Genomic DNA, 139,744 nt, shown 5'->3' on the forward strand with positions numbered 1-139,744 from the left:
TTCACGCCAAAGCAGGCGTGCAGGAAGGACGGCCTTGGTCTCACGGTTGAAGGGGTGGGAAGGAAGGGCAGCATCCAGAAAGCAAGGCCCTCTCCTAGCTGAGTGGGCCTCTGCTGCCCTCTCCTGGGGACGGCCGAACTCGAGACAGCACTCGGAGAATGCCTGTTCTAGGCCTGCGTGGGAAGAGCAGGAGGAAGAGAAACAGGGCCAGGAGTGGGAAAATATTCACAGATTGACAGATTCTTGTAATAGTAAGTTTCTCCCCAAGTTACCAAATCCGGGACCTTATCTCTGGCAGTGCTGCTTTCTGAGCACCTTAGATGTCTCCTTCTTCAAGTGTTGGAAGAAAAGAAACCTTGCCAGATTGGTAATTCATTTGTTTATTCATTTATTCAACAGATATCAGGACATATTATGGACTCAGGATGCAGTTTGGGGAATAAAACACACACTTTCCTCAAGGAGTGAAGACAAATCTCTATATATAAAAGGCTAATATGCCAAGTGTCTGACCGTCAGGGTAATGATGTCATGTAGCAATGCCCAGCTTCCTTTCCCTAGCGACTAGCCTCCTTGCAGTTTCTTCAGCCCAGGAATACGACTTGCTTTATAGCCACGTGGAAACATTTCACACTGTAACTAAATGTCTGTGAAGCGTTTTCACTGACAGTCTTCCATGCACTTAGAATAAAACCCAGGTCATCTCATTTGATCCTCACAGAAGTCCTGCAGTAGGTAGTTAGGAGACTCATTTTCTTTTCATTAGCAAGAAAATGGAGACTTAGAAAGCTTAGAAACTTGACCCAACTGAAAAGAAGAAATGGTGGACCTTGACAATGACTTCAGGTTTTCTCACTGTGCAGAATATAGTCAAACACTGCTGCAGTTAAATATTTTACCCTTTGTTCTCCCTGCGTGATCTACAATAATAATCTGCTTCATGTTGATATTTACTGCTGTGTTGCTGACAATTACCTGAAAGAGAAGTTGGGGTGCTTTCCTGGGCTGGAAAAAGTTTAGCTAAATCAGAAAGCAGGTCTAATTAAGCAGTTTTATTCTTAGCTATAAAAGTCTAAGTTGACTCACACATGCGCAATACATATAAAGCCCTTACTGGTGCCGATCGCATGCATGTGTTTCCATCTGACATTGTCGATTGTGAATTTGGTTGACACTTCTGGGTGAATAGCGATATTAAAGTATTTATTTTAATTAATTTCCTTTCAATGTGCATGGATTCATGCACCCGGCCACTAGTAGATAATTATAATAGTTTCAGTGAAATGATACAAGGAACATTCAAGCTATTTTGGACACATAAAGGAGGGCCACTTGACTAGCACTGTGGTGGTGGGTGGGGGCACAAGGAGGTGGCCATAAAATGTGTCCCCACATGGGAACTGAATGTTAACAGTTGAATTGGAATTGTAGGCACCCAGTTACTATCTAATCCCATAGCTCTGCATTATTAAACCTGAAGGGCAACTCTTGTTTCCTCCAAGGAAATTCTGCCTGAAGTCTTCCCTCACTTTGACTTCGTTGCCTCTTAGTGCCGTGGTTTTCCTAACTGCAAAAAGAGGGGCTGCTACTAGATGTTACCTTCACACACCCTTGACATGACCGAACTCACATCCAACTTGTAAAAGCATCTCCCCAGGAGCAGGTTGGCATGTGCAACAAATGTGTAAACCCTGAAGTTTTTCAGCCTCCATGGGAAATTCAGCTTGAATCCAAAAGAACCAGGTGCTCTGCATACATTAGCCTCTCACTAAGGGCTTGTTGAAAAGAACGAACTCAGCATTCTTAAACCATTCCTGTTGTTCTCTTGGGTTGCTGAGTTTATCGATAGGGTGATAGCACGTCCCTTGTGGATTTGCTGTGAGAGTTGTCATTACACATCTAGCCCATAGTAGGCCTTCATAGATAGCGGCTATTATTTCAGGGAAGTAGCAGGGCCAATTTGACCTGCACAGGGAAGTCACTGAGGAGAGAGTCCCAAGTGTGGCCATGCTGGTGAGAAAAGGGTGTAAACCAAAAGTTTTCATGTTGCAGGTTAGGACTATTTTAGTGTGAAACGGAAAACAGTGCCCATTTCCCCTTGATCACATGGCCCCGCCCCCTGTTCACGTGCCCACTCTAGCGTGATCACGTGGTCCCACTCCCTTGAGACCTTGGATCAGCCGTGGGCAAACTACGGCCCGCGGGCCGGATCCGGCCGTTCGGCTGTTCTATCCGGCCCGCGGAGCCGAAAGAGCGGAGGGTTCTCTTGCTCTCCCCTCCGCTCCTTTACTTTGAATTTATATAAGTTCACACAAACACTCCATCCATGCTTTTGTTCCGGCCCTCCGGTCCAGTTTAAGAACCCATTGCGGCCCTCGAGTCAAAAAATTTGCCCACCCCTGCCTTGGATGGTCTGTTTGAGGGGTGCCATCTCCCTGGTTGGCTGTCTACCCCTGCTCTCACACCTGTCAACAGTCCCTTTGCCAAAATCCTCCCAGAAAATCTTTTACACGTGCCATCTCTTTCCTGCTGGGACTGTGACAGCTGGGATTGAAAGGAGACAGAGCAGTCTGTCCAGTTCATGCAAGAGGTCCAGAGGGGCCTGTGCTGTCCCTTGAAGGCCCTTCCGAAAGGTAACCAGGGGTGGCTCAGTGATTCTTTCCTCTTTTATATTCTGTTGTTGAGTCCATCCACTTAACTTTCCATTTTGGTTATTTTATAGTGTTTTTATTTTATTGATTTTAAAGGAAGGAAGAGAATGAGAGCAAGAGAAACATGGATTTGTTGTTCCACTTACATACTCATTGGTTGATTCTTGTATGTACCCCAACTAGGGACTGAACCCACAATCTTGGCATTATCGGATGACACTATAACCAGCTGGGCTACCTGGCCAGGGCCTTGTAGATCTAATATTTGTTTGGTTCTCCTTTATAACTTCTATTTCTTTGTTGAGATTTTTCCATTTCTTTGCTGAAACTATTTTTTTCCATTTGTTTCAAACGTGTTCATAATTGCTTGCTGAAGCTTTTTTATCATGGGTACTTTAAAATCTTTGTCAGATAATTCTAATATCGCTGTCATCTCAATCTTTGCATCTATTGATTGTCTTAAAATTCATTTTGAGATCTTCCTAGTTCTTGGTATGATTATATATTTTAAAATTGCAACTCATTAGGGGGAATGAACATTTTTGTATTTATTTTCTCTGAGACTGCTTTGGCACGGGAGGAGGGAGGGGACTTCATGCTTCCAGGTGGAAGTGGAATTTTAGATTCCCTACTTCACCTCCACTGATACCCAAGGTAAATTGAGCTCCCTTTACTGCTGGTGGATTGCAGCTCTCCTCATGGTCTCCAATATGACGGATGCTACTTCATTACTGCTGGGTAATGGCGAAAGTCCTAACTCTCCAGTAGGTCTCCTCTGATACTACCCTGTGGGAAGGCAGGGGGAAGTAGATATCCAGGTTCCCTACTGACACCATGGAGGGGGAGGAGAGCTCCTTACTGGCTGGTGGGATGAAAATCATGGTTCCCTACTTTGCCTTTTGATACCACCCTGGCAGGGGTGTGGGGGTGGCTGCTTTCATCTGAGTACCCCCTCTGGGAACTGCCTTTGTCTGAAGTTGGTAACCTCACCCTAGGTCTCTGCCCCTTTCCTAAGTCTATGTGGGGGGATATTGGCCTGGCCATTTGTTTCAATGGGATACACATCTCTGCAGAGCCATCCTAGCTTGAGCTTGTGGGATTGACTGAGATCTTTGTTGATACAACAACAGCTCAACTTTTGTCTCTACACAATCCTGCTTCCTTCATTCCCGCACAGATGTTGATCCAGAAAACTCCTCCCAATAAAATTCCTGCATGCAAATCTCCAACTCAATCTGTTTCACCAGTACTTCACCCTATGGCAAGTATTTAAACACTTTGAGATCGGTTGTGTGGAATGTTGTGCCTATTGCTGTTTCAGAGCGCTTCAGGATGTGGGAAGATGCTGTGTTAAATGAGCTTTCCATTTCAATGACAATAGAGATGGGGATCAGAGAAATGGCAAATTCCAAACAATACCTGTGCTCGACTCCGGTTATGGAGTTCTGGCAAGTGTGAGGTTGGGTAGTTACCAGTGCAACTACCGACAGACCTCTCTTTAGTTGGGATGGCCTCATGTGGATGAAAGTGAACATAAGTGCTTAATGGTCTGGGAGTGGTAGCTTAATTGGCTCAAAAAGGATGACAGAAACCAAGCTCTGGGTTTCTGGTAAGGATAGCAGTGTCAATGGTCCCATCTCTAGCCACCTGAATTGCATGATCTCATTGTATTTGAGTGTCTCTCACATAATCCATTTAACAGTTGGGTGTTTTTCCTACTAATGGACCTTGAACTTATGTAGAACTACTTCCTTCATCTCTTATCAAGATACCTATTCTATAATTACCTAACAACCAGCCCCTATCTTAACTTTGGTCTGGAAACCAAGGTATTTTCTTTTTCAAAATCTTAGAAATTGGTTCAAAAAACAATACAGAAGTTTTTTTAAACTTCATCTCATTTTCATCAACGTTTACCCTTAGCCTTTAATTCAGGTTGCCTTAGAAAAGTAGAATCCATTATGCTTACTCATATTGATGACTTTCTCAAAATACCTAATGGGAGTAAGTTTTTGTGTGTGTTTTCTTAATCCTCACCCGAGGATATTTTTTTCCTTTGATCTTTAGAAAAAGTGGGAGGGAGTGAGGAAGGCAAGGAGGGAGAGAGAGGGCGGGAGAAGAAGGGGAGGAGAGAAGGGGAAACACTGATGTAAGAGACACATCGATAGGTTGCCTCCCGCACACACAGCCCAGATGATCAAACCTGCAACCCTGTGGTGCATAGACCGATGCTCTAGCCATTGAGCAACTGTTGAGCCAGGGTGAAAGTTTTTTTTTTTTAAATATATTTTTTTATTGATTTCAGAGAGGAAGGGAGAGGGAGAGATAGAAACATCAATGATGAGAGAGAACCATTGATTGGCTGCCTCCTGCATGCCCCCCTTGGGGATCGAGCCTGAAACCCAAGCATGTGCCCTTGACCAGAATTGAACCTGGAACCCTTCAGTCCACAGACTGATGTCCCATCCATTGAGCCAAACCGGCTAGGGCGAGAGTAAATTTTAAGACTAAAGACATAATAGTTTGTTGAGTAATTTGCCCACAGCAACTGTGAGGTGTGGTCTGCAAATGTATTTTCTTCCTTTTTAGCAGCAAACCCCAGTGGCTCAAGAGGACATATCATGTGGATGTCCTGTCCTCAGACTACTCAAGCTCAGTAAACACCTAAAAAGAACACAAACTCTTTCTTTTTGGGACATAAATGTTCAATTTGGATGATGAGGATAGGCAAGCACTAAAGACAATGGCTAGCTCTTCCATTTATTCCAAAATGAATTCCAATGGAGGAAGAGGAAATATAGACTGTTTCTGATCTATGAATATTTACCTTATCATATCTACAACTTGGTACTTCTTGAGCAGGACTGCCCCAATAAGGCGAGATGTGATAATAGTCGAAGGAAGATGGAGATGACAAATATGCAGAATTCAACATATATATGCAGTTTAGTCCGGTGTCCCCATATGGTCTCAAATTCCATATTTGGTCAGAGCTGGCTCATCTTTGCTCTACCGTGCCTCAGATTCTGCTTCACCACTTTTGAGGGAGTAGGTTCAGATCGTCTGGGAGCTGGTGGGGGCCGTTTCCTTGGCAGCTTGCTGGGCCAACCAGTACTTGTATCTTTTTGTCTTGGGTTTCTCAAAGTTCACCACAGACATAGGTACCCTGATAGTGTCAAGCCCATTTACCTGCGTACAAAACAACAGGAATCCCCAGAGATCAGTTGGGCAGGTAATAGCTACCACCACCCAACCCCAGCTTTTCACCAAGTCAGAAAAAGGAGACGGTATGTAAAATACTCACTGTCACCTCACACCAATACTCGCCCCATCGTGTGATGGGCTCTTCCGGTAACTTTAATGCATGTGGGGCTACCACAACACCAAGCTGGAAAAAAAATCATAGAAAAGGAGCTCTGTTTACATGTCTGCCATTATAGGCAACCTCATAAACAGGGTTCCAGAATTTCCTGTATAGTTTATCCTGGCTGATCCCACAGGAGGGCAGAGAAGATAGTGGCAGAGAAACTCAGGCCTCATTTCTCAGAAAGAGGTGGATTCACAAACAGAAACAGGGCTACAGACTAAAATTATAATAAAAATTTTCCAGTGAAGTCATATTTTCTGTTTTTCCTTAGCTAGAGAGGAAATAAATGATACCATATTTTATCTGTTTTCAGATTCTATGTGACCAACCTTAGTCCTTAGCCATTTCCCTCCCACACCCCTGCAAACTAGCCAAGAACACTTTTCCCTAACTCTAGCTCAGTGGTCGGCAAACGCATTAGTCAACGGAGCCAAATATCAACAGTACAACGATTGAAATTTCTTTTGAGAGCCAAATTTTTTAAACTTCTAACGCCACTTCTTCAAAATAGACTTGCCTGGGCCGTGGTATTTTGTGGAAGAGCCACACTCAAGGGGCCAAAGAGCCGCATGTGGTTCGCGAGCCGCAGTTTGCCGACCACTGCTCTAGCTGGACTCACACCTGTTTCTAACAAAAAGATCAATCCCAGGCTTTCTTCCCATAGGTATCTCCTACCCTCAGTGGTATGGTACTATTTGGGAACACTCACATTTTTTAGAAAATGGCGGGCAACTATTTCAGGGTTTAGCTCCCATTTGACATTGTTCTTCATCCCCACTTCCAGGTGGCAGCTTTTCAGAAATTTCACTGTCTGAGAAGAATTATAAACAGAGGCTACATTAGAGTTAGAAACATTAGCAAGAGGCACAAGGTCTGAGAGCTCAGGAAAAGGGCACAATTTCTGCCTCACAGTCAGCCAAGACAGGTGAGAAGATAAATGGAAAGAGAACATTCTTGTCCCAAGGCTGATATTGTGGAAAGATGTTTTTGTGACACTTTGGAGGAGAATGTACTCTATATCTGGTTATCCCTAATCAAATGGCCATGTTTTGTCTTCAATTGGGGCCACTGACCCTGCCCAAGTGGCTCAGTTGGTTGGACCACGTCCCATAAACCAAAAGGTCGTGGGTTCAGTTTCTGGTCAGGGCACACATAACTAGGCTGAGAGTTGGATTCCTGGCCAGTCAGGGAATGTATAGGAGGCAACCGATTAATGTTTCTCTCTCACATCAATGTTTCTCTCTCTCCCTTCCTAAAGCAAATGACATATACTCAGGTGAGGATTAAAAAAAAAAAAGGGAGCCACTTGTATATCTCAGGATGAAATGACTTTCATAGGCTGTTTTAATTCAATGCTTCTGGCCCTTCAATCCCACCCCTACCCTATTAATGATTCCTTCTTGCTTACAGAATGAAATAAAATTCACTAGCGGAAGATTCAAGATGTTTTGTAAATCCTGTCTCAACCCCCTTTCCAGCCATGTTTCCTAATATTATACAAGTCCTCTGCTTTAGCTAAACTAGCCTACTTTCTATGCTAAAGCATGCTTTAACTATCTTACACTTTTTCTCCCTTTAGAATACACCCCACTGAAGCGAAATAAACCAGTCAGAAATAAACATCACATGAACTCACTTATATGTGGATTCTAATGAACAAAATAAACTGATGAACAAAATAGATCCAGACACATAGAAGCATGGAAGACTGACGAATTTCAGAGGGAAGGTGGTGTTGGGAGAGATTAACTGGGGAACTTATATGCATATATGCAGAGCCCACAGACGCAGGCAACAGTATGGTAAAGGCCTGGGAGGAGTGCGGGGTGAAGGAGGTCAATGGGGGGAAAGAAAGGAATATCTCTAATACTTTCCACAATAAAGATAAAAAAAAAAAAAAAAAAGATGGTGGCATATTTAACGCCTGTACTCACAGCCTCCCACAACCACATCAAAATTATAACTAAAATACAGAATAACCATCATGTAGAACCACTGTAAAGCTTGCTGAATGGAAATCCTACAACTAGAGAAATAAAGCAGCACATTGAGACTGGTAGCAGGGGTGGAGGTGCAGGATGGGCTGGTCCGACACCCATCTGTACCGTTTTATTTTTTCAAGGGGGGGGGGGGTAGATTGTCTCTAGGGAGACAGCCTGTGAGGAGCCACACCAGACTCCCAACCTGGGGTTCCAGAGTTGGGAAGAGGAAATCCCTGCAAACTATGAGCTGGTTGTAAAAACCAGCAGAGATTGTGGCTGAGTGACAAGGAGGCTGCTGGAGACCCAGGTGCTCCCCTTAAAGGACCTGCACACAAACTTACACGGTCCCACTTCTGAGCTTCAGTGCTGGGGGACCCAGACACATAGGTGGAGGAATTGAATTGCCTGGCATCAGGGCAGGAACTCGGGAGTGGAGGCTTTCTGCCAGGCAAGGGTACTCACAGGGATCACTGTTCCTGTGCTGGGACCCTCCCTGTCAGAGAGCTGACAGGCAGTCATAGCTGAGTCTCCGTGAGCCTGGAGCACTCTGTTTGCTCCACCCTGGGGATTCCCCGAGACCCTGCCCCATCCAATTTGCAGCCCCACTCAAGCTGTTTGCAGCAGCTTTTCCATATGAATAAGGCCTGTCCTGGCTCAGGCTTCAGACTTCGCTAAAATCCAACAAGCTGCAGCTGGTGACAGAGTGCCCCAAACCTATCAATAAAAGGTCCATGATCTGGCACTAGTACTAGCCTGCCTTGCTTCACAGCTGGGCCTCGCCTAGGCACCTCCAAGCCCAATAAAAACAGCAAATGGCAGCTGCCTGCAGATCCCTTTGTAGCTCCTGCCCTCCCTGGTTTGGGAGGCTGACTTTGCACCTCCCTGGAGGTCCTAGAGCTAGTGCACCAGGTGGACAGCTTTAGACCACAGCAGATTACAACTCTATACATCCACAAGGGCACACTCAAGAGGCAGACTCAGCACCAAAGCATCACTGAAGTAAGTCCTGCTCCGTAGGGGTGTTTCCTGCACAGCATCTCTCCCACTGTAGTCACAACTGGTCCTCATAGCCAATTGGCCTGGAGGTCAATTCCCCCTTTCCCTACCTGGTGTCTGCAATCAAGAGAGTTCAAGGAAATCAAGAAACCACTCAAGAAGAGGTTGGCGACTCCTGTAGAAGATCAACAAAGACTTTGTGTTTCTACTCACCGCCTCACCAACAACAATCAAGGCTCAACTACAAGACTGTGCACACAGCCCACACGGGTGCACCTAGAGTGCCCAGCTCAGGTGACTGGGGAGGCTGAGCCACTGGGCCTTCCAGGACACCTACTACACAAGGCCACTCTACCAATTCCAGGAGACATAACAGATCTACCTACACAGAAACAAACACAGGGAAGCAGCCAAAATGTGGAGACAAACATGTCACAAATGAAAGCAAGCAAACTACTGCATACAGAGTTCAAACCATGGTTATAAGGTTACTCAAAGATCTTCATGAGACTTTCAAGGATCTTAGTGAGAATGTCAAAGACATGAAAAAGAACCAGTCAGAAATTAAGCATACACTAACTGAAATAAAGAATAATTTACAAGGATTCAACAATAGAGGATTTTGAGAATCAAATCAATGATTTAGAATATGAGGAATCAAAAAACACCCAATCAAAAGAGCAAAAAGAAAAAATAATCCAAAAATATGAAGATAGTGTAAGGAGCCTCTGGGACAAGTTCAACCGTACCCACATTTGCATTATTGGGGGGGGGGGCAGAAGGAGAAGAGAGCAAAAACCTATTTGAAGAAATAATGATAGAAAACTTCCCCCACGTGGTGAAAGAAATAGACTTACAAGTCCAGGAAGCGCAGAGTCCCAAACAAGAGAACCCAAAGAGGCCCACACCAAGACACATCATAATTAACATGCCAAGGGTTAAAGACAAAGAATCTTAAAAGCAGCAAGAGAAAAGCAGTTATCTACAAGGGAGTGCCCATATGACTGTCAGCTGATTTCTCAACAGAAACTGTGCAGGCCAGACGGGAGTGGAAAGAAATATTCAAAGTGATGAATACCAAGAACCTGCAACCAAGATTACTCTACCAGCAAAGCTATCATTCAGAATGGAAGGTCAGATAAAGAGCTTCACAGATAAGAAAAAGCTAAAAGAATTCATCACCACCAAATCAGTATTATATGAAATGTTGAAGGATATTCTTTAAAAAGGAAGAAGAGATAAAAAATATTAAGAATAAAATGGCAACAAATACCTATCAACAACTGAATCTAAAAATCAAAATAAATGAACAAGAAATCTAATGAACAAAATAAACTGGTGAATAAAATAGAATCAGAGGCAGGGAAACATGGAACAGACTGACGAATCTCAGAGGGAAAGGGGGAAGGGGTGCGGGAAGAGATTAACCAAAGATCTTACCTATGGACACAGACAGTAGGGTGGTGAAGGCCTGGGGTGGGTGGGAACCAGGTGGAGGGGGGCATTGGGGAGGGGGAATGGGGACATCTGTAATACTCTCAACAATAAAGATTAAAAAAAAAAAAAAATACCCTCCCGGCCTATCCAAATCCTATTAACCCCACAAGACCAAATTCAATCCATCTGGACAAAAGCCCTCTCCAATCACCTGAGTCCATTTTGGTCCCTGTCACGCTTATAATTTACTGTCTTAAGTTTATTGATTACTTTTGTACGTGTTTATGTTCTCTCAAACTTGTCTGTAAGTATCACCGAGGCAGAGCTTCCATCGCACACTCTTCCACGCTGGGGCCTCACTCAGTAAGCTAGGGCACGTCACTCAAAAGGCCAGGGCTCCCCAGGTCTCAGTACCAGTTATGGCAGCCACAGCACTTCCCCTTTCCCTACTTGGTGTCTGCAATCAAGAGCGTTCAAGGAAATCAAGAAACCACTCAAGAAGAGGTTGGCGACTCCTGTAGATGACCAACAAATAAAGACTTTGTGTTTCTACTCACCGCCTCACCGGCCTTGGTCTGGATCTTTTCTAACTTTCCTTCTTTTCTTAGCTGGAAAAGAAAGATAAAGATGAAAAAAAAGTGAGTCCATAGTAAATAACAACAAACTCTTACTATGCGAGGCATAGGCTGGATTTCTGGTCCAGTCACCATTTCATTTTCAAATTAAATATAAAAGGGACAGAAGTTGCTAGAGGAAATCTTAAGGTTTTAGCCCCAGCTCTGCCTTTCTTTGAGCTCACCAATTTCTCCTCTTCAAACAACTTCTTGTTTTCAGGGGATGCATATACAGCCAGTCCTTGAGGAAGAAGCTGGTTACGGCCCACAGATTTCTTCACTGAAACCAAGTCACCCCGGACTCCAAGCTCTGCCAAAGCCAACAGACACTGGGTCAGAACTAGCTAGGAGTCCCTAAAGGGAAGATGACCAAGAAAAAAAGCGCCTCTTATTCTTAGTTCTTATTCTTCCTAGAAGAATGTTAACATTCACTAGGAACATTTAAAAGGCTTCTAATTAGGGTCTATTTAGAAACTTGATGTTCTCCATACAAAGTGAAGCGTTGTCCAATCACATGAATTCAGTATCTTTGGCACACAGGCCTCTCCGACTCCTGCCCGCTCGCCCTCCCCCCCGCGCCAAACACACACACACTAATGTTCCTGAATTCCTGTTCTAATTTTCCACACAGGAGGCCAACATCTACATCTCGATCACAGCACTTTTTATGCCGTTGCCTTTCTCTGCTCAGAGAGCTGCTCTTTCCCACAAAGCAGGAAAGGGCAGGAAAAAGTTGATGCCCAACAGGCCCAGCCCGAGTTAGCAGCACCTCTGCCCTGGCCTTACCCTCTACCGACTGCGTGAGGATGAGCTCCAGGTTGTCTTTGGGCCGGTGCTTCGTGTCCTCCACCAGCCTGTAGACGCGGTGCCGCCGGTGCAGGCGCGGCTTCCGACCCTTCCCGGCCAGCGGCACCTTCCACCAGCGCTCCACGATGACCGTGCCCTGGCGGCCGGAGAGCGGGTGAGCGAGTGTCCACGGAGTGGCCCTTCGTCCCCGCTCCGTCCGCCCCTCCAGGGGAGCCCGCCACAGCTCAACGCGCCCCCAGAAACGCGACGGGCGTAAATGGCCTCACCAAAGTCAAGGATCCCGTAACCCAGACCCGGTCCTCACCCGGTTGTGAGAGAGGCTGAAGCCGCGCTCCAGGCCTGGGGTGCCCCCTTCGAGTTGCGGCCGGAGCAGCGCCCCGACTCGTCCTCGCAGTAGCTGCTCAGCGGCCACGCGCAGCAGAGCCCGGCCGGGGAACGCCATGTTCCCGGGCGCGGAGGGGGCCAAGAGGCGGCCCGCGCCTGCGCAAGGAAGGCCCCCGCCGGGTGCCCGCGGCACGCCTGAGGCGGCGCGGATCGCTCCCGGCGGAGCCGAGGGGCAGGCGCAGCGCGGGGAGGATCTCGGCTTCCCGGCGTCGCTGCAGCCGCGAGACCAGAGAACTGAGCCGACGCTTCGCGACTCAGCGTCTACCACACTGTTTCCTCCCTGTTTCTTTTCGGAGGAGGGACGCCCACTGTACTGGCAGAGAGGAAAAGACACTCTCTCCCTCTTGGTTTCGGTGTGCCTCTCTGGAGTCGCCGCCAATCTGACAGTCTAGAAAAGGACACTGAGCGGAGGTTCCGCCGCTCTCACTGCCCCTTACTTGACAGCTACCTACAGGTGGTGAAAGGATGGATTTGTTGGGAAAACTGCCAGCCCAGGAATTGTCTAACTCTTAATCTTTACAACGGCAGTATTTAAGCTAATATTTAAATAATTCTCAATCATAAGGGAGGTAAGCCTGAGAAAACTAAACTATGACAAGGCCCAGACGGTTCTCTCTATGGAGGGTCCCAGTACTGGGTCAATGGAATGAATGGGGTCTGTTTGGCAGAGGAGATTATGGAAAGATACCCTGTGCTTCTTTCCTTCCTGCTTCACCAGTTTTCCTCAGTCTCCTTTGCTAATTTCTCCTTTCTCCCTTCTTAGAGTGCCCCTCATTCAGTCTCATGGCTTACAGTACTATTAATATGCCAGTGACTTCCAAATTCCTATCTCCATCCTAGACTTCTAAGCTCTAGCCTTCAATATCCAACTGCTTATTTATCATCTCCCCCTTACATGTCTAATGGGCTATTCAAAGTTAACATGCTCCAAACTAAACCAATCTCTAGCCTCCTGCCCCAAACTCTCTCACCTGGAGCCTTCCCATCTCAGTTGATGGAAACTCCATTCTTTCAGTTCTGGGACCCAGCTTCTTTCTCTCATACTCCAGGAAATCCTGTGGGTTCTAGTTACAAAATCTGACCACTTCCCACCACCTCCAATGCTTCACCCTGGAATTAGACACTATCCTCCTGAATAACTGCATTGGTCTCCTGACAAATCTCCCTTTAATGCTCTACAGTTTACATGAGTCACAATCTTTTGAGAACCTAAGACAGATCATGTCACTCTTCGAGCCAAAACTTTGAAATTACTTCCCCCTTTACTCAGAGTGAAAAAGTCCAGGCGATGGTCTGATAGCTCTCTGACCTCAGCTCCCTCTATTCTCCCTATAGCTTACAATGCGCTACTCACAGTAGCCTCCTTGCTATTTCTTGAAAATAGGGTTTTTTGCACTGTTGTTGTGTAGGCATGGAATGCTCTTATCTCCAGTGTTGGCTTGGCTAACTCCCTCACCACCTTCACATCTTTGATTAAATGTCACCTTTCCGATGAGGCCCACTTGGATCACCCTATTTATTACTGCAACCTGTCCCACCCCTTCACATTCCTGACCCTCCTTTATCCTGCTCTATTTTTTCTTCATTGCATATTCTCTTCTAACATATTAAAGGGCTTTCTTATGCTTATTACTTAGGTTTGTTCTCTCAGTGTTAGAAGATATGTTCCATGGGTCAGGGATCTTTATTTACTGATAAATCCCAGGCACCTAAAATAGTGCCTGGCTCATAGAAGGCGCTCAATAAATATTTGTTGAATAGATGAGTAAGGTCTCAAACTGATGGCTCCAGAATTTAATTTTACTCACAATGTTGCTTTAAAACAAGTTTTGAGTTGGTAGTATTTAAAAAAAAATTAAATTTACCACAAAAAGATGTCCAGTTTCTGTTGAAAAATCATACAGTCTGGTACCACAGAGTCTGCATTTCTGCATGGTAACTGGAGGGACAGAGCGGAGTTGTGTTGGCTTCTAAGAGACGCGGTGAGCTCTCCATTTTGCTACAGCCTCACCCAGAAGCTCCACTAATTCCCGTTAGCTGTCCAGAGCCCTGGAGACATTTAGTTTGCAATTCCTACAAGGCAATTAGAAAGTTCAAAAATGTGTCACACCCGCACAGAACCTGGGTTGTTAAAGGGAGGGATAATAATGAAAACATTGAATTGATAGGAACCAACCAATCAGGTCAGACCCTGGATAAGGATCCTGGGAGCCTCCTGCAGTGTCAGACACTAACCCTTTAGTTGCTGAATTTTAGGGGAAGTGGTATGTGTGTTGGGGCAGGGACAGGTTGGGGGCACAGCACATGCCGAGGCAGGGCTGTTTACCACTGGTCCAGTTGTGAAGTGCACACTGGGCTAAAGGGAAAGGGTGGGGTAGGGGAGCAGCAGGAAGAGTCCTGAAGTGACATAAGGGCTGACTCCTTGTGCATGTCATAGTGCCCATCAGGTCACAATGGTGCCAGATTGCCTAAACCTTTGTCACCCATCTCTGAACCTCACTTTGCCACAGGGAGGCACTGAACTGAGAAACTGCCTTGTAACAGGTGGCGCCCCTCTCTCTACTCCCTTTCTTATATCAAGAGGGGAAAAACACGGAACTACTACTACCCAATCTGGTCACCATACGCCTATTACTTCTACTGTTACAAATACCGGATCACCCTCCGGGAGAAGATGCTGCCTTGGTCTAGAAGGTACTTTTTTTCATCTCTACTTGTAATAGTTTATATAAATGGTAAGGAAAAATAAAAGAATTTGGAAGAACTTCTCAAGTGGCAAGAGATGATAATAGCAAAACAGGGTGGAAGACTGCCATGGAACTTTAGAATTTTTCCAGCTGGGGTGACCTGGGAAAATGGAAATAGGCTCATCTAGGGAAGATACAGAAGACAGTGCCAGAGCCTGGTCCTGTGTTCCTGGAAGTTAGGACCCTCTCCCCACCTCAGACTAAGAGGTAAACTAATTTGGGCCTCTTTTTCCCAACCAGCATCACTTATAAGGAACAGGAGGACTTGACACTCCGGCCCCGTTCCTGCCTTCAGTGCTCCTGATTCCCCAGTAGGCCTCCAGATGGGCAGAAGCACCAAGCAGAGTGACCATGACCAGCTTAAAGAACTGTACTCGGTAAGCGGAGCTGGTGCTGTGAGCTGGTGTCAGGCAGCCCCGTGCCTACTGTAACGATACCTTGAAGAGAAGGAACATTAGAAAGAGCTAGATGAGACCTCAAAGCTCATGTGTAAAAACTACTTGCTTTATAGATAATGATTCTACCTAAGAGATCTTAAGGTGGTAGTGAAAAGCAGGATGGGAAAAGAGTAGGTGGGAACCAAGAGCGGAATGTATTGAGACTTGCAGGACATAAGGCTGTTCAGATGCTTACTTGGACTAGAACCTAGAACTCCTGCACTTGCCCTTATATCATTTTGCAATAACATGCTTGTGTGTGACATTTGCATTTTAGATGAGAAATGGGAGAAATTACAGAAAACCTATATGATGGGAAAAAGTGGAAGAGTATTATCAGTAAGACAGTAAACAGATGAGACAGCTTTGTTGCTGCTGTATCTCAGTGGTTGAGCACTGACCAGCATGGTCACGGTTCTATTCCAGCCAGGGCACATTTGGGTTGTGGGCTCGATTGCCAGGAGGGAACGTGCAGGAGGCAGCCGATCAATGATTCTCTCTCATCATTGATGTTTCTATCTGTCCCTTCCTCTCTGAAATCAATTTAAAATATATATATATATATATATATATATATATATATATATATATATATATAAAGAGTAAGCTCTCTTGAATAAGACCTTTGCTCCAACTCTCCCAGGCTCTCCGTCAGCCCCTTCCTTGCTTCCTCAGATGTAAATGGCATCTCTGATGTAAATGGCAGTTTCTAAAGGGATAGTGCATCCTGAGGTGAGGGTAGCAGGCAGCAATCCTGCAATCAGATGTTTGCTATCAAGGAGAACTCCATGACAGGGATGGAGTTAAGTCCTAGGTCTAAGACAGTGGTCAGCAAACACATTAGTCAACAGAGCCAAATATCAACAGTACAATGATTGAAATTTCTTTTGAGAGCCAAATTTTTTAAACTTAAACTTTTTCTAACGCCACTTCTTCAAAATAGGCTCGCCCAGGCCATGGTATTTTGTGGAAGAGCCACACTCAAGGGGCCAAAGAGCCACATGTGGCTCGCGAGCCACAGTTTGCCAACCACGGGTCTAAGAGATCTATATTGTTGAATAAGACCTTTGCTCCAACTCTCCCAGGCTCTCCATCAGCCCCTTCCTTGCTTCCTCAGACACCCAAATCGGCCTGAGACCTGGTATGTGAGGACTCGAAGCACACAAAAGCAGGGGACTATTAATCTCATTTGTATTCCTTTTCCAGGCTGGGAATTTGACAGTGCTGGCTACTGATGCCCTGCTCCACCAGGACCCAGTGCAGTTAGATTTCCATTTCCGCCTCACCCCCCAGACCTCTGTCCATTGGCACGGCCTTCTCTGTGACCGTCAGCTTTTCCTGGATATCCCATATCGGGCCTTGGATCAAGGCAACCAGAAAAGGTGACTGAGCCTGGATGGTAGAGTGGGGAGACAAGGGGGCTGGGGTTTCATTTTATCATGTCATCATCAGGTACTGGGTATAATAGCCAGTGAGGGCTGATCCAGGAGCTGAATACTTTCAAACCAATGAACTGGCATGCAGACGGCCTGTGACCAGCCTGGATCTGGAGTTCAAGGGATAACAACCCATGGGAGGTTGTGGACTCAGAGTGAGAAACACAGAAGTGAGAATCCATAAACAGTTGAATAGGATGTGCTTTCCAGCTGTTGACTTTATAGTCGCTTCTCCCCAGACTCCATCCATGGCATGGATTCAGTCTCATAGTGTACAATCCCTTGGCCCAGGAGAAAAAGCTATCAAAACTCGTTCAGCAACTTTCATTTCTTGGCTTGGGTTAGCACAAACTGACCAATGAGATTTCTTTTGGGTTCTGAGTTCGCTAAACATTTCCATTAACCACGTTTCTCCCTGGCTCCTAGTTTGACTGCAACACTGGAGTATGTGGAGGAGAAGACCAATGTGGATTCCGTGTTTGTAAACTTCCAAAACGACCGGAATGACAGAGGTGGGAATCTGCTCTGTCCTTGGCCCTTGGTGCTGAAGCAGCTAACAGTGACTTTTCCTTTTTTAAGAGACCCTCTTTCCCCAACTCTTTAAAAAGGGGATGCTCCAGCATTTCAGCCCCTGCCCCCCCAGCCCCCTGCAAGGAAATGAAGGTATCTAGCATTCTGTTCAAGTTACAGGTCTATTAGGAAGTCCCTGCAGATAGATCTCAGAAGCCAGACTAAAGGACCACTGGCGAAATTAGACAGAATCCATTCAAGGGATGTGGCTGGTAGGACAGAAAGGATATTAAATGTATTAAGCACCAACAGTATGAAAGGGTTGGGCATAAGGCCAGGATAGGAATATAACTAGATGCTTGGAGCACATGTTACAGAAACGACAACCTCTTCCCTCAAGGACTTCATACTCTTGTAGTTAAGACAAAGGATGGTCAAGAGTTTACAATACCATCATTGTGTTAGGCACTTCATAAACATCTTGTTTAATCTTTCTTTTTCCCCTATGGGAATTTACTGTTTATTTTATTGAGTTTAGAGAGAGAGAAGGGAGAGGGAGAGAGGAGAAACATCAACTGGTTGCCCCCACACATACACCAACTGGGGATCAGGCCTGCAACCAGGATATTGCCCTGACTGGAAACTGAACCCGTGACCTTTCAGTACACAGGACAACACTCCAACCAACTGAGCCACACAGGCCAGGGCCATCTTATTTAATCTTAAATTCTGTGAAGGAAGTTCTATAGTTCTCATTTTACAAATGAGAAAAAAGTTCAGAAGGGTTAATTCGTAAAATGTCACAAAGTAAATGTTAAAGCCAGGGTTAGAGTCTTAAGTCTGTTTGAGTCCAAAGCACATCATCCTAATACCTGCATTACACACTCGCCCCACATCCATTCCTTAGTGAAAAAAACAGAAATCTGGGGGAACAGTGGTACTGAGTTTGAGTTTTCTAATTTGTTCTCTCCTTTCACAGGTGCCCTGCTTCGGGCCTTCAGCTACATGGGCTTTGAGCTGGTCAGACCAGGTCACCCTGCCCTCCCTCCCTGGGACAACACCATCTTTATGGTGTATCCCCTTGAAAGGGATCTGGGCCACCTGCCCAGTGAGCCTCCCTGAACATGCTTATTCATACTCTGTGAGGGGCTGGGGGCCTTGATAAGTGGGACCAGGATGTGATTCTGGACACCTCCTTGTATCCTAGGAATAAAGGGTAGTGCAATCCTCCAGTGTTCACTGTTTCATGGGGGAAAGTTGGGGTTGGCTGGAGTGGAGCATGGACCTTACAGAGCTGAATGAATTCACTGTAGGACAAACACTCAATGACTGAAAAGATCAGAAGGAGCTGAACAGAGAGGAAAGGGACACAAGGATTTTAGGTTCCTTTTGCCTTCCCCTCACCCCAAAGCCATTTCCCCATTTATTCTAACCATTTACTGAACAGCTGTCAGGAGCAAGAACCAAGCCTTATTGGGAGATTTTCATTCATATATTTCAGTTCAAATTGGAGACAAGTGCTAATTCCTTCTCTTTGGATGTGGAGATGAGGGGAGGCACATGGGTCCCCTGGCTTTGACTCAGGGGATTGCAACAGACAAAATAAGAAATAAGAAGCACAGGCATTCCGGGTAGCAGGAAAAGTACAGGCTTGTGTTGGAAGACTAAGGAACACATCAGAATGGGATGTAAACTGACAAGACTTAAAGGCCATGTAAAGGAACAAACTTTTATGCACAGCAGCAAACTGCAGCTAGGCAATCCTGCGTTGAATTTTCTGAAACTACTCATTAGAGCTGCTCCTTCACAGGCCAACGTTCTGTCCACTGAGCCAAACCGACCAGGGCAAGCACTGAGATTTTTGAGAAAAATTTTGAAAATTGTGGCTATGGGAAAATAGAATTGGCATGTAATGTATGGGTAGACCTAGCTCACTAATTCCTAGATTTTAAATTTTTTTTCATAGGGAAAGAGGAAGAGAGAGGGATAGAGAGATGGAAACATCGATTAGAGAGAGACTTTGGTCAGCTGCCTCCTACAGACCCTCTACTGGGGATTGAGCCCATAACCCCGGCATGTGCCCTGACCAGGAATCAAACTGTGGACCTCTTAGTTCATGGATCGACACTCAACCACTGAGCCACACCGGCTGGGCACTAATTTCTAGATTCAAAAAAACCTGCACAAGGCATGCTTATGTGCTATTTCAAGTTTTCAGTTTACTTTGCTGATCCTTAAAAAAATGTTAATTTGCAATTATCCTACCACCCACATTACATTGATAATATTTACTTCAAGTACCTTCCTAGTTCTCATTGGATCCTGACAATACTGAAAGAAGAGAGGTTGTAGGGAAACAGGCTCCCTCGAGTCCAGAGATGTATTTCTAGAACCCAGGCTTCTAGAATCCTAATCCAGGCTTTTTTTTTCAAATACTTTAGGCGGGGTATTTTTTACCCAGCCCAAACCTAAGTTGGTTCTGGTAACTTGAGGGAAAGAATATGATCTATACATGGAGGAACACTTGTTATAGATGGACCCCTCTATGTGAGGTGTTCACAATTTTCACCAGATTTAGGTTCAGAAGAGATACCCAAAGGTCTGCTTCCACCTTGTGATTCAACTAGCAATTAGTTTTAGATAATTTTTTGATAACTTTAATTCAACAAAGAACCCCCCTCCCCCCCAAAACGCTTTGAAAAACTATACATGTTCTCTTTCTCTCTCTGGGTGTGTGCATACATAAATATATAATAGATACTATACTAGCAAATTAGAGTATTTCCTGAGCTGCCTCTCTTCTTGCTTATATTTTAACCAAAATGTACAGGAAAATAGCTAGAGTATTGTTTTCAAAAAACCTGTCTCCAAAAAAATCAGCAGTTGAGGCTGGGAGGCAACATTCTTTTCCCAGTTCATGAGGATTTTTAATATAAATATGCTGATTTTTTCCCCTTTGCCTCCTGACTGAACTACAGTCTTTGAGTTAGTTCATCATTAAAAAACTTCCCTTAACCAGAGTCACCTGAGGAGGTGAGTCAGAAGTATGCAGAATCATCACCTCCAATGACCAAACCCTGGCTACTTCCCAGCCTCAAAAAGGACACAGCCTAGCAGGAGTGTGCATTCTGACTGGTGGAGGGAACAGTCAGATGTTGAGCAGCCTGGACATAATGCAGCAGTATTCAGACACTGGAAGGGTCTGGGTGGGGTGGAGAGTGGAGTAGGAACATATATTTGTCTCCTGCCCTACACTCTTTCTGGTCATCCCAAGGAAGGAGAAAACACATTTGGTCCACAGCAAGCCAGATTGTGTATTAATAAAGGAAGGATTGCATAGATATCTTTATCATAGGCTCCTCTCTCCAGGTACCAAATCCTGCCAAAAACACAAAGACACAAAAAGCTTGAAAGGACTCAATCTGAGAGCAAGTTAAGCTACAGGAAAGCAGCTGCAGAGAAGTAGTGTTTAGATAGGCTGTGGGGAAGAGAGACTAAAGCAAGGCCCCTGTTGGTCACCCTCATTACTTTTCCTGTTGCTACAGATAGATGATAGCTCCACTCACAAAGCAAAGCAGATGGCTGAGGCAGCTGAAGCAGACTTCAGATTAAGTAGTCCTCTTCAAGGTTATCATCACCAGACATAGAGGCAGCCTCTACATAGCAGGAATGAGGAGAAAGTTAGACACTGCCCTAATCTAACAGGCATCACCACTGAGGCTCAGGGATGCTCAGTGACCACCTTGGTTAAGGGCCAAGCCTTACAAGCTCCCTAGTTTGGAGACACTGACTGAGATGCTCTAGGGAGTAAATGCTGCTTGTACCTGATAAGCTGAGGCAGGACAGGGTGTTTGCTATCTCTCCAGGACTCTTCTTGCTCTCAGTGACCATGCTGCTGAGAGAGGAACCTGCTTCTGTGGCCTGAGAGGACGAAAACAAGAGAAAAAGGAAGACTGTGTTAGCTGGTGGGCAAGGAGCAGCCACTCTGTCACTCTGCTCATAGGGCCTGGTTCAGGCAGTTGAGCTTGGTTGCTGAGAGGGACACAATGCCTCCTTCGATAACCTAGGAAAGCACTCTAAAAAATGTCATGCATGACTAGAAGCCCTCATGTTTCTCAAGGCACGAGCTTTGCCCCAAAGCAGCACCCTCAATGACTGCGATAGCTCACTCACCACATCGTGCAACACGCCTGGGACATTTCCGTTTTCCTCCATGTCTTCAGGAAGCTTAACTGCATATCCTTTACGAACTAATTCTAATCCAATATCAAGTTCCTGAGAAGAAAAACGAAAAGGGAATCATGTTCTCTCTGTAAGGAAGGGCACATCTGAAGAAACGGGGCCGAAGAGCTACGATTGATACTTGCAGGATCTTACAAAGTAGGAGTAACATCAGATAGGTTTTCTGGGAAAGAAAAAGTAAACAAATCTATAAATATACTAAAGCTAGTGAGCAATGAGTGAACCCCAATCTTACCTTCCCATTGCTAGTATCATATAAGTAGATCTTGGGCCAAGTTGAGACCCCAGTCTGGACATAGCTAGAGATCTTGGCCACCAAGGGCTTCCAGTCAGCACAGTGAGTAAGTCTGTCAAACTCATCCAAAGCTTCCTCTTCCCACTGTTCACCTGATAAAAGATTGTAGGGAGAGCCCAAGAAGGGGTCAGTGCTGACATGGGTAGGACTATACCCTGGAGGGAAACTGGAACTATATCTTTCTGCTCTGGAAGGCACTTACGTCTGACTGCCAGGCAAGTTTCTGGCTGTTGCTTTCTAGTGCTGGTGAGGAAAAGACACTTGAGCCCCTTTAACTCAAAAAGCCTTGGAATGTGAGGATTCCTCCCATGTGCTGTATCAAAGTTATTCTATTTGGAGGCAAGTTCAGTAAGTGTTGTGACCAATTTACCTGAGGGGGCGATCTGCGCCAGACTACACTGAATTGCTTGAAATGGAAGGCTTAGGAAGTCACTCCTAAAGTGAAAGAAATTGAAATTAGACTTCTGGTGCCAGAGGGCCTGCTTATATTCCTTGCTTCTGGCCAACCCAGCAGGAGAAGATAATCTTCTGTTCTATGTAAATAGGTTCTCCCAAATCCCCCTGGTGATGAGTGCCAACAGCTAGCTCACCACCCTATGGCCAGGGCTGAGTCAACAGTTGGCACTCCAGCCGGATTCTACTCTGGCCTCCACACTGACCTGAGTGCCCTGATGTCCCTCACTGGGCAATCTCCATTATCTCCAAAGTCAACAAAGTAGAGGTCCAGGTTCCCATTCTCCAAGGTGCCAAGGACCCGGGCTCGATACCAGGAACCATTTGTAGATAAAGGAGCTGCCACAATGTCTCCTAAATGCACAGTTAAGTCTTCAGGCTATATGGGGATAAGGAGTCAGGAGGGGGTAGAGTTAGGAAGGGGTAGGCTTAAAAATAAACGATGTCAGAAGGAAAAAAGAACAAGTAGTTGCTCCACATGAAAAGGAAAAAAATATACCACAATGAAAAATATATGCCCTTTTTTCATCAGACCGAGCCCTGTCCCTATGGCAACTCACCAGACTATTCCCATAGTGCTGGGTCATCTCATTGACAAGCTTATCCAATTGCAGGCTTCGGGAGCCAATGATTTGGATCCAGAAATGGTTAGGATGTTCAGAAGCAGAGACATAGACGTCTAGGAACTCATCAGCAGGGAAACTGAAGTCAGGACTGGGGACTAAACATAGGGATAAGCAAGTTAAGCTGCAGAATCGTCACCATCTAATATGGTAACCATATCAGAATCATCTCTGGTTGGAATGACTAGACTGCATCGGGGGGTACAAATATCAAGTGGCTATTACCATTTTAGAAGTGGCTGGAGGGACAACTGGATGAATCATACAAGAACATCCTAAAGAGAGGTCTAAGCTATGTTTTGTACCTTCCTATATAAATGAGTAATAAGAGAGTTTACATTCTTAGTCATCAGCTATGTATTCAAATTAGTCACCAATTATAGTGACGGTAAATCCTCCATATGCTAGCTGCAGCATGGACCAGTGAAAAGATACATGGACAGACAGGGGCTTGTCCAGATTCCATTCTTTCACTGACTCACTGTGTGACCCTGGACAAATTTGTGAACCTCTCAGGGGCCCTGGTTCCCCTGCTCATCCTATACCTATGTATAAAAGACAAAGCTGACAGCCTTTTAATTTTTCTTGAATGGTAATTTTAAAAACAATGAGACAGGCAAGAATAATCATGCTGTTTCACTTAATAAGTATGTTTGGTGAAAGAATATCATGCAAATTCATTATCTGATATATTAACAGACTAGTTTCCTATGAACTAGAATATTTCTATAGTGTTCTCCACATTAGCTGATTTATATTCAGAAAATTATTATCTTTAGTACTAATCCAAGTAAAATATTACCAGAAAGACATATCTGTGATGAAAACTTCTAAGTGTAGTAAAAAATACTTCCTATTTTGGGTTATCTAAGCTAGTATTTCTATCTTCCATGTAACTATGGGTTCCCTCTCTGTTACATACTTTCAAACATGGACATCTCTGGACAGGTCTGGGCTCCAGACTTCTGAAAGCCGTCACCATTAGGTTTCTCCCAGGAACCTTCTTCTGGCCCCGCAACAGCCATGTCACCACCTCCTTTGCGGGGAGGATCTGCCAGCGGAGAAGCCTGCTCCATGCTAGTACTAGTGTTTCTCCATAAAGCTGGCTCTCCAGCTGCACCTGGCTCTGTCACTTCCTCTCTTCTTACACTGATTGGCTGCTTGCGTGGGACTCTGGTTTCTGCAGAATGAGTGATTCTCTTCCGAAGTTCTTCATCTTCTGAAACTTTCTCTAGTATCAAATGCTGTGGAAAATCAGAAAGGGATGATAGTTATGTGGCCAGATGTTTTGAATAAACATCTGGAATAAAGGGTTCTTCTCATTCTTAGATATGATCCAAGTCTATCAACTACTTGCCTTGGCTGCTGTCACTTCCTTCTGTGTTCCTGAGATCTTTATAAGCCTTGATAGTAGTAACGTCCCCTCTGATTCTTTGTCACAGGTAATTTTGGCTCCAGAGGCCTTACAGATAGAACGAATCGTCTCACCACCTCTCCCTACATTGAACAATACATAAAATCCTGTCCTTACATCCTGGTCAACATTAACTGCTAGAGAAATCACTATTTTGTATTTACTAGAAGAGAATCAGTGCCCATTTTCAAACTGAACAGAATGCAAAATACTGAATGGAAAGCAGGAGCTACTAAAATCCCTACTGTAAGAAGGATAGTTTTGGATATTTGCTCTATCCATTTTATTTAAACTCTAACACTGGCTAGGTTAACTTCTTCATGTCATTTCCACTTTCTGACCACTCAGCATACTTTACATCCCCACTTTGTTAGATCATACAAGGTGTATGAAACATCGGACCAAGGAAAGGACATTTCTCTGCCTCTAACAGCAGCATAAGTAATGCTCTAGAGGAAAGCATGACAGGTGCTCTATAGAGCACTATCTACAACGATTTGGGATAATATAAGCATCCTCAGCTTCCCTTTAAAAATCCATTATTATGCCCTAGCCGGTGTTCTCAGGGGTTTGAGCATCAGCCCACGCACCGAAGTGTTGTGAGTTCCATTCCTGGTCAAGGCCACATACCTGCAGTGCAGGTTCAATCCCCGGCCCCTGTCGGGGTGTGTTCATAAGCAACCAAACAATATATCTCTCTCATATTAAAGTTTCTCTCTCTCTCTCTCCTTCCCTCCCTTTCACTCTAAAAAAATCAATGTAAAAAATACCCTTCTTGCCCTACCCGGTTTGGCTCAGTGGATAGAATGTCAGCCTGTGGACTGAATGTCAGCCTCTGGGTTCGATTCCTGTCAAGGGTACATGCCTGGGTTGCATGCTCGGTCCCCAGTGGGGGGCATGCAGGAGGCAGCCACTAAATGATTCTCTCTCACCACTGATGTTTCTCTCTCTCTCCCTTCCTCTCTGAAATCAATAAAAAATATATATATTTTAAAAATATCCTCCTCAGTGAGGATTAGCAACAACAAAACTCTATTATGAGGTAAGTAACATTACCTGAACACTTTTGGGACATTTTTGTGAAGTTCAGATCATACAACTTCTTGAGATAATGGATTTTGCTTTGCCAACAGCTCTGTGAAAAAGAGAAGCTCTGATCTCAATGTCCCTTTTTTTTCCCTCAGCAAGGTGAAGGGGAAGTAGGCCAGGAAACTGCCTTGGGCAGACGTGAAAGAAAGGCAAAGGTAAAGAATAAAAGGTAACAGTAGAGGAAGCTGTCCAGTGGTACCTATGATTCTGCCCACAGATCTCTGGGGAACTGAGAGCTGCTCAGACACTGGGGCAGTCTCTGTCAGGATCTGATGGATTGCTGCTTTGGCCTTGCACACCTGAACAGGAAAACCACTGATAAGCAGCACCCGCTCATCGCCTACATCCTCTGTGTCCACATCAATCCGCGCACCTGTCTGTTTCCGCAGCTGCAGAGAAAAGGATACATGGCAATATGCTCTGGAAGAGCTCCCCTTTAGCGAAGGACACCCTAAACCTAACCCGGAGGTAAATGGAACTGGACACAATTATCAGCAAAATCAGGCTGTTATAAGCAGTCCTCACTTATAGGGACTTGGGGAAGGAGATTAGTGACAAGGGTAACCCCAAATAGCAGTTAATTTAAAAACACTGTCTCTTTGTGCTTTGAACCCTCTTTTCTCCTAATTTTATTTGGATTAGAGGATCAAGTATTTTGCTTGAACACCACCTGAACAATGGAAGTTGTACGAAGAATCAGGCAGGAATTCAATATTTAATGTCAATTAATGAGGATTTGAAAAGTAAAAAAGCATGGTTCAAGCTACACCAAGCTAAGATGCAGCCAATCCCCATTTCAAGCTAAATCGTCCATTCTCTAGGGAGAATATTCATTTCTAGACGGTAAACAGCATATTATCTAAAAAGTTCCTGTTTTTTTTTTTCTTTTTTGTGTTTTTTCTTTTCAAAATATACATAATGTGGGTGGATTTTGTGGGATAAGGGCAGAGAAGGGAAAGTAGAATCAATCTCTGGAAAAGCAGAGTGCTGGCTCACACACTTACCTGTTTAATATTGGCTCCTTGCCGGCCAATTATGAACTTCACAGCCTCCTGGGGCACTCGCATCTCTATCTCAATGTCGTCCTCCCCAACAAACGTCAGCCGCTCTTCTGCACAGACCATGGCTCATCAGATCAGACTTAGATTAACACCCAAAGCTACTACCAGCCCTCCCCTGAATCTAGCTATCAAAGAGACACTGATCCAAGAGATAAACTGAACATCTCAACCACAATGACAAAGAGAAGTAGCATCTGAGTGGCAATTAGAAGATCCACAAAGACCAGAAGATGAGTATTATCTCTGGGATACTGTTTCAGATGCTAAGTGTTTTGGTAAAGCATTTGGCTCTGCACTCAAGAGCTGCTGGAGTTTAGGCAAACTATTTCTCTTGGAGAAGAATGAAGGCTAGAAGTTGCCCAAGTAGTACATTAGGCTCAGAACTTCTCCCGTTTGTACAGAAATAAGTTCTCTAGGTTCTCTCTAGGTCCAGCCTTTAGGGAAAATTAAAGCCCACAGTTAGCCTTCTCCTAACAATTAAATACAAGGAACATATAAAAAAGATAAGAGTATGGATATTAAAAAGTAAAAAGAATCCACTGCAATGTTGATGTTGCCAAAGGGAACAGATCAATAGAATTATAAAATGAATTCATTTCACATTAAGAATATAGAAAAGAAGAAATCAAAGTTTCAAAGACTCCTCACGCAAAGCCAAATACATCCCAACAAATGATCCCCAGTCTAGCAAGGACAGTTTTCATTTCAATTTAACAAGGCTGTTAAATTGAACATGGTCTGAACATTTTCCTATGTACAGCTGTGTGGTTCACATACCTCTGCTTTCCCTGTATCTGCGGTATAGGATATAGGCAACCGTTGCACTGGCTGGGATCCCGAGCCCCAGTGCTATTTTCTGAGCAGTGGACAAACTTGTCCAAGAAGTCCGTTCGGTGGACATTTTCTGCTGTAGTCTGACTTATATCCTAAAATAAGCAAATGAGGGAAAAGAAGGAACTTTCATCCAATACTTTTATGACTGGCAGAGAGATATGGAAACACATTATATTATCATCATTATTATTACTAAAGAGAATACTACTGCCTACTTTTCCCCATGTTAAGAGCTTGAGCAGACTCAAAATCTGTATCATGTAAAAGGTCTCGGTATTTTTTAAGTTAGTTAAGGGACACATACATATACAACTACAGGCACACTTCATCCCCGCACTGCAATTAGAATTATACATTGATCACAGTTTTAAAAGACAAAGGAACAAAAAATCATTAAATATTTAAAATATTAGATTTTTATTTCAAACTATTTAAAATTTCGTGTATGTGCCCTTCTATGCTTCCAATCCTTTCTTGAAGTAAAACCTTCAAGTGGTTTCCAGTGCTTAGTAAACAGTAGCCCTTCAATAAATATTTTGTCAATAACCATTGGTTGAATGAATGAATAAAATTCCTCTACTTCAGCAACTCTGTTGCCTGCATGTGAACTCATTAATGGCATAAAAGGTTCTTTGTAATCTGATCTCTGCCTACCATTAGATTCTAATCCCAGCTCTACTATAGGCATATGATGTGCTCTCTTATGTATCCTTGCTCTGACATGTGTCACTTCTGTCTTCCTAGTCTTACTCTTTAGTCCGTCTGGTATTCCTGGCAAAATCCTATTCCTTCTTTAGGTCTCATCTCTACCACTACCATGTCTTCTGAGGTCTCTAGGGTTTCCCCTAGCTGACATCAGGTGCGTTTCTCCTTAGCTTACACTGCCTGTAAATGATGCCTCCATGACAGCACTTGTTCACACTGTAGGCAATGGTTTATCTGCTGTCTCTACACCACTGGTTTCACCAGTGTAGTTCAGCCACATATAGTAAGTAAATGTGCTAGATGCTACAGTGTATGTATGAAGATGAAACAATATACACTGAGTGGCCAGATTATTATGATCTCTGAATGCACAATAATCTGGCCACTCAGTGTATATCCTATATAATAAAAGGCTAAGATGCAAATTGTCCCCTCGACCAGGAGTTCAACCAGCAGGCAGGCCGGCCAACCGCCCATGTCCCCTCTAGACTGGCCGGACCCCACCCATGCACAAATTCATGCACCGGGCCTCTAATATTAATATATATATATACACACACACACTCACACACACACACACACACACACACTGAGTGGCCAGATTATTATGCGTTCAGAGATCATAATAATCTGGCCACTCAATGTATGTATTGAGTAAAATGCCACCAGACACTTTACATACATTATTTTATTCAATCTTCATACAATCCTGTGAAATAGGAAGTAACCCATTTTGCAGAAGAGTACACCTGATTAAAGAGGTCACCTAACCTCTTACCCAGAGTCTGGGTTATTATTTGCATATTTAAAAACTTTTAAAGTTACTTTGGAAGCACTCTCAGCGAAACAGTACCTGGTATCTTTATTTTGGTCAACACACTCAATTCAAAATGAATAAATACTGTTGGAAAACACTGTAGGTGTTTAATAAGGACAGTCTCTATTTCCAGATATTACAATCTGTAGAATAAGATACACTTCGGCTTTTAATAAGATTTGCTTTAAAATGAGTGAGGAAATGTAATTTATACTACAATTTGCTTCAGGTAAAAAAAACTCAACCCTTATGATATCAAAAAAAAAAAAAAAATGACTGTATCCTAGTAAGCCTAAAAAAGCACATTCATTAATAAAGGACCTACTTAGGAATAAAACTTCGGTTCCATATGTGCTTTTCCTGAAAGCCTTTCAGGAGTGACAAGGAACAGAAGACCTAGCACAGAAATCTCATTCTGAGGAGCATCTATATATATAAAAGCCTAAGCGACCTTTACAGCAGAATGACCGGTCGCTATGACGCGCACTGACCACCAGGGGGCAGATGCTCAACGCAGGAGCTGCCCCTAGACCACAGGCCCCAATCACCCGATCGGGGCCGGAGCCCCGGCTGGGACGGGGAAACAGGGGTGGGTGGTGGCGGATGTGGCCCCTTTCCCAGGGGGCCCGAGGACCAGCAGCCAACCTCCGGGGTCCCTCCCCCTGTCTGGCAGGCCCCAATAGGCCTGCTGCCTGCCTGCTGGCCAAGCTCCTGGGGCCCTCCCCCTAGCTGGCAGGTCCCAATCACCTGATCAGGGCCGGGCCCCGGGCTGGGATGGGGAACTGGGGGTGGGTGGCAGTGGACATGGGTGGCGAGGGAAGGAGGAGGGGGGAGGCGGGGAACCTGATCGGCCCTGATCACTGGCCAGCCCTAGGGACCACACCCATGCACGAATTTCATGCACCGGGCCCCTAGTATAAACAAGGAGACTGTAGGTGGATTTCTTACTACTGTCAGTCAGAGGACCCAGTTTTGCATCTGGCCTCAGAGAGCTTTACTGATCAGCAGAAATGAGTAAAGACTGTCAAGAGAGGTCCCAGAAGTTTGACAAATCTATTTTTTTCTAGCAATTTAATCCACTCTTGCCCAGACTCATGGCTTGAATAGAAAAAAACAAAACCTCCTTTTATCACCTCAGTGAGAGACTCTTTTCAAGTATCCTGTTATTCTAGGCAATTAATTACCCAGTAAGTAGACCCAGTATACTATATCACATTTATTTATTTATTTATTTATAATCCTCACCTGAGGGCATGTTTATTGATTTTTAGAGAGAGGGGTGGGGAGCAGAGAGAGAGAGAGAGGAAGGGAGGGAGGGAGGGAGGAAGAGAGATAAACATCGATCCGTTGCCTCTCAGTCACTCTGACCATGGATCGAACCCACAACCTAGGTATGTGTCCTGACTGGGAATCAAACCTGCAACCTTCTGCTGTATGGGACGATGCTCTGACCAAGTGAGCCTGCATCACTTGTAGAGATTGAGTATCAACCCAAAAGACTGTGGCTGCTCCGCACGCCCACCCACCTTACAGTGGATAGGAATAAAAGGGTTGAGTTTTAATGTGGGGTTATTAGAGATATGCGGTTCCTTCCCTAACTGGATAAATACCAGTTTCTCTCTCTCCCACCCCCTAAGTTGGCTGCAAATAAAACCTTTCAACATTTCTGTGAAAGTTTGGGTGGTATCATGTAAACATCTTTTTATATACCAAAGGAAAGGAAACAAGCTTGGTTTCATAAAGGAGATTTCTTTTTTGCTTAATTCTTGAGCCAAAAGAACTACCATTTTCCTATATGAAGATACGGTTTATTCTGGGTGTCTAGAAAAGATTTCACTTCTTTTATCTACTGGCTACTTTGTATATTTCCTCATATGGTCTCTAAAATGCAAAGCTTGTCTTCACTATTAATGTGCGCCAGTTAATTAATAGTTGTAGGCTGAGCATGCTCCGGACACAAGAAATAAGAACTGCTGCCCTGAAATGGTCTAGTAGAAAAGATCAATACCAAACCAACTAATTACATGGCAATGCAAAAACAATATAAATTTCTGGTTAATGCAACAGCTAGGAGGAGCTAGAACTTAAACGATTTATTTCTTAGATGGTGCACAGGTGAAAAACCACCCATTAAAATGAGAATCATTTATCTTCTGCATTCAAAGCAATAAATATATACTATCGAATGTGTGCTTGGCCCTGGGGATACAACAGCTCGGACAATCTTAGTAGCTACCTTCAAGAAGCTTCCTATCAGGCAGGGAAGGTCTTATTTTGATAGACAGCAGTTTGCAGCTGTCAAAGGTTTGGGGAAACTGAAACAAATCCAGTTTGTGAACAAGATCAGTAATAACTCAATCTGAACTCCAATGCTGTCTGCCTTTAACACCACCTTTCTGGCCATAATTCATGCTTATGGGACAAAGAAATCATGGCATTTTAGAACTGGAAGGGACCACAGAAATTATCTAATTCCACTAATAATGTTACAAGTGGGGAAACTGAGGCCCAGGGAGATACAGAAATTTCCCTAAGGATACACAGCTAATTAGTAATTTCCACACAACGTGGTTTGAAGACCAGTCAGGAATGGCACCTCTTTAAAGGAGACTCACAGCATTTTTTTTTTGTCCAGTTCAGAAACTATCAGGATCAAGGCAAAAGGATACCCGATATTCCTCTGGCTCTGCAACCAAATCCCCTCCACCCTGGCCCTTATACTCTATCGGGTTTCATCGCTATGGGCTCGGTAGTACTCCAAACATCCCTTCACAATACACACACCGCTGTAACTTCTGACTAATGGCTGTGTCTGTAGTGAGAATGAACTGAAGGCAGCAACAGTGGAGGCAGGGAGACTACTTCAGAAGCTAGTCCAGGTGTCAAAGATACAGAGGGAGGAAAGTAGCTGGATTAGTGACTTTTAATAAGTAGCATACGTAAGGCTTGGGAACTGATTATGGAAACGTTGGAGGGTGAGCCAAGGGCTGGCTACCACGTTTCCCATTTGAGCACCTGGTAGAGGTAGCATCTAAGATAGAGAATATTGATAATTTTGGTGGTGGGAGGGGTGTGTGGGGTAGGCAGATGAGTATCTGTGACAAGGATACATTCATTCGGTGACTTCCATGTGAACCAAAAGCTAAATTTTTACTAACGTCTCTTTGGCTATTACGAATGAAGTTTGTGCCAACTGAGTTATCAGCTGATGTCTCAAAGAATGCCTATCTACTTGATTGCTCTAGTGTTTATTTTACTACTGACCCGTTCTTTCACACTGTTGTAAGGTTCTCTTTAGGAGAAAGAAAAGTGGGAAATAATACGATGGAAATGGGGACAGCTATATAGTGCTGAATGCTAGCTCGTGTTTGATTTTATTCAAATTGAACGTGAAGAGGAGGCGATCAGAAATGAAGACCCTAAGTCCTGGGGGGCGGGAGGGGGGCTGGGTAAAGGAAAAAGGAGACATGGGTCATTTCGAGATGAGAAGTGCAGCTGCAAGATGATTTTCAGTCAAAGCTAACTTCACAGTTTCCGGACATTTGTATTAAACAGCTGCTAACAACTATCAGATAGGGTTACGCCTGTATTATCATTTCAAAAACATAGGAGTCAAGTTACACGGTGAGTTCCACAGGGAAAGGATCTAGCATCTCCTGACAACCAGAACCTGCAAAGCACCTAAAACGCGGTGATAGGTGCCCAATTCCATTTCCTCATCCTTGCTACATTTATTTTTAAATCAGTGCAAGAGAGAGAGAGGAAAGCCTCAATCCATTTCTCGTAAGCTGAGAAGGATCTAAAAAATTTAACGTTGGCACGGTACTCTTCAGCCAAAACCCACGATGGTAACTTGCAGGGAGGAGTAGGGAGGGGAACTGGAAAAACAACCCGCCCCCACCCCCCAATTTATTATTCTGACTGCAAACAGTCATTTTATTAGAGATAATGAAAGAAAAAGCAGGGGGAAATAAAAGGCAAACATAAACTGAGAGCGGTTTTCAAACACAAGCGGTCCGTGGAAGTGTCCGAATTGGCAAACCCTCTCGCACCAGGTCCGCGGTGGCTTCACCCTGGGCCCAGAGCATCTCCTTTGGCTACGGGGGTGGGGGTGGGGGGTGGGGGGTGAGGGGTGGGGATGGGAGGTAACACTGTCCCGACGGCGCCTCACCACCAGGGGCTCCGACCGCCCCCGGCCCCCACACCCTGGCCTCAGCCTCGCCCGGGGGCGCTCGGATGCCTTCCTTCCTCAGCCCCACGTTTTCATCTCTTCGCTGCCAGGGGTGCCCCCTGCCAGCCGCTCGCAGTCCCCGCCCTTACCACTCCTCGAATCAGCTGCCGCGCCCTCCTCGCACCTCAGCCCAGCGGCCGGCGCCTCCTCCCACTCGCAGTCGCTTCGCAGCTCCGCGGACCTCGCTTCAGACGCCGCTGCCCCGCCCCCGCAGCCCGCCCGCACCAATCAACGCCCGGCTCGCCGCCTGACCAATCGCATTCCCCGCCCCAACCAATCCCTCCGCGGGTTGCCTCCGAGCGACGGGCGACTGCGGATTGATACCCAATTACCCGGAAGGAATTCGAGGCCGGCCCACCCTATCGGCCAACAGGACGCAGCGAAAGCGGACTTTAATTGAAGAGTGCACCGGCTGAGAATTAAACAGCTAATTAGAGGCTTCCCGGAGTCCTCCCGGCCCCTCTAGGCCAATTACCGAGGAGGCTTCCACCTTTTAAACTTCCACCTAAATCTGCGCTCCCGAGGCTGGGACCCAGGTGCGAGCGAGGGGCTTGAATCACATGCGTGTCATCGTTCGCACAAATTAGTGCCTTTGTACAATCAATGCTAGTGCCACCCCACAACCCAGTGACCGTTGGGAAAAAAGTCTCATGATGGGCCATGCTCCGCTACCTGTTTTGCTCTGCGATCTTTTGCCTCGATCGGTTCAGGACACATGGAAAACATGGCGGGGGGGTGGGCATAAAAAATAGGCTTCGCAGAGATGGAAAGTGAAGGGGAAGGAGCTGACAGTCAAGAGCGAGGGCCCACTATTCCTCTGCTGAGGAACGAATAGCCGATGAGGATGGACACGCGGCAGGAAAGATGAAGAACCCGAGATCTGAGCGCCCTGGGGTAAGGGAGCTTGCGGGCCCGCCCTTCCCTGGGCCTGGAGGGAGACGGGTCTGGCGACCGGTGCAGGGCCCGTTTCTGTGCGGGAGGAGAAAGGGGTGGGTTTCTGAAAGCCGCGGTTTGTTTTGGAAAAATGCATTCCAGCCGCTGTCCGGGTCCTGGACCGTTAGGGACCGTTGGGCCTCGCTCTGGCCTCTGCGCGCAGGTACTTCTCCCGCAGCCTCGCGAGCGGCCCTGCGCCCCTCCCAGCCCAGCCCCTGCCCGGCACTAGGACTCACCCCAGGGACCAGGGGGTGGGCGCTCCTTGTAAGGCGGAGGTCTTCGCACTAGCTTCTATCACGGTGCCTGGCGCGCGATAGGCACTCAGTGAACGTTGAATGGACGCAAGATTATATCTTTGGTCAGCTAGAGAGATACCTTTGAGACTCAGTTTTTCGTTTGTATTCATTTAAAAAGCATACGTGTTTTGAATAAGTAACACATGCACAGTCTACAAAATGCAAAAGGAATAAAGGCTATTACAAGTGAACACATCTTCTTTCCCTCAGAAGCAACCAATATTACCAGATTTTTGTGAATTTTCACAAGATATTCTAAACATGCACATATACTATTTAACCAGTTGATAACGTATTATACATACTATTTTGCAATTTCCTTTTATAGAGTCTGGATGTCTTTTCATAGCAGTACACACGTGTCTGCCTCATAGGAAAGTTTCATAGTAAGCCTGAGGGATATATTGATATATTCAACCATACTTTACTATTATATTGATACCCAAGTCTATATTGATATATTCAACCATACTTTACTATTATATTGATACCCAAGTTTCTTTGGCTCTTGCATATCTGTATAATAAATACTTGGGACTGCAAATACTAGGTCAGAGAATTGTGTGTGTTGTTTTTGTCCCACTTGGATAGATGCCCTTTTGCAAATTCCTTTCCTCCCATGAAGATTTTTCTCATTTTCATTCCACCAGAAATGATTAACAGGATATTGCAAATTGCCTTCCATGGAAATTTTACTATGAATTTTCTCTCCCATCAACATGCTTATGCAATTTGTCACCAAACTTTTTGATGTTTGACCATCTTCCCAGCCTTTTCTCCTTGCCTCTAATGGTCCCTGAGGCACACAGGCCACCTAAGCCCTCCGTATTCCCCTACCACCTGGGGCTTGTCACAGCAGAGGTTCTTTACCTGTGTTCTGTGGGATCTGTGATGGCTTCAGGATGACTGTGGACAATATATAAACACGTTTCTTCATAGCTTGAGTCTCAGAGGGATCTGTGACTCAAAAAAGGTTGACAGGCTTCTCATCCTTTGATCAGGGACCCAGCACAGCGAAGGAAATAGAGAAATTAAAATATATCAGGGACCAACATGGGGAGCGCCGAAATGCTGCCAGCGTATCTTTGGGTCCCAGTGTCTCTCGGCGTAGGCGACACCCTGTCTGAAATGGAAGTGGGGAGGGGTTGAGGGAGGGTGGATGGAATGACCTCCGGCAGGTTCGGTCAAGCAGGGGTAGGCAGAAGGTGGGCAGAGTCAAATCCCCCTCAAGGCTGAAACAGCTCACAGATCGTTCCACCATACAAGAAATTCCTGAGCAGCCTCTCTGTAACCAAAGAGGTTGAGGTTAGAACCCAGGAAAGGACCTAGGAAGTCTGAAGCCCCTGTTTTAATCATGAGAGGCTCTGCCCCTGCCAACCAGGCATTTCAGTTTAGTCCATCTGATCCCTGGAATTCCTGCTGCTCTCTGCTGGTCCCTGGGAAAGAGGCAGCAAGGACGCTGGGAGAGGTGACTGAGAAGAAAGAGTAAAAACCAACCAACCCTCAGCTCCTGAATCAGTCACATTACAGTTACTGAAGGAAGTGAGGACTAACAGTTGACCCCAGCCCCCCGTAAAAAAGTTGTTGAGAGCTAGTGGGGTGGAAGATGACCCTGGATTTTGCCTTTCTCACAGGTCAGTCCTGCAGCGGAGAGGCCCCGGGGAAGAGTTACAGGAACATGCGGTGAGCAGCATCGCAGTTTGGTGGAGGGATTTGGGTTTTGAGTCAGCCCCGAGTTCAAATGCAGCTCCCTCACTAACTGGCCCTGTGTACTCGAGCACGTTACTTAATCAATTTGACCTTTAGTTCCATGATCAGCTAAGAGCCTCACATCAATTTTATAGGATTGATATGAGGATTAAATAAGAAAGCAAAGATAAAGTCACTGACAGAATAGGCCCTCAATAAATGTTATTTTTCTCCTCTCTCCACCCTGGGGAGAGCTTCATTGATTATCCCAAAGATGTGGACCATAAATAACATTGCTGCACATGCACACACATGCACACAGCCACCAGTGTCCCTAGCTGCTACACACACTTGTCAACACACACACACACACACACACACACACACACACACACACACACACACACACACACCAGTCTACACAGTCACACCTGAGCTAAGGGCAGCCTTCCCAGACAGGTGTGATGGGGACTGGTTTGCTGATTGTATAGGCCGTGGAAGTGCTCATCTGAGTAACCTTGCTGCATTAAGGGGACTTCACTTCTCCCAGGTCTCTGGAAAGCAGTTACGAAGAATAAGGTATGGCAGTGAGGAGTGGGGGGAGGGCCACTCCATTCCGCCCACCCCCAGCTCCAGTGTGTTTCTTGAGCGGTACTTGCCCATTTCTGCCAAGAAGGTCCTAGTCCAGGGGTGGGCAAACTTTTTGACTCGAGGGCCACAATGGGTTCTTAAACTGGACCAGAGGGCCGGAACAAAAGCATGGATGGAGTGTTTGTGTGAACTAATATAAATTTAAAGTAAAGGAGCGGAGGGGAGAGCAAGAGAACCGGATAAAACAGCCGGATCCGGCCCGCGGGCCGTAGTTTGCCCACGGCTGTTCTGTGCTCAGAGATGTAGTGATTGGAGCTGTGCTGTCCAACATAATGGCCACTTAAAAGATAGCTAGTGGGCCCTGGCTGGTTTCGCTCAGTGGATAGAGCGTTGGCCTGCGGACTGAAGGGTCCCAGGTTCAATTCCGATCAAGGGCACATGCCCGGGTTGTGGGCTCAATCCCCAATAAGGGGCGTGCAGGAGGCAGCCAATCAATGATTCTCTCTCATCATTGATGATTCTCTCTCCCTTTCCCTTCCTCTCTGAAATCAATTTAAAAAAATGTGTATATATATATATATATATATATACACACACACAGTTTATATACATATATATATATTTGTATGACTAGTGCAATTCAGGAGTGGAATTTTACATTTATTCAATTTTAATTCATGTAAATGTGAAAACCAATTCTTGATTTTGTTATTGTAAAACTTTTAATATGTTTGGGACAGGTTGAATGTGTGAATCAAATTTTTCAACAGTGAATTTTATGAAACCTAAATACAGATTAGATATTTCTGGTGAAAATTTACTGATTGAATTGGAATGTGCTGTAAGTGTGAAATATACACTGGATTTCAAAGATCTAATATGACAAGACAATGTAAAATATTCATCACTAATGTTTATATGGATAATATGTTGAAATAATAGTCTGGGTAAATTAAATAAAATGTGTAGTATTAAAGTAATTTGTGTGTGTTTCTTTTTGCTTTTAAATGTGACATTAGAAAATTTGAACTTACACCTGAGACTCACATTCTTTTTCTCTTGGGCTGCCCTGGAGCCTCTGGGACACAGGCAGCAGCACCTCCTGCTCCAGACACTCGCCATCTGTGCCGTGTCCCCACCGCCTCAGGGGGCTGCTCTGATAGCAGTGCGGCTTCCGCTCTCCTCTGCATTGCAGAGTAGGCAACTCAACTGGAGTGAGAAACGCTAGCACCTGACACCCTACCCCCGCCCCCCTGCTCCCAACCTAATCAGATGCTGGTGGGGAATTTGGAAAGGAGGGACAGGGCTGCAACCCGCCAAGGAAGCCTTTCTGGAGTCTTATGAGCTGGAGAGGGCGGTTGTTGGGATGCGAAGAGAATTGTGTGCATGGTGGGGGTAAGGGTTGGAGGCTCAAGGATACCCATTTCCGAGGATGGTTGATTCTCCAGCTTCAGTCTCCAAACTGTGGGTTCTCACATTCACCTCTGCCCCACTGAGGAGCTCTCCTGGCGATTGAGCCCCCCTGTGTCCTGGTGGTGCCGGCTCCTATCCCTCCTTGGGGGCTGTAATGAGTGGTCTCCGCAGGACAGGGACGGCAGGGCAGGAATCAGCTGGGCGGCTCACGGTGCTGTGTGGGTGGTGAGGGCTCCTGGGTGGATGCCCTGCAGATGCTGCTGCGGAGAGGCTAGCCAGGGCCGTGACTCTCCACTCTGGGCCCCTCCTCCCTGCTCCTTTTCTCTCCCTTCACTCTTCCCCTGTCTCGGCTGCTGTCCCTTGAGCTCTCAGCATCTCTACTTTTTCTGGCTCCGCTTTGCCCTCTATTTGAAGCACACTCAGAGGCCGTCAGCATCTCAGTTCCTGCCCCGCCTCTGCATCAGAGGTCTCTGTCTGACAGTGACCTCACTCCGGAGACAGCTTCCCGCTGGGGCTGCACTCAACCCGGACCGGACCGGGGAACTGCGGAGGACAGTGAAGTGAACCCGGAGGCTTTCCTGCAGCTGCCTCTACCGCTACTTTTCACTACAGCTCGCAGCCCCTCCTCCCTGTTCCTCTGAGCCCAGCCCTGCTGTGTTCTGGGTCTCTCTCCTTTGACCAGGGCAGGCTTTGCTTTTGTTAGTCATTTTCTGGGAGTTCCCCTCTTGCCTTCCCTGAAGGGCAGTAGGGATCTGTGACAAGGGAATGAGAGGGAGATCCCAACTAGAATGAGGAAGCTGGGTCGGAGCTGGGTGCCTTGGATTGGAATTTTGCAAAGGGACCCCTTGGGAGGTGGAGGGTGGCCCCGCCCACCTCAGAGATGGAGAGTATGTTAAAGGGTTAAAACGGAAATGGGCTAGGAGTGCTGCTCTCCCCAGACCTGGCTGGTCACCTTTTGCCTGAACCCCTGTTTATTAAATTTAGACAAGGCTATTGGGTTACACGCTCAGTGGGCAGGAAGGAGAGGACGGGGGAGATTTGACAGCAATTAGGGGCAGGAAAAGTCTGAAGTAAAGAAAACTCCAGAAATCACATTTAGTTTGGGCTGCTACTGTCAGGGCCTTTGGGCAGCAGGTTTAATGATATGACAGACAGCGGCCGGAGGCGGAGGCTCATGCGGACACAGTGCCAGGGTGTGGTCTGTCCTCCCCCATCCCGCACTCACGTCCTCTTCTCCTCAGCTGAGGTCCTTGGTCCTCTTTCCTTCTGCCTGGGGGAGGGGATGGAGGAGAAAGAGGGGGAGACCACCTGGTTGAGGAGCAGAGACTCCAAGAAGCAAATGGCACTTCCCTCTGAAGTAATCGCATAGCTGTGGTGGGCGATTGCTATTGCTTATGGAAGCCTGTGAGTATGTGTAAAGAAAGCCTGATGGGTAGACTAGCGGACTGGAGCCTTGGTTATATTTCCTGCTTTGTGTATTGTGGGGCGAGGGCCGGGCTGACTACAAGGTCTCCACGCCAGCTCCCTGGGGCCCTCAGGGACGAGATGACAATGCCATCCTCAAACTGCAGCAGCATGAGGCAGACCAACCGGAGGTACCATAGCCGTGGGCACAGTGCAGGCAGGAGGCCTGGGAGACCTGTGCTGCTTGGGACTGGGTTCTGGCCCAAGTGGCCGTGGTTCCTTCCCCTTTGGTATCTGAAGCTGGCTTGGCTGGGTCCCCAGAGTGAAAGGAAAGGTCAGAAGAGCTTGGCAGTGACCCGGTTTCCCCCAGAGTTCTTCTCCCCAGAGGGCCGAGGTGCCACAAAGTCAAAGGTCATGTGATGCTTGACCCGACCTTTGCCCTTGCTCCAGAGGGCAATGAGGCCAAAGCAGAGGGTCACGGAGGTGAGGAAGGGGAGGAAGCCCACTGCCAGCACCATAGCTACCCCTCTGCTGTCCAGGAAGAAGGGCCCCGGGACCCCTGGCGTGGTGATGTTGGGGTCAAAGAGAGTGCCATTTGGTGGCTCAACTTGGATTACTTCCAGCCAGGTCCTCAGGGAGTCATTCCCAGCGACGTTGCTGACCACACAGACATAGGCCCCTCTATCCCGCAGTTGCACCGAGCGGATCTCCAGCGTCCCGTCCTCTAGCACCCGAACTCTCCCAGCCCTCCCCAGCCAGGCCCCCGGAGGCCTCATCCAGGAGACGGTGGGGGCTGGGTCTCCATCCCCAGAGCAGGAGAAGACAGCGCGTCTCCCCTCCTCTGCGATGACCCAGCGAGGCCCAGACTTTTGGATCAGGGCTGGTTGGCAAGTGAAGTGCCCTGGAGGGAGGATGTCTGAGAACTCCCTCAGGCTCTTCCCCTGGACATGCCGAGGGCTGGCGCAGGCAGGCGGCGATGTGCCAAAGTCCAGGCGGCGGCGGAGCCGGAGCAGCCAGAGGAGGCGGCAGTCACAGGTCAGGGGGTTGCCAGACAGCTTCAGGGTGACCAGTTTATCTGGAGAAGGGAAGGCTGTTTCCTCGAGTGTCTGAAGGGCATTATCCGCCACGTCCAGGAGGTGGAAGGCGGTCAGGCCGTGGAAGGCATGGGCGGCGATGGAGGTGAGGCAGGCCCCTGACAGCCGAAGTTCCTGGAGTCGCACCAGCGGACTGAGCCTTCGGGCTGGGATGGCCGAGATGGGGTTCTGGGAGAGATCCAGGACCCTGAGGAAGCTCAGGTGGTGCAGCGCCTGGAAGGGCACGGAGCTCAGATTGCAGCGGGTGATGGCCAGGCTGCTCAGATTGAGCCCGGCCAGGCTCCCGGGCTCCAGGGCCTCCAGAGCGGGCCAGTGGTGGATCTCCAGCTCCTTGAGCTGCCCCAGCCCCTGGAGCGCCCCCTCCGGCAGCCTCCCGATATCCAGTTCTCGAAGCCGTAGGGACACTAGTTCAGGGAGCCGGGCCAGGGCCAGGCCAGGCACCGTGCTGAGGTTGCAGCGCTCCAGGGTGAGGGCGCTCAGCTTGGCCAGCCCTGCGAAGGCCCCCGGAGCCACAAACACCAGGTGGTTGTCCCCAACCTCCAGTTGCTGGAGGCTGCCCAGGTCCCCAAAAGCTCCGTCAAGGAAGAGGACAATCTGGTTGAGGCGGAGGTCCAGCACGGTGAGGGCGGGCAGGCCCGAGAAGACCCCAGGCCCCATGATTCGCAGCCGATTGCCCTGCAGTCTCAGGGTGAGCAGGCTCTGCAGGCCGTGGAAGGCCCCGGGCTCCAGGCTGGACAGCTGGTTATAGCTGAGGTCCAGTTCCCGGAGCAGGCCCAGGCGAGAAAGCATCCCCTGTTGCAGCCCCCACAGACGGTTCCCACTCAGGTCCAGGAGCTCAGTGTCCAGTGGGAGGCCCCCGGGCACGGCCTCCAGCCGCCGGTGGGCACAGAGCACTGCTCGGGGCTGGGAGGTGCAGTCACACACGGCAGGGCAGCCGCCACTGCTCCCTGTGGGCAGGAGGAGCAAGAACAGGAGAGGCGGCCACGGGGGCCAGGCTTGCTTTGGAGCTACTGCGGCTGCAGCCATCCCCTCTTCAATCCTGGAACAGATGATGACATGGCCCTTTTTGGAAAGTGGCGTCAGATGATGGTGACCCTGGGCTTCCCTGGACCTCCTTAGGGGAGAGAGAGAGAGAAGGAGGCGGGGAGAGAGAGAGAAAGGAAGAGAGAGAGAGAGAGAGCCACCACCTCAGAACTGCCAGGAAGTGGGGCACAGACCAGGAGAAATTCTGGTGTGTACCTCCTGGGGGCTCCTCTTTGGGGAAGCTCTACTTTCCCTTCCTCCCGGTCCTGGGTGCCTGCAGGCCAAGTGGAACCCTAGTCAAGACTGCATTCTGGCCCAGTTGGTGTGGCTCAGAGGCTGAGCACCGACCTATGAACCAGGAAGTCACCGTTCGATTCCCAGTCAGGGCACATGCCTGAGTTGCGTGCTGGATCCCCATTGGGGGCCTGCAGGAGGCAGCCAATCGATGATTCTCTCTCATCATTGATGTTTCTATCTCTCTCTCCCTCTCCTGTCCTCTCTGAAATCAATAAAAAATATATATTTAAAAAAAACTGCTTTCTGTGGGGAAGTTTTATAGGACTGGACTGGGATAGGAAGCAGCAGGAGGCAACTTTGAGTCTCCCTGTAACGGGCTTTTGTGTTTTTCTCTATACCTGTGAGATCGATCCAGAAACGCTTCAGGTCCCTTATCTGCTCTTCCCAAGCTCTGCTCTGTCCCTCTCTTTCCACCCTCTCCTCCCATATTATCTGCCTGTAGCTTTGTTGAAGGCTCAGGGAGATCACGTAGCTTTGATTCCTGATTGGAGAGAGGCCTTCATGGGTCCGTTGCCCAAAGCTGGGAACTGTGCAAGCCACAGCCCCCCAGGCTCCACTGACTTCCTCTCTGTCCTCCTTTAAGCTGGCACAGAGCCTGAGGCCCTGGACTAGCGAGATCCACTCTCCCCAGAATGCTGTGTGGACCACAGCCAAGCGGCACATTAGCTGTGGCACAGGACACAGGGCCCATTTGAACCCCTCATAAGAATCCCAAGGGCAACCCCGCCTCCCCGATAGATGAAGTTGGGGTATGTGAGGGACCCTAGAGATGCCCAAGTTTGGAGTTTTGTTGCTTGGTCTTCAGACTTAAGCTTCTCTTGGGCCCCTTCGTCATGGTGCTTTGATTCAAGTCCAGTGTGTGAATCTGAGGGAAGTCTCTTGTCCCTTTTGGCTTCAGCTGCCTGAGCAACACACAAGGGACAGATTGCGAGCCAGGGAGACAGAGAGAAGTACGTGGAGACAGCACCTGCTCAGACAGGTGGGTGGGGAGCAAGGCAGCCCTTGGCAGGCACAGCAAATTTCTGGGCACAGGCTGCGTGCACAGCCTGGTCACTTAAAGTGGGTTTCTGGGTGCCAGGGGTGTGGGCAAAGTCGGGAAGGCTGTGATTACAGTGGCCACTGGGCACCGACCGAGGTGACGGAGAAGGAGGTGACGAGAGCCCCTGACACCCTGTTCAATGCCCACAGGGACCCCCAGGGAGGGGAGGGCTTGGAATTGGCAAGGGATGGCCAGACGGAGGCAGGATGCCCACGTTTCTTTCCGGCTGCAGATCCTGGTCACCTCTGGGCTGCCAGGCTTCAGGCTTTCTGGCCCTCACAGGGTTAGCTTGCTACTACACGCCTCACTTTCTCCCACGCGGAGCTCAGGAGAGGCAGTTTACTGGTAAGAGGTGGTATGGTTCCTTCCCCTTTCCTTCCCACTCGACACTCTCCTCTAGAAGGGTGGTTGTGGTGGCTGTCCCATAGCTACTTCAGACGTGCAGGAGTTGGAAAACTGAAGAAAGAGGCCCAAGCAGTAGAGGGATGTAGGCCACTATTCTGAGGCTTGAGCTTGAGAAAGAATGGCATGGGGCGGGCACGGGGCGGGCAAGGGCTGCTGACCAGTCTCCTCTCGCCCCTGTGCCAACCCCACAGGTATGGATGGCCTGCTGAGAGACCTCCAGCCTCTCTCATTCTCCCTGTGCCTGTTCTGGGAAGTGCACCTGGCAGCTAGCACTCTGTCACCACCACCGCCGCAGTTCCTGCTCATCCCTCTTGCTCTGCACTCAGCAAAAGTGCAGTGAAGCGTGCAGCCCAGTTCCCTCCTTCCCTCCTTCCCTCTGCCGCCTGTTCCCTCTTCGTTCCCAAAGCCTCCTGGGCCCGGGGCTGCGGGATCTGGGGCCAATCCATTTTCTTTATTTATATGGTGGCTAATTTAATCATGGACTTCCCTTGCCCATTTCCATGGCTACAGGACTGGCTTCCGGCCACTTTGCAGGAAGAAATCGGTGTCAGAACCACTTTTCTCTCTCCTTAAATGGGCTGGGGTCTGGGGCGCCATCCCCTCAAGGAGTGGGGTGCTTTCTTGTCTCCCTGCGGCCGCCCAGAACACATTTGCACCTGGATAGCCTCTTTAACGCAGACCTCCCTGAGGCATGGGGACCTGCGTGGGGAGGGGGCTCCCAGAGGAAAGATTTCTGGAATATCCACTCTGCTCGCTGGATGGGAAGACCCTTCTCGGAGAGAGAGTGAGCCCTGGGGAGCTGAACGGAGGTCTCCTTGGAGTCCTTGCCCCCAGGGGCACTTGGGACATCTTAGTTTTCCCACAAAAGTCCTGTGGGGCCAGGATCAATGTTACCTGGGGGGTGGGATGGAGGTGGGGCTACAAACCCTCCAGCCTTGACCGGCAGGGGTCTGGCCTTTTCTCTGCGAACAAACGCTATGGAGAAGGGCAGTTGCAGCCCTGGGGCAGGAGGTGGGGGCACTTACCGGAGAAGCTGGAGGGCCGCATCAAGTTGGGCACCGCATCTGCCCAGGGCTGGGGGCTCGTCCCATTCGAGCCGCACCTGGGCCCGCACCTCCCCTGGTGCTCACTCCCACTGCCCCCCACCTGCCTGCCCACCCGCCTGCCAGTCCACCCACCCGCCCCGCCGCCGCTGCTGTTGCTGCTGCGGCCACTGCTGCCAAGACTGAGGTAGAAAAAAGAACCAGAAAGCATTTCTCCTTTTTTTTTTCCTCTCTCTCTCTCTTTTCAAATCAGGCGAGAATGAGTCTGCAGCAACCCCGTTGGTGCAAAATAAATAAATAAAGCAGCCAGGGAGGGCTGCAGCAAGCGCCACTGCTGGGGGCGGGTGAGGGGGCGGGGGGGGGGGCAGGGGCGGGTCTGGAGCCCCCAGGGGTTGGGGTCGAGCCATGGAAGCAGCTGGGCAGCTCCAAAGGGTCCCTCCCACATCCTGATGCCCTCCCGGGAGCTCCAGGGCCAAGCCCCTTCCTTAGGGCTATCTTCCCAGATGCAGGGCGATTCTCACTGCAAATGTCCCCTGTGGGAATCATTTGTGGGGAAAGTTCTCATCCCGGAACATCCCCTGTGGAGCTGAGTCTGAGGCTCCTTGCATGGGGGTTCCCAGGATCGGCTTGCAAGCTTCAGTGAGTGATGATCGGAGTAGGGGCTGAGTCCTTACAAGACTGATGGCTGGCTGGGTCCCCACCTAGGAACCAGACTGCAGAGCAGTGTGTAGATAATCTTATTGAAGACACACACACCTCTGGCCTTTGAAATCATTTTATAAAGAATGGCACAAATTGGGGTTTACATTTACCCAATGACTCCCTCCCCTGACAGGCAAAGCCCCTCCCTCTGCTTAATCCCTCAGCAGAGGGCTGGCAGCTCATTATAAAGCCCGGGGCTGGAGACGGGCCTCCTCCCCCTGCTGGAGTTGGCGGTTCCCAATCGCTGAGTGGCCGGACTGCAACTGTGCCTGCTTCCTTCCTCCCTAACGAGAGCAGGGCCCACACAGTCCTCCCCGGGGCCTGTCCTTGGCCTTCGGACTGTCCAGTGGCCAGCCAGCTCTGCTTCTCTTGGATTTCCTTGTGATAGGAGACAGCTGGGCTGGGATAGGGTTTGGAGCGCCCCAGATCTAAGACTGGTGGATGGGGCACCATGGGAATGCTCTGGGTCCCTCAGGATTGGTGCTCTTCCTGAGGTCACTAAGCTCCTCAGTGACCTCAAGGAAGACGGAGATCGTGTGAGATCAAATGTGTCTCCAGAGCCGAGGGCGTGTGTGTTTCACCTGTATGGGGACGTGTGTCGGATCAGATTTGTGCTAACCTCTAACGTCTATTTTTAAAGTGCACGTGAGGGAGGTTTGAGTTCTAACCCTCTCTGTCTGTGATGCTCTTGGCTCTCCTTGTACCCTAGCCTATACCCAAATCCCATAAAAAACTATCCCCAGCCCCCTCCCTCCATGTATGCAGGTTTGTTTTTTCAGACCCCAGGAGAAGGGCAGGGTGCCCAACCATTTCCTTGCTGAGCTGGGAGGAAGGGGGAAGGCAGAGAATCTAAAGGTCGATTCAAGTTCTGTACAGGTCCTTCTGGGCTCCAGCCGCCAGTCTCAGCTTGAGGCTTCCCCTGCGCTGAAGCCCACGGGAAAATGCAATGAGGTATTTCAATGGTCTGTTCTTAGCTTCTGAGCCCAGAGCTGAGTTCCATCTGTCCAGACTGTCCTGGATCCCCCGTTGTCCCAAGGACACCTTGGTCCTCCTAGAGGTCCTAATATTCCCTGCCCCCCTGTTCCAGAAGCTGGTGTGAGGGGCTCGGGAGAGAGGATCAAGCAAAGCTGAGGCTGGAGACCTGTTCCTCTCGCCCCGCCCTCTGGATCTTGGCCCACTGGCCAGGCGGGCCTGTGGGCAGAAAACCAGTCTCAGCATTTGCTCAGTCCCAAAGAACAGGTAGGGCCACCCCCCAGGGTCACGGGAAAGAAAAAGGCTGAGGGTGGCGGGGAGGTGGTCCAGCAGGTTAGGGACTGGAAAGGAGTCCTTCCTCCAGGTCACTCGGACAGCCCCTCGGGGGCCTCGAGTTCAGTGCTGAAGAGTTCCTTGTAGAGTGGGGGGAAAGCAGCTTGGACCACGATGGGGTGCAGATGCTGGAAGGTTTGCAGCTTTTCCACATGCTGGCTGCACAGGCTCCGAAGCTTCCCCTTGGGTGGCAGCTGGAGATGGGTTAATGGGGAAGGAGGGTCAGTACTTCAGGGCTCTCCCCAGAGCAACAGAGTCCTCTCCCCTTTCCTCGCCTAGGGTAGCCCTCCGCCTCTCTGTGCACTTGGCACTTGTTGGAACAGCTGGACCCCACGGGTAGGGGTAGGTATTGTCAGGAAAGCAGAGGCAAGGGAACACTGATGTGGGCCAGGTGTATGTTTTCTGGGTGAAACCCCCAATCATGTTCCTGCTACCCCTCAAAGGAACCCTGTTAAAGCCTTTAGTTCACACTTTATGCTCTTAGAATAGTGAAATTCTGTGAGTCTCTGGTTTATACACGGTCACATGACTCTTGGCTTTTGTTGATACTGTTCCCCTCACCTGGAATGCCTTTCCAGTTCTTTGCTTGGCTAATTCTTACTTTCAAGTGTCACCTCCTCTGGGAATATTTCTTTACCTCCTGCTCCCCCCCCCCCCCCCCAGATTAAAGGTCTTTTCTCTGTGTGGCACTTAAATCCCATTTTAGAAAAATGATCCAATTTGTCTGCCTTCCTACCCTAGGTTTAAGCTCCTTGGGTAGGGTCTCTCTCTCTCTCTCTCTCTCTCAACACTACCAGGACTCAGTTGGGGAGGGGGGAATGAAAAAGACCCAGAGAGACCTCATTGGAAAAGGCTAAAAAAGCCATTTATCTTCTGCAGTTTCCTCTATAAGCAAGTGAGGCTTAAAAACACCTCTCACAGCCACCCCCACCCCTTCTGCCCAGTTTAGTTTCCCGGGAAAGGGCAGCCAGGGAAGAGCAAGCAGCATGGGACCCCTGGCATCTCTTAAATTCCTCGTCTTTTCATTTGTTCTGCTTTACTTTGAGTTTCTTTGGGCTTTTTCGATAGTTTCATTCATTCATTCATTCATTCATTCATTCAACATTCATTCATTCACTTACTCAGATAGACACTGGGATGGGCTGTGGGGATACATCAGTGGATAAAATATCTACCTTTACTAAATGAATGTTCTAGTGAAGGATCCCAAAAATAAACAAATATATAAGATGCCCGAGAATTTCTTTAAAGAACAATAAAGCAGGGTGAGGGGCTTTTCGTACGAGGTGTTCTGGGAAAACCTTTCCAGAATGAAGGGATGGAGCAGGCCGTTTAGAAAACTCGAGGAAGAACATTCCAGCAGCTGGAACAGCAAGTACGAAAGCTCAGAGATACCACTGTGTGTGGAGTGTTCAAGGACTAGCAAGGAGGCCAGTGTTGCTGGAACGGGTAGCTGAGGGGGCAGCGGAAGGAGAAGAGGTGAGAGAAGCAGTCAGGGGTCATGTCATGAGGCCGGTAGACCCTGACACAGCCTCCGGATTTGCCTCTCAGCACAGAGGGCAGCTATCGGAGGGCTGAGAACAGTGCTGTGTGGCTGACACAGGACAGGCAAGGGTGGGACAGGGGTCCCGTTCGGAGGCCTCTCTAACAGTCCAAGTGAAAACTGATAGCTGGGGGGTGGGTGCCGTGTGAGTGGTGTCAGTGGGGAGGTGATATATTCTGAAGGTGGATCTAACCAGATGTGCTTCCCAGCTGCTCTCCCAGGTTCCGGTCTCTGTCTCTCCTCCTAACCTATTCTACCGGACTTGACGTTCTTTAGGGCAGAGACAGACAGTTGCTTAAGTCATTGCTGTATCCTCAGCACCGGGCACTGTGCCTGGCACATAGCAAGGGCCCGTGGCTTGAACACTTACATAAGTGGTTCCTTTACACTGGCTCCAAATTAAATTGCCTAAATAATAGCTCCGGTGATATCATTCTTTTAGCCCTTGGGGCTCGCCATTGCCTAGAAATAAAGCCTTTACTCTTTAATATGTCATTTAAAGTGCTCTCTGATTTGCTCCCTGACCTAATTTTCAAGCGCGTCTTCCGCTACTTCCCTGCCTCCATCAATCTATCCTGATCTCACACTTCAGTGAAAATGTACCATGAACTATATTCTCCATGTAGGCATTAGTTGGTCTCCTTAGTTTTACTCAGATTGTTCTCTAAACTTGAACTGCCTGCCCTAACCCGTTTGGCTCAGTGGATAGAGCGTCGGCCTGCGGACTCAAGGGTCCCAGGTTCGATTCCGGTCAAGGGCATGTATCTTGGTTGCGGGCATATCCCCAGTAGGGAGTGTGCAGGAGGCAGCTGATCGATGTTTCTCTCTCATTGGTGTTTCTAACTCTCTATCCCTCTCCCTTCCTCTCTGTAAAAAACAAACAAACAAAAAAAACCAAAAACCAAAAAACTTGAACTGCCTGCCCCACCCCGTGAATGTCTGTTAAAAATCTTACCTATTTCATGGCCTAGTTTAAATGCTCCTCTAGGAAGCATTTATGATTCACTCCTTTTACCCCCAAATTATTTTTAATCCTGTTCTATGTTCTCCGAACATTTTCCCCAAAATCTCTTTTCAAAGTAATGTATCCAGGCACAGGGATATGGTGGAAAGAGCACTGGGATTAAATCTTGCATTGATCACCTACCTATCCTGTAAAATTGGCTAAGTCACAGAAGCCTCCTTAATCCTACGGGAAGCTATTAATACCTGCCCTATTGAATGAGCTGCCCTGAGGATGAGCAATCACATCTGCCACGGGCAGCACTTGGTTAATTGCATTATTACTATATCACAGTCTACGCTATATCAGAGCGATTCGTGCAGGACTCTCTTCTTCGTAGCAGATTGAAAACTCGTGGTGGGGACAAGGACACATCCCTGTATATTTCCACTCCACAGTGCCTTGTAGGAGCGGGTGCTGGGTAAGTGTTGGCTATATTAAACTGAATTGCTCCCTGGAGGTCCCTCCCAATCCCAGGCTCTCTAACTTTCCATCTTTGCGCACATAGAAGTGATTGCTTGTTCCCTCAGTTCCCGTGCTGTTGCAAGCTCTCTAATGCACTGTGGCAGATGCTTCTCTGTAGCCTCGGAGTCTGGGCCCCACCAGCCCTGATGTCACAGCTCTGGCGCTGGGCCTGGCCTTGTCTGCCCCAGGGACTGCTCCTACCTCTGCCAGGATGCCTTGGCGATGAGTCTTGCAGAGATGATGGTGAAAGGCCAGCTCCAGATTGGACTGAAGCTGTTCTACTTTCCTTTTCTCTTGGAGCCCTGGCCGGCCTGAAGGAGGGGAAGGGGCCACAGTGAGAACAAGAAAACACATGGACATTAGCTTCCACCAAAAAGGGTGTACAATTTTTTGTTTGTTTGTTTGGTTATTTTTTTTAGAGAGTGGACGGGAGGGGATAGAGACACAGAGAGAGAGACATTGATGTGAGAGAGATCCATCGATTGGTTGCCTCTAGCACACACCCTGACCCGGGCCAGGGATCGAGCCTGCAACCCAGGTATGTGCCCTTGACCGGAAATGAACCCAGGACCCTTCAATCTGTGGGCCAATGATCTATCTACTGAGCCAAACCGACTAGGGTTAGGGTGTACTATTTTGGACATCTGTTCTGGATGAGGTCTTTCAGCTGAGTGTGTGTGTGTGTGTGTGTGTGTGTGTGTGTGTGTGTTGATTTGACAATGGTTAGCTCTAGGGCCTTGGGCTTGGCTGCCTACAAGGAAAACAGGGGGGAGAGATGAAAAAGATAAGAACTTCCAATCTCCCTACTCCAAGCTGTCTTCTCCCTGGTACCCTAGTATTTCTCATAGCCCATCCAGTGCTAGGCACTAGGCTTCTGCCATGGAAAAAAAACACCCCAAGAGATTGGAAGAGAGCCGCTGTCCGCTAGCCAAGGGTGACCTCAGATGGGAGATGGCCTTCACAAAGCCACCTAGGCCAGCATCAGGGCCTCTGCAGCAGTCTTCAGCTAACGTCAGCAGACAAACTGCCCTGGCTCCATAAAAGAGCCAGATGTCATCTTTTAAACTGTTATTTCCAGTTTAAGGAATATTTTATGTCTCTACTCCTTGGCAGAGCCAGAAACTGATCATTTTGGGCTGTAAACTCAGGTTAGTTGCTGGCGCACTTCCCCAGGTTCTCTGAATACGAATTAGCATTCTGCTGGCCAGGCCCAGCCCAGGCCACACCCTTCTAGTGGAGTGCTGCCAATATGGCGTACAGGCTTCAGGTGAGTCCACACAGAGCAGAGATTCTCGAGTTTGGTGGCACATTATGACCACCTACCTGGGGAGGCTGTTAAAAATTCTGGTGCTCTGGCTACACCCAGATGAATAAACCTTGGAGTCTCTGGGAGGTGGGCCCAGGTCGCAGTCCTGCTTACAGCTCCCCAGGTGATTCCGAAGTGTGGTCACAGTGGCATGACTGACTTGGATGCACAACCAGGGAACTGGCTCACTTCCCCTCATCCTCACTTCGCCCACTTCTCCAACCCCACCTGTGCTTCGATTTTCCCTCTCTCAGGCTTCTCTGAATCTGCATTTTAACTCATTTTATTTTATAGCAATATTGGGCTTTAATGGGCTCATATGCTCTTTAATACTTATTTAATTGATTTCAGAGATAGGAAGGGAGAGGGAGAGAGAGATAGAACATCAATGATGAGAGGGAATCATCAGTTGGCTGCTTCTTGCACGCCCCCTACCAGGGATTGAGCCTGTAACCCGGGCATGTGCCCCTATGAGGAATCAAACCGTGACCTCCTGGCTCATAGGCCGATGCTCAACCACTGAGCAACACTGGCTGGGCTTATATGCTCTTGAAGCAATTTCCCAGGCTAAATCACATCCGAAGGTCTCTAGACCCTTCAATATCTGGCACACCCCTGCCAGCTGAATGTCCCTTACCCTATCCCAGCGACACTCACTGGCATTGATGAGGACCAGGGCTGTGTAGAGGGCAATCTCGTCCTCGGAAAGGCGCAAGGCACTCAGGGAGCGGGAGAAGTCGAAGATGGAGCTGATGAGCTCACTGCAACCTGATGGAGAGGGAGCGGAAGGGTAGGCCAGCTGCGTGAGGCCCCGGTGCCCGGGGATGCCCACCCTCTTGGTGTTTGGAGCAGAGGGGGCAATCTGCCGTGAAAAGAGGATGCCCTGGGGCTTGAAGCTTTAGACCCACCCGACTCCTCACTCTCGTTCCCCCTGCTTCTCACCCAAGGCTCGGAACAGCTCCACACCACCGTATTTGCCTTCAAAAAAGACTGTGTGGTTGCTGGCATTGTAGGCCCGGCACATCCTCACCAGCACCACTTCCATGGCTCCTGAGGCGGGGAGGAAATGGGCAGGTGGGGCGTCACACAAAGCCAGGCCTGCGTTTCTGTCCCCCGGGGCATCCTGCTTCCTTGACCTCCTCCCTCCACTCAGCCCTGCCCTGTTCCACACCCGGCCCCCTTCCCCCCAGGCCTGCCCACCCTCCCTGGGCACCTGCTTTGAGGAGCACAATCTGGTCGTTCTGGCAGAGCTCCATAAAGCCCGAGAGCCTCTTGGCGAACTCCACCACGTACTGAATGGCCTCGGTGAGGCGGTGGGCACAGCGTTCCCACATCTCCCACATGGACTGCAGGGAAGGAGGAGGGTCCCACTCTAGCCCCTTTAGGACCCGGTGGCCGCCCCAAGCCCTGGGAGCCCGCACGGACAAATTGCAGAGGATAGTTTATGAACTCCCAAATGCTCTCAACACGGCCGTGTGTCAGCCTATTCTCAGCACAGATGCACACTCGGGGTCCATTCCTGGGGTTGGGTCCCACTTCCTGAGCACCCACCAGCTGCTGACATGGACTGAGCTCTTGTGGGAGAATAAAATAGTCTAAGACACAGCTCTGCCCTCAAAGAGTTTACATCTTGTTGAAGTGAAAAGCACCTACTGACCCCCTCCCCCAAAAGACACACCCAAAGGCCTCAGTAGTCTAGAGAGGCAACAGGTCAGTGCCAAAGGAGTGTTTTCAGAGCCGGCGGTACCGTCCGAGTGGGACAGAGGAGAGAACATACGCTCTGGAGCCCAGTGGACCTGAATTTGCCTTTGGCTCCATCGCTCTGGGTCCTGGAGTGAGTCTGTTAACCACTCCACGCTCAGTTTCCAGGTCTGTTACAAATAGAAATACATCCCAACCTCACAGGTTGGTTGTCATGGGTCAAGGATAGTGTCTGTCAAAGAGCATTTCGCACAGTGCCTGGCAGGGCATGGTGCTCAACAAGTGGTGGTCAGGGCTCTGCCTGGTGTTATGGTTGACAGAGGAGGGACAGTGCGCCAAGGTGGGGGCCTGGAGGCCCAGCCAAGTGTTACCAGGCAGAGGCTCGGGAAAAGCTCTGGTCCACCTGCTGGGAGGTGGACACCCCCACTTCAACGTGGGCGCACATCTGTGTCTATCTGGGATGCGCTGCTCAACCCCAGCCCACATGGTGTGCAGGTGGCCACCTCGGGACGCCCCAGTGGTGGGATGTCCCGCTCCGGGCAGGTCCCCTGGCCTCACCTTCCGCTGGTAGCCAGCCACCTCCTCCCGGGAGAAGAGGTTGGAGCGCTGCCGTAGCAGGTCCTCCAGCCGCAGCTGACACGTCTCTCGGTAGGACTTGCACACGTTCTGCACCAAGTGCTCTGGGGCCAGAGAAGAAGGCACGGGCTCCGTCTCAGCCAGCGCCTCCCCACACATATGAGGGCACCCCTCTGCCTGGCCCACCCCTGCTCTGCCGACCCCTCCATCCCTTGTCCAGGACCCCTCAGCTCTCTCGGGCTCACATTTGGACCTCTCTCTCGAAATCCCCTTCCTCATCCTCCCCACCCCCTCTGCCTCCTCAGCTCACCAATCTCCGTCAGGGAGGCATAGGGCGCCTCGGGGGTGCTGCGGAAACTGGGGCTGCGGTAGCTGTCCGGGCCTTGTCCTGGGTCCCCCAGCCCAGGATGCCTGGGGTCCTCCAAATGAAGTCCGTATCTGTCAGGGGTCAGCTGGCCGCCTGGGCTGTAGAAGCTCTCTCTGCCCTCAGCCTTGCCCCGCTCTGGGCTGTATTCGAGGTGGTAGGAGGCCCCGTTGAGCCCGGCCTTGGCCAAGCTGTTGGAGTAGGAGGGCCTGGAGCCTGGGGCTCTGAGGAGGCCAGGGGGACAGGCGGAGGCCTCGGGCAGGTCAGGCGAGGAGCCCAGGGGCAGCTGCCCATCTGGGAGCCCCAGGGTGCAGGAGAGGGCGGCTGCCCCCTGGCCCCCCACAGAAGGGGTTCTGGCCACCAGCTCCCGCTGCTCCCGCTGCTGCTGCTGCTGCTGCTGCTGCTGTAGCTGCTTCTGCACCTCAGCGTGGAGGCTGTCCCTTTGCTTCTTGGACATGCGGCCAAACTTGACAGCTGAAAGAGGTGGGGGGCCGGGAGCTTTTGAGGCGGGAGGACAGGCCCTGGGCAGAGCCCGCAGCATTTTGATTATTGCGGGGTTAACTTGCTGCTCCCTGAATAGCCGAGGCCAAGTCTTGCCTGAGAGCCTGCCTTGGGGGGGGACTCTGTTCAGGACCCTCCCACCTCTCTCTCTTGTTGGCTTTGGGGCCCAGACATTTCGTCTGAGTAAACTCTCCCAGTGTGAACCCAGCTTCTAAATGTGGCCGAGTCTAAGCCATGAGTCTGGACTGAGAATTCTGGCCTCCCGATGTCGGGGCTGGGGGTGGCCGAGGAGGGGGCCTCAGGCTGTATCGGGGTCATCTCGCCTTTCGAGGAGGGTCGGAGGAAGAGGAGGCTGAGAACACAGGTCTCCCTGTGGTCAGGCTGCAGGCTCCCTGGTGACCTAGATACTCACCACAGCCCAACCCAGGCTCCGCGGCTTGTGTCTGAACATCCTCTTCTGCTCTCTCTTTCCTGCCTTTTCGCCGCCCCCCACCCCTCCCAGGTGTGGGGGCACAGCCCCTCGCCCCGCCTGCCCCTTGCACCCCTGCCTGTTTCCTTTCACTTTGTTATTTTGGGCGCTGAAAAGTGCTGACAGGCTCCTCTGGCTCCCCCTCAGCTCATGCCCCCCCAGCCCGGCCTGGGTTCCCTCTGTGGTGGGGTGGGGTGGGGTGGGAGTGGGGGCGTGAGGAGAGGGTGGGGGAGAAAAGTGGAGAAAGGCACCAGAAACAGCAGGCCCCCCACCCTCCCGGCCTCTGGGTTACCCTCAGGCCACCATTCCTGACACAGTGTTCAAGGATGGGGGTGAGGGTCTGGCAAGAGAGATGGGCCAGGGCTAGAGCGATGGGGCAGGAGAGAAAGAGGGGAGTGGAGGGAGGAGGATCCATCGGAGGACAAGAAAAGGAGGAGTTGGGGACCACAGGGAAAGGAGGGCTGTTCTAGCCGAGCCTGAAGTTGGGGGCTGGGAAGCGGAGGAGACAGGGCCTGTGGGAGGGATGGAGAGGGGACCCCGGGAAGGGCGTGTGCACAGGCCAGGAGGCCCCTCAAGGCTGTAGGGAAAGCTGGGGGGCTGCCCACTGGGCCTCACCGTCTCGGGACATGCCCAGGGCCAGGCATTTCTGCAGGCGGCAGTGCTGGCATCGGTTCCGGCTGGTGCGGTCGATGGGGCAGTTCTGCTGGCGGGTGCAGGCGTAGGCCACGCTACAGTGCTGGCTCCGGCGGAAGAAACCCTAGGGAGGCAGGTGGAGACCGGGCTGCTGGTCATGGCCAGTCCAGCTCAGCCCCCAGCGCCTCCAGCCCACGAGCTCCGGCCCCAGCTTTCCCAGGTCCTGTGGTCAGTTTCCTCTCCTCCATTTCCTGGTGCGATAGCAATTCGTCCTGCAATCGCTTCCCCAGCGTAAGACAAGGCTCCTGTGTGCAGGGCCCTCCGGCCAGGCACCACCCCAGCCGCCTCAGGAGCCCATCCCTGGGGTCCGTGGCCACCACCCGCCTCTCCTCATCGCTAGGAGACTGTGTACACGTGTGCGCTCACCTTGCACCCCTCACAGGTAATAACCCCGTAATGGATCCCAGATGACTTGTCCCCACAGATTTTGCAAGGAATCACTTCGATTTGTGCTGGAAAAGAAAGAGCAGGAGGTGGGCCTGGGGCCTTCTCTGGGCCCTCCCCTGGGTGCCTGGCCTGTGGATACAGGGCCATGGTCGGTGCTTCCCACCCCGCCCAGCTCGGCTGGGTTTGCTCTTTCCCTCCTGCAAACTGGAGGGAGTGCCATGCGAAGTGCTGCCAGCCCAGGGGCTGTGGGGGCCGTTTTTGTATTTTTTTGTTTTGTGGGGCGGCCGGGAGCTGTTCCAGCTCTAGAGGGGCAGAGACAGCAGCTGCAGGGAGGCCACCTGCTCAGCGCTTCAAGTTTAAAAGGCCCCGTTGCCTCCCTCCCTTTGCCTCCCTCCCGCCTGGGGACCTAGGAGTCCTCGCTGCTTCACAACACCTGCTTCCCGCCCAGGGGGCTTCCTCTGGGCCACCCTCCCCCACTGGGCTCCCATGGGCAGAGTGTGGGGCCTGGCGGGAAGATGTGGCACACCAGGCTGGGGGCACCTGGGCCAGGTAGAGATGCCAACCATCCTCAGCCGGGCAGGGGAGGCTCGGGGCGGGGCAGGGGCCACAGAGGGGGGCCCAGAGAGGGTAGGGAGAAGAGCAGATGAAGTGCAGGAGAGTAGGGCTAGCAAGCCAGTTCTGCTGGACGCCTGGGAGCCAGGGAGAGCATCAGACAGGGCTCCCAGGGCCCTGGCCCCAGAGCAGAGAGGGTGGCCCTGTGAATAAGCCTATGTGCACACGAAGGCCTCCGTGTTCAGCTACATGCACACAAATCAGGAGTGTTTATGCTGCGTGGGGCTTGAGACCATCTTGTTCAGCCTTTTCTTTCCTTTACCGATGAAGAAAGAGGCCAGATGAGAAAGGCGGCTGGCCCAGGTTCACACGGCTAGTTTGACCCAGAGCTGGGTCTACACTCCAGTTCCCCTGAGCTTTCCATAAAGCTGCTTTGTGTACACGGCGTTTGGGTGCACACATCAGTGGGCATGTTTGTGCGCGTGTGTGTGTACACATGAAAGGTACATGTGATTTGTAAGCCAATGTATGTCTGCGTGAGCCAGGGTGCACACGTACATGTTTGTGTGTTAGTGTTTGTTCACTGAGCACACTATAAGCGGTGCCTGCCCCTCCCTTCACTGATGCCGGCCCCAGGCTCATCGCCCGTTTCACCCTGTCCCTGTCAATGCCCACAGCTCTCTACTGAGTTCCAGGGCCCAGCGGTTGGCATTCCTCCAGCCCATCTTTGAAGGGAGCTGGGCAGAGTTGGCATTCCTGCTACTTCAGGTGTTTTTGTCCCTCCCAAGGGCATAGACATCTATTCTCTGCCATTGCTGACCTGCTGCCTCCCCTCTGAGTCCCCTTCGGGCCCAGACCTAGGCCCTGATCACGTGTAGGGTCTGCTGAGGTGAGGTGGGAGCGTGACCATGACTTGCCCGCCACTCCCTGAAATATTGTGTCCATCAGCCTTGAGGTGAGTCAGACTAAGCTGCCTCCTCCAAGAGGCAGGGCACAAGGGGTCTGACACCCTCCACGAGGACTCGATCCCCAGCCCCAGCCCTACTTGCCTGTGCATCACACACACAGAAAGCTGTGGTCATCCAGGACTGGGGGAAAGTGAGCTGCACAGGTTCCTTGCAGTGAGTTAAGAGCAGATTGGAATGCATGGAGGGAAGAGGGAACAAGAGGGGTTTGGGTGCTTGGAAAAGGGGCAGAAAATGTGGGGGCACCTGCACGTCAAGTCACTTCGATTCTCTGGGCCTCAGGTTCCTCGTTGGTAAAATCAGGATAAAAATAACATTGCCTGTCCATGGGGTGGGTGTAGGTGGTACAGTTAATTGATATCACCATGGGGAGCATGGGCTATGCAGTTACTGCTGAGTGGAGCTGAGGGCGAGGAAAGCCAGATCTGAGGTCGCCGGACATGCTTGTGCCCCATGGAGTCTGCCCTTGCCTCAACACCTTCCCCCCAACACTGTGGTCTCGCTCTCCTCAGTGGACCTGAGCCCAGAGAGGGGAGAAACCAACGTGGGTCACCCACAAAAGTAAGCAGGAGGGAGATTAGGCCAAGCCACAGTGGGAACTCGGGCTCCAGCCCTGCCATCGACCACAGGCCTCCCAGCCTGTTCCCTTCTCCCAGAGCCACATCCGCATGCGTGTGTGTGCTGACCACACGGGTGACCCAGACACATCTCCCTGTCCCATGCCTGACCCGCTGCTGGCGCGGCCCTAGGAACCTCACAACAGTGTGACCACGACCTTGCCCTTCTCATGGGACTATGTGGCCAGCCACAGGCCTCCAGCACAAATACCGGGTTTGGGGGGTGTCTGAGTTCAGACCCCAGCCATGAGGCCAGCCACTGCCCTATGTCCCCAGCCGTAGGCCAAGACAGAGGTACCCAGTGAGACAGACACAGAGTCAGAGGGTCCAAACTAGAGGGTCAGATTAATAGAGACTTAGACCCAGAGATGGAGAGATGGCCAAAGAAACACAGAAAAACCCAGTCTGTCCTGGCCCTGTCCGCCCTGTCAGGCCCTTTTTCCTACTCCTCCCTCCTTCCCCTGACACCTGTGTCCCCTTCGAAGCCATCTACCCAAAAACCTCAACGTTAAAGTCCTGGTGCGCATGCGTGTGACTGTGGGGGAGGGGAAGGGAGAGGACGAGAAGGGGACGGGCAGAGGTGGCAGTGGGGGCAGCAGGAATTGAAAAACACCTCGGATACCTCCCCTTCTGAACCTACCCCTGAGCTACCGCCCTGAAGCAGCAGGTGCTGGGAACCCAGATTGGGGAGGGGGAGCTGAGTAATCACAGGATTACTCAAACTGTTGCCTGGGAGCCTGGCCTGCCAGGAACTTACCATCTAAGAGCCCAACGGTGCCAGGAACTAGAACCAAGCAAAGGTCAGGAACCTGAGGCCAGCCCTGCAGCACAGCCCCTAAGGGCCCCCGTGTGCCCGCACGCTGCTCTGGGGAGATCTGCCCATCTCTCCCAGGGCCCAGCCAAGGACATCCTCCCATTCCAAGGACAGAGACATGGCCACATGTGCATGCTGTCTCCTGAAAGCACCCAGTGACTAGATGACTCTAGCCCTTTTTGTCTCAAATGAGATTGCCCAGGGATCTCATTAAAAGGCAGGTCCTCCCTCGGGAGGCCTGAGAGGGGCCTCGATTCTGCGTTTGAACAAGCTCTTGGCTGGGCCCAAGCTGGCTGGGCCTGAGTCTACACTTTTGAGCAGTGAGAACTTCCTCCCTCTTCCTGCTTTTGTGCCAGGCTGCTCCCACGGGGGAGAGGGGGTGTGGTGTTGGTGGTCTCTCTCCCAGCTCATTCTGGTATCTTCTCCACCATCCAGTGTGACCTCTAACAATGTCATTCTGGTGTGGTACCAAGAAAAGAAAATGCATCTCTCCTGGATTGCTTTGCACAGTGAAGGATCAGCAGGGAGCTTCCTAGGGGGAAATACGGTAGAGAGCAAGTAGTCTGTGCTCCCCTCCCTCTAGCCTCCTCTAATCTCACCCTCCTCACAGCTGTGAGATTCATTGATAGCGCGCTTTGAATACATCCAGAGCTGGCTCTGTGCCACCCTAGGAAGCCAGCCCTGGGCCCTGTCCAGGTGCCCTATGCCACAGAGAGGAAATGGTAGGTGCAAAGTGGGGGCTTCCATCTTGGGGGATCTCTCCCCTCAAACCCCAGAACCACCCCCGGGGCCTGGTGGAGAATGGATGCAGACAGAGGAACCTGGGTTCCTCATCTCCTCTTGGTGCCTGCCTCCTCTTTCTCCCTTTCTCCAGTGGACAGCAATTAAGGAGGAATAATAATGGTGGGCTGAATTCCACCTCTCTGCCAGGTTTTGTAGACATTTTTCATTTAATGATCACAACAACCCCGTGAAGTAGGCACTACTTTACTGTCCCCATTGCACCGATGAGAAATAACAGAGTCCGGGGGAGAGTAAATGGCTTGACTAAGGTTACACAGCCGGAAGTGGCAGATCCGGCATTGGAAGTCAGGTCTCTATCTTGAGAGCCAGTGTCCTCAACCATTTAGCTATAGACCCTACAAGAATGAGCTGCCCAAATGCACTGAGGAGGATGGGATAGGGGACGGGTCACTTACTGGCTGCAGGGCAAAGTGTGAAGTGAGGGGGCAGGCTAGGAACCGAATTCAGGGAGGACACCCGTGAACTAAAGCCAGGACTCGTGTGTAATGTAAAGATCCAGAGAGACGATATTCCCTCTGTCCCAGCTCTTCCTCCCGCCTTTACCCATTGCTCATGGGCAGCTCGCCCAGCCCAGCAGAGCTCCCGACTGGGACTCCTCTGGCAGAACACAGCTCCACTGGGTGTGGACTGGCTTTCACATATCTCGGCAGACCTCTCTGCAGATTCGAATAAGTAATGGGAAAGGGGAACGAACGAACGTCTTTTTTCTTAGCTTAGGGCCCCCTCCCCCCCACCCCCCAGCCCAGACTCTGAGTCCCTTTGCCCAGGGAGACCACAAGTGTGCCCAGCCTGTCGCCAGCCTCCCTCCCTCCTTCCTCAGCTCTCAGTTCCTGCAGCTTCTGCAAAGCTGGAAACCACGGTGGTGGGTACCACCGCAGGGGAGCCGGAGGGGAGGGCTAGGCGGGGGTCAGGAGCGAAGCAGTGTACCTGGTGAGCACCCCTCCCAGCCCATGCCGAGAATTTTCTGCTGATGCACCCAGATCCCAGGGCTGAGAAAGTAGCGAAGCTAAAACTCAGGTGGGCGAGGGAGAGTCTGGGGTTTTGAAAAGCCATGAAAGCCAGCCAGCCACCTGAAACCCCCTCCTTGTGCCCCCGCCACCCCCGCAGTCTGGGACTGGAGAAAGGAGGGGAAACAAAAGAATTGAGTGAAAACAACCAGCGAATGGGGGAGGGGATGAATCACCAGGAGGAAGCTCTGAGGAGTAGGAGCCCAGATGGCACCCTCAGCCACCTTCCCAGCCTCCAGGCCTGTATCCCTTCCGCTCCAGGAGGCCCGAGGAGTCAGAAGGACCCTGCCTCTGGCCCCAGGCCCTGCCCTGTTACCCCCCTCCCCCAAATAGCTGGCTCCATCCTTTCTGAGCCCAGGGTCTGAGAGAAGGGGCAGTGTTGCAGCAGCAGCAGGAGTGGACCAGCCATGGAGGCTGGAGGAGACCCTGGGGCTGCCTTCTTTGGAGAGAGCTCTTTAGCAGGGGAAAGTCCCTGTTCCCCGTCTGAGTCAGGGGCACAGAGGCAGGGCAGGGAGGGAGCCCCTGGGAGGGACTACCACACCAGCACCCAGGTCTCGCTGTGATGAGAAAGGCTGGGGCACTCCAGCCTCCAGAGCGCTGGGCTGGGGTGGGGTGAGTCAGGGGTGTTTGGGATCCCAGTGAAGAATGGGACGAGAGGAAGAGGGAAGGCGCAGGAGTGATGCCAGGAAGGAGGGGCCTTTTGTAAAGTCTCCGATGGCCTGGCTCTTGGTGGGGGAGACCGGTGGCACCCTGGGGAGTGGGCTTCTACCTGGCCCACTGCTCCTCATCAGCAGGATCAGACCTGAGAGAGACCAGGTAGAGCACAGCCAGGCAGGCACCTGTATCGCTCGTCCTCCTACCTCCCCACCCAGGCCTCACGCCAGGGCCTTCGCCCATTGGCTCCACGCCCGCCCTCTGGCTGGCTGGGAGGTTTTGGCTCATGGACATTCCCTCCCTACTTAGGAGCAGGGAGCCTGTACCACCCTTCCAGAAACTCCGGAAACCCATGCCTCCCCCTCGCCACCTTCCTAGACGCCATGGGTGTCAGTGTCTCCCTCTTCCTCTCTCCGAGTCTGCGGGCCCCTGAGTTCCGCACTCCAGTTCTGTCTCGGCCCTCACACTGCAGTGTTTTGGCTGTCCTGGGGCTTCTCCATTATTTCTCCATCCGGACTCCACTCTCTCCCGTGTGGCACATTAATCTCTGTCTCGTGCATTGGGCCTCTGCATCTCTATTTCTCCGTCTGTTTCTGCTCCTCGGTCTTCGGGTGTGTGTGTCCCAGTCCCAAGCCCCCAGGGCTCTGACTTGCCCCAGATGTCGTCAGAGGGCATGGTGGTGGCTGGCACTCATGGTGGGGGGGCAGACAGGTAAGTTGGGGCTATGAGATACCCAGAGATGTCCTAGTGAGAAGGACCAGTGGCACAGAGCCCTGAGCAGAAGAGACCCCTCTCCTTCCTCCCAGCCTGGATGGAGCTGTGGGAGATCTCACGTAGGGGTGCCCCCTTGTCTCCCTCGCTCGCTCGGTCCCGGAGACGGCTGCCCTCCTGCCAGCGCCAAAGCACGCCTAGTCATTGGTTCCTGGGGCGGACGGCGGATTTGAGACCATTTCTGGGAAGATGGCTGGGCTAACCTTTGCTGCGAATGGAAGACGCTAGAAGGGAAACTGACATTCCAAGGGGCCCTTCTTCCTGCGGACGTGTTTGGCTCTTCTCACCCCTCCTGGCCCACCCCAGCTCATCCACCTGCTTGGATGGGAGTCTCCATCCCAAGCTTGGGAGCGGAGCTCTTTCCTGTCTGCACCCCCCACCCCCGGGAAAACTGAGTGTCCCTCGCTACCCTTGGGGGTGCCTAACTCGGGGACCAGGGCTCTCTCCTTGGTCCTGGGCCCTCAGAACCTCTCCAGAATTGGCTTTGTGTTTAGGTTCGGCTCCCTTCTTTTGCAGAGGAGGAAACCACGACCCAGTGACTCGCCTGAGACTGCGTGGCTGTGTGGTGACAGGTGGCAGCAGAGCCTGGTCATTAGACTCTCAGCCATGGGCCTTTCCGGGTCCCCAGGTGGCCGTGCTCCTGTGCCCTGTGGGAAGGCGCCAGGTGGAGGCCGGGCCGCCTCCAGCGCAGGCCACAGGGGCCCCGGCTTTCCTCTCTCTCCTGCGCCCAGTGCCCGGAGCGGTACATGAACCTGGGCACTGGCAGATTTGCCCACTCTTGCTCTGCTGGGTGGCATAGGGACCCCAGACATCTGTCCACTAGCTGCTGGCCTGAGACCCCGAGCCAGAAAGGGGGTGAAGCTGAAAGCTTTCTGCTCCCATCTCCTCTGCCTGATCCCTGATCCCCCTCAGCAAATGGGAGACTGGACCTGGGGATACACACACACACACACACACACACACACACACACACGCACACACACACACACCCCTGGACTGGGCAGAAAGCATGGTGGTGCCGAGGCCTGGATGTCCGGCTGCTCCAGGGCCCAGCAGCTCCTGTGGCCCCTTTCCCACCCCATTAGCAGGCAGGCTGAAGGCACAGAGGGCAACCCTGCAGCGGGGGCCGGTGAGTGCGTTCAGGATGCGGGCTACTCACCAACCTCCATCTCCTTCAACTGCGTGATCTGGAGGGCAGCCCCTCGGGGCTCAGTCTCTTTCTAAGGGGAGGGGCAGGGCACGGCTCGGAGATCCTTCGCAGTGCTCAGGGCAGAGGAGCCCTTTACTCTCGCTGCTCTCAGACTCCCCAGCTTCTCCACCCACCTCCCTACAGACCTTGGCCTTGACCGAGACACACCCTGCCAGGGGAGAGGGCTCAGCTTTGCTCACTTTGTTCCCAAAGACACCCCTCCTTTCCAGAAGGCCTGGGGAGGATGGGGACCCAGGCTTTCCCGCTCCCAGGTGGCCCCATTCACTTACTTCTCATGGCTGAGCCGTGGGCTTTGGCACCTTGGCTCCCTGTCCTTCTCAGCCCGGAGTGGTCCAGAGATGGGGCACAGCTGGCAGCAGGGTCGGGGGCGAGGCCTCTCAGCAGAGCCTCAGCCCGCAGCTCTGCACCCAGCTCTCCCCCAATGCTTCTGTGCTGGGGGGTTTAAGCTAGCACCACACAGGTGGCCGAGTGACAACCCCCCAACTCCACTCAGCCACCCCCCACCCCTCCCTAGGGTGCAGCGGGTAGGATGACAGGCGCCCCACGTGGCCAATCTGGGCCTGGGGCAGGGTGTGAGGGGCGGGGCAGCCAGTGGCAGGGGGCGTTGGAAAATTCCAAAACCACAATCGACAGCCACACGCGATAAAAGCTGTTTCCACCTGACAGGGTGGCTCTGGCTGGGGAGCCAGAATGGAGCTCACATGAGCCTGGGGCCAGTTTCCTCCTCCCCCTCCCTCTGAGGACTCCCAAGCCTGACCCTCTTTGCCAGGTGACGCCAGGGACAGGGATGTTTCTAGAGGTAAGTCACAGATATGCCTGCCTGGGGTGGTGGCGTGTTCCACCTGAGACCCCGTGGACTGCCAAGAGCCGTGCCACTGAGGCGCAGTCTGGGAGGCTGCCCCCCCCCCACACACCACCACGCTCATGCCCTCCCTACGGACACCATGTATGCCCTGGGGTAGGGAATAAGTGATAACAGTAGCAGTAATAACCATCAGACAAATGCCCACTCTCTGTAGGAAGGGTTAGTTTGTCAGAAATTTCCTTGAGAACCAAACTGTTGCAATAGAATGATGACGATGCTACGTGCCAGAAATGTTTTTTCAGTGTTTTATGTGGATTAGCTAATCCCCACAAAATACTTTGGGAGCTAGGTACCATTCTCCCCATTTCAAAGTTGAGGAAAGTGAGACACAGAGAGGTTAAGTAACTTGCCCAAGATCACACAGCTAGAAAGTGGTGAAGTCAGGATTCAAACTCAGGCAGTTTGGTCCTGGATCCCACTGAACCAGGGTTTCTCTGGTTCAAGTCTGCTCTGAAGGGCGTCTCAGCTTGGGAGAGGGCTCCTCATGTGTGAGTCTCTCTATAGAGGTTCTTGGCCTACGGGTCCTCCTGAGGGGCCAATCCATTTCAGAGACCCCCTCAGCCTCATATCTGCTCTATGGGTACCTCAGCCTCGGGGGTTCCCTCCTGGGTTCCTCCCTTCTTGGGGTTGTCTCAATTTGGAGCCCATTTACCGGGGCTCTCCGCCTGGAGGAGGTAGGTGGGTAGGTGTACCTTGCCTGGCTTCTCTGGGTCAGATCCCCGGAGGTCTCCATTCTTACCGGAACCCCAGTAGCTCCTCAGCCTGGTACAGGCCTCTCCCTGCTGGCCTTCCTCAGCCCCCAGGAGCTGGGCAGTGGATTGGGCGAAGGGCTGGCCGCCTGGGTTTGGGAGGACACTCATGGGGGTGGGGTTGGGGTGTGGTTGCACAGGGCCAGTGGGTTGGGAAGGGCATCGGGGCGGGGGGGGGGTTGGCCCTGGCCGAGGTTTCTGTGGTTAGGGGTTAAGGGTAGGAATGGAGTTTAGCCACTTCCAGTTCTAGCTGCTCTGAAACTCCCCTTTTACCCCCCACCCACATATGGTCCCTAGCTCCCTTCCCCTAGCTCACGTCACTCCTTGACCCGTTTTCCTCCCCGGGCCCTGCTCAGCATTTCCGTGGGGCCCTGTGGCTAGGGGCAGGTGAGGCCCCACCAGGATTGTGCTGAGCAAAGCAAGCCCCCACCCAGGAAGTTGAAGCATCCTGGATGGCCCCCAGCCCCAGTCTGCCCGGCTCAGGGAGAGAGTGGCGCTGCTGCCCTGGCCGTGCCTCTGCCTGGAACGGGAAGGTCCTAGGCACCGTTGGCAGCGGGAGGGGTGGCGGCGAGCTCTCAGGAGGAACTGGTAGGCCATTCGAGGCAGGGCCAGAGAGGTAACCGCTCCTGCCCCAGAGTTGTCCCCATCCAGTGAGGGACCCCTGCTCATGGAGGCCTTCCCCAGAGCGCCCTCAGGCTGTGAAGGGCACGCCTGGCTCTGGTATGACACAAGCTCTGGGACTGAGGTGGAGTGGGTGCATTTTCTGGGGGAGTAGTTTCTCCCACAAACCAGGAGGGTAGGTTGATGTGCTTACTCCCTCATCCATTGGGAAGTCCTTCCTGAGCTCTAGCCCCTTCTCGCATGCTGGAGCCTCAGCCTTCCAGGGCCCTGGGACCCAGAGTGTCCCTGTCCGTGTGTTTCCTGCAGCGACGAACACTTTCCTGCTCTCCAGCCCTGCACAGCCGGGCCCCAGGCTTGTTCACACCTCAGGATGTGTTAGCCACAGAGATGAACACCAAACCTGGCTGGGCTGCCACAAAGCCTGGCGCAGGTCACCCTGCCTCCGGGCCCCACCCCTTCCCTCTCTGTGTCTCTGTCCAGCATCCCTCCCCTCCTTGCCCTGCAGCGCCCTTTTACTCCTTGTTTCTTTACAATGTCCGCCCCCCTGCCCCCCCACCCCCTGCTCTTCAGGCTTCTTCCTTACCTCCAGGTTTCTTCATCCCTCCCCCTCCTTTCCTCATCCCCCTGTCTGTCTCCCCATCTCCCCTGCTTTTCTAGGCTCCACCTCTCTGCAGGCTGGGCCACCTCTGCACGGCCCCTCCATCTCTGTAACCTTCTGAGAACCTCCCACAGCCCTTGCTGGATTCTGTGCCATCTCTCCACACCCCAGCACCAGTGCTCACCCCAATTCTCTACTCACAGGTGTGGGTCTTCTTTGCAGCCAGCAGCTCTGTAAAGAGAAGAGAGGGGAGTCAGGGCTGACAGTTGAAGACAGTCCCCCCACCCCCCGCTCACTGGTCTCCATCCCCATCCCATTGCTTCCCAGCAGAACCTGGTGTCTGAGCGGAAGGTGGGACCAACCTCTGCACCTCCTCTTCTCCCTTCTCTGCCCTGCAGTCATCCTGGCCCTCTCCCAGGTCCTTGGGAGTGCCAGGCTCACCAGCTCTGGGGTGCCCAAGCTATCCCTTCTGCCCAGAATGCCCTTCCCTCACACCCCTCAGTGGAGCCAACTTCCTCAGCCCTGGAGTTTCCCATTCCATCTCTTCCCTGGAGAAGCTGTACCTCCCACGCCCGGGAGCTTACACTCAGCACCTTGCAGCTGACTTCCTGGTACCGCATCCCTAGCTGATAGCCTTGTGTCATTAGCCCTGAACCAGGGCTTTCCACGAGATGGCAAGCCCTCTGGAGGCAAGGACTGTGTCTGCCCTGTTCACGCTGACCTTCCCAGAGCCTTCCAGAGGCCTGGCCCGTTAGGGGCACAGTACACATTCTGCAGCCACAGTTAACTCTCTGTGGGAGTTCAATCTCTTGGCTGTTTATTTGTTCCTTTAGGCACCTGGGGACCCCAGACGTGTGGGGGTTGAAGTGGGGTGGTGAGGATGTTTGGAGGCAGAGGACGGGAGAGCTGCAAGCACGGAGCCTGCTCTGCCTTCCTAGGCCCTGGCTCCCACGCTCCAGCCTGCACAGGAAGGAGTCCCTTCCCACCAGCTGTGTGGTATCTGGGTGGAGAGCGGGCAGCAGAAGGCACAGGTGGGTGGACGCGGGTGAGCAGGGAGGCGCAGGCCTCCAGGGGGGTAGCTGGGGGGGCAGCTGAGGGGAAAGCCTTAGCCAGAGCATCTCTGGGTTGTTCATTCATGTGGTTAGCATGTATTAAACACCTCCCCAGGGTGGCCCTGAAGGCGCTTCCCCCGCCAGACCTGGTCCATTTTCTACATCCACACAGCAGCTCCCCAGAGGGCACAGGGCCAGCGTGTTGTCCCAGAAAACCCTGCGGCCCTGCCTTATGTCCCCTATAGTTTCCCCACCCCCTGAATCTGCTCTCCTGTTATTTTTCCTTCTGTGGTCCAATCCTGGGCAAGGCCTTTCCCAACCCCATACTGTCCCTCTGGCAGGCTTCCTCGGCTCTGCCCAGTGGGGGTGAGTGGATGTGAAGGCCTGGCCTCTGCTGAGGTGGGGTTAAGGGGGGAGGACTCCCCGAGAGGGAGTGGCTCCATCCGGCCCCTCCCGCCTACCCGCTGATCCTGCCTAGCCTCACCCGGCTTCCTCCCTGACTCCCTGCCCTGACGTGGCACCCCACACTACTCTCTGGCCTCCAGCCTTGCGCCTGAGCGTAGTCCTGGGGTGGGGGTGTCCCCTGTGTGCCTGGCAGTGGCGTCCTTCCTCCACCAGATGGCCCTGGAGCTGGCAGCTCTGGCCCTCAGGCTTCCCTCTCGGAGCTCACAGCTGACCAAGCATGTGGCTGTGGGATCTGCTTCGGGAGGGTCTCTGATTAGATCATTGGTGGGGCCAAGGACTGCCTGCCTCTCTGTCCCCTGCTGCCCTGGGCTCAATACCCCACATTCTCTGCAGAAACGAAGCCCCATGGCCCAGAGCCAGTGGGAGAAGGTGCCAGGGTAGTGGACATGGGCAACTTGCTTCCTCCCCCCACTCTTGTCTGTCATCCTCAAAAGCAGGACAGGTTTCTCCAGTGGCGAGTGAACAGAATGGAAGTGGCCAGCTTCCCAGTCACTGCTGTGCGGGGTTCTAGCCCCCGGAGGCAGTACAACAGCAGTGTCCCCGCTGCTCCCAGGGGTGCAGACTCTTGGGGGGCCTGCCCACATTCTAATCCGCCCCTGGCTCTAGCTTCCCTGCCTGCGCCCCTCCCTCCTCCCTCCACGCACTTGTCTCCTCCTTCCTCACTTCTCCCTTTCTTTTCCCTCCATGCATTTCTCGTGTCTCCCCCTTTCCTATGCTCCTCCTCTCATGTCCCCAGCCCCTCCTCCCATTTCTCCTCCAGTTTCTATCGAGGCTTGTCCTGTCTCACCTGTCCGCGGTCCCCTGACAATCCATCTCTCCTTTTTGCTTCTCTTGTCCCTCCTTCCCTCCTCGTTTCTTGACCAATCCTGCCTCTCCCTCTCCTCTGAACCTCCTGGCAGTCCCTTCCACCTGCCTGCAGGGCCTAGGGCCTCTTACCCTGGGAGGCTCGGTGCTGTCTCTGTGGGGCCCTGTCCATGGGGCAACTCCCTGGGTGCCGTCCTTGCTGCCCTGGCTGCCCAGGAGGGCAGGGAGCAGGGCCCAGGGGAGGGGGGAGGAGTATGTGGAGGGAGGGAGCACCTGGCCCGTCAGCAGGCAGGGGAAAGGAGTGGCTGGCAGAGCATCTTGGCACCAGGAGGGGACAAGGGGAGGGACCTAAGGAACAGATTTTGGAGGCTTGAGGAGAAATAGGATAGGTGAAGGAAAGGGAAGGGGACTGGAATTTACTGATCACCTACTGTGTGCTGGGCCCTTCGCCAGGCACTTTATGTAAATCCATGATTTTCTTCCATCCTCACAACATCCACCATGAGGCAAACATAATTATTCCAGGTTTGCACATAAGCTAAGTGATGCTCAAAGGTATTAATGACTCACGGACTCGTACAAAGACAATAAGTGGTCGGTTGCACTGTGATTTTGAACCCAGGTCTTCGTGACTTCAAAATCATGTGCTTTCTCCCTGACAGAAGACAGGCAAAGGGAGAGAGAGGTAGGTTTATTTGGGGGGGATTGTGCCTTTTCTCCAGGATGTGATCAGACATCTCAGTGGGTCCTGAGTTCCTTGAGGCCTCTGTCTGCTTAGCCCCTGACACTCTGCCCTTCCCTGGAGTTCCCTGACTCCTTGATGCCCCCACATCCTCCTGGTCTGTTGGGGCTGGGGTGGGGCAGGCCTGGAGGAGTGTGTGGAGGCAGAGGATCAATGGGAGGGGCGAGGAGAGATGCTACACTTACTGGCTGGGGGATGAGGAGCCCAAGCTGAGTGGGCCCACACTGGGCCAGCCCGGGGAAGGGCTCTGTGCAGGGGGAGGGCTGCAGGAGGAGGCTTCAGCGGGTTCTGGATGCCGCTTCTCTCCTGCACAGCCTTGGCCAGAGTTTGATTAGCTGGGCCTGGCTCTCCTGGTTACCCAACAGGCCAGCTGGCTAGGGGCCAGGCTGCAGCGGGGAGGCTGCCTGGCACCTCCTCCTGCTTTCCCTCCCAGCTGGTAAACAGCAGAGCAGAAGCCAGCCACACCACAGCCTCGTGACTCGCCCACCACCCCCCCCCCCTTACCTGGCGCACGTGGCACCTGGCATGGAGAGGGCAGGCAGCTGTCCCTTCCTCCTGGGCCCTCCCATCTCACCATCCTCCACTCCTGCCCGGCTGGCCCTGGAGCTTCAGGCTCTGCTACCATCAGCACCTCTGTTCCTGGGTAGCTCCCAGAGTCTCCCAATGGCTGCAGCTTGAGGGACAAAGGTTAGACGTAGAGGAGGACTTTCCGACTCCCCAGAGAGTTGACAAGGAGATGGGGAATGAGGAAGAGCGAAGTGGAAACTTTTGGGGACCTTCTCATATGAAGAGTCTGAGGGTGTGTGTTTGTGCCTCTCAGCCTCTGACTGTCCTCATGTCCTTTTGGTAAATGCATAACCCACGCGTCTATGTGCACTTCTCTGCACAGAACAGGATGTTGGTCTGTTTTGGGGCTCTGTCCTTGGGCAGGCTTGGAGTAAGAAGCAAAATTCTCCAAAATACCCGCCCCCCCAGCGCCTTCTGGTAGACAAGGAGAAGCCAGCACAAGGCAGAGGGCTGGATGCTGGCATGATGCCCTGCTCTCCCTTCCCTCTGATGCCTGGCTTCGCTTCCATCCACTCAGTATCCTCTGTCTGTCTCTCCCTGCAGCCCCTCCCTGTCCATGGCACTTTTGCTTTCTGTCCTCTCTAGCTCTTCCTTCTCTGTCTCTTCTCTTTAAGCCCCTCTTTCTCTGTAACTCTGGGTCTCCTGGGCGCTTCCTGACTTCCCAACTGTGGACACTGAGCGAGACCATGCCAAGGGCCTGGGGATGGGCACTTGGCTCTGGAACTATGCCAGGCAGCCCTGCCCACCCCAGATACCACAGGTATGGCTGCCTCTCACAGCTGTTCCACTTTGTACCACTGTGTGGGATGGGGAGGAAGTAAGGGGAGGGGAGGGGGTTGGAAGACAGGGTCCTGGCCTCTAGGCCTAAGTGAGTCACATGCTTCTTAGACATTCTCATGTCTCTACCCCTTTCCTGCCCTAAGCATGAATGACTGGGGTTCTTTCTTCCCAAGGTAAGAAGGCACCTCGGTCATCCTTTTGGGAAGTCCCCCCTCATGCCTAACCGTCCTCCCTCCTGCTCTAATCACAGCCCCTTTTCTAGATGAATCAGACCTTTCAAAGCAGGGCAGTGGGTATTTCCTCCTCAAATACATTCAAGAGAATCATTTCACCCCCCCCACGTGCCCAAGTTTCCTTATCAAGCTGGCATCTCAACCAAGGGGCAAGCAGCCTGGAGGGGTGGAGGTTGGTGGTGGTGGCTTGGAACTGGGGAGCAGTCACCAACTTCTCTTTCCCTTCCTCCCCACCCCCTAAACCACAGAAACCACTTGAAGCCTAGTGCAAACCTGGCCTTCTAGGGAGGGCCTGGGGCTGTGAAGGTGAAAAGTATGTGGTCCTGGACAGCCATCCTTTGAGGCCCACCCTCTCTGGGAAGCGTGATCCAGTGATGAGGGACCAGCTTTCTTGGGGTCCTCTCTAGGAGGTCCATGCCTGGGGAGACCTCAACCAACTAGAATGACTCAAGGAGGGGATGGTACCCCTCCCCACTCATCCATTACAAAAAGGACAACCCAGCCTCTGTAAACATCTATAGATCTCACAGCCTCCACCCCTCCCCCTTCAGTCACAAAGGCCACTGTGGGTGGAGGGAGCAGCTGGAGTTTGACCCCAGCTCCTGGCTCTGAACTTTTCATGGTGAGTGACCCTGACTAGACCACTCATCTATCAATTAACTTGTGTGGTCACTTAGGCTTGGACACAGCAAGGAGGGTTGAAAAGCAGCAGCCAGAAGAGAATAAGAATGTGTCCTGCCACTCAGTAGTCCTCAGTTACAAAAGGGGTCTGACTTGTTTGTGAACGTGCTTGTGCTTGGAGGCAGGAGGGGTTCTTAGGGCCTCATCTGCCCCGGGGCACGTTTCTGCGGGTTAGCTGGCCAGGAAGTTCCTCCAGGAACATTGTGGCTCCCATCACAGGGGAGTTCGCAGCTGTGAATACTGAGTGGACTGCTCCGCAATGGGGTGGACTTGAATTCTACCTCACAGCCTGCTCTGAGTGGGAGGGGGAGGGGCTGTGGGGGGCCTGGGTGGGGCTGCAGTCCTAAATCTCCCCTGCAGCCAGGCGGGTCCCTAGGCAAGTTTACGTCACCTCTCTGATCCAGCTCCTCCGTAAAATGGGGATACACCTACCTCACCGAGTGGGTGTGACAACTGGGATAACAGGTAAAATACAGGACCCCCCTCCATTCCTATAATCACCCCTTCTTCTCTCTTTTTAAAAAAATATATTTTATTGATTTTTTTACAGAGAGGAAGGGAGAGAGAGAGTTAGAAATATCGATGAGAGAGAAACATCATCGATCAGCTGCCTCTTGCACACCCCCCACTGGGGATGTGCCCACAACCAAGGTACATGCCCTTGACCGGAATCGAACCTGGGACCCTTCAGTCCGCAGGCCGACGCTCTATCCACTGAGCCAAACCGGTCAGGGCCATCCCTTCTTCTCTTGATCTGACATCCCTTTCCTATGCTCCTTTCCCCTTCATTTTTCTCTGTGACATATCACCCAGTAACATTTTTTACATTGAATTTATTTTGTGTCTTGTCTGACCCCTCGTCTGATTTGACCACAGCTGTACCCTATGCCGATTACCTCCTAGGCCCTCCCTAAGTATTTGTTGGAGAAATGCATGGACGAAGGTTAAATGACTTCGACATTTCTTTCCAGTTATTTTCAAATGGTTGTTACAGGGAGATTTGGGGCTGAAGCAGAGGACAGTACTAGGGAGAGTGAGGCTGAGGGGTGGCCTTCTCAGGCTGAGCCAGTTGGAAGGTTGGTCACCTTTCAGAGTGACCTGGTTGGGGAAGTGGTAGCTGGCACTATAGTTAAGTGACTCTGGGTTCGATCCTAATTCTACTTCTCATTAGATGAGTCAAGTCCAAGGTCACATTGAACACAATAGTACTTAACCCTCAAGGGAGTTGCCGGGAGAAAGAAATGACTTTGATGACTTTACAAGTTGGAACAGTAGTTCTTCGCATGGTGATAATCTTGTTGGTTAATGCTACCACCTGCTGGACACCTGGAGCAAGCCATGTCCCTGGCCTAGGAGGCCTAGGGCTGGGGATAGGGGTGGGGGTGGGGGGGTACTCAGGGGAGGAAGAAAGAACTGGGGAGCCATCTGAATGGAGAGATGTGCTGTGTTAGCATTACACATGCTGAGGGATCCAGCAGGCTCCGCCCTGGTTCAGGACTCCATTGAAAATGAGAAAGGGCCCACGGGGAGGGCAGAAGAAGCTGAGTTAGGCGAGCACCTCCCTCCTTCCCTCCTCCCCTCCTCCCCTCCTCCAAGCCTGGCCTGAGCCAAGAGGAACCAGCTCTAGGAACGGTGGAGGGAGAGAGAGAGAGAGAGAGAAGAAGGTCACTGCTGACGTCAGAGACATTCAGGTAGGAGGTAAACACAATCTGACCTACATTCAGTCATCCATCTGCCACACCCTCCCCTACTCACTGGGGTGCCCTTTTCTGGGCATCCCCCAGCTCTCACACTCCAGTAGGACTCGCGCCTCTCCCAAGATCTCAGTTCCTGGGACATCATGTTTTGGTCATTTAGTACCCAGCCTGTGGAAGGGAAAGGCAAGAGAGAGGACTCCTAAAGGCACTCCCAAGACAGACATTTCCTCTCTCTTCAGGTCAGATGTGGCTGGAGTAGGGAGGTGGGTGGGTTGATTTCCCCTGTGCAGCCCCAAGGAGCTAGGGGAAGGTGATTTATGTTGGTTTCAGTCACAGAACGTTTTCTGGAGTGACTCAGTGATTAGAGCGGCCCCTGAAAGGGTGAGGGCCTTGTTGGACAGGGACCCTAGTTCCTCCCAGGCTCAGACCTGCTGAAACTAGCACCAGTGTTTCTTGGGGATGGAGCCCAGGACTCTGCATGTTTAACAAGCTCCCCCAGGGTTTCTGATGTCTGGTTATTCTGATGCTCTTTCAAGTTTCAGGTCTGCCCCAACGAAGACAATCTGAATGAGCTTCTTCCAGGGCGGAGGGAGGAGGGTAGCTACAGACCTGAGAGCGTGCAGGGTGCCCACAGTGGCGATATCCCACTAGAGACAAACAGGCCTTTTATTACCAAAAATAAATACATGCCAGGCAGATGGAAGAAATGGAGGCTGCGGGCCCAGCGGAGAGCTCCTGAGGAAGAGATGGTCTCAGTCTACAGGCTGAGATGGGCAGGCGCCAGGGAGGCCCCTAGACCCAGCCCCCCACCCAAGGGGGGCAGCAGGGCCATCAGGGGCGTCTCACACGCCCCCAGCAGCACATCCCTGCGCAACCCCGCGCCCCTGTCCAGCACCTTGGCCCTCAGGCTGCGGGCAGCCAGGTCTGGCAGGCTGAGCCCGTCGAAGAAGAAGTCCTCGTTGAAGATGGGGTTAGCGCTGCACCTGACCACGCGGCTCCGCTGGCCCCGCGGCCTGAGGCGGGGCCGCAGCCCCAGCACCACGAAGCAGCCGCCGCCGCCGCTGCCGGGCCCGGCTCTCGAGCGGGGCAGGCCCTCGGCGCTGACCAGGCGCAGCCGCAGGCGCCCGGGCCCGGCCTGGTACTCGGCGGAGAGGCGCAGCTGCCCGCCGCGCGGCCCGAGGCGCAGCACGCTCTCCCGCGTGGGCCGCAGCTGGCAGCACAGCATGTCCAGGTGGAAGAGCGGCGGCGGGGCCGGCTCCGCGCGGCGCGGCGCGTGCGGGCTGGTGTCGGCCGAGCTCGCCTCCTCCGGGGACAGCGAGTGCGGCCGGGGTGCCCTGGCCCGGCCCAGAGGTGGCCGCGGGGAGCTGAAGGGCGACGAGTCGGGCGACGAGGCCGTGTCGCTGTCGGGGGCCCAGCAGAGGCGCAGGTCCGGGGCGGAGACGTTCAGCCGGGCGGGCGCCGGGGGCAGCCTCCCGGGGGCGGGCGGCTGCGAGTGGAACAGGGACTCGCGCCGGCGCGTGTGCGGGCTCTCGGGCAGGAAGGGCCAGCCCTCGCGGCCCGCCAGGTGCGGCAGCGAGCAGGCCGCCGGGAGGCCGCGCCCGCCCGCCGCGCGCCCGGCCTGGGGCTCGGTGCCGCCGGGGTCCGGGAGCCGAGGCGGGATGAAGAACTGCGGGATGCGGTCGGGCGTGAGGACGTTGGGGAAGGCGCGCTCCGCGGGGCCCGGGGAGCGGCGCTTAGGGAGCAGGCTGCGGGGCGCCCACCGGGCCCCGGGCTCCGCGGCCCCCACCCTGTAGCCAGCTTTCTCCAAGAGCCACATGCGGCGGGTGGGGGATGGAAGTGCGGATCCTGAGGCCGAAACGTTCCCGGTGCAGCGTCTGGGCGGAGGCTGGGGAGCTGGGCTGGGCGCGGGGAGAAGGGGAGCCGAGGTGGGTGATGGTGGAAAGCACACCGGGCCCTCCGCCGCCGCGACCTCTCCCGGGGCCCAAGGCGCGCACGGGCCCCTCTATTTGAGCAGGAAAAACCAAGGATGGCAAAGTCTGGGACCGGGAAGAAATGGAGGGAGGCCTGGGCTAGACACATTTTCAGCTGTAGGCCTTGGACTCTCCCATGGGTACTAAAGATGTCACCCACTTCAGAGTTAGAAGGCCCAACACATCCACTAGAGTTCTGGACTCCTATTAGGAGACTAGAGTAACACCCGTTTATCCAAAGCTCTGTCGTCCTAAACAGGGGCCCAGGTCCTGAACCCCATTCATGTACACACTCCCCCTGAAAGGGCTCACCCACCTCCTCTCCCCGGCCCATTCCGGGGCCTGCTGCAAGGTCTAATGTGGAGGCCTTCGGGTGCCCACAGCTGCCATCCCAGGCCCCACGGAAAGCTTCTCCAGGCTGAGCCATCCTTTGGCCGCAGCCCCACCAGCCTCCTCTGGCTCCCCGCTCGCCTTCCCGAGTCGCTCCGGCCAGAAGCAGACGCGCTGCACACCTGGCTGCTGTCCTGCGGGCACCCAGGGCCTGTCCTAGGAGATGCACACCCCCCTGCCCGTGGGCACAGAATCCCACCCGCCTTAAGCCCTGAGGTCCGGCTCTCCGCCTCCCAGCCCCACGGCATCCAGAGTCTGCAGGGCGGGCCCGACCGCTGGGCCGCCCCTCCCACTCTCCCGTCCTTTCTCCCTAGGAAACCACTGAGCACAAAGGCAGTATTGATTCCCCGCCACCCGCAGCGGGCTCCCGGAGGCTCCGCCACCTGGCGCTCCCCGCACCCCCGCGCCGCACCCTCGCGAGCGCGTTTTCCCACTGTCTGCCTGGGAGACTGAGCCCACCGCGGGCTCAGTCGGGTGCCCGGAGTGCAGGCCTCACCTTTGGGCCGCCGCTGGGTCTCGGCCTCAGGCCGGGAGGCTCTCAGAGCCCAGGGGAGCAGCTTCCTCTTCAGCTTGCTCCCCCAGCCCAGGCCTTCTGGGAGGAGCTGGCAGGGGCCGCCGTTGCCTACGTACGACCTCTTTTCCTGGATAAACAGCGCCCTGTCTCTGTGACCATCAGCCTGGCCTTCTTAACTCCTTCCTCCAGCCAGGTTTGTAACAGCAAGCCAGCCCTGTTAATTGCATACTTAAATCACAGGAAAAAAAGTGTGATCAGTGCCATAAAGGAAAAGTATGGGGTGCTGTGAAACTGTACAGCCAAAGCCCCTAATTTATATGATGGGGTGTCAGGGAGGGTCTCCAGATCTGCAGGATGAGGGGTAATAATGGTCCAAGGAGAGAGCCCATACAAAGATCCTAAGGAGGAAATGAACTTGATTTGATGCCTTTGAGAGACTGAAGGATGGTGGGTATGTCTGGGGTGCAGTTGCTGGGCCTGGAATTCTTGGGAGTTGGGGAGGGCTTCAGGGAAGAGGGAGGTGGCCATCAGGGTGCAGGGAGGTGAAGCCCATAGCCATGGCCACACACACATCACAGCGGGGAAACCAATTCCAGCTTGTAATAATCACAAGGGCTGAGCCACATATGTAATTACCTGTTGGAACGGCTGGAGGGCATCTCTCCCAAACCTGAATAGGACATTTCCCCAAACCTAAAGATTTGTATATAGGATTGTTAACTGCCAGACAGCTCAGAGCATCTTAAATCTGCCTGTTATTGCCTCCTGTTGGCCAAACACCTGAACAGCTGTAGGCTATTCCCCAAACTGACAATGCCTCTGTAAACCTTACCCTTTGAAGTGTATTATCTCCACCTTGCCTTAGGACAAATTGTGTTAATAAATAGCATGGGGTCCTTAGACAAGGGGTGGTCTTTAGTTCCTTTAGCTGAAGCTTCTCTGACCCCCAATGCCTTTCAAAATTACCTTTCATCCTTGGACTCCTTCTTAATCTACACATCAGCTCCTTTCTCCAGATTGCAGCACCCCATTGTTAATGCTGGGACAAGAATCCTGGCACATCACATCTGCAAAACCCTCCTTGCTGGAATCTTGCCTTGGCTTCCATTGTCTTGTTCTCCCAGACAGAGTGACTTGTAGTGACTAGTTCTCTGAATTATATTGGCCCAAGGAAAAGTGACCAGGCTCAAGGTTTATGGACATAGACACTGAGGACAGAGCAGGTTCCATCAGTAGTCCAGGGCAGGCTTATCTGTGCGTCCCCCTCCCCCATCCTTGGCAAAAGGCAGTTAAACATAAACATGGAGGATGTCCCCTCTTTCCCTCCTATCCCCATAGGAAGCACAGCCCACCACTGGCAAAATGAGACCCTCAACTTGCACCCCAGGCATACCACCATCCTTCAGTCTCTCAAAGGCATCAAGCTCATTTCCTCCTAAGGACCTTTGTATGGGCTCTCTCCTCTCCTTGGACCATTATTACCCCTCATCCTTCAGATATGGAGGCCCTCTCTGACACCCTGTCATATAAATTAGGGGCTTCTGCTGTACGGTTTAACAGCACCCCATACTTTTCCTTTATGGCACTGATCACATTTTTTCCCTGTGATTTATGTATGCAATTATTTAATATCTTACTAGACTGTAAGCATCATGAGGACAAGACAGATATTCAGTCAGGATTTGTTGAATGAATTCATATTAAGCAGATTTGTACCTGAATCAGTTCATTCCTTCATTCACTGTACTAGATGCTGGGGATAGATAGAAAGGGGAGGAGCCTAAGGGGAGAGACATTCAATAAATGTGCAAACAACAATAACAAAAAAGATTGTGAGATGCAGGAAATAAGATGATTATTTTAACATCTGATACTTGAGAGTTTAGAGGAAGCAAGCATTTCTTTTGTGGAGATTCATGGCGACCCCCCAGGCCCTCCATTCTGCTCAGCTCAGGTGTTGTGTCTGGGAAGGGTGATCTACATGCAGTGCTGTGGCCAAGAACTCATGGCTTTGGCATCAGTCAGACAGGCTGGGATGTGGGCTGTGTGACATGCTGTCTGTGCTGTGTGGCTTCTGATAGGTAACTTCATCTCTCTAGGGCTCACCTTACCCATCTGGAAAATGGAGAGAAATGTACCTAACTTGCAGAGCTGGCATGAGGATTATGAGATCACATGGGCATCAGTTAGGCTGACTTCTGCAAAAGTGTAAGAAAACAGAAGCCCCGACTCCATCTGACCTGACAAAAAGGACATTTTTTTGCTTCTATAGTAAGTCCGGAGGTAGGGTAGGACTCAGGGGAGTTTGAGTCTGTGGCTTGCTTCATTCATTCATTCATCCATCCATAGTTCTTTACTACCTTTTTGGGTCAGGCACTGTGCTGGACTCGGGAGACATAGCAGTGAGAAAACAGAGAAATCTCCTGGCCAGATGGAGTTTATACTTTAGTGGGGAAAGAAAGACAATAGACAAAAATAAAATAGTAAAAAAATCATTAATTAGATGCAGATCAGTGTTGGGGAGAAAATTAAAGCAGGGAAGGCTCATAGCGGGTATCAGGAGAGTATACAATTTTAAATAGAGTGGTCAGGGTGGCCCCCTGGAGAATGTCATGTTTCAGAGATGACCTGAAGGAAGGAGGGAGGCGAGATGAGGGACAAGCATTCTACGAAGGGAAAATTGCAAGTGCAGAGGCCCCGAGGCAGAAGCATGCTGGAGTGCGCAAGGAGGCAAAGGGGGCCGTGTAGCTGGAACAGGATGAGTGAGGGGGAGATGAGGCCAGACACCCCTGCTTGCGTGAACTGGTTTTTCTCCCAGTTGCCTTATTCATTCTGCTTTCTCCTGGTACTTGTCTCACCTGAAGAACACAGCCGCTGCTTCCAGCAGAAGAAGCTGCCACCTTTGCCTGGATGGCCTATTACAGTGGTCGGCAAACTGCGGCTCGCGAGCCACATGCGGCTCGTGAGCCGCGGTTTGCCGCTCTGTTGACTAATGAGTTTGCCGACCACTGGCCTATGGGATCCCACCCCACCTGCCTCGGCAGCAGTTGCCTTCCAGATGAACACGCTGTGCATGGGAATGGGTGTTTGGAGTGTGGAGGCAGCAGCTCCTGTTGTTTCAGCCTAGAAGGCTGCAGTACGTGGCCTCTTGGGAGAGAAGAGGCAGCTGTCAAAGCCCTAGACACTAAGAAGTGTTTCAGAGGCTGATGAACTTACTTCCCTAACCAAGATCCCTGCCTGCCTGCCCCCCTGGCCTTGTTCAGTGATGGCTGGTGCCCGCCTGGCTGTGAGCCTCTGTAGATTTGCAGCTCGTGCCTGTTCCTCCTAGAAAATGGCCCCAGCAGAGACGTGCCAGGACCCATTCAACCTACTTTAATATGGAAACTGAAGTATAACTGTTTTGTTTTTTCTTCGCTGCACAAGAAGGATGGAATATCTTTCCCTTCTTCTCTTGGGAGTGTTAAAAATGAAGATTAGGGCCCTAGCCGGTTTGGTTCAGTGGATAGAGCATCCACCTACGGACTGAAGCGTCCCGGGTTCGATTCCGGTCAAGGGCACATGCCTGGGTTGTGGCTTGATCCCCAGTGGGGGGGGGGGAGGCATGCAGGAGGCAGCCAATCAATGATTCTCTCTCATCATTGATGTTTCTATCTCTTGCTCCCTTTCCTTCCTCTCTGAAATCAATAAAAAATATTTTTAAAAAAATGAAGATTTGCCGAAACCGGTTTGGCTCAGTGGATAGAGCGTCGGCCTGCGGATGAAGGGTCCCGGGTTCGATTCCGGTCAAGGGCACGTACCTTGGTTGCGGGCACATCTCCAGTGGGGGGTGTGCAGGAGGCAGCTGATCGATGCTTCTCTCTAATCGATGTTTCTAGCTCTCTATCCCTCTCCCTTCCTCTCTGTAAAATATCAATAAAAAAATATATTTAAAAAAAAATAAAAAAATAAAAAAATGAAGATTAGGCACTTCTTGTCCATGAATCAAGGTTAATCAGGTATTTGGTATGCCATGATTTAGACTCTGGGTTTAACAGATTATCAAGGGCAACTGTGGAAGCACACAAAGAGAAAGGGGTTTTTATTGAGTATATGGCGGGTGGGTGGGTGGGTAGGGGGACAGTTTTTTGCCACACGGGTTTTGGTTATGGCCCAAACCCTGTTAAGGCATCCTGTTGCCTACCAGACAGAGTTGAAGCTCCCAGCAGGGTTTAGGAAGCCTCTGTGGCCTGCCTTTGTCCCTGCCCCCTTCTCTTTCCCTCAACGCCTCCCCCACTCTGTGTGTTCAGCTCCTGGCCCGTGGTTGTGCATCTCAAGGCCAGGGGTCCTGTCTTTTCATTGCTGTGTGCTCAGTGCCTCCTGTAGCACCGGATGCTTGGCAGGGGCTCAGTAAATCTCTTCTGTGGGTATTGATGGGAAGTTGGGTGTGGGGGAGGCCCTGGAAGGATTTTGATTTCCAACTACAAGAAGGGTCTTGAGCTGAAATGGGGCCCAGAGACTTTATTTGCTCAGAGGAAAGTGCCCCCTCCTTCACCTCATCAGTGGATTTCCATGGGGAGCCCTCCCTGCCCTGTGGGTGGTCCCAAGCAGGCAGAACCATCAGAGGTAGGCTCTCCTGTTATTCCTGTTCCAGCTGCAGCTGAAGGAAAACACCTGAAAGAGAAAGAAGGACGAAGTAGGAGGCAGGAGTGAGGGCCGAGATGGAGGAGCTTGGTGGGGTGCTCTGAGCATTTGCATCCAGTTGCCTGGAATCCTGTCCTGTGGTACAGGCTGGGCAACTCACACATAGAAAAAAAAAAAAAAATCCGCCCTGGCCGGGTTGGCTCAGTAGATGGAGCATTGGCCTGTGGACTCAAGGGTCCCAGGTTCGATTCCGGTCAAGGGCACATGCCCTGGTTGCAGGCTCAATCCCCAATGTGGGGCGTGTAGGAGCAGCTGACCAATGATTCTTTCACCATTGATGTTTCTCTCTCTCCCTTTCTCTCTCTTTCTCTCTTAAAAAAAAAAAAAAAAGAATCCTATGCCCCAACTGGTTGGGTTAGTGGTTAGAGCATCAGCCCGCAGGCTGAAGGGTCCCTCTTTTGATTCCAGTCAAGGGCAATACCTTGGTTGTGGGCTTGATCCCTGGCCCCGTGTGCGGGAGGCAACCAATTGATGTGTCTCTCTCACATTGATGTTTCTCTCTCTCCCTCCTCCCTCCTTTCCACTCTCTCTACAAATTAATTAATTAATTAAAAATTTTAAAAAATCCTAGTTGATCTTTCCCTCACTTCCCCTGTGTCTACAGCAGGCGCCCAATCCCAGGCGGAGAAGCTGGAGTCCCGCTTGGGACTGGAACCTGAGCATTCTTTCTTCCATTCGGCCCGGGAGCCGGCGGTGGCAGGACAGGGCCTGGGGCTGAAGGACCCCTTTACCTGAGGACTTGGCATAGACTGTCTTCTGGTCTCTGGTCTGGGTGATGCAGGACATGTAAAGCTTCTGGTCCTCAATCTTGTCCACGCTGATGTTTAGTACAGCCAGTGAGCCCACGGGGATCAAGCTGGGAGAGGAGGTGGCTTAGCCCAGCCCTCCCGTGGACCCCCGGCCCTTATCCCTTCACCCTTCTGTCCCCCCATCCTTCTCTTCACCCAACCCTGCCTCAAGCGGGTGGCTCTGGTCTCAGGGCTGGCCTGCCAGCTCCCAGAGCAGATGGCAGGGGTGGTTTTTGGGCAGCGGGAGGGGAAGGAGACTGAGGCAGGCCTCCTGCACCCCAACTGCCGAGGATGGCCACCCCTCAGTGACGAAGAGGGCCATGACTTTGGCCAACACTGTGAGGCTCTGTACTTACTTTTTGAACCTGATGCTGAGGCTTAGTGTGAACAGCCCCTCTCCAGCCAGGTAGGCAGTTTTAGAAAAGGTCTCGTCCATCATGGTTGCCAGGGACCCTCCATGGGCAAACCTGGAGTGGGGGTGGGAGCAAGGCAGGGCTGCGGGCTGGGCAGACTGGCTCCCTGGGCCTTCCCCGGACCCTGAGGTGGAACCACCACCTCTGCCTTTCCCAGGAAAGGAAAGGGGACAGAGCTGGATCCCATCTGATCAAATCCTTCTAAATCAACTGTTGCTTCTGCAGGTATTAGCAACCACTGTACAATTATTTTATTTCGCCAGGAAAAAAGGTTTTGTGTGTGAGTGTGTTTTTTCCTAATAGAGTTAATCGAAAAGCGTTTTTTTGGTTCATTAACTAATTGTCTAGGCAGGGGCTAGGTGGGTGCTTGTGAGACAATAGAAAATATGTAGATTGGTCTCTGCCCCCAATTCCTGGCACAGAGCTCCTGAAACCCTTGTAATTTCCAAGGGAGGGGAATCCTTTGTTAGACAGATGGCTCCTGGATGGGGGTTGGGCACCAGAAAGACCAGGCCAGGACTGGATGCTTGCAGTTTTCAGCACTGCCCCCAAGCTCTTGAGAAGGGAAAAGGACTGAAAATGGAGTTAATGATCAATCTCGCCTACGTGAGGAAGCCTCCATAAAAATCACAAACGTGTGGAGTTCAGAGGGCTTCCAGGTTGGCAAACATACTCACACCCAAGGGGAGGGTGGCGCACCCACTTCCACCGAGACAGAAGCTCCTGCGCTCAGGGGTCCACACACCTCTTCATCTGGACGCTCACCTGGATTCTTTATCCTCTCCTTTACTGAACTGGTAAACCTGTTTCCCTGAGTTCTCTGAGCTGGTCTAGCAAATTAATTAACCCTGAGGAAGGGGTTGTGAGAGCCTCAGATTTATAGCCAAATCAAACAGAAGTTGTGAGGAACCTGGGGACCTACTATTTGGGATTGGGGTGTGAAGTCGGGGGACAGTCTTGTGGGACTGAGTCCTTAACCTGTGGGATCTGACGCTATCTCCAGGTCAGAATTGGGTAAAGCTGTAGGACGCCCAGCTGGTGTCCCAGAGAAGTGCTTGGTGTGGTCACACATTTGGTGACCAGAAGTATCAGAAGTGAAAGTGTGTTCTGTGTGAGTAGCACACAGGAAAGAAAGAAAGAAAGAAAGAAAGAAAGAAAGAAAGAAAGAAAGAAAGAAAGAAAGAAAGAAAGAAAGAAAGACACAGTAGAGAAGAGCTGGGTGTTTTCCTGCACAGGAGGAAGACTGAACGGGGTTTTTCTAATTCAGTAGTAATCTCTTCTCTGTACCCCCTCAGTGTTGGATGGTCCTCCTTGGCCTCTCCTGCCCCACCTCCATGAGCCCCTAAACAAAAGCCAGTCACCCCCCCATCCCTGCCTTCTTGAGGTTTTCCTCTTCAGAAGGGAGGGGATCCCTGACCTAGTCCTCCAGTGTCTGCATGCACTAGTGTGGGAACCAGTGTCTCCTTGGAAGATGCCTTTGGGATGGCCCAGAGGACTGAGGGCTGCAGTCTGAACTCACCACCTATTCAGGTGCTGGCATCTACTAAACTCTCTGAATTCTCTTTAACTACAACTGAGTCCTTCTGAGGTCTTGGGACCCTACAGCTGCTCCTTATCCCTCTTTTCTCTCTCTCCTTGTAGGAATTCCAGCCCCACCAATAGCCTCTAGTGACTGTCCAAAGGAGGAGCCGGGATGGAGAAGGCAGACAACTGTGGACTTGGTGGTCCAGTGGCCTTAGGTAAGACATAGTTATGTCCAGAGTGAGTTCTTTCCTGGTTCTCTTCCAAGTTTGGAGGCAGCAGAGTACAATAGAGAGAGCCGTGGACTTGGAGCCCCAGTGCCTGGACTAGAGTTCTGCATCTGACCTTGGCTGCCTGTGCTACGTTGGGCAAGTTGCCTCAGCTTGCTCGTGGGTAAAACATGAAGCATGGATAGATGGTGTGTGACAGCTAGCTTGTGCTTTATGGTTCATGAGCACATGCACATAGACCCATCATATTGTACCTCTCTGGCAGGTAGATATCCTTGCCCCTGGTTTTAGGTAAGGAGACAGAAAGCCAAAGGTTAAATTGCTTGTTTGGGGTCCCAAGGCCAGCAGCGGCAGAGCAGGACTGGAAGCCGGGCTCCTGATTCCAGATCTTGTCCACCTCTAAGTTCACCACATCCCTCTCAGTGCGGCCTCTAAAATCCCTTACTGGAAAATTCCCCGACTTGGTAAGGAGGCTCTCTCTTATCTTCACAATGGGACTGGACCAGGTGACCCGGATGTCCTTCCAGTCCAGGGCACCCCCCCCCACCCAGCTCCTTAGGGAGAGAAACAATCCCCGATCCACCTGCTGAGCCAAGGCTAGGAAGCAGCCAAGGGTGTCCACCTTGGCCCTCCTGGTGGTCTTACCCTGGGGCTCCCTCTAAGTAGGGGCCTGGTTGGAAAAGACAGACGGACTTCATTTCGGATGGTTTAAAAAAGATGACATGTTCGTAGCCTTTTCCTTCCACTTGGATGCTCCTGGTGATGATGCGGCAGTCACTTTTGTCTGGGGAGAGATGAGCAGTGTGGCAGCTGCAGAAGGGAGTGGGTGAGGGCATGGGGCCTGCTCAGGATGCAGCACTGGCCATGCAGCACCAGGGTTGTCCTGAGTCAAACACAGGGTCCAGGAGAGAACCAGAGGACACCCAGGTTCCACCATCCAAGAGCCTTCCATCTGAGACCAGAGGCACAGCCCTGTCCCCAGGGAGCCCTTGGTCTGGAGGGAGAAACACTCAGGAATTCCCTGAAGAGGGTAGGGATAGGATCAAGGTCAAGTCAAGACTTTAACAGACTTTAAACAGTAAAAATAAAAACACAGAGCTCATGTAATTCACATACAGTAATTCAAAATAACAACAATGCTAAACAGCAAAATAAGTGCAGGAAAGTCCACCAAAATTCTGATATTTTCCCTCCTCAAGACAACTACAACTATATCCTTTTTGGATGGATACCAAATTCTTTTAAAAATTATTTTGGCGTCCCTGATTTTTGTGTGTCATAAACCCAAACAGGTAGTCTTTGTATTGTACTGTGTATATTCATCACTGGGCAGGAAAATCATATTTATGAATGAGCGAGACAAGAAAATACAGACACACACACACACACACACACACACACGTACACACGTACAAGGAAGATGGAGGTGGGAAGCTCTATCAATCTGACGGGTGGGTGTTTCAGGAGAGCCGGCCTGGGCCTAGCAGAGCGTGGACAGTGGGCCAGGCCTGCGGTGGGAGACGGGGCCCAAAAAAACTTTTGAGTTGGGGGAGGAGGATTTGGGATGAGGCCCAGCAGAGGCTGAGCAGGCAGTTCTCTAGTGCGGCCGCTAGGGTGCCCTCTCTTCCCAGATGGGAGGAGAGGATAATGTCACTGCCAGCCTGGGGCGGCAGCAAGAGGGGTGAGATTAGCAGAAAGAACTTCCGGCTGAGAACTGGATGGGAGCTTTTTGGATTCCTTCCCCAGAATCTTTGAACGCAGGGAAAGGGGCTGGCTGAACCGACTCCGGTGGGCTGGGACACCTGTGCTGCTGTGACCACTCAGGCCAGGCCTTACCCGAGGTAACAACTGCTAATCCGGTTGGGAGTTTGAGCCCCTGGATGTGGTCTCTGTTGGACCCGAAGGAGGGCAGTTTGATCCAGCCATCGGTCTTGGTCTTCTCCAGAAATTCCTGGTACAGGCTCAGCATGTCGGGACACCAGCTGGCATTGGGAAGGGCATAATCCTTAAAGTCTGTCTTCTCTGGGCAGAATCTTGAGATCTGGGTAAGAAAAATCAGGGAGACTAGACAGCTTCCTGGGGGTGGGGTGGGGACTGCTGCTTGGGCTGCAGGATCTAGGCAGTGTGCTCCTGCGTTCTTGGGTTCCTTAATCCCTCTACCAGTGTTGGCTCGAGGGAAACGCCCATCTTCCTTGAGAAGGGTTTGGGGACCCCTGTGAGTGACTGGGTACAATTGTTCTGTTTTAAAACCCGGGAGCTGAAAAACAAACAAACAAAAAAACCCGGAGAAGCTGCAGCAAGCTGGAGCCACCAGAGTAATGGAGGGGAAAGACCCAGTCAATCTCTGAGAAGCCATCAGTGAAGAAGCTGCAGACCTCCCAACAAAGCGTACAAGATCTCCAAGTGTGGATTTGCCATAGTAGTCAGACGGCAAAGAAAACCTCAGCCATCTCCCTCCAACTTGAGCAAGGAGACCTAGAGAAACTGTCCAGCTCTCGCTCCAAAACCCTTTCGGTAGCAGCAGTTTTTAATGAAGACGGAAAGAGCGAAGCAGAGGAAGTGCCTCCGGAAGCAAAGATGAGGATGAAGAATGGAAGGGGTACTCTAACCTCAGCAGGAGTGAACTCCTTTAATAAAGGAAAGCATGGGTTTTCTGATAACCGGAAGCGATGGGAAAATAAAATCTCATGTTGGAAATATCCATGACCAAGATAATTAAATGATATGTTTTGAAACTGGGGTGTGAGTGGTACACTAATAAATGAGTTTGAAATTAAAAAATAAAAGGGTATAAACCTGTGAGCTGTTCTTTGAGACTGTGAATTGCTAGTATTAGCCCCCCTGTAGAGATGGGGAAACTGAGGAAATATGGCCAAGGCTGCCAAGCTTGTGAGTGTGAGAGCTAATGGTCAGACCAGAGCCCATTCTGAGAGACTGTCAGGGGCCACTCCAGTTCTGCCCACAGCTGTGGGCCTGCCCCGGCAGGGTGGCTCCTTTGAAACATGTTTTGGGTGCCCGGAGAGGTTGGTACACACTGTGGGACGAGGGGTCTCCCATGGCATCAAATGCTCATGCACCAATCACAGCTGGGGGTAGTAAACCCGGGGCTTGCCAAGACCACTCATAGGGTCCTCCGTCTGGGGATGCCCCACCTCAGCTGCAGCAGAATGAGTCTCATAGGAGGAAAGTGATTTCATTGGTGGCCACATCAAATTCAGACCAGGACGAAAGTTTTGGATGTAGGCTACTTGGTATTCCAAGAGCATCTTCCCTTTGCCAAATCAAATAGCTCCCCAACACACTGCCCACCTGCCCCAGCCACAGTCTGGGAAAGGGTTTGCTGAGGACCCCAGGAGAAAGCTGTCCATCTAGCTGAGCAGGAAACTCACCCGGGAGTCCATGGAGGATCCAAACGCCGCGGCGGGGTTGAGTATGGGCAGGATGCAGGGCGCACCAGGAAGGGCTCTGAGGCGGCTGAGTGTGGCTGCCGCTTGGAAGCCTCGCCTCATCATGGCTGAGCACCGGGATCTGGTCTGCAGGGCTGCTGGAAGCTCAAGGTGAGAGCACTTTTCACCTGCACCTTGGGCTGTGGGTGCAGCCAGCTCTCAGGCAGGCCTCTCTCCTTTCTGTCGCAAGCTTTCATCAGCAAGCTTCCAGGGTAGGGGATTGGACAAGACCAAGCTGGTTTGAGTCAACACCCATCTGTGTTTGAGGCCTCAGCTGGCCCCAAGCCCCACCCAGTGCTTGGGGAGGGCAGATGCTGCCTGGGCACGAATGCATAGCAGGACAGGCTTGAGTTTAGAAAGAAATATTTGTTAAAGAAGCAAAAAAGTGCATAAAAAATAATGTAGGGTACATGGACACTTGGAGAGCTGCCCCGGAGTTTGGGGAGAGAACCTAAGAGAATTCCCAGAAAGATATGGGAGGGTGTCTCTTTTTAAAAATTTTTATTGTTTTCACAGAGGAAGGGAGAGGGAGAGAACAGTAGAAACATCAATGATAAGAGAAAAATCATTGATCGGCTGCCTCCTGCACACCCTACAGTGGGGATCAAGTCCACAACCCGGACATGTGCTCTGACTGGGAATTGAACTGTGACCTCTTGGTTCATAGATCGATGCTCAACTACTGAGCCAGGCCAGCCAGGCTGGGATGGTGTCTCTTGAGTGTAGGGTTTTGGTGGCACGTCTGTGTCTGAGGGTGTGTTTATATGGCCCGTGCACCAGAAGCTCTGTTATCCGTCTGGGACTCAGAAAACCAATGCACAGGCCTTAGCCACACCCTTCTTTTATCCCAGACAAGGGTTGGCACAGAAAGCCTCCAGCTGCTGGCCCTGGCAGGGATAGGTGGGGTGGAGGCGAGGACAAAAAACCATGTGGGAGGAAGCAGCTTAGCAAGGCCACTCTGGTGCTTTGGGAACCCCAGGGAGGCGATGGTGGCAGCAGACAGTGCTGGGGGCGAGGGGGAGGGCAGGGCAGTGGAAGTTTAGCCATTGCTAAGCTTGGAAAAGAGGCGGCTTGGAGTGGAGAAGCGGGGAGGAGTGCTCAGCCAGCATCTGCAAGGCTGTGGACTTCTTTGGTGGTGCTTCTTCTTTTGAGTTAAAACTGCCAGTTTCTAGTTCACTAGAATAAAGCAAATTCTACAGATCAGAACTGTGCAAAGGTGGAATTATAATGATGATGATGATATTTTGGTGTCTGAAAGGCTAAACTGATATAATGTGGACATTTAAAGGTTTTGTCCCTAGAAGACTAGGATAGATTTCCCTCACGTCTTATGAGCCTCTGATGAAACTTTGTTAAGGACTGGAGGAACCAGGTTTTTCTTGTTCATCCTCACACAAGGATATTTTCCCATTGATTTTTAGAGATAATGGAAGGGAGGAAGAGAGACACAGAGGAAAGGAGAGAAAAATATCTTTGTGAAAGAGAGACATCAGTTGGTTACCGTCCACTCGTGTCTGGACCAGGGCCAGGTATCGGAGCATGCAACCCAGGTACATGCCCTTGACCACAATCAAACCCAGTAACCTTCAGTCTGCAGCCAATGCTCTGTCCACTGAGCCAAACTGGCTAGGGCAGGAACCAGTTTTTTGATAGATTTGGGTTCTGGGTCTAACCAAAAATATGTGCATTAGTCATCAGCATTTAAAAACAGAGAGTTTCATACAAAGCAGAAGGTCAGAGATCTCCAGATAAGGGGAAAGGTCTGGCAAGGGTTCATCTTCATTCCTGTGTGGCAGCACTGGCTGGCGCTCACGCCCTGGGCCCTCTGGTTCACCCCAGGCCCCCCACCCCCCAGCACTGAGCATTCCTTCATCCCCTCTGCCAGCCTCTATGTGTGATATATATATGCTGTGTACATAGGGTACTTTATTCTCCAGGGCAAACATGTCAAACTCAAAGGCTAACCTGGGCCAAATAAACAAGGTTTATGTGGGCCGCAAAAAAACCCCAGAAGTTTCAATTTTCATAGAAACGTAGGTTTATTTAGAAAAGTATAGTATAAAAAAAAAAAGAACAAGAGCAATGATAACATTATTGTTTTCTTCCTGACACTTGGCACCTCTTTTCTGCTACTCTCTTTCCTACTTCAGGGGAAATCTTGTTCGAAGTGAATACTTTCAAAACTGATCCAAGGTGAATGTCAATAACTCTGGATCTGACAGGAGACTTATTTCCTTTCATAATTGTAAATAACTGCTCACACCATTATATTGGCTGGGCCGCAAAAATATTCGCTGTGGGCCGCATGCGGCCCGTGGGCTGGGAGTTTGACATGCTGACTCTAGAGTGATACTGCTACAGTGGGTTGGGTCTGGGCCTATGTCCCCATATGTACAGAACTGAATACAGTGGGTCTCTGAGAAGAAGTCTGACTTACCTGGATGTGGAAAGGGAGACGGGCTTAGCCCTGTGCTGGCTCCAGTGGAATGCAGGGAGATAAGGCGGCTCTCAAGGTGGTTCCTTCCAGGTAGGGGATGCCGGCTGGGTTCGGAGACCCTTCGCTACCATGTGTTCCCACCGGACATCTGACATCTCCGAGCCCAGGCAGGAACCCCTGAGGCAAGAGGGCTTACTCCAGCCAATGTCCTTTTCACCAGCTCTACCTGTTCTGGCTCCATGGGACAAGGGCTGTGCTTGCTCAACGCTATAGCTCTCCCTCATCTTCATCCTCACTCTACAATGGTGGTTCTGGCAAATGAAGCCCACGGCCTGGATCCGATCCTGGATAATGGCAACTACATCTTCTCCATCCCCCCCGGTGCCAGTTCAGGATCTTGGTTCAGGGGCTGGTAGGAGTCACCAGCTGGGCCTGCCCCGGTTTCCTCCTGCTCTTCCTCAGGCTCCTCACTGCTCCAATCCCCAGTGCCTTCGGTGGGGCCCTGGTGCAGCCCCAGTTCCTCAGTCTGACTGGGGAAGATACACTCAGGGCCCATGGTGTCTCCCCCTAGAACTACTGCTGCCATCCGGGCAGGGGCTGCTCAGAGCCCGCGTTCGAACCCACACCTTCACTTCCGGCGGGGCAGCTGTGTGTGATTCTTGATTTGGAAGATGGGACTCAAGGAAGAGACAGGAGAGAAAGGGGGCGTCTTAGAAAAGGTAGATGGACAGAGAGGGGTCTGAGGAAAAGACAATGGGGACAGTTGGGGCTCCACAGGGGCCCCTGAAGGCAGGGAGCTGATCCCAGAAAGGTTGCCCAGGGGGGATGCAAGGGCTGTTCTTCCAAGAGACAGTAGCTGCAGCTGGGAGAGGGAATTCTGTTTCATTGCCTCAGAGCCACGTGGGAACTGCCTCATGGCCCTTGCACGACCAGACTTTCTTTTTTTTTTAAAAAAAATATTTTATTGATTTTTTACAGAGAGGAAGGGAGAGGGATAGAGAGTTAGAAACATCGATGAGAGAAAAACATCAATCAGCTGCCTCTTGCACACCCCTTACTGGGGATGTGCCCGCAACCAGGGTACATGCCCTTGACTGAAATCGAACCCGGGACCCTTCAGTCCGCAGGCCGACGCTCTATCCACTGAGCCAAACCAGTTAGGGCACGACCAGACTTTCTTTGCAAATCGTGCATCCCAGTGGGATCTCCCTCTCTTGGTGCCTGACTAGAGTCAAATGTTGAGTTTGGGGGCTTCTCTTGCTGAGATATTATGCACCCCAACCGGGGATCAAACCTGCAACCTGGGTATGTGCCTTGACCGGGAATCAGAACTGCACCCTTTTGGTGTACTGGATGACCCTCCAACCAACTGAGCCACAGAAGCCAGGGCTGCCTCGGGGTTTCTGCTTCATCCGGTTTTAAGGTTTTGGGCCTTGGTCGTGGGTGGGAAGTGTTAATGAGGAAGCTTGTGTAGGGCAGAAGCCCAGCCTCAGACTAGCGACATAGGGAAGAGGCTGTCTTCATCAAGCCTGGGGCACAGGATGGAGGGAAAGGATGTGGTTGCTACGGGCTCTGCCCAGAGGGCCCTGGGCGGCTGGGCTGGCGGGTACCCACCCGGGAGGACAGGACTGGTAAGCAGGGGTGATCACTGGGCTAATGGAAGGGGTCCCAGCAGAGTACAGGGGCAGAGAATGTGCCAGGACCGAGGGGACCCTGAGCTCCCCTGGAAATGGGAGAGCCCCTACCACAGCTCAACTGGAACCAAGTTCCTATTTGTGAAACACTAAGAGGCAGAAGCAAGACCTCTAAGCTCAGAGAGTGACAAATGCTGAAGGGTGTGTGTGTGTGTGTGTGTGTGTGTGTGTGTGTGTGTTTTACACACTCAGGGTGGGGCTCATAGGCCCTAGCCAAGCCTGAAATTCCCTTGTCTTCAACCCAGACAATCACTTGAGAGGTGGTTTCTCCAGACCAATGAGATGGCCACATGGTGCCAATGGCACACCTGCTTTACCAGCTTGGAGTAGAAAGTTAGGTTGAATCATTTTAAAAGCATATGAAATGACTACCACCTGCCCCCATGTTAGCCTGAGCCTCTTTATCCCCTGAGAACTCTGAAACCAGGTGTTACTAACTGTAAACCAGATCAAGGACCAAGCTCACGAGCCCTTCCAGATAGGTGACCCTTGTTCCCTTTCTTTGGGGCCGTGGGCATCCTGGGGGTGGAGCGTGTGTCCACATAAGATAATCAGATGGGCACAGAGTCAGGTCCCATGGCCCTGAAGATGTATCAGTCTTGCTGCTGAGTCACAGGAGGGGTAGGTGCGGTGAGGGCCTGTGAGGGCAAGTCCTCATCAGGCCCCCGGAAGCATCACCACCAGGTCTTAGGAGCAGATGGAGGGAGATGCTCGCTAGGTGATGGCTTAGCTCCCAGGTGGCTCCTGGAGGAGTTTCTGAACCTTGTTCCTCACAGAGGAGCCATCCAGGGCTCTGCCACCTCCAGTCCCCACCTCTGTGCTTCCCAAGCAAGGAGCCCTCTCCTTTTGGGGGCAAATTTCCCTGCTACCTGCCCTATCGTCACCCTTCTCCACCTCCTGTCTCCCTAGACAATCCTCAGACCTCCACTGAGATGGGGTGGAGGGGCCCCCTTTCTTTCAAAATCCTTATCTTTCACAAGAATTCCCAGAGCCCCAAACACAGGCCGGAATGGTTAGCATCTGCAAAACCAGTTCTTCCTCCCTGGGAGCTGGTAGGACTCTGTCCTCATACCTCTGGGGAATGAGGGCAATTCTAGCATTCCATTCTTTGAGTGGCATGGCAAGATTAAGTTTCCTGTTAAACTACCTGACCATGGATTCCTTGTTGGAAGCCGAGCTGTTCAGGGGTATCTGGCTCGGGGGCTCTGCCTTACGCTCTGTCCATGAAGACAGAGGAAGAGCCCACTGGGAGGGCATTTCCTCCCTGAGGCTCTGGCTGCTGGCCTTTACCTGGGCAGGGGAGTCTGGGAGATGTGGCCTCTTTGGAGGTAAGGTCTTCTGTCCATGGCTGGGCACTGGACACATGGCATCACCACTGTACGTTGGTGACCCTGTCAGCAAAGAACAATGGCATAGCTGCTCAGGTGTAGAGTTCCTTGGTGCAGAGAAAGTCTTGCTCCCTCCCGGTGCCCTCTGTTAGGCTGAACTGACCTGGCTCCCGGACACTGTGGACCCCAGTGATTTGCTCCCTGCTCCCACCTCTGGCAGCTGCAGCTCTAGTTACCTGGCTCTTATAATGCATGCACAGGTGCACACACGGGCATGTGCAATGCATACACTCACAAATATACTATGCATGGCCACACACACTCATATATGCATTCACACACAATCACATACTCACACACACACTCCACATCATACCCTGATGTGGACATACATACTCAGAAATAATGGGATACCATTAACCTAGTTATTAATAACAGAAAAGGAGCAATGGGAAGGCCAATTATTATAGACATGTCATTTGGACAGCTTCACCAGGAAGCTAAAGCTTTACTACACTCCCCAGGGAGCCACCGATCTATTCCCTGCAGATCACTGGGGGAAGGGATGGACAGGGAGAACAGATGCATGCCCAGTAACGTTGGGGTGACCCCAGGAAGGTACTTGTCTGTCAGTCGCACCTGGGATTAGGTCATTGGCCAGAATGGGTAGAGCCCCTGCAAGGGTGTGAGATTTGGACCATTTAATCCCCTGAACAAAGAAACTCACTTTCTTGGTTGCTCTTATGCTCTTGGGGCTCTTGTTGCAGGGGGCCTTGTTCTGGATTAGGTTTTTCTTTTCTTTAAATTTTTTTATTTATTAGGTTTTGACTTAAGGGCATGTTGTGGCTGAAGGCTTGGCCTGCAGGCACCTTGGCAGGTGTGGGTGGGCACCTGGAACACAGCAGGAGGGAACAGCCCTCACCACCTGGTTACTAGGGTCTGCAAAGGAGTAGACACTGAGTGTGGGCCCACACTCCTCTCTCAGTCTGATCTTCTATCCAGACCACTAAAACTTTCTCCATATCAGCGATAAGGCTATTTTGCTTTCTTATCATTCGTGGGTTCACTGGAGCAGCACTTTCAATTTCCTTCAAGAACTCTTCCTCTGCTTTCACAACCTGGCTGTTTGGTACAGGCTTTCAGTGTATCTTGGCTTTCAACATGCCTTCCTCACTAAGCTTAATAATTTCTAGCTTTTGATTTAAAGCAGGGGTCCTCAAACTTTTTAAACAGGGGGCCAGTTCACTGTCCCTCAGACCGTTGGAGGGCCGGACTATAGTTTAAAAAAAAACTATGAACAAATTCATAGTTTGTTCATAGTTTTGAGCACTGCGGGCCTGGGACGAGTCGGCTGCTAAGCAGGACAGGCAGCGGCACCCGGCGGGCCGGATAAATGACCTCGGCAGGCCACATGTGGCTTGTGGGCCGTAGTTTGAGGACGCCTGAAAGAGATGTGACTCTTCCTTTCATCTGAACACTTAAAGGCCATTGTAGGGTTATTAATTGGCATAATTTCAATATTGCTGTCTCATGGAATAGGGAGGCCTGAGGGGAGAGAGAGAGAGAGATGGGGGAATGGCCAATGGAGCAGTCAGAACACACATTTATTAAGTTCACCATCTTATATAGCTAGGGTTCATAGCACCCTAATTACAATAGTAACATAGAAGATTGCTATAAAAATATAATGAAAAGTGTGAAATGGTGTGAGAATTATCAAAATGTGACACAGAGCCCTGGCAAGTTTTTCTCCGTGGTTAGAGTGTCGGCCTTGGAGCAAAGGGTTGCAGGTTTGATCCCTGGCCCCAGTTGGGGTGTGTGCAGGAGGCAACTAATTGACGTGTCTGACACTCTCACAGCAATGTTTCTCTCTCTCCTCCCCTCCATTCTCTCTAAAACAATCAGTGGGGAAAAATATACTCAGGTGAGGATTAAAAAAAAAGACTGATGCTGAGTAAATGCTGTTAGAAAAATGGAGAATTGCTCGACACAGGATTGCCATAAACCTCCAGTGAGTAAAAAACGTATCTGTGAAGCGCAATAATGTGAAACACCATAAAATGAGGCATGCTGTATCTTCAAGCCAAGGGATGCCTGAGGCTACCAGCAATATTGAAATTATGCCAATTAATAACCCTTCACGGGAGAGAGGGTTCCTTCCCTGGTGCCTTCAGAAGAGCTTGGCCTCGCTGATGCCTTGATTTTTTTTTTTTAAATAAATCTTTATTCAGATTATTACAATTGTTTCTCCTTTTTCCCCCCATAGCTCCCCTCCACCCATTTCCCACCCCACCTTCTGCCCTTACCTCCCCCCCACTGTCCTCATCCAAAGGTGTATGATTTTTGTCCATTCTCTTCATGAACCCCCCACACCCCTTTCCCCCTGAGAATTATCAGTCCACTCCCTTTCTATGCCCCTGATTCTATTATATTCACCAGATTATTCTGTTCCTCAGGTTTTTAATTCACTTGATTTTTAGGTTCGCTTGTTGCTAGATATGTATTTGTTGTTCATAATTTTTCTCTTTACTTTTTTCTTCTTCCTCTTCTTTAAGAATACCTTTCAGCATTTCATATAATACTGGTTTGGTGGTGATGAACTCCTTCAGCTTTTTCTTATCTGTGAAGCTCTTTATCTGCCCTTCAATTCTGAATGATAGCTTTGCTGGGTAGAGTAATCTTGGTTGTAGGTTCTTGCTATTCATCACATTGAAAATTTCTTGCCACTCCCGTCTGGCCTGCATAGTTTCTGTTGAGAAGTCAGCTGACAGTCGTATGGGTGCTCCCTTGTAGGTAACTAACTGTTTTTCTCTTGCTGCTTTTAATATTCTCTCTTTGTCTTTTGCTCTTGGCATTTTAATTATGATGTGTCTTGGTGTAGTCCTCTTTGGATTCCTTTTGTTTGGGGTTCTGTGGGCTTCCTGGATTTGTAAGTCTATTTCTTTCACCAGGTGGGGGAAGTTTTTGGTCATTATTTCTTCAAATAGGTTTTCAGTATCTTGCTCTCTCTCTTCTTCTGGCACCCCCATAATTCTGATGTTGGTACGCTTGAAGTTGTCCCAGAGTCTTCTTACATTATCTTCAACTTTTTGGATTTTTTTTTTTCTTTTTGCTTTTTCGGTTGAGTGTTTTTTGCTTCTTTGTATTTCAATTCTTTGACTTGATTTTTGTGTTCCTCTTGTCTGTTTTTGGGTCTCTGTATAATATTTTTTATTTCAGTCAGTGTATGTTTAATTTCTAGTTGGTCCTTTTTCATATCTTCGAGGGTCTCGTTATATTTATCAGCCTTTTCTAGGATATTCTTAAAAAGCCTTATAACTGTGGTTTTGAATTCTATATCCAGTCGTTTGTTTTCCTCCATTTCTTTCGTTTGTGATCTGATTCTTTGACGCCGCATTTTCACTGCTTCCCTGAGTTGGTAAGGTAGATTTGTGTGCTAGGTTTCCAATTTGGCCCAGTGGGTCTGCCTCCCCAGTTAACCTGAGGTGGACACTCTTGGTGCACACCTTTGTGGATTGTGTGTACAGCCTTGTTGTAATTAAGTCTTTATTGTTGTTGGTATCACTGGGAAGAATTGACCTCCAGGCCGGTTGGCTGTAAGGATCAGTTGTGTCTATGCTGGGAGAAGTCCGGTGCTGGAGACAGCCTTATAGGATTAGACTTGCCAAATTGCAATAGCCTCTGTGCTCAGCTTGGATGGGGTGGAGTCTCAGTCTTGGCTTCCCGTCAGCCTTGCCCTTGCGCGCACGTGTGTGCCTTCAGTCCTCTGCCTTCCCGGCTCCCGAGTCTCCGCCCGAGAGTCCAGACTCCCCCCACAAGAGCATGGGTCCCCAGGGGCTCGCCTGGAACTGGGGTTCACTGCAGTCAGAACTGGGGCTCAGTGCCGTCAGGAGCCTCTCACTCCCTTCCACTAGGGAAAGCCTGTGGCAACCTCCGCAGCCTTTGTGCGCACTGGCGCGCGCGGACTTTCAGTCCTCCGCCTTCCCCGGCTCCCGAGTCTCCGCCCGAGAGTCCAGACTCCCCCCACAAGAGCGTGGGTCCCCAGGGGCTCGCCCGGAACTGGGGTTCAGTGCAGTCAGAACTGGGGTTCAGTGCGGTCGGGGGCTCCCTTCCCCCTTCCGCCAGAGAAAGTCAGCCAGGCTCTCAGCCACCCTTCCTCTCTGCGCGCACAAAGACCCTTTGCCGTACCTCCAATTCTCTGTGAGCTTTTCTCTATCCTTCTAGTTGTAGAATTTTCAGTCAGCTTTCCTGCAGTTCTGGATGGTGTCCGTTCTGTCTTTTAGTTGTAGTTTTGAAATTGTTGTGCGAGGCAGCAGTTTAGGTGTTTACCTATGCCGCCATCTTGGTTTCTCTGATGCCTTGATTTTGGACTTCTGGTCTCCACAACTGTGAGACCATGAATTTCTGTTGTTTGAAGCATCCAGTTAGTGGTACTTTGTTATGGCAGCCCTAATGCTATGTATGGTCTGAATGTTTGTGTCCCCCCACACCCCAAATTCTTATGTTGAAACCCTAATGTCCAATGTGATAGTACTAACAGGTGGGACCTTTGGGAGATTCTTACTAATGAGGGTGGAGCCCTCATGAATGGAATTAGTGCCTTATAAAAGAGGATCCAGAGAGATCCCTAGCCCCACCCCTTCCTCCATGTGAGGGCACGGTGAGAAGGTGCCAGCTATGAACCAGGAAGCCAGCCCTCAGCAGAAGGGGGCCATGCTGACGCTTTGATCTTGGACTTTCCAGCCTCCAGAACCATAAGCATTAAATTTCTGTTGTTTATAAGCTACCCACTCTGTGGTATTTTGTTATAGCAGCTGAATAGATTAAGACACACAGGAAACAAAACCAGGCTCCTTCCAGTGATGAGAAACTATGCTGTTGGAAAGACACAATTGCACCGCCTATGTTAAAGATGGCACAGATTCTAGTTCCCTAGAATCCAAGAGAACCGAACTGAGGAATCTATTCCTATAGGAACGAATTGTGTTTCCTACTATGGTAAAAAAATATTTTATTTTATTTTTATTTTTAAATATATTTTTATTGATTTCAGAGAGGAAGGGAGAGGGAGATAGAAACATCAATGATGAGAGAGAATCATTGATCAGCTGCCTCCTGCATGCTCCACACGGGATCAAGCCCACAACCCGGGCATGTGCCCTAACCGGGATTCAAACCATGACCTCCTGGTTTATAGGTCAATGCTCAACCACGCTGGCTGGGCTCAAAAAGATTTTAGATACAATAAAATTAGCTTTGGAATTTACAAATCATGAATGCACACATTAGACACACATGCAAATATGCATGCACGTATTTGCTCCTTCCTTTGGTTTTCTGGATTTCCAAGTTTGCAGATATCACCTTAAGGAGTCCATTCAAATTGCAGGAAAAACACTTATTCTAAGGACACAGCAATTCTAAGATTGCTGATACTCCCATAGGAAGTGCTTCCGTGTTAGGAAGTTTAGAAGGTGGAACAGAGCTCCTGGAATTGTATTCAGAAGACTGTTCAGGAAGGCAGTGTCAGCAGGCTTCACCGTACAGGGGCTCATAGTGGGCGAGCAGAGCAGGACTGGGGAACACAGCCTCTTGCGGAGGACAGAGAGCCTTAAGCAGGTGGAGAATTCAACAGAAGCTCTTTTATGTCAAACTTTATTTCAGGATCCAGCATTATAAATAAGCCTAAATGAACAAACAACAAAAAACCAGAAGTTGATTATAAGTCAACTGACTTCATCCGGATGGGACTTCTCTAAGTAGAAACATATATTTAAAGAAAGGCATTTAGATTCATATTTGTACCTTCAGCCTACCTCTTATTTTTCAGCCAAATTAAGAATCAACTTTTGATGATATCAATACTGTATTATCTTCCCTAGGTAACCAGATCCTCTACCGCTTGGTCATTTCCTGGTTCATTACCACGTCCATTAGAGAGAGTCAGGGAAGTGAAAGGAAGTACAGTTACTACCAGGCCATCTGGCACCTTTAGGTGCTGAAAGATTTAGTAAGACAGGAAGTATAAACCACAGCCTGGAATGGAGTTTTTAAACTGATTATTGATTCAAATTACTCATGATCTTCCTCCTGCTTCTCTCATCCATCATTCCTGCAAATAGCTGATGCTTAGGGGGAAAATAAATTTCTTAAACAAGACACAAAAAGCATTAACCATCAAAAAAAAAAGTTAATAAATGTGACTATATTAACATGAAAAACTTTTGTTCAGGAAAAATACTTCTTAAAGAAAATAAAAACAACTTACATACTAAAAGGAGATATATGCAGTTTATGTATCCCATAAAAAGATTAGTTTAATATAAAATAATAAATATAAATCAGAAAAAATGAGAAAAAAAAACACACCATAATAAAAGAGGCTGAACAAACAGGAATGCCACAGAATGGGAAACAAATATGGTCAATAAATACATGAAGAGATGCTCAACTCCATATGTGATCAAAGAAATGCAAGTCAAAATCACACTAAGATATAATTTTATAACTATTTGATTGGCAAAAATCCAGAAGTCTGATTTTACCAACTGCTACAGAAAATAGGGAATCGACAGAATCTCCTATATCGCTGGTGGGAGAGTAACCTGGGACAGCTTTAGAAAACAATCTGACATTCCCCTGTAGGAATGAACACTCTCATACTCTACAACCCAGAAATACTACTCCTCAGTTCATGCCAAGAGCTGGCCCACGCACACCACCAGCAGACATGACCAAGAATGTTTGTAGCAGCCCCATTCATAAGAGTCAGAGGCCCACCATCAGAAAAGGAGATAAATCCACGGGGACACAGTCACACAGTGGGATACTACACAGCCGTAAAAACGAGCAAACTACATAGCCAGCGTCACGGGGGAACCTCAGGACCAGGAAGCCGAGTGACAAGAAATCAAATCCCAAACAAGCACATGCAGTACAAAATTTTCCTACAAAGTTCAAAAGCAAACACTAAACAATATATTCCTTAGGCACACCTATATTCTTGATAAAAAAAAAAAAAAAGAAAAGAAAAAGGCACAAAGAAATAAAACCCCCCAAATTCTAGACCAGAGTTACTTCTGGGGGAAACGCAGGAGAATGAGATAGGAAAAGTAACTGGGCAGGGATAAACTATTATTAAGATTCTGGTTCTTGTTTGATGGTAGGCTCCAGGGTGTTTATTATTCGATTAAAAAATAGATACATTAGTGAATGAATAAATGTGATGACCATTCACGTACCAATGATGACTGTATATCCTAAACCAAGTATTATGATTAATCCAAACCTCTGCATCTGAGATTCCTTACAATAAAAAATACAAACAAACAAAAAGCACTGGATATCTAAATTAATTTGTCTAAATCTGAAGTGAATAACAGTGAGGCTTCAAGGGTCCCCCACCTGCAAAGGTGAGAGCGGGGAGTTGCGCAGTGCTCAAGGATGCAGTTGGGGAGCATTTCCCTGTGAGCGTTTCTAACCAACTGCTATAGAGATCCCAGAAGGAAGGGACCTGCATCTCCAAGACACCAGAAATATGTGGCGATTTCTTTTCTCATGTAAAACAAGAAAACCTTCTGGTGCATGGGAGGACACTCCATCCAACTGAGCCACCCGGCCAGGGCCCCCCGTACTTTTTTATGGCACACACAATATAGTTTATGGATGACCTGTTATCTTTTTAATCAGTCCCTATCTATGGATATCCGTGTTTGGCCAAATCTCGTGCTATTCCAAATAACGTTGCATAAACAACACAATTACTGGGACCCTAGCAATCGCATACATTGTAATTTTGCACAAGTTAGTACACTTGTGGGATTAAGTCCTGGAAATGGGTCAAAGGGGGTATATATATAATGCTGTAATTTTGATAAATGTTGGCAAATAGCTCCCTACTGGCATGTGTATGGAATATCTTTAACTTATTCTTTGAATGACAGGAAATTAAAAATTTCTGGACATGTATGGATCATAAAACCGAAGCAAAAAAAACACACAAAACCAACAATCAACAAAACAACAACAAAATAGACCCAGAAAAAAAACCCTCACTCAAACAAACCCCCCAAAGGAAAAATACCCAAACCAAACTAAACTAAACCAAAAAAAGGGAGTGGCGGCTCCTTACTTGTTGCCTCTGTGTATAGGATCTTCTCATCAACACTTTGAACATTACAGGACACAAACAGTTTCCTTCCTTCAGTTTTATCAAGTTGGCTATTTATCAAAACAGTAGAACAAAGGGGGATAGGTCTGTAGAAGAAAAAAAAAAAAAGGAAAAACAATCCGTTTTTATCAGATTTTTGTAACGTTCAGAGATGATCAAGTGTATGATACCTGATGTCAGTGGTGTGACTGTCCTAGATAAAACATTCCTTAAAGAGGCTGATCTGACTTCTGCTATTGCTACTGATGAGCTTACTGCCAGTGCAATGGTGCCCTCTTGCTTCTAAGAAGCAAGACTGCTCTGTTATGGATACCCCTGTATCTCTTGTTTTTAAAGATTTCTTTGCCTTCAGTATTCTTTAATTTCTCTGTAATATATCTAGATATGAGTTTACTTTTATTTATCTTGCTTGATATATGTTGTGCTTTCTGTGTCTGTGGGCTCATGATTTCCTTTAGTTCGAGAATATGTTCATCCATCCTCTCTCCAAATACTGGATCCCTTCCATTCTCTCCACTCTTCTTCAAGGACTCTGAATAGATCACATTATAAGTTTTCATCTGTTCTCTATAGCTTAACCTCTATTTTATAGTTTCCATCTCTTTTTTTTATTTTGTGCTGGGTTCAGGGTAATTTCTTCAGTTCTATATTTCTGTTTACTTTCAGACGTGTTTAAGTAGCCCTTTAACCTATCAACTGAGGGGTTGCTTGTTTTTAAACAATTACATTTTAATTTCTAAAAATTTTAATTTCTGTGACAAATCTGCTTAATAATTTTTATAATTTCTTGTTGCTTTCTCTTTTTGTGATTTCATCTTTTATTTCTTTTAAACATCTCATACACAGTTCTGTTATACGGTGTGTCTGATTATCATATCTTAAGTCCCTGAGGATCTAAATATGTTATTCATTGTTTCTTGCTGATTCTCACTTATGGTGGTTTGGTTCCTTGTGAATTTGACACAGGATCTAATTGTTAGGAAAGGGAAATGTCCTTTGGAATTTCTTGTCTGCCATGTTGCATGAAAAAGCCTAATCCAGAGCTTCCCAACCAATATGCCATGGATGGGTTATAGAAATGCTGAGATATTGATCTTGCAGCTGGCTAGCCACCACGAATCATTAGCTGCTTTGTCTATTTATCTTAATAAGTTTATCTTAATGTGCTAAGCATGAGGAAATAAATTAAGATACTAAAGGCCATATATGAAAAGCCCACAGCTAATATCACCACACTCAATGGTAAAACACTGAATGCTTTTCCTCCACGATGAGGAAAAATATAAGTATGCCCACTTTTGCTATTTCTATTCAGCACAGTACTGTAAGTCCCAGCCAGAGCAATTAGGCAAGGAAAAAAAAGGCATCCAAATTGAAAAGGAAGAAGTACATTAACTCTGTTCACAGATGACATGATCTAGTATATAGAAAACCCCAAAGATTCCACAAAAAACTGTTAGAACTAATAAATGAATTCAGCAAAGTTGCAGGATATAAAATCAACACACAAAAATCAGCTGCATTTCTATACACTAACAACGAACAATCTGAAAAGGGAATTAAAAAAAAATTTCATTTATAATAGCATCAAAACTAACATACTTAGGAATTAACCAAGGAGGCCAAAAACTTGTACACTGAAAACCGCAAAACAATGCTAAAAGAAATTAAAAATAGAAATAAATGGAAAGACATCCTGTGTTTATGGGTTGAAAGACTTAATAATTTGAAGAGGTCCACAGTACCCAAAGCGATCTACAGCAGTAAGGTCATCCCGCTCCTCCTGGCACATGTGGAACAGTCTAATACTTTTCTGATCTTTAGCACTATTCTCCATGGATAGGAATCAGGGATCTTTGTAGCTATTCCTTGCCCTGGCACAGATGTGCCTTGTTGCTAGAAGTAAAAGTAATGATAACAACAAAAAGGTTAATAATAATAATAATAATAAGACGCTAACATTTACTGAGTACTTGTTATGTAGCCAGATACTGTCCTAGGAGTTTACATGGATTGATTCGTTTACTGCTCACAATGAGACATGCCTGGGAATTTATGGTCCCCAGGGTAGGATTTCCATACGACTTAGCCTCTGACTGATGTGTGAGAGATGTGAAGTCTCCAGTTCCCAGGCCTGAGATAGGGGCAATTCTGAGGCACATGTTTCACTCCAGAGTTCCATGTGTGATCAGGCTGCTGCTCCCCTTTTTGGGACTGTGAGCTCAACCTTGGGGGGCTTCTTCCCCTTCCCTGTCCTGCTTCTCCCACTGCCTTGCTAGTTTTCTTCTGGGAGCACCGCCTTAATAATTATTTGCACATACGTCTTTGTCTCGGGGTCGGTTGCTAGTAAACCTGACCTATGACCCCTAAGAAGTAGAGAATACCCGTGAATTTACCTTTTGAAATTGATGTTGAGATTGGCAGTCATGACAATTCCCCCACATACAAGTGCATTCATACCAACAGTAGAATCAATCATGGTGGCAGTGGCACCTCCGTGAAAAAATCTAGTTATAATAAGAGGGAAAGAGAAGTGTTTTGAAAAAGTCTGAAGAGAGCCTCTTAAGGGAGAAGATTATCCAAGCATCTCCATATCATTTGCTTAAGAAAGGTCCACTCTGTCCATGTTCAGTGTATTGAACGTCAACTCTCCACGTCCCCAACTTTACTGTGTTCATACCACAATAGTGTAGTACTTATAATAAACCAGGTAATCAGGTCACAAGCAAGCAAAAAGTTAAAATATCATTTAGAAAATTCATATTTGCATTAAACTAACTATACACATCATTGTGTAAAAATTTAGGAAATGTAAACAAAAGAAAATGAAAAATAAATAAAAAATTATGAGGCCCTCTAGTGACAAGCCACTGTTAACATGTCAATGATACTCTCTCAAATTATACTCTGCTAGAGGCCCGTTGCACGAAGATTCTTGCAATAGACCAGGGGTGGGCAAACTTTTTGACTCGAGGGCCACAATGGGTTCTTAAACTGGGCCGGAACAAAAGCATGGATGGAGTGTTTGTGTAAACTAATATAAATTCAAAGTAAAGGAGCGGAGGGGAGAGCAAGAGAACTGGATAGAACAGCCGGATCCGGCCCGCGGGCCGTAGTTTGCCCAAGGCTGCAATAGACCTTCCTTCCCTTGGCTGCTGGCACCGGTTTTTTCTCCGGCACCTGGGACCCACGCCTTCGCTGCAGCTGCTGCGGAGAAGCCAAGCCTCTTAAGGCTTCAGTCTCCTGTCGTCTTCAGTCATCTTAGTCTTCACTCGGGCCAGAGCCTTCAGTCTTTGCTCTGCGTCTGCCTATGCAAATTAACCTGCCATATTTGTTGGGTTAATTTGCATACTCACTCCTGTTTGGCTGGTGGTATCATGGAGGTATGGTCAATTTGCATATTTCTCTTTTATTAGTGTAGATTGCTTTATGTCTCCTATGCTTTTGTGATTTATTATAAACATCTTTCCATGTCAATAAATGTCTCTATATCACCATTTTAATGCCTTCATTCTAGTTCATGAATACATAGGGATAGTGTAAAATAACACTCTTAGACCCACATTTTTAGGCTGTCATTCTTACCCAGGCATTCCTTGCAGGTGAGGACCTCCTTGAAACACACAAACTATCCTTTTCTCAGCCTCATTATAGAACATCACATATTCAAAGCCCAGGCCATCCTCAAAGCTTGTGGTGAAGAGCTGGGCCTGTGACAGTTTCTCTTCGTTTATAAGCTCGGAGGCTGTAGGGAAATAAGCTGGATGGGCACATGAGAAACACGTATGAGAAAGATGCCGTCACAGAGAAGTGCTGAGGCTGTGGGAGGGTGGAGGCTCTCTGGGGTCTTTTGTCCACTCCTGCTAATGGTGATGAGGATGCCAGTGGGAGGCAGTCTTATTCTTGGCAAAGCTTTATGCTTTCCCACAAACTAGAAAATTCATTGAGGTTTCTGGTCTATAAAACTGGAGACTATAGCCAAAACCGGTTTGGCTCAGTGGATAGAGCGTCGGCCTGCGGACTGAAGGGTCCCAGGTTCGATTCCGGTCAAGGGCATGTACCTGGGTTGCGAGCACATCCCCAGTAGGGGGCGTGCAGGAGGCAGCTGATCGATGTCTCTCTCTCATCGATGTTTCTAACTCTCTATCCCTCTCTCTTCCTCTCTGTAAAAAATCAATAAAATATATTTAAAAAAAAACAAAAACAAAAACTGGAGACTATAGAAACCCCTGCATTATACTCTTCCCCTTTTCAAGTGGTAACTAGTGCTTCAATCTGTTCTTAGTTTTATATTTGATATTTAAATATTCTCTTTAAAAATGTTTTTATTGATTTTAGAGAAGGAGGAAAAGAAATGGGGGGGGGGAGAAGATATATATCGAGAAATATTTATGTGAGAGGAAAACATCCATCAGCTGCCTTCTGCACAGCCTGTATTGGGGATCATGCCTGCAACCCGGGAATCAAACCGATGACCTTTTGGTGCATGGGAGGATGCTTAAGCAACTGAGCAACACCAGCCAGGACAATATTTAAATATTCTTTATGGGAGAATTGCTGTTCCTACCACGAATAAAGGCTGAGAAGTCTTGACTCCTTTGAGTTGCTATATACTCATATGAAGGCAAATGTATCCAGGAGCCATCTTCACATTTCTTCATGAACTGGTCAAAGAGGAGTCTCATGTCCTTGCTCCAGCAGGGTTTGGGGAGAGAATGGTCCTTATCAAAGACTTTCTCAAAAGAAAGCAACCTCTAAAAGAGAAGAAAAAGAAGAGTAATGGGAGGTGCATTCTATGTCATAACACGTTCGCTTCTTTTTAAGACTGTTTTGCTGCTTTTCCTCTTCGCAGAAGCTTTTCATTTTAGAGTGGAAGCAAATTTCAAGGATTATCTGGTCCAACCTCCCTGGGAAAAATGGGGATTGTGAGAGGGTAAATGATTTGCTCAATGACACCCAACTAGCTTTGGAAGAGTCAGCATCAAGCCCAGGTCTGTGGATCCCCCGCCCTTTTATTTCCCCCAAACTTTAATCAAGCACAGGTGAGCCAGGCACTGAAAATAAAGACAAATGAAGGATAGACAGTTTCTTCCATGTAAAAAGTGCTACCAGTGGGGTATGCACAGGAAGCCAGAGCACAGGGAAGAGGTGTTCATCTCAGATTGGGGGTTCAAGGAGGGGCTCTATTTGGTATCTTAAAATATTATGTTACAGAGAAGAGCAAATTTCTTTATCAATTGCATCATAATCAGATTTACAACCATGCCTTTTGCAGTTCTTTTTGTCACTTACAGTCATTATTTTACTGATACTTTTGCAAATATATTTTTATTGATTTCGGAGAAGGGAGAGGGAGAGAGATAGAAACATCAATGATGAGAGAATCATTGATTAGCTGCCTCCTGCACACCCCCTACTGGGGATCAAGCCCTAAGAAACCCAGTCATGTGATCAAGAATTAAACCAGGACCTCCTGGTTCACAGGTCGATGCGCAACCACTGAGCAACACCAGCCAAGCCAGATGGAACTCTCTTAGAAGGACTCTCTCTTGGCCTGGTACAGACACTGGTGAAGCAGTCAGCAGTGGCAGCTTGTCTGGGGCTTATTCACCTGTGTCTCAACTGGATGATCTATTTTATAGGAGACTCCCACTGGGTGCTGACCACTGGAATGGCTGCCTAGCCTGCCTCGACAGTGGAGTGGCCTCCTGAACTTGTTTCATTCAGTGCTTCGAAAGGGAGGTGGGTAGGGCAGCCCCTGCGGTTGCTTTAATTAGTGATTCTATTCTCATTTTGGGCAAAGGGTTGTAGGAAAGGTTGTTTCAGTCCTGGTGTGCACTGAGCTTCTGGTTGGTTAAGCAGGAACAGCGTCCAGGACGTTAGATTCAGGGCACAATGTATGTTTATATTTATTTATTTATTTATTTATTTATTTATTATTTTTTTAAAAATATATTTTATTGATATTTCACAGAGAGGAAGGGAGAGGGATAGAGAGCTAGAAACATCGATGAGAGAGAAACATCGATCAGCTGCCTCCTGCACGCCTCCTACTGGAGATGTGCCCGCAACCAAGGTACATGCCCTTGACTGGAATCGATCCCGGGACCTTTCAGTCCGCAGGCCGACGCTCTATCCACTGAGCCAAACCGGTTTTGGCTATTTATTTATTTTTTAAAAAAAATATATTTTATTGATTTTTTACAGAGAGGAAGGGAGAGGGATAGAGAGTTAGAAACATCAATCAGCTGCCTCCTGCACACCCCCCCCACTGGGGATGTACCCGCAACCAAGGTACATGCCCTTGACCGGAATCGAACCTGGGACCCTTAAGTCCGCAGGCCAACACTCTATCCACTGAGCCAAACCGGCTAGGGCCACAACGTATGTTTAATTCTCGAGGGCTGAGAAACACCTATGGGACAATCTAAACCATCCTCAGGTGATGATCCCTGGTCTGGTTGTCTAACTCTAGAGTCTAGCAGGGGTGGGCAAACTTTTTGACTTGAGGGCCACAATGGGTTCTTAAACTGGACCGGAGGGCCGGAACAAAAGCATGGATGGAGTGTTTGTGTGAACTAATATAAATTCAAAGTAAAGGAGCGGAGGGGAGAGCAAGAGAACCGGATAGAACAGCCAGATCCGGCCCGCGGGCCGTAGTTTGCCCACGGCTGGTCTAGAGCAAAGGTCGCCAACCTTTCGGACCTCACGGACTACTGGTTGGTGATTACTGGTCTAGAGCCGTGGTCGGCAAACTGTGGCTTGTGAGCCACATGTGGCTCTTTGGCCCCTTGAGTGTGGCTTTTCCACAAAATACCATGGCCTGGGCGAGTCTATTTTGAAGAAATGGCGTTAGAAGAAGTTTAAAAAATTTGGCTCTCAAAAGACATTTCAATCGTTGTACTGTTGATATTTGGTTCTGTTGACTAATGAGTTTGCCAACCACTGGTCTAGAGGGTGGAGAAACGCCTGCTAGCAATCCAAGACGTCCTCAGGTGAAAGTCTCTGGTTGGGCTGTCTAACTGGGGTTGAGGAATGTCTGCTGGGCAATCCAACACATCCTCTGGTGAGACTCCCTGGTCTGGTTGTCCTGCAGGAGTTGAATTTTGTTCTCTGTGGGTACATTTCCCTTTGCCTTTTGTCTTATGTGTAAACGTGTGTGTCAGCTATGGGAAAAAACTCAAACTCGATACCCAAACGCAGCCTCCTGGAGTGCATTCTTCAGAACTGGATAAAAAGAGCTCTGCTTATTTGACTTAAAGAAATTAAGGGCTTATATAAATTAAGAAATATAACAAATGGGTTAGTGATAGAAAATTGCCTGTCCTGTCCAAGTAGCCTTACTCCAGGCTGGGAGTCTACCGTGGATTTGGGTGGCACTGTTTTCTAAGTACAGCTTCTTTGCTCCCTTGGGTTTCAGCATCTAGTAACCACATATAAGCTTCTCCCCAGCAACCGCCCAGCTTCCACCCAAGGAGCACACTTTCTGGAGCGCTCCCAGCCAGAGCGAACTCATGATGGGAAATGGGAATGGCACCCATGGAGTTCCCTGAACAGCAAGATTCCCATCAGACAGGTGGTACCACTGTCACTAAGGGAGACAAGCAAGTGAGCTCATGGTTTCCAGTGGAGGTGATGTGGGATAGAAGAGAGGGATCTCTTTTCTAGAAGACAAGCAAGACTGAGAGGCAAAGGTTTGGCTATGGGACTCAGGGTCAGTCTGTGGCCAATGGTATAAAGATATATGCTTGAGGTTATATGGAAAGAATTACTGGTTTTATCTATGAGCAGTTTGAATAAGACTCCTACTTCTTTCCTTCTCTGAAGGCTAAGAAAAAAAAATTATATGACACATCTCTTCAAAGAGTCTCATTGATATAAAGAAATATTCTATTAGCAGCTTTGATTTTAGAAATTTTACCAAAGGTTTGGTAACACAGACCAAATATCCTAGGAGTATTGGGAAAAAAATAGATTACCTGACTGGATTGGTGCCAAAAAAGAGAAAAATGTCTGCTATGATTTAAAAATGTAGTTTGAGTCAGCTTTATTGGACTTGCAAAATGAAGCAGATAGAATCAATCACATGTATGTATTTTGAGTAACAGAGGTCAAAGGTTGGGCTTCCTAGCCACATAGTATGGGAGAGGAAGGTGGAAATGACACAGGAAAAAAAATTGCTTTTAGTAAGATTTCAAAGTGGTCTTAAGAAGTAATATATTGGTTCCTATTCATTCATATGCATGACGGTTTTGAGATCACTGACTCTATCTAGGCAAGTGCACAGTCATGCATTCCCTATGTCAGAGCCCAATCAAGTCCAGAAGATTTCTGAGTCCTCAACTTTTTTCCTGAGTAGCAGCCCATTAGCTCCCCCTCTTTCCTCCTAAAGTGTGGGGTGGTGCAGGTGGAGGGGAGAGCCTGCTTGCATTGAACTGCCTGCCTGCACTGTCTTCTGCCCTCTGAAATAGGAGTTCCTGGAATCCTATTCAACCCGCAGGACTGAGGCTTTCCTCATCCAGTAGGAGCCATATGGCTATATTCCCATCAACATCTTCACTGACCAATCCAAGTAGCTCCATTTGGACCAGTCAGGACAGTGCCTTTTGGATCAATCAAACTTCAAGGATTTGGAGTCCTCATTTGCGTGAGAACCATCCTGCAGGGGTTTCTGTCTATATACGTTAGATCCTACCCTGGCTCTGGGAGCCCACTTTCCCTTTCCACTGTTCCTGGCTGAGCTGAAACAGCAAAGATGTCTCCCTGGAGCAGAGTAGAGCTATGCAGCCAGAGGGGAGGCCTGGCCCCAGGGCTGCCTCACAGCTGAGCTCTGTCATAATTGAGCTGTCTCACACAATGGTTTCCCAGTTCAGGAATTCCTATTGGCCTTTGAATTGGTGCCATGCCAAACAACCACTGGTTGACAAAACCCTTACCCTAATTCAATGAGCAAGATGGATTTGAGGCACCATTAAGTCTCTTATCTTCTCAGTTGGTGCTTTCTTGATCAATAAACCTTTCCTTACTCCAAACTCCGACATCTTTAGTTTTGGCCTTTTGAAGCATGCACGTGACCTTGGGTTCTGTAACAAATTTAGGTTTTAGAAAACTCCCTGTGAAGACTGCAGTGGGTAAAGAGAAAAGAAAGAGAGGAGGTTTTGTTGGTGTTCCTGTGTGTGTCAGGAGGCAAAGAGTGGGAATGAAACTATTAATTTTAGTTGGGGGCATGTTGAGTTTAGGGTCCCAGATGTTGTGAGAAGTAAAAATAATAAAAGTTTCAGTTCAAGGAAGTGAGAACTAAGACATACAGTACTTGAAGTAAAGGCACTTGTAAATTCAGAGCACAGATTGCATAAGAGGGATAAATGTCAGGGATAATCATTACCGTTTGTTGTCTGGAGTAGAGGAAAAGTTTTGTTTGACCTTTGGTTATATATTTTCAAGTGCAACTTGCTGAGTAAAATTGTGACTTTAAAAAAATGCATCTTCTTTTAAGATTAAGTTACTGACCAGGAAGAAGAATGACGTATAAAGCCTGTAGCCCTAGCCGGTTTGGCTCAGTGGGTAGAGCATCGGCTTGCAGACCTGAAGGGTCTTGGGTTCAATTCTGGCCAAAGGCATGCATATTGGTTGCAGGCTTCTCTCCCGCCCGGGCCCTGGTCAGGACGAGTGCAGGAGGCAACCAATCGCTGTGTTTTTCTGACATCGATATTTCTCTCTGTCTTTCCCTTTCTCTCCCATTCTCTCTAAAAATCAATAGAAAAATATCCTCAGGTGAGGATGAAAAAAGAAAAAAGCCTGTAAATACTGTTAGATATTTTCAACACAGATTACAAGGCACCAATATATAATTAAGGAAAAGAATTTATCTCTGTTGTGAAATCAGCCGGGGACATTTTCTTTTCTAAGTGCAAGATGCTACAGGATTAACAACCTGAACTTCATTATTCTTTAAAAGAAAGCTACAGTAGCTTCCAGTTCTTGCTCAATACAGAGCTGTTCTCTCCTCGATATAGTACTTCATCATAGCACATAGTACATTTTAAACAATATATTTATCTATATTTTATTGATTTCAGAGAGGAAGGAAGAAGAGATAGAAACATCAACGAGAGAAAATCATTGAGCGGCTGCCTCCTTCATGTCCCACACTGGGTATCGAGCAATTGAACTGTGACCTCCTGGCTCATAGGTCGATATTCAACCACCGAGCCACACAGGCCAGGCAGTACATATATTTTTTTAATTTTGAAATTTCACATTTCTTCCAAATGAAGTGAATATTGAATACACCAATGAAATAAAACTTAGTGGTATAAGGAACAGTGATATAAGGCAATATTTACTTATTATTAACGCCAGGCACTGTGTGAAACACTTCGCTTGTATTATTAGCTCCTTTAACTTCTCTGAGGAAGCTGGCTTAGAGGGGGTCTGATTATCCGACAAGCAGAGAACATTAGGATTAGACCTGGGAAGAGAGGGCTCTTCTCCCACCGCACGGTGTCATGGTTCTGAGCAGCCTGCGGAGGAGGTTCCCATGCAACCCTGCCCCGTGTTTCCGGCGTGACCTTGTTTGAATAACTTAACCTTTCTTTATTCATATTGGCGGTAGGGGAAGTCCTTCACTTACACACCAGAGTCAAGCGTCCTGCACGCTTTCAAAACGGAGTCACCTTCCTACGCAGTCTCTCCCGGTTTCAACCTCGGGGCTGAAAGATCCTGTGGCCGTGAACGCGGAGGCCTTTCGCAGCTGGTGTGTGCCTTTATTCTGAGGTCATGTGGCTGAGATAACGCATACACAGCTCAAGGCGTGTTCTTGACAGAAAGTCTCACAACAGCGCCCACTTCTCCGCCCCGGGAACTCACCCGCGACAGTCCCACGCTCCTCGCCGGCGGCGCGCCTTCCCGCAGGCCGCGCAGGGCCCCGAGCGCGTGCGCGGCGCCGCGCCTCAGCATGCCTCTGCGGGCGCGCGAGGACTGGGCCCGGCCCGCGGCGACCGCCGACTCTCCCAGCCGTACGCCCGCTCTTCCTCTTAAAGCCTTGGGAGGGGGGCGGAGCCTGGCGCGAAGACCATGTTCTTGCGAGGAGCGCTGGGGCGGGAGGGGCGGGATTGGCCCGCCCCGCCGCTGCAGCACAGCGACCCCTGGCGCCTGCGCGCTGGGAGTGCAAGAGTCGCCGTCTTTCCTCCCGCTCGCGAGCCGCCGAACTCGGCGCAGTTTTGTTCCCAAGCGATGGTCCCTCCGGCAGAAGACTTAAGGCCCTGGGACGGGTAGGAGCACACCCAGTGCATTGCAGGAATAAAGTGTGTCCTTGCAGGCGGCCATGGGCAAGACTCTCGGATCGGGTTGGTATTGGCTTACCGAGAGCTTTCTGGGTGCAAAGAGTATATACTTAAAATGCCCTTGTCTACCTCTCCACGCCCCACCCTCCCGTACGCACACCCTTAAACCTTTCCGCAGAGCCAAAAGTCCTTAAGTCAGGCTTTCCCAAATAGAAATAGAAGTCGTAGGAACATCTGAAGGATGTATTGCCTCTGGCTTTGGAGACAAACCTGAGTTCAAACTTCCCCTCCACCCCTTAACACTTTGTACAGATACTTCAACTGCACCTGGCCTCTGTTTACTCTTTTGTTTGTTGTGAGAACGAAAAAGAATGTATATTTGCTTTTACTATTGCCAGGACCTTCTCTTTCAGCGGGAATCACGAAGTTAGAAGTTACCTGGCCTTATACTACGTCCTTTACAAAGAAGGTGTCCCCAGAAGCTGGCTTGTGCCCTGACTCAGAATTGAACTTACAACCTTATGACGTAGCAGGGGTCCTCAAACTTTTTAAACAGGGGGCCAGTTCACTGTCCCTCAGACTGTTGGAGGGCCGGACTATAGTTTAAAAAAAAAACTATGAACAAATTCCTATGTGCACTGCGGGCCTGGGACGAGTCGGCTGCTAAGCAGGACAGGCAGCGGCACCCGGCGGGCCGGATAAATGTCCTCGGCGGGCCGTAGTTTGAGGACGCCTGAGTCATATGGGATGATGCTCCAACCAGCTGAACCACCCAGCCAGGGGTCATCTGGTTTCGTTTTTTTTCTGCCTGAGCCTTCCTTTATATTTCTTTTTTTTTTTAAAATATATTTTATTGATATTTTTTACAGAGAGGAAGGGAGAGGGATAGAGAGCTAGAACCATCGATCAGCTGCCTCCTGCACACCTCCCACTGGGGATGTGCCCGCAACCAATGTACGTGCCCTTGACCGGAATCGAACCCAGGACCCTTCAGTCCGCAGGCCAACACTCTATCCATTGAGCCAAACCGGTTTCGGCCCTTTATATTTCTTATAGTGTAGTTTTCTGTGGGTTCTTGTAGTCTGTAGTGTGGTAATGTATTCTCAGCTTTCATGTGTTTGAATATGTCATTATTTTGCTGTCACTTTTGAAAGGTTATTGCTAAGTATAGGATTCTGTGTTGACAGTATTTCTTTCAGCATTTTAAAGATATTCCTCTACTATATTATCACTTGCATTATTTCTGATAATAAATCTGATGTCACTCTTATCTTTCAAATAAGATAAGATCTATACGTGATCTACCTTCTTCCTCTGGATGCTTTTACAATTTTATTTTTATAATTTTTTTTTCCATTTGGTTTTGATGTGCCTCAATGAACCATGAACATACAAGAATTTTGAGTGGCTTTCAAACTTATATTTCCTTGTTAGAAATCTAGGGATTCCTCTTGGATGTCTCCTTGTTCCACACCCCACCCACCCCATCTAGGTAGCAGACACTCCTAAGTTTTTCATGTAAGCCAGTGGTTTACACATTTTGTTTTTTGCTAGCATAACCTTAAAATAATTTTGAAAAATGTTATATCCTTATACATATTAAAGTTAATATCTAAGATTTTCCTCATAAACTTAAGTAGTTGTAAAGTTCATAATCTTTTGTGACTTGTATAATGAATATGCACTTGCAGTTTATTTTCATCAAAATGTTGGGGTTGCAGATTTAGCTCATTCAAGTTTTGGAAAATACTCACCGTATGAATTCATTGGCGAATTAATCCTCACTGGAAAAACAGTCAGCCAAATTGGAGTTTCTATTAGAAAAAGTCTGTCTTTTTTCAACTCAAATAATGATGTTAATAGGTATCTCTCTGATAACCATTTTACTTCTGAATTTTAAGTTAAATTTATACATTTTAAGTTGCATTTATACATAACCTGGATGATAATAAGTTGCTGCCCCATTTAATCTTTTTTGATGAATCTCTCTCACAGTTGTTGTCATTGGACTTTTCCTCAGGAAGAATGTATTGGCAACCCGAAATGAGATTCTGGATGAAGAGTTTGCTCTCCTTTGTGTAGTAGGAGAAGGGTGATTGAAAATGGAGGTTGGAAAGAGAACCTGTAGACTTCAGTCTCATTTTCAGGCAGGTACAATTCATTTGTATCGTTACCATCTTCATTTAGTATCTAGCGTTGTTGTGTGGTTCTTCAAGTCATTTTAGTCACATATGGTAGGGAGATTTCTACGTTGGGGAGCCAGGTAGAGGCTGTTGTAATTTCTTAACTGTCATGCTCTAGCCACATAGGTCCCTTTTCAGATCCTGGAATACCCTAAGGCCTATTCCAGGACCTGAAAAGGGTCTTAGCAGCGCCAGGGCCTTCTTGTGTGTTGTTCCTCAGCTGGCTGTGCACTCCTCATCCCCCTACCCCCACCCCCCAACCTGGCTAACTCCTACTAATCCTTTGGTGTCAGCATAATTGTCACTTTCTTAGTGGGACGTCCTTGACCAAAGTGTTTACTGTGTGTCCGCCTCTGTGCTAAATTGCTTTACATACAGTATTTTATTTCATCTGAATTTGATCCTCAGTAAATTCTCTCATAGTAGCTGGAACTTTTCCTTTAAAGCACTTATCATCGTTTGTAATTAAGCACATATTTTTGTGCTATCTCCCTCCGGAGATGATAAGCTTTCTCCATGTCTCTGCATCCCTAGTGTCTAGCATGGTAACTGGCAGACCATAGACACTCAGAAAATGCTTGGTGAATGAACAAATGAATGGGAAACATTTGGAAGGAGGTTGGGCCCCCTTTTCCCCCCCTCAACTTTTTCTCCCTAGGTTATCTCATCAATTCCAATGGATTCAAACACCATCTAGGTGCGGGTAAGTCCCAACTTTTTATCTGCACTTAGTCACTAGGCTAATTGTGTGAAATAGCCATTATCATTTCTATTTACAGATGAAATGCATAGAGAAAATTATATGTTGTGGTGCCTACACCATCAAATGTAGAGTTTTATGGATGTTATGATGCATTACTAAGAAGATTCTGCTATATTGGTTTTATTACAGAATGCTGGGTTGTTCTTTTTCAATATGGCTTTTGTTGAACTCAGAGTTAAGGATCCCGATAATTGTTATGTAAAGGCAGCTGGATTGATGGACCCGACCAAGCTGTTAGATGAAGATTCTGGTAATGAGTGGGGTCAGCTGAACTGGATAAGCAGCATTCTTTACAGAATTCTAATTTAAGAAGCTTATTTTTGCTTTGATATGCCACGAGTAATAACAGCACCATTTATAAATACTTATAAATGTTCAATACAGATTTTAAGGCACCAACATGTGACTCAAGAAACAAATCCACTTCTGTAGTTGTGGCATTACTGTCAGCCATACTGCCTTTACTGTTGTATAAAACCATTTAGGATTAGACACTAATCCAAATGCCTTAACAGACGTGAAAAAGAAAGCTACAATAGATTCCTAGTGAAATTGTTCTTGTATAAGTTGCTAAATCCCTGAGCAAGTGAAGTTTGAGTTAAGCCTTGAGGGCAAGCAGGAGCAAATGAGGTGGGAGTGAACATGCAGGGGCAGGGTATCCAAGAGTGATTTTCATGCCAAAGGAGAGTGTGGAATAATTTGGCAAGTTCATGGAACTACCAATAGTTTGTATGGGGTTTGGGTATTTGTTAGGAGGGGGGTGTAGGGAGAAATGAGGCTGGGGAAACAGGCAGGGCCTTCAGTATCCTGAAAGATTATTACCATCTGTACTAATGAGCTTAGGGTTTACTATCTAGGCCAGGCATCCTCAAACTATGGCCCTTGGGCCACATTCGGCCCGCCGAGGACATTTATCCGGCCCGCCGGGTGCTGCTGCCTGTCCTGCTTAGCAGCTGACTCGTCCCGGGCCCACAGTGCGCATAGGAATTTGTTCATAGTTTTTTTTTTTTAACTATAGTCCGGCCCTCCAACAGTCTGAGGGACAGTGAACTGGCCCCCTGTTTAAAAAGTTTGAGGACCCTGATAGGCAGTGAAGAGGCACTGAAGGACTGGTAGCAGAGGAGTAACCTGATTATTATTATGAGTTGGCTTCTGGTCTCACAAGGGACATAGAGCTCTTAACAATATACTTTTCTCTTTGGACTAAAGCAGTGATCGGCAAACTCATTAGTCAACAGAGCCAAATATCAACAGTACAACGATTGAAATTTCTTTTGAGAGCCAAATTTTTTAAACTTAAACTTCTTCTAACGCCACTTCTTCAAAATAGACTCGCCCAGGCCGTGGTATTTTGTGGAAGAGCCACACTCAAGGGGCCAAAGAGCCGCGTGTGGCTCGCGAGCCGCAGTTTGCCGACCACGGGACTAAAGTAATAAAAGCTGCTACTTACTGAGGAGCTACCAGGTACTAGATACTGAATGAAGCACTTTATAAACCCATAATATCTCATTTAACTCTCACAGCAGCCCTAGAAGATCTATCTTGATAGCTCCCTTTTAAATGCAGGGAAACAGCCCTAGCCGTTTTGGCTCAGTGGATAGAGCTGTTGGCCCACAGACTGAAGGGTCCTGAGTTTAATTCCGGTCAAGGGCATGTACCTCCGTTGCAGGCACGATCCCCGGCCCCTGCAGGGTGATGTGCAGGAGGCAATGAATTCATGTGTCTCTCTCACTTTGACGTTTCTCTGTCTCTCCCCGTCCCTTCCACTCTAAAAATCAATGGAAATATATCCTCAGGCAAGGATTAACAAGAGATTAGTAAACTTTCCCAGGACCACACAGCTAGTAAGCAATAGGGCAGGAATTCAAAGCCAGGTCTTTCTGACAAGGTTCATGCATTTTGACTTAAGTCACAGCAAACTACACTGCCAGTCTTTTATAAACCATGATGAAATCTCTCATTTCATTAATATGGGGAATGCCAAAGCCTAATATGAAAGTAATTCCCAGAACCATACTTGTTGAAATCTGTAGTTGCTCTAAGTCATTATTGGACCCAGGTTTGTATACAAAGGTTAAGTATGGTCTGGTAAATCACATTAAAAAAAAAAAAAAAAAAAAAAAAAAGAGCAAATTGCCTTGAGAACCCTGCAGGGGGCATCAGAGGACCATTGAACCAGGTTCTCATGGGTCTTGAGCACAATTCAGAAAGACGCCAAAGGGCACTGGGACAGGGTGTCTCTCTGTATGGGGGATGTGGGACAAGAATTAAACAGAGCGGGAAGAAGAGCCGTCTCACTTTCCTCCTGGCTGTTTTCCTACCACATTTCTCTCTCTTTAAAATTTTTTTTGTTTTTGTTTTAGTGTTGTCGTTAAACTTCCTTCTTAATCCTGTCCACCACGATTACATTTTGCTTCCTACATTAACGAAGCTTCTTTATTCCTTATAAGTCACTCTCCTTCCTACTCTTTCTCTCTCTCCCTTTAGATTATTTCTCTTATTTTTAAGAACTTAAAATTTGTCTTAAAATGTACTCACTTAAAGTTGCCTCTATACATGTAAATGAAAGCTAACATAGCAGCACTGATATTATAAACTAATAATTACTATCAAGAGAAGAAAGTAATAGTAAGTACTCACTGGTTTTTTGGAGGGAGGTGGGATTAGGGTTGGGGAGACACTGAATTAAATGTAATTGAACATAATAGAAATACTTACACTTTAGTCTGGAAAAAAAGGAATGTTTAACTGATGTTTTGAATGGAGGAAAACAGATATTGTGATTTCCTTTGCTGTTTTAGAGAAACATTTTCAGTGCTCCAATTTCACATGACTGTTTCCTGCAACCTAAAATATTTGTGAACTCAGGCAACCTCGCACACATTCATAAAAGGTAGTAAGCATGAAATTCTCTTTCGACTCGTGGATTCATGGACTGTTAAAGCAGGAGGAGACCTCAGACAGCCTCTGGTCACCGCCTTTCTCTTCCAGAGTGACCGAGAATCTCCTTGAGGCCAAGGACAATGACTCATTTTTTTTGACTCCATTAAAGCCCAGCCCAGCCCAGTGGCAGGTGTTCTGTAAGTATTTCTTATCTGAATGAGAAAAGCTGAGGCCCAGAGAAAGGACTGATTCATAAGAATCTTAAGAACTTCATTCAGCAAGTCTGTTGTGGAGCCAGGCTGGGCCCAGGTCCCTGACCTGTGTTCGCTGGTCTGGCTGGTCCCTGTTGAATCACTGAAGCACCAGCACCACACTCTTCATTTCCCATTGAAATTTAAACCCAGCTGCAGGCAGTGTGTGTGTGTGTGTGTGTGTGTGTGTGTGTGTGGACTTGTATGTTCTGAATTTTATTTTTATCATTTAATAATATTTTGTATTTTCAGTTATATTGGTTCTCTATTGCTGCTTTAATAAATCACCACAAATGTAGCAGTTTAAATAACAGAAATGTATTGTTATCTTACAGATCTGTAGATTAGAAGTCTAACCCAGGTCCTGCTGGGTTAGAATCTCCATGTCAGCGGGATTGTTTTCCTTCCTGGAGGCTTGAGGGGGAGAATCTGTTTCTTTGCCCTTTCTAGCTTCTAGGGACGGCCCCTTTAAAGCCAACAATGCTAACCTCTCTGTGCCTTTCTTTCATAATCACATCTTCCTCTAACTCCCACTCTTCTGCCTCGCTTTGACTCCTAAGAACTCTGCTGTCTACCTTGGCATGCCTGGATAATTCCTAGTCTAAGGTCAGCTGATTGATAACCTGCATTCCGTCTGGAACCTTAATTCCCCTTTGCCGTGTTTTGGGCAATGGGTTCTGGGGATTAGGACATGAACATCCTTGGTGGGGGCTGCATTATTCTGCCTATCACATTAGGTACCAACATAAACATATCCAATAAATAAAGAAATTGGAATTTAAACCAAGGCAGTCTGATGCTAGAGCCTGTGTGAGTAACCCATTGCACCTCACCGCTTTATAGAAGCTGGTCAATCTTTTTATTTATTTTAATATATATTTTTATTTATTTCAAAGAGGAAGGGAGCGGTAGAGAGAGATAGAAACATCAATGATGAGAGAGATGCGTTGATCGTCTGCCTCCTGCACGCCCCACATTGGGGATCAAGCCCACAACCTGGGCATATCCCCTGACCAGGAATCGAACTGTGACCTCCTGGTTCATAGATTGATGTTCAACCACTGAGCCACGCTGGCCGGGTAGAGCTGGTCAGTCTTGAATCAGTTCCCTCAAAATACAGGGTGGCTCTATTAAAATTTATCAGTGTCCTAAACTAATCTGACTAAGCCTGCTGCTGGGGGAATTAATCAAGATCATCTGACTTCCTGCCCAGCTCCCCTGCCCCATTTTTCATACACACACACACACACACACACACACACACACACACACAGTTTCTTTCCCTCTGGCTCACTGGGAAGAAATGATGATATCATAGCTGCTGCAGATCTGTGAACAGTGGTATTCAGGACTGGTGAAAATGAGTCAGGGGCTATTCATTGGAAAGATCAGGTTTGTGTGTGTGCTGTATTTTCATCACTGTAACTTGGTTACAGTTGCTTGGTAACTATATGCCGTCGTAAGAAATTTGAAAAAAATTAAAACCAGCTCCGGTAAAAATCCATACAGATTTTTCCTCTTTTTACAGTCTCTAGTTCTCACCACTATCATGGGAAAACAAAAATCCAATAGTCCTCCATGCTTTACCTTTTCCCTTCCTCCTCCCTTATGTTTGGCATTACTCATAATACTTTTTTTTTTTTTTTTTTTTTGCCAAATTTTGCAAGTTCAGACATTGGAATTTATGGCTTGGAATTGCTTCATGGTGGCTTTTACAATCCCTATTTTTAGATACTCATTGGCAAAAGCCTAATACTGCTGTCCTTCGCTAAAGAAGAATTAAGTACATTTTATGGTTTGAGTGGTTAACATCTGACCACACTGTATTTGAATGTAGTAGGACCCCTGGTCTGAGAGATGAGCTCAATCTAATCCATGACATTAGGGCAAAGGTGCTAGTGGAGTCCCACCCCTCCGCTAGAGTGCATGGCTGCCCCAGGGCAAATCCCCTGAGCACTTGTTCTGTGACCTTGGGTAAGTTACTCAACTCTTCCAGATTCAGTTTTCTTATCTGTAAATGAAGATAGTAGTATTAGTCCCTAATTTATTGTGTTGTTGTGGGAGATGAAGTGAAATGATGGGTGTACAGTAACCAGGCCAGTGGGCAAGCAAGGCAAATAATAACATGGACATGAACTTAATATGATGAGTGCTCCAAGGTCATGTGCAGGAGGTGTCATTAGTGGCCAGAGGTTGTGAATTCATGGTATGTACACATTTGGTCATCATGCAATTCTTTAAGAATATTTAGTTAGTAAATTAATAATTTGCCAACCTTAAAATCAGATTTCCTATGACAACCTCAATTTCTGGCTTCTCTTGAAAATATGGGAACATCTGAAAATCCCCTGCCCTGTTTCCTACATGGCCGAAACAGACTGGAACTGAGGTAGGGTTGTCCCCAGGGGCTCTCTCTCTTCATTTACTTGTGATCTGCCCGCTCCAAGGCATCTGAGTTAGCTGTTGCCTGGTGTGCAGAACATCTTACCCAGCTTACCCAATGCCTGCATTTAGCAACAGTGCTAGCCAACATGTGTCCGGCCCGTCCCATGTGGAGGAGCTGGGAGGCAAGAACCTAGTAAAGCACCGAAACCGGTTTGGCTCAGTGGATAGAGCGTCAGCCTGTGGACTGAAGGGTCCCAGGTTCGATTCAGGTCAAGGGCATGTACCTTGGTTGCGGGCACATCCCCAGTGGGGGGTGTGCAGGAGGCGGCGGATCGATGTTTCTCTCTCATCGATGTTTCTAACTCTCTACCCCTCTCCCTTCCTCTCTGTAAAAAATCAATAAAATATATTTTTAAAAAAAGAACCCAGTAAAGCAATGTTACTAAAAGTCACATCATCCAAGAACTCCTATAGCTGAACTGGAGAGTAAATACTATTACCAGTCCTAGCAGCTTTAAGCCCATTCTTCAGAAACATTTTAAGCTAGTGGACAAGAATGTATTTACATGCCTATATATTGGGACATTTAGCTGAAAATTCTAAAAGGAAGTTCTTGGATTGGGAGAATGACTCCAGTCTAATAGCATTTCTATGCCGTGTCTTTCCCCCTTTCTACTACATCTAGGCAAAGCCTGGTTTTGAAATACTCCAGGGTGCCTCATTGATCTCATTGGGGAAGAGATGAGTGAGAATATAAGAAATCCTCAAAATACTCCTAAAACATAACTAATATAATTCCTTGAAGGAACTAAACACTCTTGCCATTGAGTGGAAAATGAGAGTTGTGAATTAAAACAGTAGGGATTGAGTCTCTTTCTCAGAGCCGACCATCCCTACATTAGTGGATTCTTAGCAAACAAAGCGGTTTTATGGTTTGTTTCCTGAAATCCATCTGACCACTTTTTTTGGTGCATGGGACGATGCTCAACCAACTGAGCTGCACAGGCCAGGGCTGACCCCCTTTTTGAACTTGATCCAGTACTTGGTTGGGACTGTGATCAGAATTACTTTAAAAAAGTGTTAGTGCTTGACTTCACCCTCTTAGGGCTCCACCATTCGGATGAGGTCCCTTTGACACGTTTTTAAATCCAAGATTGAAATGCGCGGCAGCATGTCCCAGGAAATGTTACAAGCCCTTGGCGTGAATTAGTTTCTTAGGTCCTCACAGTGATGCCAAGAGCTAAGAACTGTTACTAACCCCCTTTTATGAGTAAGGAAACTGAGGCACAGAGAAGCAAAATAACTCACCCAGTCCCACAGCTACTCAAAGGCAGAGGTGAAGTGTGAGCCCAGCAGCCCAGCCGCAGGGGCTGCGCTCCAACAAGGAGAGGCATTTCTGGCAATCACAACTTGCTGACTTCTCCGCGGCAGGCCTAACACGGGCATGCACCTAGCACACGTGCTTATTGTGGCACAGTGGTTTTGCATTATGACATATGATAATGCCGCAGCTTAGAGGAACTCCATGTTACCTGTGCTGACCCTCATCACACCTAAGAAATGGCTAGGCAACAATGACAGAGCACCTAAATTCAGTGCCTAAAAAAGTGATTAAATGTCACTTTCAGTTTGCTTTTGCGTTTAGGTTCAACCACACCTCCACGCTCAGCTGCGCGTTAAATGAATGTGGTCATTGCCTCCTTTTTTATCCTAAGCCTCAAATAAAGGGCTCTGGACCCAGAGCGAATAGCCCTTCGGAATTCAAACAATTCAAGCAGCCTGGGGCATCCTGGCAAATGAGGACATTTCTTCAGGACATAGGCTGTCCCGCATGACCTGATGGCCCTCTGTGCTTAGGACAGAGCCTGTGAATTGTGTTTCCAGTAATGGCAATGGACTTGTGCTCATCTATCTCCCGCAGAGCCCTCTTGCGATGATGGGTGGGATTTGGGGGATGCTTGGCCAAAGTGGACACAATCTGTGGCTGTGAAAGTGGCTGAAGTTGCCAACTGTAAGGAGGATTTTAGGTTGATGGGCACCAAACACAGAACTTTCTCCATGTATCTGTGAGTGAGGCATAACTATTGTAGTAGCCAAGTCTCTACTATATGCTTCTTCACTTTTTTGCTTACTTAGCAATTAACTCTCTCTCTCTCTCTCTCTTTTTGGTAATCCTCACATGAGGATATTTTTCCCATTGGTTTTTAGAAAGAGTGGGGGGGGGGGTGGGGGTGGAGAGAGAGGGAAACATTGATGTAAGAGAGATATATCGATTGGTTGCCTTCTGCAAGCACCCCAACTGGGGCTGGGGATTCAACCTGCAATCCAGGTATGTGCCTTTGACCAGGAATTGAACCCATGACCCTTTGGTGCATGGGCTGATGATCTATCCAATGAGCCATACCAGTCAGGGCCTTAGCAGTTAACTCTTCAATTAGGAATCCATCCTGTTTTAGTCTTTAAAGCCTGATATAATTTAACCTGAGTTGGCAAAAACAAATAAACAAAAATCCCAACCAAACAACTTGTGAGAGTCTTCCTCTCCTATAACCTGAGGTCATCAGATAGAGGTTAAGAGTGTGGGTCTTGCCCTAACTGGTTTGGCTCAACGGATAGAGCGTCGGCCTGTGGACTGAAGGGTCCCAGGTTCGATTCCGGTCAAGGGCATGTACCTTGGTTGCAGTCACATCCCAATGGGGGGTGTGCAGGAGTCAGCTGATCGATGTTTCTTTCTCATCGATGTTTCTAACTCTCTCTTCCTCTCTGTAAAAAACCAATAAAATATATTATAAAAAAAAAAAAAGAGCCCTAACCGGTTTGGCTCAGTGGCTAGAGCGTCGGCCTGGGGACTGAGGGGTCCCGGGTTCGATTCCGGTCAAGGGCATGTACCTTGGTTGCGGGCACATCCCCAGTGGGAGGTGTGCAGGAGGCAGCTGATCGATGTCTCTCTCTCATCGATGTTTCTAACTCTCTATCCCTCTCCCTTCCTCTCTGTGAAAAATCAATAAAATATATATTTTTTAAAAAAAAAAAAAGAGTGTGGGTCTTTGCAATCAGACTGCCTGAATTTGAATCCTGGCCCTGTTACTTGCCAGTTGTGTAACCTTAAGCTCTGTGTCTCAGTTTCTTCATCTGTAAAATGGGAATAATAATACATGATGCTGTGTGGGTTAAGGGTGCCTCATAGTCAGACCTTAATAATTATCATTATATTGTTTTCCAACATTCTCAGGTGGTTCAGAGTTGTCTGTAACTAAGTCACAGCAGAGACATATACCGAATAGTAGCTGTTAACAAAAAGTTAATTGTGTTATTTTTGTATTTCCCCATTTTATCTTTGCTTCTTGTATAGCTATGTGGCAGCTCTGCTATGTGCCAAGTGGCCTCTTCCTGTGATTAATGTTTCAAATTTATAACCAGTGAAACAAACAGATACCAGGAAAAAAAAAAAGCGGTAGTATTTCGTCTAACCACACCCAAGTGAGGGCAGATGCTGGGCTGTTGGCATGGCGATGAAGAGTATTTTGTAAAACAGTTGGCTTGGAGGACATGTGATGAGTCATACTCCTGGCTGGGTGGGGAGAGGGCAACTGCTTTCAATTAAAATGGCCAACCAGAACAATAGTTTAGTGGGGAGACACTCCTGGTTCCTGCAATAAACCAGACACATCTCAGGTTTGGGTGTGGTTGTACACTTGATTCATTTGTCTTGTGGACATGTTCTCTTCCTTCCTTCCTCGGGGTAGAGGGAGCTATACGTACCCTTTTGCTCCTCCATGTATATCAAGAAACTGCAAATTAGTTCTGACAAAAGTAAGATCTGTTTACCTCTGAAGTCATGACACAACTAAATCCAGCAAAAGGCTTTTGTGAGCTGCTGCTTCTCCCATGCCCTGTCTCTTCATTGTCCGTAAGTGGGGCATGCTTAAACATATGACTCAGCATTTTATTTTTAGTCCGGGTTAAGCACACGGGAGGACATTTTTCAGCTAGAAGTGTTTGAACCACTGTGGGCATTGTAATTTCAGGATGGAAAACCTGTACCAGATGTGACTCCGCTGGAATTTACTAGTTGGTTGAGGTCAGGAAATCCGCATCAAGCAAGCTGACAAGCAGGTTACGTGCTGTCTGCTGATAGGATGTGCCATAATTCTCAAGTGGTAACTGAATTAGTAATGCTTCATCGTCATGACGACCCATGGCATATTGGGCAGGAGCAGAACGTAGACATACCCTCTAGGAATGACACGCTAATAAAATTCAACCTCTCCTTCACCCAATTAGGTCTTTTAAGCTGTTGTTCCCAAGGCACCATGCTAGGCCATAAGCAGGGAAATGCTAAAAAACACAGCCCTTGCCTTCTAAGAGTTTCTAATCTGGGTGAGAGAAGACAAAAAAAAAAAAAAAAAAAAAAAAAGAAAAAAAAAAGAAAAGAAAAAATGACTAGCAAAATCTGATGGATGCACAAGGTCATATTAAATGAATAGTACCACCAATGTGCAATGCGTGTGTGGAGTGAGAAACCACCATGGGCTGTAGTGAAGGAAGGTGGGATTTGAGCTGGGACTCGATGGATGGATAGAGGAGAGGAAGAGGGCTTTCAGGAAGGGCAAAGACAAGAGCAGCAGTGCAGAGGTCAGGTCTCAGCACTGGAACTTAGTCTATATAGGTAAGTTAGGACAGGCCAGGAGAGGGACAAGACAAGGCATTGGTCTGGGGTGCTATTAGCACATAGTGGGACGGTCAGTAGCAAGAGCCTAGTGATTGTGGAGCCAAATAAGACCAAGTGAGCCATATAGAATCCAAAGCTGGCTATTTAAAAATGTATGAGTAATGGCCCTGCCAAGCAAGGAAAAGACAAGAAGAACACAGAATGCAATCAACTCAAATCATGCGACAAAGTGCAAAAGTTCATAACGTAATTCCATCAGGCATGAAGGCTCTGACAAATTGGCATTGACATTACAGTTAGTTGGGAGCCACATGGAAGGTCAGAAAAGGAATCTAAAAGAAAAAATATACCAAATCTACAAAATCAGTTTTAAAATATTTAAGGGCATTTAATTAATTTGTGAAGGCACTCCTTAAAAGTGATTGTTGAATTTTGCTTGGTTGATAACTAGAAAATGAAGATACATGCTAGAAATACTGGGCTCTTAAAATGTAACTTTAAACCGAATGTTAATCTTAAAAATCAGAGCATGTGCAAGTAGCTTTTTCTGTGCACAACCGCCACGTAGGAGGACGCCAACAACCTCACCTGGCGTGGGGCTGGTTTCAGTAGCAGACCTTCAGGGAGGAAGACCTTGGCTGCTGTTGGAAGACTGAGCAGAGCGTGGAGGGTGTCCATGGTAGGCCAAAGGTGGTGCAGGCAGCCTACCAGGTAGAGGGCTGTCAGTCATTGGGATTGAGTTTGAGGGAGGAACTTTAGTCCCCGGAGGCATGGGGAGGAAGAAGAAACATTGGCAGCATAGGCTGAATGATGTTAGATGCCAGGAATTCTAAGTGGCTGAGTGATGTCAGATATCAGGAATTCTTAGTAGCATAAGGTTCTATCTCACAAGGTTAAACAAGCACAGGGAAAAAGAGAACTTCTTTTAGAGAGTGAGAATATGTGGAAATCCAATGAAATATTTTGCTTTTACTTTGCTAATAAAGCCTGTAGTAATCAGGAATAAAGCTGGTATTGTTCTCTTTGTTATATTGGATGTTAATTATTAACCTGGACCTTTAAGTAGAATTCAGCTTGTGCTAAGAAGGGGCCAGAATTCAGAGGACCAATGTAAAGCACATTAGAGGAGAAGAGCTTTTAAAAAATAATACTGATTGGGCCCCACTGCAGACCAATTGAATCAGAATCTCTGGGGGCGGGGGCTTGGCATCAGTGCTTTTTTAAGAGGTCCCCCAGTAACGGTGCACATTCAGGGCTGGTAACCACCAGTGTGGTGGAAACCAGGTCCTGAGCTGGACGCTGAAAGACCAGGTTTAGAGTCCCCGTTCTGAAGCAGCTCGCTCTGGGTTCCGGGGAAGTCATTTTACCTCTCTGGGCACCTGTGTTCTTCACTGAATAAGACCGGACTAGATGACCTCGAGATCCCAACGAGCTCCGACGTTCCGTGACTCATAGAGGAGAAGCTATGTTCTTCATTAGCTCAGATACTGACCTGCCCACAACCATGCCAATCGCCCACTCATTCTGGAGGAATTTCACTCAGGAAAGGAGATGCTAGCAGTCACTCCAGAGAGATAGGTAGGGACTTTTATAGCTGGTCAGGAAAGTAAAGAAGAGAACAAACGACCAATAGCAGTGAGAGTAGGCTCACTTCCCGTGGCTTGCCAGTATTCTTGTTTCTATAAGTGAATTTGAACTCTCAGGTGGAAGCTTGTATCTTGTATTAGTTTTCTGTTGTAACAAGTTACCACAGATTTAGAGGCTTAAACAACCCATATGTATTATCTTAACGTTCCATGGGTCAGAAGTCTGACATGGATGGTCTCACAGGGCTAACATCCAGTTGTCCAGAGACGGTTCTTTTCTGGAGGCTCTGAGGGGAGGTCTGTTTCCTTGCTCATGTGGATTGTTGGCAGAATTTAGTTCCTTGCTGTTGCAGGACTGTGATCCTAATACCTTGGTGGCTGTTATCTGAGAGCTGTTCTAGAGACCACCCATGTTGCTTGACTAATGGCCCCCTTCTTCCATCTGCAAAGCCGGCAATGGTAGTTGAGTCCCCTTGAAGACACTACTAATCTCTCTTTCTTCTCTTCTCTCTAACCCAGCCAGGAGAGTTGCTCTGCTTTTAAGGACCAAAGTGATAAAACTGGGCAACCCTGATGATACAGGATATTCTTCCTATTTTAAGGTCCTTAACCTTACTCACATTTGCAAATTCTCTTTTGCCAAGTAAAATACCATTCACAAATTCCAAAGATTAGGATGAGGCCCTGGGGGAAAGAGAGAAAAGAAAGGCATTTTTCTGCCTACCCTGTGCCTCTAGGTAAAGATTTTTTAAAACAAGATAAAAAACAGAAGTGGGAGCTTGTGGTACGAGGTAGGTCTTAGGTTATCTTCAGGACCACTTTATCTTGATCCTGGAAGTGATGCAAGTGTTTATCTGATACCCAGTGCACGAAATTCGTGCACAGGGAGGGGTGTGTCCCTCAGCCCAGCCTGCACCCTCTCCAATCTGGGACCCCTCGAGGGATGTCCTACTGCCTGGTAGGATCGAGCCTAAACGGGCAGTAGGACATCCCTCTCACAATCCAGGACTGCTGACTCCCAACTGCTCGCCTGCCTGCCTTCCTGATTGCCCCTAACTGCTTCTGCCTGCCAGCCTGATCACCCCCTAACCACTCCTTTGCCAGCATGATTGATGCCTGACTGCTCCCCTGCCAGCCTGATTGCCCCTAACTGCCCTCCCCTGCAGGCCTGGTCACCCCTAACTGCCCTCCCCTGCAGGCCTGGCCACCCCTAACTGCCCTTTCCTGCAGGCCCAGTTGCCCCCAACTTCCCTCCTCTGCTGGCCTGGTCACCCCTAACTGCCCTCCCCTGCAGGCTTGATTGCCTCCAACTGCCCTCCCTTGCAGGCCTGGTCCCTCCCAACTGCCCTCGTCTGGTGGCCTGATTGCCCACAACTGCCCTCCCTTGCAGGCCTGGTCCCTTCCAACTGCCCTCCCCTGCTGGCCATCTTGTGGTGGCCATCTTGTGTCCACATGGGGGCAGCCATCTTGTGTGTTGGAGTGATGGTCAATTTGCATATTACTCTTTTATTAGATAGGATAAGTGTTTTCCCAGAGTAGGTAGAAGGAAATCGCAGACATTAAGAATGCTAGGTCTGGCCTTTCTTTTTAGCTCAGGGATAAGAAAATATAGCATGTATAATTCTAGTGTATCTTCTGTGAGATCACGCACCAGTTGCTGAAAACACCCTTGCTCTGGGCCAGAGTTTTCATCCCCATCCCATGGAATTCTCTGCCTTGCTAGGAATCCTTTAGAAAGTTGGTTATGCTTATTTTGCTTTTCAGCTCATCTTCAGCAGTAACAACATTAGGGAATGGAATTCGGGGCATTAACAAAAGTGAATGAGAGAATTCACTAAGGTTTTCCCAGACTCCTCAAAAAAAGATGAAAATAATTTCTATTTTTCAGATCCCCATATACTTAGGATCTGAACTCCAGTTCGATGGCTTTGAGCTCTTAATATAGGAATGACAAAAATATATTCATCAGCCCTGGTGCCTGTTGATTGGAGTGTCGTCCCATACACCAAAAGGTTGTGAGATATTTCTCTCTCACATCAATGTTTCTCTCTCTCTCTCATTCTCTCCCTTCCTCTCTCTCTATAATCAATAAACATATCCTTGGGTGAGGATTTAAAAAATGTATTCACACAGTAAGCCTTTATTGGGCGCCCACTGCATGCAAGATGACCACTCCAAAGATCTCTGAGAGGAAGTGGCAGGGTGTTGCCCTAATCAACAACAGTGTCGGAGCCAACTCCGTGTTCTTTTGAAAGGGCTGGTCTTGTTGACTTGGAGTTGGTGCACCTCCCACGATTGTTCAATGATAGACAGGAACCGGAGTCTCCCTGGAGTGATGTCCCTTAGTCAATTAATTATTCAGAAGATTGTTTCCACTTTCTAGCAGGAGAAAAAAAGACACCGTCCTTTGACTTTTTCTTTGCTTTCTTAGGCACAGCATTTCTTTCTGGCATGCTCTGACAGAGAAAGGAAACAGGTTTTGTTATGAAGAGGATGAAAGTATTGCATTCCAGTGCTTTCCACTCTGGTGGCTGATTCTGATAAGCAGATTTGGGAAACATTGTTGGAAAACAAAGATTTTTTCCTCATCCTCTGTTAAAATATTGTGCATGACTTTTCTCTTCATTAATTTAACAGCATCTTTGATTTGAGCAGTTTTCCTTCATGGGGGGCAATTTTCAGTTCTGGATATTGCTGTGGGCTGGACTGGAAAGAACACACCTTGGTTATGTCTTATTTTGTGGGTACTTAACCTCTCTAAAGCTTTGATTTCCATATGGGGGAATGAGTAATATCCACCTATATCAGTCAAGGCTCTTGGTTTATAACAATAGAAACCAACTGCACATTTAATCACATACATAAGGAATAAAGGATTTTACTGAAAGGGTATTTATTGGATAGCTCATGGAATCTTGAGAAAGACAAATGCATAGGAACAAGGGCAGCCAGGCAGCTGCCAGGACCACAAGGGAAGTAAGTTACAAAGCTGGTCTGGTGGAGATAGCAACGCCCTGTAGCTGGACATTGATGGCTGACATTGGATACTGGATGCTAGCTGGCACTCACGCCCTCTCTGCTCATGAAAAATCAGGATTGCTGCCCTCCTGCCCTGCAACCGATGCAGTGGGTTCTCTGTAGTATCTGCTTTTTTAGCGTCAATACCTTCCAGTGCAATGTGTCTGCTTGGAAAACTTAGGTCATCCTCTGTTCCCTAGCAGCAAAGGAGTCTGGGAAAGCAAGTATGTAGTATTTCAGCTTCAATAGTGAGAAAAAGCATGACTACTCAACTTTTTTTTCTTTAAAAATTCTTTAACAAAACCAGCTCACCTATTTCTATCTGGTTCTGATAGAAATTGGACTCAGAATTTGAATCTATCTTCATCCATAGAAAGTTGCTTAGACTGGACATAGATTCTCTATTGTGTCAATTTCTCATTGACAGGAACTCGCTCCTGCTTGCTGTTCCATCTGGGTGTCTGAGTCAGTTCTGCCTGTTTAGTTTAAACTTATATGTATAAAAGAATCAGCAGAAATGAGAAAATAACTGTTTTGTCTCCCTAGCTGGATCTGAGATCAGAATGAAATGGTCATGACGTTTCTAGTCACAAGCTGCATTGAAATTGGAAGCCCCAGAGGCATAGTTATTTGCCTGGGAAAATTATCTTCATCTGTTGGCTTCCATAAGCAACAAAAGAATGTCACCACTCATTCCTTCTGCGTGGCTTGTGATTCCTTCACATGTATATACATGCACTAATTCATTCATTACACATTTTTTGAGTTCCTAGTACGTACTGAATAGGATGTGAGGCTCTGGAAACAAAGTGATGGGAAGTCTTGGTTCCTGAACTCAAGGCTGTCACAGTCTAATAGGTAAGACAGATGTATTCACAAGCAATTGTAGTATAGTGTGGTAATTAATGTATGTACAAAGAAAAGCTGTGGCTCAAAGAAGAAAATGGTTAACTATGGTTGGAGTTAGGGTGGGTGGATTCAAACCAGCTTCACAGAGGAAGAGAGACTTGAGCTGAATCTTGAAGGCGAACATGTGGGCATTTCAGATAGAGTCATGCACATGTGCAGGCATGAAGGCATGACGTAGCTCGATGCTTTGGAGAACTGTAGAGTGGGAGTGTAGAGTGGGAGAGGGCTGGCAGGAGATGAGGTTGGAGTGGTAGGCCAAACCCAGAGCTTGGTGGGTCTTTGATACCCTGCTAAGGAATGACCACTTTATCCTAAAGGCACTAAAGAGCCATTGATGGGATTTAAATGGGGCCAATTTGAATTTCGAGCAGTTATTCTAAAAGCAAATTGTCTGATCAATTGGAAGTGGCAATGAGGGTGAAACAGGGCAAAATTGGAGTAAGAGTGTCCAACAGGGCAGAGAATATTGCAAAGGTCCCCATGAGAGAAGCTGGCAATACCCATCTTTGACTCCATGTCTATTCAATATGACGAAGGTATTGTAGCTGTACTAATAAGAAATCCCAATTCTTATCAGATCACTTCAGTTTCTTAAAATAAAATAATACCTCTGGCAGGGTGGCAGAGGCAGCTATAGATCACCAGAGAAGCAGCTCATCAAAGATTCGTGTTCCCTTTCACGGTGTAGAATGGTCGGGAAGCAGATGTCCAGCCAGGAGCTACATTAGCAAGCCCCTGACCTCGCTGCCGGGTGGGCCCTGTGCCTAGTTCTCAGCAAGGAATATAAATGAGAGGGACTGTTTACTCCGGGGCTAAAGTGGTGTAATATCAGATGTGAGCTCCTTCGCACTCTGTCCTCCCTCTGTATCTCCTCCCCCTTCCTAGTGACTGTAAGTCCAAGTCACCACTTCAAGGAGAGCTGCCAGTCCTGATTGGACTTATTGTGCTGTTTCACTCTGATGCAGCCTATCTGTACTGTTGCCGAATTACAGGAATTTGTTATTAGACTCCGGGGACTTGTTGCTAAATGAGTAAGGCTCTAAATAAGTTCATAAATTATGAATGATTTTGATATTATGGTTATGATATTATCCATAGACTTATGTAATTTGTGTCCTGTTTATTGAAAGCTAACCCCGTGGTTTCTGGAGTTGGAGGCTGGTCTATTCTGTACTCCACAGAGTGACTCCGGTGGCGGCCAGAAGGAAGTTGAGCACATCATTTCATGCTGCTTCTCTGAACAGTTCTGCCAGTTTAGCTAAGTTATGCTATAACTTGTTTTGGTCCTTCTTTCCTTTTCATTTCCATAGATATCTTTGGCACCTATCATGTGCCAGGGCTAGTCATAAGTCTTACTTTGTGCTTGGAACTGTGCTAGATGGTCTGGCGCAGTAATAAAGAAGAAAGAGATGGTCTTTGCTCTCCTGCCACTTAGAGTACAGGTGACATAAGTGCTACGTTTAGGATGCCTTGAGAGCAGATAGAAGGAGCATAATACCTGAACTTGGGAATTCAGGAGGGCCTCCTAGAGGAAGTGACATTTAGGCAGATATGTCAGGGTAGAGTAGGAGTTAGTCAGGTGAAGAATAAGAGACAGAGTGTTCTAAGAGGAGAAAGACAGTATGTATAAAGGCCTAGAGGAGAGAGAGCATGAAGGAGCTGTAAGAGGCTCTGTGCACCTTGAGAATAGAGTGTAAATTGGGAAGCGGCAAAGGTTAATGTTGGAAGAGGAAGCAGAGGCCCGATGATGGAGGGAATTGTAGACCATATAAGGGTACTGTCTTCGATTGGGGTACCCAAAAGCAGAAACTGAGGCAAGGGTTTGGGTGGAAGTAGTTTATTTGGAAGGTGATTCCAGGAAGTGTGGTGAAGGAAGGGGGAAGTAAGACAGAGAAAGGAAGAAAATCCGTAAAGGCAACTGCTCTGGGCAGCTGAAGCTCAGTGCCACTGGAGACCCCGGAGAGAGGTGTAGGACTTGCCTCTTAGTTATCATATTGACTTGAGGCAGGAGGCACATCTATCCAGCACTCTTGTTCCTCATTGGTTGAGGTTGCTACTGGGGGCCAGTTCTAACTCCTCAGAGAATGCCCTCAGGGGATGTGGGCAGGGCACTCAGAGCATCCCCAAGTGTCTAAACTTTGTTCTAAGAACAAATGCAGGGTTTTCAGGAACGCATTTTAAAAAGCTCTCTTTGGCTGAATGGAGAGGATTGATTGTAGTGGGGCAAGACTGAAGTAGATTAGTTATTTTAATAAAATTTCCTTTCTATTTGAATAAGCCTGAGTGAATTTTGTTGATTGAAACTAAGAACATCCAAAAGGTCAGCTTTTTTTGTGTTGGGTGGACTAGGGTGGGGAAGATGATGAGTATAGTTTTTTTTTTTTTTTTAAATAGTTTTAGATTCAGAGCAAAATTGAGTGGAAAGTACAGAGATTTCCCATATACTCCCTGCTCCCACACATACACAGACTTCTCCCCATTATTAACATCCTCCCCACCAGAGGGGTACATTTGTTATGATTGATGTACCTCATTGATGTATCGTTATCACCTAGAGTCCATAGTTTACATTAGGGCTTTGGGTATTGTACATTGTATAGGTTTAGGAAATTTATATCGACATGTATCTACTATTATGGTATCATTCGGACTAGTTTCACTGCCCTAAAACACCTCTGTGCTCAACCTATTTATCTTTTCCTACACCCTACCCCTGGCAACCACTGTCTGTATAATTTTGTCTTTTCCAGAGGTCATATAGTTAGAATCATACAGTATGTAGTCTTTTCAGACTGTCATCTTTCACTTAGTAATATACATTTAAATTTCCTCTAAGTCCTTTCATAGCTCAATAGCTCATTTATTTAGATCTGAATAATTTTCCCTTATTGGATATACCACAGTTTATCTATTCACCTACTGAAGGACATCTTGGTTGCTTCCAAGTTTTGGAAATTATGAATAAAGCTTCTATAAATAAATAGATAAATAAATAAATCTGCATCCACATGCATGTTTTTTGTGTGGACATAAATTTTTTCAAATCCTTTGTCTATTAATCTTATATCCTGCAACCTTGCTATGATACTTATTAATTTCAGAGTATTTTGTCATTTTTGTTGTTGTTTATGTTAATTCATTTGGATTTTCTGCATAGATTATCATGTCATCTGTGATCAAAGACAGTTTTATTTCTTCTTTCCTAATCTGTATACCTTTTATTTCCTTGAATTCCTGCGTTAGTTAGGACTTCAGTATGATGTTGAAAAGCAGTGGTAAGAGGGTACATCCTTGCCTTATTCCTGATCCCAGTGGAAGAGCTGCTGGTTTTTCACCATTAAGTGCGATATTAGCTGTAGGGTGCTAGATTTTGTCAAATGCTTTTTCTGCATCTATTGATATGATCATATGCTTTTTATCCTTCCTTTTGTTTATGTGGTATATCGCATTAATTGATTTGCAGGTATTGAACTAACCTTGCATCACAGAAATAAATCCCACTTAACCATGGTGTATGATCTCTTTAATGTATTGTCCATTTTTTAAAAAGAATAGTCTATTGATTTTTAGAGAGAGAAAGGGAGAGGCAGAGAGAGAGAGAGAGAAACATCCAAGTGAGAGAGAAATATCAATCCACTGCCTCCTACATACTCCCAGGCATTGAGCCCGCAACTCAGGCATGTGTCCTGAACAAGAAACAAACAGAACAGACAACCTTATGGTGCACAGGACGATGCCCAACCAACTGAGCCACACCAGCAAGGGCTGTATAATCCATTTTAATGGAAGAAAAACAAGAGCACTAGCTGGGTTCGCTCAGTGGATAGAGCATCGGCCTGTGGACTGAAGGGTCCTGGCTTCAATTCTGGTCAAGGGCATGTACATAGGGTGCAGGCTAAATCCCTGGCCCTGGTCAGGGTGCGTGCGGAAGGCAACCAACCGATGTGTCTCTTTCACATTGATGTTTCTCTCTCTCTGTCTTCCCCCTCCCTTCCACTCTCTGTAAAAAAATCAATGGAAAAATACCCTCGGGTGAGGATTAACAAAAAATAAATAAAATGAAACTTTAAAAAAAAGAATCAGGAAAGAATCAATGTAGGTTATTTATTATGTTATTTAATCTTTACAAATGTCTCTGGGCTGGAAATTGTTTTTCCTAAATTTCAAATGATGTAATGGAGGTCCAGAAATGTTAAATAAAACTTGCTCAAATTCACAAAGAAGAACACAGGAAATACCCAATCCCAAGGTTGCTCTGAACCCCAGCTCTAATGCTCATTTCTTTTCTTTTTTTTTTTTTTAAATAAATCTTTATTGTTCAGTTTATTACAGGTGTTCCTCTTTTTTTTTCCCTAGCTCCCCTCCACCTGATTCCCCACCCCACCCCATGCCCTTACCCCCTGCCACTGTCTTCATCCATAGGTGTAAGCTTTTTGTCCAGTCTCTTCCCGCACCCCTCACACCCCCTCCCCCCTGAGAATTGTCAGTCCACTCCCTTTCTATGTCCCTGATTCTATTATATTCACCAGTCCATTCTGTTCTTCAGATTTTTTATTCACTTGATTTTTAGATTCACTTGTTGGTAGGTATGTATTTGATGTCATTTTGTTGTTCATAATTTTTATCTTTACCTTTTTCTTCTTCTTCCTCTTCTTAAAGAACACCCTTCAGCATTTCATGTAATCCTGGTTTGGTGGTGATGAACTCCTTTAGCTTTTTCTTGTCTGTGAAGCTCTTTATCTGACCTTCAACTCTGAATGATAGCTTTGCTGGGTAGAGTAATCTTGGTTGTAGGTTCTTGCTGTTCATCACTTTGAATATTTCTTGCCACTCCCTTCTGGCCTGCATAGTTTCTGCAGAGAAATCAGCTGACAGTCGTATGGGTGCTCCCTTGTAGGTAACTAACCGTTTTTCTCTTGCTGCTTTCAAGATTCTCTCTTTGTCTTTTGCCCTTGGCATTTTAATTATGATGTGTCTTGGTGTGGTCCTCTTTGGATTCCTCTTGTATGGGGTTCTGTGCAATTCCTGGACTTGTAAGTCTATTTCTTTCACCAGGTAGGGAAAGTTTTCTGTCATTATTTCTTCTAATAGGTTTTCAATATTTTGCTCTCTCTCTTCTTCTGGCACCCCAAAAATTCGGATGTTGGTATGCTTAAAGTTGTCCCAGAGGCTCCTTACACTATCTTCATATTTTTGGATTTTTTCTTTTTGTTTTTCTGGTTGGGTGTTTTTTGTTTCCTCATATTTCAGATCTTTGGTTTGATTCTTGGGGTACGTTGATCTACAGTTGAGTTTCTGTATATTCTTTATTTCAGACAGTGTATGCTTAATTTCTGACTGGTCCTTTTCCATTTTTTTGGCATTCTCATTAAGGTCCTTGAAGGTCTCACTAAGCTCCTCGGAGGTCTCATCAAGTTTCTCGGCGGTTTTTAGAAGATTCTTGAGTAACCTTATAAATGTGGTTCTGAACTCTATGTCGTCCATTAGTTTGCTTTCCTCCATTTCTCTCATTCGTGACATGTTTCTTTGTCTCTGCATTTTGCTGCTTCCTTGTGTTGATGGAGTGGCTTTGTGTGGTAGGTGACCTATAGTTGCCAGTAGCTCAGCCTCCCCAATCACCTGAGGTGGACGCCTTTGGTACACCCCTTTGTGGGCTAAGTGCAAAGTCTTGGTGTAGTTAAGCCTTGATTGCTGTTGGTACACTGGGAGGAATTGACCTCCAGGCCAATTGGCTGTGAGGACCCTCTGTGTCTATAATGGAAGAACTGCTGCGCTGGAGACACGCTTATGGTGCAGGACTTGTTTCAGTGGGGCTTTGGTGCTCACTGAGTCTGCCTCTTGAATGTATCACTTATGGATGTGAGGAGTTGAAATCTGGTGTCTCACACTGACCACTAGGTACACTGGCTTCTGGATCTCCAATGGGGTGCAGGTCGGCTACTGTCTGAAGCCACCCAGCAGGCACTACAGCAAGAACTACAGTTTTCTCCTCTTTGCTTGGGGTTTGGAGGTTTTGGAGCTGTCTGACCCGGGCTGCAAGTTTGCTAGGTTAAGCTGCGATGGGGCAGGCCATTCATATGCTAAAGCCACTGCTTGGAGCTTGGGTGGGTTCGTAGATTGTGCAGGGCGGGGTCTCAGGGTGTGACTAGGCTAGGGCGTGGCAAACAGTGATGGCTGCCAGTAAGCCGGCTCTGCGTCTCCACCGTGTCCCTGCGTCCTGCGCCCCAGCACAATAAACAATTGTCCCTGCGTCCTGCGCCCCAGCACAATAAACAATTGTTCCTGCGTGCAGTCCTGCAAGCAAGCCTCCCTCACTTTCCGACCCCACGGCAGACAGTCCAGCTTCTCCCCGTAGGAGTTTGGGTCCCCCGCGTCTCCCCCGCGACTCCCCAGAAACGAGTTCGGAGTAATCGGGAGCTTATCTCCCTTCGGGTTGAAAACAGCAGCGCTCCCAGTCACCTGTCACCAGCCCGATTCGCACGTCTCCGTACCTCAGCTTTTCAGCACTTGTGCACCCCTCAATGCTGTTTGCTCTTTCCTTCTAGTTGTAGAACTTCCACTCAGCTAGCTTTCCCGTGGTTCTGGGTGATAGATGTTTTGTCTTTTAGTTGTAGTTTTGAAATTGTTGTGCGAGGCAGCAGTTTAGGTGTTTACCTACGCCGCCATCTTGGATCTCCTCCTCTAATGCTCATTTCCCTGCAATATTTTAAAAAGCTTAAGTTCCCCATAGGAAGTGGCCTAAAAGTGACTGAAATTTAGTTGTGTCCTTGTTTATGACTTCATAAGCCAGATTGGGAAAAGATTTATTGGAAGAAACATGTGGTACCATTTGCTAGAGATCTAGTAAAAGAGGCTGCCCTTAATTAATGTTTGACTCAGTACCAAAGGTCTGACTTCTCTTCTGGAGCAAGATTTTGCTAGAATAAACAAACTCGCTTCTGTCTCTGTGTGTGGTTGAGAAGCATCAAGATGCATATTTTGTGAAATTATCTCCTTATTCCTCCCAGCAATCCTGCCACATGGACAATTGGGTCTGTGTTACAAATGAGAAAACTGAGGCTCAAAGAGGTTAAGTACCTTGTCTAAGGCCACAGAATAGGAGTGAAGTAAGAATTAAACTCAAGTCTTTCTGACTCCAAAGCTCTTGTCTTTCAACAAAGCATTGCTTCATGTAGTTTGGAGGTATGGAGGGACCTGCTGGTTGGAAGGTGAATTGTGAGGCTTTGTAATATCCCCTGGCATATAATCTACCGGGATTGTGTCTTTTTTCTTTCAACTTCCTAAATGTAAACTAATAAAAAGTTGTAGGACTATTAATAGTCAATATTTATTTGGTGCTGACTCTACACAAGCATTATTCTAGATGTAATAACAGTCCTAGGGCAAACTTATGAGGTGGTTCTATTATTGTCTCCATTTTACATAGGAGAAAACAGTCACTGAGAGTCTGAGTGACTTGCTCAAGGTTACACAGCATGTAAATAGCAAAGCCAGAACTTGAACCCAGAAAGTTTGGTTTCTAAGTCTGTGCTCTTAAACAACAGGCATGGACTGTTGGTCTCTGACTAGGATAATCTAATTTTGTGACTTCTTTCCTGTGTACTCAATTTAGTTATTTGACTAAAGGCATAGAATTTTGAGTCAGACCTGGATATGACTCACAGCTCTATCACTTCAAAAGCAATGTGACTTTGGACAAATTACTTAACCTCTCGACAGCTCCGTTTCTTCATTTGTAATATGGGGACAATAAGAATACAGTACTCAGTTCAAAGAGTGGTTGTGAGGATTAAATGAGATAAAACGCTTTAAGAGCTCAGCAGAATGCCTGGCCAATAGAAAAAATGGGCAATAGATGTTATCTATTCCTATCAATACTTCATAAAGTTGGCAATAACAGTTGAGCACAGGTCTGCTTGACTCCAGACCTGGACATTAACTGCTATACCAATTATCTCCCAAGTGTCTTCATCATGGTGTTCCACAAACCTCTCCTTCAATTTTTGTGTTCTTGTTAGTGGACCTCGAAATCTCTGTCCACTCAATCAGCTCCTTTAATTCCTCCCTCTTCCTGTCTCACTGTGATGAGTTGTTAATGCTGAGAAGGCAAACCTCGACCAGACTGAGAGTTGGAGGCTAGTGGACCAGGGATAAGAAGCAAAAACCTGGTCCATGGCCAAGGTCACATGCCTGACCCCTAGTGTTGCCAAAAGATCCCAGAGGGAATGTGCAAAGTCCGTGGGCTAATAGATGAGAGTCGGGATTTGGCTTAGGCAAATCCTTGTATATAATGATTCATTGGAGTCAAGTGTCTTTTGGAAGTCTGCCAACCCAGCCCTAGGAGTCAAGCTTGCATAGATTTTGAAGTGCGTCTAATACTTACATTTTCCATCCATTTTTAATTAGTCACTGAGTCCTGTTACTTTTTTAAAATTGATTTCAGATAGGAAGGGAGAGGGAGAGGGAGACAGAAACATCAAAGATGAGAGAGAGTCATTGATTGGCTGCCTCCTGCACGCCCCACATTGGTGATCGAGTCCACACCCAGGCATATGCCCCAAACGACTGGGAATCCAACTGTGACCTTCTGGTTCATAGGTCAATGCTCAACCAACTGAGCCATGCTGGCTGGGTGGCATCTGTTTTTTTATATCCCCCACAAAACTTTGCTCGGTGTCATTCACATAGTAGCCCTCATAAGTGAATTTCTATTCACATCTGCCCCTCTGGGATTAAGAACTGGAGAAGGTACTGGAACAACCACTTTCAAATTGGTCAAATCATGAGAGAGAGAGAGGTGTATATACTTACCTTTGTTCTCCCACTGAGATGAGTTGAGTAGAAAAGTATCAAATCACAGGCAGTTGGCTCATGATCAAGCGATTTGGACAAGGGAATGGGTCCAAGAGAGAAATGTATTTTTCAGGGTCAGCTCTGCAGCATGTTGGAAACTGACTTTCTGCACTACTATTCATTTTTCCTTCATAACTGGGTGTGGAGAGGGGCGGGATCTGCTGCCACAACTCAGCCATGTAGCAGAATGAGTGGAATTTTCCAGATGGTTCCTCTTGATGGCTGTTGGCATAATTACAGCTTTGCCCTCTGGAAGCTATTAGTCTGCGGCCCCTGAAAGCTAGACGGCTATTTCAGCAGGTCAGACTGTGGGATCTCTGCAGTGCGTTGGCATGGAGAGACATGTAGGATTTCAAGTCATAAATACCATTTTTATTTTTCTTACTATACTAGTTCCCTACTGAATGCTTTGAGCAGGGGCTAAAGTGAAGAAAGTGTGTTATTCTCCTTTCTCTCCCAGCGCCTCCTCCCCGCCGCCCCCCAATGATATGTGACCTGGATGATTCCCTGGCATCAGACATCTTTCTAAATGCCAGTGACTGGGGTCATCTTCTTGATATAACACATAGCTTTAGAATTTTTTCAAATCTGCATACCGATGGTGAAAATGAATTGACACTTCCCCTCCCTCCCTCCAGGGCCCTTTCTCTGGGGTAGTTCTTTTTGTTGTCAGGTAAAGAGGCTTGGAGTATGAAAGCTTGCTATGGATTTGGGGACATCTGAACCCATAATATCTTGGAGTTACAATTTCGC

The 139,744-nt window shown here is 48.7% G+C and overlaps 8 protein-coding genes and 1 pseudogene across 22 annotated transcripts; 1 reads left to right on the plus strand and 8 right to left on the minus strand.

The window, feature by feature from the left end:
• Positions 1 to 5,397: 5,397 nt before the first annotated feature.
• On the minus strand, positions 5,398 to 12,569 carry MRPL9 (mitochondrial ribosomal protein L9). Its single transcript, XM_080649197.1, has 7 exons — positions 12,159 to 12,569; positions 11,834 to 11,990; positions 11,233 to 11,357; positions 10,991 to 11,041; positions 6,728 to 6,829; positions 5,956 to 6,039; positions 5,398 to 5,840 (listed from the first exon to the last, which is right to left on the minus strand). The coding sequence occupies exons 1-7, from the start codon at positions 12,294 to 12,296 to the stop codon at positions 5,706 to 5,708; spliced, it is 792 nt and encodes a 263-aa protein (XP_080505323.1). The 5' UTR covers positions 12,297 to 12,569; the 3' UTR covers positions 5,398 to 5,705.
• A 1,451-nt stretch (positions 12,570 to 14,020) lies between these two features.
• TDRKH (tudor and KH domain containing) lies at positions 14,021 to 33,344 on the minus strand. 12 transcript variants are annotated; one of them, XM_080649184.1, is made up of 14 exons: positions 33,222 to 33,344; positions 27,323 to 27,471; positions 26,489 to 26,595; positions 25,684 to 25,873; positions 24,339 to 24,478; positions 23,904 to 24,225; positions 22,919 to 23,079; positions 22,565 to 22,737; positions 22,276 to 22,340; positions 21,846 to 21,997; positions 21,542 to 21,643; positions 21,193 to 21,289; positions 20,935 to 21,024; positions 14,021 to 14,311 (listed from the first exon to the last, which is right to left on the minus strand). In XM_080649184.1, the coding sequence occupies exons 2-13, from the start codon at positions 27,444 to 27,446 to the stop codon at positions 20,972 to 20,974; spliced, it is 1,686 nt and encodes a 561-aa protein (XP_080505310.1). In that variant the 5' UTR covers positions 27,447 to 27,471; positions 33,222 to 33,344; the 3' UTR covers positions 14,021 to 14,311; positions 20,935 to 20,971. The 12 variants fall into 12 exon arrangements, with proteins under 12 accessions (XP_080505310.1, XP_080505315.1, XP_080505317.1 ...); XM_080649189.1 differs by having other exon boundaries at positions 33,257 to 33,328; XM_080649191.1 differs by having other exon boundaries at positions 24,339 to 24,443; positions 25,784 to 25,873; positions 33,222 to 33,323.
• OAZ3 (ornithine decarboxylase antizyme 3) lies at positions 14,543 to 18,532 on the plus strand (the record flags this gene model as incomplete). The annotated part of the gene is given in 7 exon segments (XM_080647766.1): positions 14,543 to 14,569; positions 14,766 to 14,932; positions 15,226 to 15,286; positions 15,288 to 15,362; positions 16,629 to 16,804; positions 17,285 to 17,370; positions 18,348 to 18,532. Coding segments are annotated over 7 exon segments (735 nt in total). The 3' UTR covers positions 18,491 to 18,532.
• A 5,807-nt stretch (positions 33,345 to 39,151) lies between the features above and the next one.
• On the minus strand, positions 39,152 to 44,570 carry LINGO4 (leucine rich repeat and Ig domain containing 4; the record flags this gene model as incomplete). Its single annotated transcript, XM_080648817.1, is given in 3 exon segments — positions 39,152 to 41,591; positions 44,342 to 44,438; positions 44,441 to 44,570. Coding segments are annotated over 3 exon segments (2,025 nt in total). The 3' UTR covers positions 39,152 to 39,793.
• Positions 44,571 to 45,120: 550 nt separating this feature from the next.
• RORC (RAR related orphan receptor C) lies at positions 45,121 to 68,154 on the minus strand. Of its 3 annotated transcripts, none has more exons than XM_080647636.1 (11): positions 68,055 to 68,154; positions 65,803 to 65,832; positions 55,354 to 55,439; positions 54,910 to 55,051; positions 53,271 to 53,798; positions 52,943 to 53,064; positions 51,897 to 52,029; positions 51,626 to 51,733; positions 51,341 to 51,451; positions 49,579 to 49,688; positions 45,121 to 46,560 (listed from the first exon to the last, which is right to left on the minus strand). In XM_080647636.1, exons 1-11 carry the CDS (start codon positions 68,092 to 68,094, stop codon positions 46,399 to 46,401), a joined length of 1,572 nt encoding a protein of 523 aa, XP_080503762.1. In that variant the 5' UTR covers positions 68,095 to 68,154; the 3' UTR covers positions 45,121 to 46,398. The 3 variants fall into 3 exon arrangements, with proteins under 3 accessions (XP_080503762.1, XP_080503763.1, XP_080503764.1); XM_080647637.1 differs by having other exon boundaries at positions 65,786 to 65,832; positions 68,055 to 68,136; XM_080647638.1 differs by lacking the exon at positions 68,055 to 68,154 and adding an exon at positions 67,906 to 67,955 and having other exon boundaries at positions 65,786 to 65,832.
• A 5,225-nt stretch (positions 68,155 to 73,379) lies between these two features.
• C2CD4D (C2 calcium dependent domain containing 4D) lies at positions 73,380 to 75,551 on the minus strand (the record flags this gene model as incomplete). Its single annotated transcript, XM_080647646.1, has 2 exons — positions 75,479 to 75,551; positions 73,380 to 74,520 (listed from the first exon to the last, which is right to left on the minus strand). Exon 2 carries the CDS (start codon positions 74,436 to 74,438, stop codon positions 73,380 to 73,382), a length of 1,059 nt encoding a protein of 352 aa, XP_080503772.1. The 5' UTR covers positions 74,439 to 74,520; positions 75,479 to 75,551.
• A 4,560-nt stretch (positions 75,552 to 80,111) lies between these two features.
• THEM5 (thioesterase superfamily member 5) lies at positions 80,112 to 86,640 on the minus strand (the record flags this gene model as incomplete). Its single annotated transcript, XM_080648289.1, has 6 exons — positions 80,112 to 80,146; positions 80,908 to 81,032; positions 81,321 to 81,431; positions 83,774 to 83,912; positions 84,965 to 85,169; positions 86,518 to 86,640. 6 exons carry the CDS (start codon positions 86,638 to 86,640, stop codon positions 80,112 to 80,114), a joined length of 738 nt encoding a protein of 245 aa, XP_080504415.1.
• Positions 86,641 to 89,082: 2,442 nt separating this feature from the next.
• LOC308237281 (male-enhanced antigen 1-like) lies at positions 89,083 to 89,617 on the minus strand (annotated as a pseudogene). The gene has a single exon. The product of its transcript is annotated as a male-enhanced antigen 1-like (transcript).
• Positions 89,618 to 97,063: 7,446 nt separating this feature from the next.
• On the minus strand, positions 97,064 to 111,336 carry THEM4 (thioesterase superfamily member 4). Its single transcript, XM_080648323.1, has 6 exons — positions 111,073 to 111,336; positions 104,771 to 104,957; positions 103,789 to 103,963; positions 102,600 to 102,710; positions 100,165 to 100,289; positions 97,064 to 97,718 (listed from the first exon to the last, which is right to left on the minus strand). Exons 1-6 carry the CDS (start codon positions 111,160 to 111,162, stop codon positions 97,645 to 97,647), a joined length of 762 nt encoding a protein of 253 aa, XP_080504449.1. The 5' UTR covers positions 111,163 to 111,336; the 3' UTR covers positions 97,064 to 97,644.
• Between the last annotated feature and the right edge of the window lie 28,408 nt (positions 111,337 to 139,744).

This window comes from Plecotus auritus (genome assembly GCF_963455305.1).
Source record: "Plecotus auritus genome assembly, chromosome: 12".
NCBI lineage: Eukaryota > Metazoa > Chordata > Mammalia > Chiroptera > Vespertilionidae > Plecotus > Plecotus auritus.

Coding starts and splice junctions, on each gene's coding strand:
- MRPL9 (XM_080649197.1), bottom strand. CDS start 12,296: ATGGCGTTCCCCGGCCGGGCTCTGCTGCGCGTGGCCGCTGAGCAGCTA. Junction 11,358..11,833: donor CCTCACGCAGTCGGTAGAGG/GTAAGGCCAGGG, acceptor TGGCTTTGGCAG/AGCTTGGAGTCCGGGGTGAC. Junction 11,042..11,232: donor TGTTTGAAGAGGAGAAATTG/GTGAGCTCAAAG, acceptor TTTCTTTTCCAG/CTAAGAAAAGAAGGAAAGTT.
- TDRKH (XM_080649184.1), bottom strand. CDS start 27,446: ATGTCCACCGAACGGACTTCTTGGACAAGTTTGTCCACTGCTCAGAAA. Junction 23,080..23,903: donor AGAGATGTCCATGTTTGAAA/GTATGTAACAGA, acceptor CCCTATGTTTAG/TCCCCAGTCCTGACTTCAGT. Junction 21,025..21,192: donor GTCCTGCCTCAGCTTATCAG/GTACAAGCAGCA, acceptor CCTGCTATGTAG/AGGCTGCCTCTATGTCTGGT.
- RORC (XM_080647636.1), bottom strand. CDS start 68,094: ATGGACAGGGCCCCACAGAGACAGCACCGAGCCTCCCAGG. Junction 53,065..53,270: donor TGCCTCCCTGACGGAGATTG/GTGAGCTGAGGA, acceptor CTCTGGCCCCAG/AGCACTTGGTGCAGAACGTG. Junction 49,689..51,340: donor CCTGGTCCTCATCAATGCCA/GTGAGTGTCGCT, acceptor CCCCTCCTTCAG/GCCGGCCAGGGCTCCAAGAG.
- THEM4 (XM_080648323.1), bottom strand. CDS start 111,162: ATGCTGAGGCGCGGCGCCGCGCACGCGCTCGGGGCCCTGCGCGGCCTG. Junction 100,290..102,599: donor CTCAACATCAATTTCAAAAG/GTAAATTCACGG, acceptor TTTCTTCTACAG/ACCTATCCCCCTTTGTTCTA. Junction 97,719..100,164: donor CCTATACACAGAGGCAACAA/GTAAGGAGCCGC, acceptor TTGTTCATTTAG/GCTTATTTATAATGCTGGAT.